At 46.0% G+C, this 144,179-nt stretch overlaps 1 protein-coding gene across 4 annotated transcripts; it reads left to right on the top strand.

Annotated features, from left to right (window-relative positions):
• Window positions 1-34,433: 34,433 nt before the first annotated feature.
• tom1 (target of myb1 membrane trafficking protein) lies at window positions 34,434-93,834 on the top strand. 4 transcript variants are annotated; one of them, XM_084329933.1, is made up of 16 exons: window positions 34,434-34,555; window positions 38,522-38,606; window positions 38,716-38,794; window positions 51,398-51,547; window positions 53,815-53,961; window positions 54,121-54,246; window positions 60,873-60,989; window positions 62,485-62,615; window positions 64,921-64,963; window positions 65,050-65,188; window positions 65,334-65,400; window positions 76,562-76,634; window positions 78,384-78,452; window positions 80,630-80,692; window positions 86,866-86,905; window positions 88,299-93,834. In XM_084329933.1, exons 1-16 carry the CDS (start codon window positions 34,501-34,503, stop codon window positions 88,391-88,393), a joined length of 1,479 nt encoding a protein of 492 aa, XP_084186059.1. In that variant the 5' UTR covers window positions 34,434-34,500; the 3' UTR covers window positions 88,394-93,834. The 4 variants fall into 4 exon arrangements, with proteins under 4 accessions (XP_084186059.1, XP_084186058.1, XP_084186061.1 ...); XM_084329932.1 differs by having other exon boundaries at window positions 62,482-62,615; XM_084329935.1 differs by lacking the exon at window positions 54,121-54,246 and having other exon boundaries at window positions 62,482-62,615.
• The last annotated feature ends 50,345 nt before the right edge of the window (window positions 93,835-144,179 follow it).

The raw sequence follows: 144,179 nt of genomic DNA, 5'->3' as shown, positions 1-144,179 counted from the left end.
CAGTCAGGGTTTTGTAACCCCTCAGTTACACAGGGTTGGTCTTATTATCAGTAAATAGGGGGTAAGGTGTACTTTAGAACACAACGCAGGGTACAAGAGAAAGAGGATTTTTAAGAACAGATCCTTATTCCCTAGATACTATAGGCGCTCCATTGTTTGTACCTGATGTAGCTACAGGTTTAATTATGATTTGGCCTGAGCCAGTGACGCACGTCACTTCACTTCCTGTTCCACCTGCCGTCCGATTTTTTTTAATCCACTTTTTCGCCTCTTTCTATTTTTCTCCCATCCCAATTTCGCTGTGCCAATTCTCCCCTCCCCTGTCTTGAACGTTGCTTGCATATGCCCCCCACTGGTCGGTTGTAGGGAGGATAGAAGCCTTGCATCACGTGTCCCCTCCGATACACGAGGAGGCAGACTGACATCTTTTTACCTGCCAGTGCGGACTCTCATTGGCGAGGTGTAACGTGTGGGAGGCTCACACTACCCCCGCCATTTCCTGTCTCTGCTGTGCAGGCATCCCCCAACCGACCTGTAGGAGTCGCTGTCCACAACGTCCAGATTACCACCCATCGACTTCCACCCGCTAACTCTGCCGATTGAGTTAGTATGACGGCCGGCCCAAGCCGGAGGCAACGCCGATAGCCGGATTCGAACCCGGTGTCTCTTGCATTGGTGACGAGCGCAATGTCCGCTGCGCCACCCAGCCGCCAGCAGTGCTAACTTACTTCTCTAGTAACGATGTGGCTAGTGTTTGTGATCACCATGTATTGATATAGTTGTGTACATTAAATGAATGCCGCATGGCCAGGCATCGTATGGTCATAGTCCTCATTGTATATGTTCATAATAAATGGGTATGTACCAAATCCCAAAAGGGCAATTCCAGCGTTATGGATGTTACATTCAGAGAGAAAATTGAAAACTTAACTTAACATTGACAAGGCTAGGTTGCCACCTTTGACCAATAGAAATAAGGGACACCTAGCATCGAGCGTTTGCACAGCGCACGCAAAAGAATAATAAAAAAAAGGGTTAGGGTTATGTTATTTAATTATTTTGGGGAGCCAGCCCCCCAAACTCCTGAAATGCATAGAAATCTATGAAATCTAAATAAAACAATCTATGACATTTATATTAAAAAGAGCTAGCCCCCCAAACCCCTAAAATACATAGACATCTATGCATTTTGGAACAGTTACTATATATAGTCAAGAAAGCATTTAGTCATACTTAAAGTTTAAAGTGCTTTATTTGCATTTAACATTGTTTAAATAAATTGGCTGAACTATAGCCTCAACTTGAGCATAATACTGTATGCATATGTAGACACCTGAATGTGTCTAACGCTAATTCCTTGCATTCCCTGTGTTCGCGAGGACGTGTAACCGGCTGACCGCTCTTGATCCCCCCTACCCTAACATTGACACTTAACTTGCTACCTCTCTTGATGGGTCCCTATCCTAACATTGACACTTCATAGTGGGACAGGATACAGGTGCCGCCAGGGGGAGCTGGTGACGACGTTGGGCAGGGAGATACAGGTGAAGAAGGATGGGCTCAGGGCGCGGCGCCGACGGGAGGCACTTCCTCTTCAGCGTTTTCCACAGAGGGGAGAGGACGCACGGAGCTGGAGCTCCGGAGATCAAACATGCAAGATAGAAACCCAGTTACGAAGTGGGTTAGTAATGAGTATGCGATAGCTTAGCTTTTAGTTAATGCAGAAGAGACATTGTGAACGTAGAAGCAGTCGAGCGACTGCCGAAGAGCGTGGTAGATATTGGCCACATTGCGTTTTAGCTGAAGTATAGGCGGCATGACGGGTTCACCACGACCCACAGCTTAGCTTTGTTTAGGCTAGCACCACAGTTTAGCCCGCGTGTCGGCCCCCTTCAGCCCAGCAGCGGACGTCACTACACTGCACGCTCCTCCAGCCCCTCCAAGCCGTTGCCCCAGCGGTCACCTGTCCAACGCCTACCCAGCCCGGCTGCCTGCTATCACGGGACCTCCGGACGGCCATCTCACCACACGGACGGTTGGTGGTGAGAGCGGGCCCGAGTGCTGAAGTTTTATCGGTAGACATTTGCCACTGGGCGGTGCAGGCTCTCTAAGGGCGAAGAGAAAACAGTGCTTTGAACTGACGCTGAATACAGTGTCTAGGGGCACCCCGACCATTTATTGTTTTGGGGAAAAGCCGGCTGTAGATAGGACTTTTATTTTGAAACGTGGGCCCACTGTCATTTGGTTTGAGTGTGATAATAATGTGCGTTCTTTTATAAAATTCCCATTCCGTAGCCCTTTATCCTTCTCCCTTCTCCTCTCTCTCCCCACCTAGGGAGAAGCGGAACAGTATATAGACCCTTAAAGGGAAGGTGTTATTACTGTGTCTAGCCCAGTGTGGGAAGAACTTGAGTCTGTAGTATAGAGCGAGAGCACTAGGTGCCCAGTGTGGAAATAACTTTCATAGAGGTGTAATAAATTGTAACTTGTATCAGACTTCAGTAAAGAGAACTGAACACTGAGCACTGTGTGTGTGTCGGTTAATGTGCATTCTGTCTAACCCTTTCCTTTCCGGGTAATGCTCATTACAGTTTAACCCTTTCCCCACCTCCTGCCTATAGTTCATTGTGAAAGGTCTCCACTCATCATTAAGGAAGGGTACTGCTTTGGGGAGCGAATATATCATCCATCTTTACTGCCATCGGGTGTGGGAGGGCTCAGGAAGTATTGGGGGAAGTGTGCGTGTGTGGGGAGCTACTGCTGATCGCCCTGGAGGGCAAGAAGGACCAGTGTACCATCCCTAGGTCAGTGAATCCTAGGCCCCATCCACTCCTGCTGCTCGACCTCCACTTCAACATTCCTGGCCTACAGTCGGGGACTCAGCTGGACCCAGCTCTGCTGCGTTCTCGCTACCAGGTGGCGTGTACATCCACTCCCATAAAGCAGGGATAATCCTGCTACATTTGGCGTCACGAACAGGATCAACATCCTAACTCACTTCCTTGATTGACCAAGAGAGAGACCAACGATGTCCGAAGAACGGACCTGCGCCGCGCCGAAAACGGCGTCCCAGGAGAAGCGACCAAGCGCCCAGCACGCCTCCCCCGAGGTAAAAGAAGAAGAAACAGAGACAATGCGAGACTTGGCCGCACAAGTGGAGGCCCTGAGGGGTCGGTTCCACAACCAGGCAGGCCTCCTGGACCGTCAGGCGGAGTACCTGGAGCAGGCCCGAATCGACCAGCGAGAAACCCTCGCTTTAGCCAAGGCCGTCCTTGTGAACCCCAAGCGACCCCCCCGACTGTGTATGTCCAACGGGAGCGAAAATGCAGCAAGTTCGGGGGGGGGGGGGGGGGGGGGGGGGGAGCTGTCAATAGAGGACTGGATCGGGGCAATGAAGTCGCACTTCCGAGCGAGCAAGGTGCCGGCCGAAGACCAGGCGGAGGTATTACAACTCCACCTGAAAGGCTAAACAAACCGTGCGGTTCATGATGGAAGAGCCCTCCCCGGACCCAGAAGCCTTGTTCAAGGTACTAGAAGCGACTTACGGGGACAAAGCCCCTGTCAGCGTCCGTCTGGGGGCGATCGCAAGCAGACAGCCGGCGAGACCGTAAGACAATTTGCGTACGTCTTGCAGGAGATGCTTCGGCGTCTACAGCGGCGGGCACCCACGCGGGTCCCAGACACCGCCACCCTGCTCCAGGAACAATTCGTTCTAGGCCTAAGAGACGACGCACTGCGACGGGAGAGAGAAAGGGACGCTGACGTTCCTCGACCTAATGCTGGCCGCGATCGACTGGTCCGAAGAGGAGGAGACACTGTCCACCGCTAAGAGCCCCGCCCGGGGCACGATACACCGCCCGGGGCACGATACACGCCGCCGCCGCGGAGGGACACGAAACCCCTGTCGACGTGTCTGCACTACAGGACTCCATCCGCCAGCTGGTCGCGGGCCAAGAGCTGCTCCTCCGAGCCCTGCAGTCCGAGCGAGACGGGGCCCCAAAGAGGCTCCCCTGGACGCCGACCCCGGGGAGACGTGCCCGCTACCCCGCGTAGACTACCCCGCCGGAGCGAGGATGGAAGACTGATCTGCTACGCCTGTCAGCAGCCGGGACACATCAGTAGAGAATGTCCACTCCAGGCCGGCAGACCGCGCCAAGCACCCTCCCCCGCACCCGAAGCTTCGGGCTCGCAGGGACGCCCATCTAGAACACGGGGGGCAATCGACGCCGTTGAGGCAGGAGCCGTCGACGCGATAACCACGGGCCCAGAGACCCAAGATGTGTACGGGGGCTGTTACACCCTAGACGTACAGATAGACGGCGTCACGACCTGCTGCCTCTTAGACACCGGATCCGAGGTTACCACCATGACCGAAGCCCATTTCAAATGGCAATTCAAGACGAAGAGACTGTCCTCCGCCACCTGGGTCACCCTCACGGCCGCCAACGGCTTAGAAATACCCGTGGTGGGGTGCCTCTTCGCTGAAGTGGAGTGTCTAGGCATGAAGTTCCCTGGAAAATGTGTGTTCGTAGTAAAAGACGACCCCCACTGCAGCTCCGCGGGAAACGCCGTCCCGGGCCTCCTGGGGATGAACATACTCAGCGGGGTGTATGACCTCTTCGCCGGAATGAAGGGGATACGCCCAACTGGTCGCCATCGCTCCAACGCCGGGAGCGCCGCCCTGCGCCGCATCGTCGCTGCCGTTGCGCACAAGGAACGGGTGCACCGCCCCGGGGAGGAGGGGGTACGTGAAAGTGGCTGGCCGAGACCCGTGGTCATTCCCCCCCGCAGCAAAGTGGTCGTCCAGGGCCGCTGCGAGACGTCAGCGAAGATACAATGCCCCGTAATGCTCGAGAGCACTCCGGGTGCCAACCTACCGCCCGGCCTATTGGTGGCCAACGTGGTGGCACACGCCCTAAATGGAAGGGTGCCCGTGCGTCTGTTAAACCCGACCGACACAGCCATCGTGCTCCGGCCTTGGTCCCGACTAGCGGAACTCCACGCCCCGTCAAATACTGCCCAAAGAAAGGGTGACCGTGGAAGAAGTTGCCGGAGGATTGAGGGTGACGGCGATTGAAGCCGGAGACAACCCGACGCCGGCGGCCACCGACGGGGGGACCCGACGACTAGCCGTGCCCGTGCAAGCGAACCGCCAAGACCTCGCCCAAGGGCAAGTAGACCGACTGAACCAGGTATTGGAGAAACACAAGACGGTGTTCTCCCTCGACGACGGAGACTATGGATACACTACCACGATCACTCACTACATCCCCACCGGGGACGCACACCGCATCAAACAACGGCACCACCGGATACCGCCTCACATCTTTCAGGAGGTGAAACGACACGTGCAAGACCCCTGTCGTGTCCTACAAAGAGTCCTTTTTCACATCTGGACTCAAGCTTGCCTCTGTCCTGCTGGTAAGCATAGCACACTGATCCGAATTTGTGCATTCTGGCTAGATTACATCTTTTCCCTGTCATTGCTGTATATGGGGTGGTGCCCGTATGTTTATTAAAACACCTGTTTCTGGTGTAGGCGGCTTCTTGTACCGCATAATGGCACAGGCTCTTCGGTATGTTACTATCGTCTAGCTTACACCTGGCCATTTCAAAAAGAGTGCGCCATTCCCTCTCGGCTACCCCGTTCTGATGTGGGTAGGGACATGATGTCTCGTGTCTGATCCTGTTTTTTCTCAACAGTGATTGGAACTCTGTTTGTAAACTCAGTGCCGTTGTCTGACCTCAAACATTTTACGTCCCCATAGGGGGCGACATCGGCAAGGAACTTCTCCGTGGCTTGGAGTGTATCACTCTTTGCTTTAAGGAAATAGACGAACACTACGCCTGTACCCACATCTGTAAAGGACTGTACATAGTTAAAACCACCTATGGACTCGTTCCTTACTGGACCGGCTAGGTTGGTGTTAACTAGCTCCAGTGGTCTCTTTACCTTCTCTGTGGGGTCCCTGTTCCTTGTTTGAGTAAACTTCCCCCTTATGCAAACTTCACATTCTTTGTCAGGTCTATGCTTTTCACCCTTAATGTGCATACCGTCTGTCACTGCTTGCAGCTTTAGTAAATCCTCGTGGTTACAATGACCCATAATTTCATGCCACGTCTGGATGTCATGACTAACAGTCACATTACATTTATCATTATTATCACACTCCGTTTGTAGGTAATACATTCTTCCATATACGTCAATGTTAAACCGTGTACCATCTTTTTCTACAAGAACATCTTTACCTTCACTGAAGAACACTTCGGCACCGTTAGCAGTAGCGGATTTTACTGAGAATAGTTCTTGTGGGAACAAGGGTATATATAGAACGTCCTTTAACGTCACTGTACACCGGCGGCCCTTAATGTCTATAAGGCATACCTGTGCGTCTCCTCTCCCCTGCGCCAACCCGTAGGTGCGTTTCCCATCCGCCAGCTCCATGCTGTGTCCCTCCGGCTCGAAGGATTTATCAAAGTTCTTGAAACTATTCCTGTCGTTGATGATGTGGGACGATGCACCCGTATCCACGATCAGTCCCCTCCTCGGGAACTGCTGGTGGTGCGTTGGCCGGGCGACGCCCGTAGTCCGCGCCCCGAAGACGAAGTCCTCTCGTCCTGCCGCTCCGGGCGTCATCTCGACTCGCCTCACGATCACCGTTGCCGCCATCTTCGTCCACAGCCGCCATCTTGACCATAGCCGCGATCTCGTCCATCGCCGCCATCTTGTTCGTGGCCGCGACCTCGTCCGTCGCCGCCATCTTGTCCATAGGCGCCGCGTCATCTCTGGCCGACATCTTGCCCATGTGCGTATCGGGCGCTCTGGTCTCGTTTCTTTCGGCACTCTTTGTCTGTGTGCCCCGAAGATCTGCAGAAGTTGCACCAGACCGCCTTGGTGCAGTTATCCCTCCGATGCCCATTCTCTCCGCATCGCCAACACGTCAGCTCCGTCGTGGGCCTGGCCTTCTCCCTCGGTGTCGCTCGGGCTTTCAGTGCTATCCCCCCCGCTTCCGCGGCGTCTGGGTGGATATCCTCTGAGGCCTCAAAGTTCCGCAGCCTGGCTTTGAACTGCCCCAATGTCATGTCCGTTGAACCGTGGGTAACCAGTAGCGTGAACGGCCTGTACAACTCCGGTAGTCCTCTCATCACCATTGCCATCATTAACCCCTCGCCGGGTGCCTCTCCTGCACTCTTGAGCACCGCCATGATCTGCTCAGCTCAGATGATGTATTCTGTCATCGTCTCTGTGTGCCCCTTCTTCAGGGCCGTTAACGTTACGTAGAGGGACACTACTCAGGGCCTTCCCCGTCCGATGTAATGCTCCCCCAACACTCCCAGGCTTTCTCGGCCTTTGTCCTTCGTGTCGTGGAATATTAGCCCCAAGCTTGTATTGTCGAGCAGCGGTGCCAACTCACAGTATGCGTCCGCATTAAGCTTGTCGTCTTGGGCTTGTTCCTCCGCCGTCAGTGGTCCCGCGGGGGCCACCAAGATCACCGCCTTGAGTCCCGCACCGTGCATGCAACATAGCATGCGCTCTTCCCAGAGCTCATATCCCTCCGCTTTCCCATTAAATGAGGGCCATTTGCTTCTTCCCTTGGTCGCCATCCTCTTTCTTGGTGGTTGGTTGGTTGGTGTAGCTTAAGCTTCGTTGGCCTAGTACGCTAGCCACACGGTACTCCCGGTGCTACTCTGGCCTACACGTCAGCTAAGCTAGCTGCCCTTATTATTTCGCCCCTGCGAGATCTGGGCCCATAACCTGTTAACAGAAATGGCTATGGGGCGACAATAATATGTACAAGAGGCATGGTTTCCATCTGTGGCCTTGCTCTGCTGGCAGCGGTTTATTCATTCACATTGACTCATACCACAACAGCTCATGTGTTCTCCTCTCCGGGAGAGGCATGTGTGGGAAGAAGAAAAAGTAGGAGGGAACCAAGACTTATATACTCCCCAACCTGGCGTAGACAGTAGAAGCTCCGCCTATAGCGCCCTCCAGTGGACACAGATATATATGCAGTTATGGGAGTAGCAGAGGACTGTTACAGTTAGTTACAACCATACATACACCCTCTAGATTCAACAAGGCTCCTGGCTGCCAGGGCAGGTAAATAGAAATACTGAAATACTAGTTAAAAACACAACCAGATAAATAAGATGTAATATCCCATACCGAATCAATCTCAGGAGATGTTTCAGTCATGAAGAACTGTGACACCTGTGCTTGGGTCCTTTGCGTTCTTATATTTCTGGCATGTTGTTCTCCTGATGCATGCTGTTTGAGATCAGTCAGTCCACCATGCACCACAGAAAACACACGCCTACATACTTTGCAGTTTGCTTTGTAAACATCTCCACTGACGCGATCAAGCCAGTGGTTTGCCTCTTCCCACTCGGGTCTGTATTTCTGGAGGCGTTTTGTCTTTTTAGGATGTGGTGGAGTCACAGTGTCTGCTGTAGACATGTTCAAAGCGTCTTCGAAAAGAAATCACGCAGCGCACAGACAGAGGATTGGCACAACGGCACAGAACTCTTCTTAGCAACGTGAAATCGCTAATTCTCATTGGTCGGTGAGCTGCTGAGCGCACGCCCATCATACCAGAGTTGCCAAGTCTGTTTATTTCTCGCAACTTTTGGACACACTTTTGCTTGTTTTTGTAGGTCGGCTGGCTCATTTCTCTCACTAAACTGGCAACCTTAAAATACGGGACAAAGGGCGTCCCGTATCAGTTCAATACGGAACGCGTCTTTTAGTTTCCAAATACGGGACGATTCCGTATTTTAAGGGACGGGTGGCAACCCAAGGCATCGATTTGAATTGGAAGTATAATTTACACATTTTAGTTACACTTATTGAGATAAGGATAAACCTGCAGTAAAAAATTATTTTACCTTTTGGATTTTGAGATAGGTGACTAAATACACAGCGTTATGGATGTTTACGGAAATGGACAAGCTTTTCGGACTCACTGAACACATGATGAAAACTCTGTGAATATCTTTTTCAAAGAATAGCATGTTTACTATCACTTTGTAGGGAAGGGTTTGAGGTACCCAAAAAGCACATTCAGGAAAACCTGGCATTTCCTCTCAAGGAATTAATCACAAAAAAGTGCCGTTATGGATGTTACATTTTTGCGTTATGGATGTTACACGTCTGAAATAGACAAAAAATAGGGCTTTACCCACATGTGTTTGACTTCGGTGGACCATTTTGAGGGTCAAACCAGTCTGGATTCATGTTGTAGTCTGAAAAAATGCCAGGAAATGCTTCTTCTTCTTCTTATTTGAATTTCCGGCAGTGTAGACGCATCGTGGCGTATTACTGCCCTCCGCAATTCTTTTTATGGGCTCTTCTTCTTCTCCTTCTTCTCCTTCTTCACCGTCTTTTTCTCCTTCTACTGGACCCCGTCATCAACTACATTGTCCATTGGAGTCTTCTTCTTCTTCTTATTTGAATTTCCGGCAGTGTAGACGCATCGTGGCGTATTACTGCCCTCCACAATTCTTGCTTCGTCCACACTTGAGAAAGTTTACACTCCTCTTCTTCTTCTTCTCATCTTCAAAACACATTTCTATCGTCTCTGTCTCCTTCTTCTCTGCTCCTCTTGTCATACAATCACAATACAAACATCATCTCCTCTCTTGGAGGGCCCCCCCAAGCGGGGGAACCCTCCATCTCCAATGAGAGAATTGTTGAATATATATAGAACACAAATGTTCTAGAATGTTTGATTATGACATCATACTGTGACATCACAAATGTTCTTGATTATGACATCATACTGTGACATCACAAATGTTCTAGAATGGTCTATTATGACATCATACTGTGATATCACAAATGTTCTAGAATGTTCTATTATGACATCATTTCTGAAAATAAATTACAAAAGGTTTTTGGAAAATAGCTCTTTATTTGATTAACATAGAAAAGTGTTTTCTATACAGAGAACAGCTATATTAATATCGGTTAAATCAGAAAATGAGTTTTGGAGCAATTCCATGAAAATGTCAACCTCACCATGAAAAAGAAAGTTATAAAAAATCAAGTCCAATTCACTCTGCCTGGACTGGTTCAGAGAAATGGTATCTCCCTCTGTTATCCATGTGAGGATTGAGGTGTTCACGAATCTGATCAAAACTGACCCAGGACTTGTCCTCTTTGGTTGGAAGTGCAAAGACCAGGCCCGATTTGTAATTTTTTCTGAGAAATTTAATTTCAGCCCCTGTGTTGTCTTGCTGGGTGACCGATCCTACAAATTGCCTGTTCGTTTTGTTTGTTGTCTCAAACTCAACGAGGAGACAATCCCCTGTCTTGATGGTAGGTGGGTGACAGTCGACCTTGTCAGAGGATACAGGTGGTGGATGTCTGGCCTCTTCAATGTGACTACTGGCTTGTGTGCACAAGACAGCTGGGGGTCTGGCTGTTGACAAGAGAGAGGTGGTCTTGTCAGAGGAGACAGGTGGTCTGGCCAATTCAGAGGAGGAGAGAAAAGTGTGATGGTATGATGTATCAGCGGTGGAGTACATCTTGTGTTTGATCTTCCCCCATGATACAACCTCGATGTGATGCACTCCCTGTGTGCCATGAAGGGTGGGGACATCTGCCCACTTGGCCTCCAGCTCCTGTTTCTCACTGAAGCTCTTGATCTCCTCAGGTGTCACCTCGTCAACAGATATGTTTGGGCACCTCTGCCCAGCGACTCTGGCGAAGTCGGCAGCAGTGTTGACAACTCCGGCCTGTCTGCTGACCACGGCTGTGCTGACTGCTCGCTTGACTGTGCCTCCTACTCCGTCAACGGCTCCCTTGCCATGGCTGGTGGCAAAAAAGTGCCACTCAACGTGGAGGTTGGGGAACATTTCCCGGAAACTTGACGATAAAAAGGCCCACAAAAATGTGTTTTTGAACTGGGAGGCAGCTCCATCGCTGAATATGTGCAGCTGTGTCATGTGGGGATGTTTTCTCCTGATGTTTTCAACAATCTTTCCCATGAAGGTTGCCACAGCCTTCTTGTCGTGGTCCAGGCTGTCACTCACCACCACATAGGAATCCGAATCAATCTCAGGAGATGTTTCAGTCATGAAGAACTGTGACACCTGTGCTTGGGTCCTTTGCGTTCTTATATTTCTGGCATGTTGTTCTCCTGATGCATGCTGTTTGAGATCAGTCAGTCCACCATGCACCACAGAAAACACACGCCTACATACTTTGCAGTTTGCTTTGTAAACATCTCCACTGACGCGATCAAGCCAGTGGTTTGCCTCTTCCCACTCGGGTCTGTATTTCTGGAGGCGTTTTGTCTTTTTAGGATGTGGTGGAGTCACAGTGTCTGCTGTAGACATGTTCAAAGCGTCTTCGAAAAGAAATCACGCAGCGCACAGACAGAGGATTGGCACAACGGCACAGAACTCTTCTTAGCAACGTGAAATCGCTAATTCTCATTGGTCGGTGAGCTGCTGAGCGCACGCCCATCATACCAGAGTTGCCAAGTCTGTTTATTTCTCGCAACTTTTGGACACACTTTTGCTTGTTTTTGTAGGTCGGCTGGCTCATTTCTCTCACTAAACTGGCAACCTTAAAATACGGGACAAAGGGCGTCCCGTATCAGTTCAATACGGAACGCGTCTTTTAGTTTCCAAATACGGGACGATTCCGTATTTTAAGGGACGGGTGGCAACCCAAGGCATCGATTTGAATTGGAAGTATAATTTACACATTTTAGTTACACTTATTGAGATAAGGATAAACCTGCAGTAAAAAATTATTTTACCTTTTGGATTTTGAGATAGGTGACTAAATACACAGCGTTATGGATGTTTACGGAAATGGACAAGCTTTTCGGACTCACTGAACACATGATGAAAACTCTGTGAATATCTTTTTCAAAGAATAGCATGTTTACTATCACTTTGTAGGGAAGGGTTTGAGGTACCCAAAAAGCACATTCAGGAAAACCTGGCATTTCCTCTCAAGGAATTAATCACAAAAAAGTGCCGTTATGGATGTTACATTTTTGCGTTATGGATGTTACACGTCTGAAATAGACAAAAAATAGGGCTTTACCCACATGTGTTTGACTTCGGTGGACCATTTTGAGGGTCAAACCAGTCTGGATTCATGTTGTAGTCTGAAAAAATGCCAGGAAATGCTTCTTCTTCTTCTTATTTGAATTTCCGGCAGTGTAGACGCATCGTGGCGTATTACTGCCCTCCGCAATTCTTTTTATGGGCTCTTCTTCTTCTCCTTCTTCTCCTTCTTCACCGTCTTTTTCTCCTTCTACTGGACCCCGTCATCAACTACATTGTCCATTGGAGTCTTCTTCTTCTTCTTATTTGAATTTCCGGCAGTGTAGACGCATCGTGGCGTATTACTGCCCTCCACAATTCTTGCTTTGTCCACACTTGAGAAAGTTTACACTCCTCTTCTTCTTCTTCTCATCTTCAAAACACATTTCTATCGTCTCTGTCTCCTTCTTCTCTGCTCCTCTTGTCATACAATCACAATACAAACATCATCTCCTCTCTTGGAGGGCCCCCCCAAGCGGGGGAACCCTCCATCTCCAATGAGAGAATTGTTGAATATATATAGAACACAAATGTTCTAGAATGTTTGATTATGACATCATACTGTGACATCACAAATGTTCTTGATTATGACATCATACTGTGACATCACAAATGTTCTAGAATGGTCTATTATGACATCATACTGTGATATCACAAATGTTCTAGAATGTTCTATTATGACATCATTTCTGAAAATAAATTACAAAAGGTTTTTGGAAAATAGCTCTTTATTTGATTAACATAGAAAAGTGTTTTCTATACAGAGAACAGCTATATTAATATCGGTTAAATCAGAAAATGAGTTTTGGAGCAATTCCATGAAAATGTCAACCTCACCATGAAAAAGAAAGTTATAAAAAATCAAGTCCAATTCACTCTGCCTGGACTGGTTCAGAGAAATGGTATCTCCCTCTGTTATCCATGTGAGGATTGAGGTGTTCACGAATCTGATCAAAACTGACCCAGGACTTGTCCTCTTTGGTTGGAAGTGCAAAGACCAGGCCCGATTTGTAATTTTTTCTGAGAAATTTAATTTCAGCCCCTGTGTTGTCTTGCTGGGTGACCGATCCTACAAATTGCCTGTTCGTTTTGTTTGTTGTCTCAAACTCAACGAGGAGACAATCCCCTGTCTTGATGGTAGGTGGGTGACAGTCGACCTTGTCAGAGGATACAGGTGGTGGATGTCTGGCCTCTTCAATGTGACTACTGGCTTGTGTGCACAAGACAGCTGGGGGTCTGGCTGTTGACAAGAGAGAGGTGGTCTTGTCAGAGGAGACAGGTGGTCTGGCCAATTCAGAGGAGGAGAGAAAAGTGTGATGGTATGATGTATCAGCGGTGGAGTACATCTTGTGTTTGATCTTCCCCCATGATACAACCTCGATGTGATGCACTCCCTGTGTGCCATGAAGGGTGGGGACATCTGCCCACTTGGCCTCCAGCTCCTGTTTCTCACTGAAGCTCTTGATCTCCTCAGGTGTCACCTCGTCAACAGATATGTTTGGGCACCTCTGCCCAGCGACTCTGGCGAAGTCGGCAGCAGTGTTGACAACTCCGGCCTGTCTGCTGACCACGGCTGTGCTGACTGCTTGCTTGACTGTGCCTCCTACTCCGTCAACGGCTCCCTTGCCATGGCTGGTGGCAAAAAAGTGCCACTCAACGTGGAGGTTGGGGAACATTTCCCGGAAACTTGACGATAAAAAGGCCCACAAAAATGTGTTTTTGAACTGGGAGGCAGCTCCATCGCTGAATATGTGCAGCTGTGTCATGTGGGGATGTTTTCTCCTGATGTTTTCAACAATCTTTCCCATGAAGGTTGCCACAGCCTTCTTGTCGTGGTCCAGGCTGTCACTCACCACCACATAGGACAAGGGGTCGGCGTCAGACCAGGCAACGGAGGTGAAGATGGAGATTTGCTTCTGATTCCAGTGGGCAGACTGGATCTCATCCTGGTACGCCGCCGTGTAGTTCTCGGCGAAGTCCACTTGCAGAACCATGGAATCTCCATCTGCATGGGCGGTCGCCTTCTTCTCCTCAAATGCAGCACTTTGTTTTCTTTTTATGAAGCAGTGCTTCAGTGCACTGCTCGTGAGAAGACGAAGTACATCTCTTAGTACCCCAGTCTTCTGGACCTTCATTTGCACTCCACCGACCGTCAGGCATACCATGTGGTCTTCAGTTTTTTTTCCTCATCTGGTATGTGGTCCACAATACTGTTCCGGAACAGTTTTGCATCTCTGCACTCCTCGCAAGTGTTCAGCATACATTGTGGCTCATCAGAGCTGCAAAACACGGAACTGACTAATTCTGTCAAACTCTTAAACACTTTGCGAGGAACATGGCACCGCACAAATTCCAGGAGAAGGGTAGTGTTTTCATGGTACCTACACAGACACACGTTCCTTGGCGTTTCTGAACAGAGACAGACATGAGGTGGCCGGAGTTCAGCAAACTTGGATTTGCCAATGACAATGTCAGGATTGTCCTCCTTAAAACAGCGGTAAACCTCCATAAGGGACATGGAGATGTGGCGTTTTTGAACCCTCTTCTTGACTCCTCCCTCTCTTATGGTCACTGCATCCTTCATTTCCGGGGGCCTGCCTTGAAATGTCGTCCCTGGAATAATACTCATTTACTTTCTGTTTGGTTTCATTTGGGGTTTCTGTGTTTTTTGGGGTGGGTTTCTTGTCACGATACTCGGCAAAACAATAACAAATATACATGTAGGCTGAGCAGGGGGAGATGGCCGACAGCAGCCGATTAGCAGTAGGCTAACGTGGAAACTGCTCTGCCTAGACCAACAATGTGTGAAAAAGTTGTGTCTGGAAATATGTTGGATTTTAATCAAAACAAGGAGTCATAAAATACTTCTGATTTAAATCAAACAAAGGGGTCATAATCGGACTTAACAACACACATTTGCAATGTAACATCCGTCACTCGCAATGTAACATCCGTCACGGTAACATCCATAACACTTGTAAAGAATACAAAAAATAAGACCAGAATGTTGCTAATATGTCATCTTTATAAAAGTTAGCTTTGCTTAGGAAGTTTGGTTGACATTGCATTCCAGATGCATGTTTTATGACAACTTTTCCTGGAAAACGTTATGGATGTTACATTCGCTGTCCCATAAAGGGGCATTATAACAGCATGCTTCACCTGCCAATGGAAAGACACAAAGTACATAATTGATTCACATATTGATACAACAGCCCTTCATGACCAAAGGTGAGGTTAGAAAAATATCTGTTGATTTTTTTTGCCATTCTGGCCATTCAGAAAGTCATACAATTGGGTTAATCGAAAAATACATTTTACATCATTGTGTCTCCTCCTGTAGTGTGAAAAAACATGCATTCTCATAAATATTACGATCAAATCTATTTTGTACTTCAAAATATAGACCTTGATGATACATTTGAAATTGGTTTGGTTATGATCATGTTATTTAAATGTTTTCATGGTGAGGTTGACATTTGCATGGAATTGCCCAAAAGCGACAACGGCTGGTAAGCTACTTGCTAAGCTATCCGCAGTTACTTTCATGCTGACAAGTTGACGTCACACAGCCAGAAACGTTACACTCTCTCTGTGTGTCTTTTCCTGTCTCCATTACATTGTGTGTTTTTGTGCACGTATCGAGGTATGTATGGTGTCAAGCTGTTTGAATGAGTGTTTGTACTAAGTAGTGTACTACTGAAATGTGCAAAAGCTAGTTGAAGGACTTGAGCTTGAAGTGGCCATCTTGACCCGATCTTCTCTGTTCCATTTGTTCCGTACCTTCCTTTGATTGACACAAGTCATTTGGCGACCCAGAGAGCTCGCAGCATTCCGATCTTTAGAAAGCAGGCAAATGCAACCAATCAGAAGGCGAGGAAGGCGAGATTGTTCCGATGATTTTACACTCGCCGCTGCTGTGCTCAGCACCAATGGGAAGCGGCTATTTGCTTTTTCACTTTTGAAAGTCGGCCATTGCTCTCTAGCTCTACACGAAAGTAATATAGCTCACAACTTTCCCGAGACACACACTGACCTGCGGCAACTTTTCAGAGACAGTAAGTTCATTTAACTTATTCTAGTCTTGTTATGGTTTGTAACCGACCCCAATCGCACAACACAAGACAGGTATGAGAGTAAGCCAAGAACTGGGCATTTATTGAAACACAAAGAAAACGGCACTGTCCCTTTAAGGGAGAACACAAAAATACTGGATAAACAAGAATGGGAAAGGTACAGTGCCTTTAAGAGGCGAGCTGGCTAAGGGGAAGGCTAAGGGAAGGCTAACGGAACAGGGCCGGGGCAAGGGACAAGGCAGGAACAGGGAGGACTAGGAGGACAGGACAGGGAGGACTAGGAGGGCTAGAGAGGGGAGACAGGGACAGAGGCCCGCGGAGGCGGGCTGGGGACAGGGAGAACTGGGAGGACTAGAGTGGGGAAAACAGGGACAGAGGCCCGCAGAGGCGGGCTGGGGAGAGGGAGGACTGGAAGGACTAGATAAAAACAGGGTAAGGCCTTGGAACAGGGCGAGGGCTGGAGCTGCATACTGAGACAGAGAAAACAGGGTAAGGCCTTGGAACAGGGCGAGGGCTGGAGCTGCATACTGGGACAGAGAAAACAGACAACGCCTGGGATACAAGCATTAATGAAATGTTGCTGCTCTGCAGCTTCTCCCGGGATGGTTAGTCTGGGGAAGCAGACGGTGACGGCAGAGCCGCTCGGCAGACTTCTCTCGGCAGAATCTCCGAGGTGGTAAACGGAACCGAGAGGGAGAGAGGGAGAGGGTTAACTCAGAGTACAGTAGGGAACAGAGCACGTGAACAGGAGAAGTGACTTGTCCCAAAAACAGAGTAATCCAGGTGACAGAATCTTCGGTGTAAATACACACTGTGAGTAAACGTCCCAAACACAAATCCACGTGATAGAATCTTCGGTGCAAATAAACACTGTGAGCGAAGTCCCAAACACAAATCCAAGTGATAATATCTTCGGTGTGTATACACACAGTGAGCGATGTTAAGGCCAAATATTATCCCAATGAACAATCCAAAAAGCTGAACGCTGGGCGAGTGACAGTCTGACAAAAAGCAGGATATCTTCAGTGTCATTAGACACACGAAAAACGAATAGGATCAAAGACAGTCATAAAAACTCACCCAGGCGCTGTGCGTAACGAGAGTAGGATAAACAGGGCGAGCGCGTCGCCACGGGGAACGGGGTGTCCAAGCGGAGGTCTGAGTGGTGCGCGACTGCTTGGAGTACGTGCCGGTAAGGAGGGCGCATCTGGCGTGGAGGTCTGAGTGGTGCGCGACTGCTTGGAGTACGCGCCGGTACGGAGGGCGCATCTGGCGCGGAGGTCTGAGTGGTGCGCGACTGCTTGGAGTTCGCGCCGGTACGGAGGACGCATCTGGAGTGCGTCTGAATGCGCGTCTGGAGTGAAGAGCGCGCCGGCTCAGAGAGACGCATCCTCCCGTAGAGTATTAGGAAGCGATGCGCGTCTGGAGTGAAGAGCGCGTCTGCTGCGCGGAGGTCTGGATGCGCGTCTGGGCGTCTGCTGCGCGGAGGTCTGGATGCGCGTCAGGACGTCTGCTGCGCGGAGGTCTGAAGTGGAACACTGGGATACCTCTCGTGGAAGTTTAGAGAGCGCAGTCCAGCGTCTCCCTCAGGCAACGGCGACAGGAGGCGAAGGCTGGAGCGCATCTCACGCCGGAGATGAAAACAGCATAAAACAGACAGAGGACCTCCCGAAGGAGTCTTGGTGATAGAGAATATGATACGGAATGAAACGGCACGACCCGACAAGGGACAGAGGGGAGAGCGAGGTACTTAAAGCCCACAGGGGAACTAATTAGAATGCACCACAGGTGCGTGAAGGTAATTGATACTTGAAACTAAAAGTGTGTGTTCGGCACCAGACCAATCAAACACATAATGACAGGTAGTCCAAGGGTGTGGTTGCTGAAGAGCAAACGAACGCGAGGGTGGGGGCTAGTGAGGTGAGGAGAATGCAATTGATTAACAGTAGGCTTAAAGGAACAGAGCGAGTAGGTGAGCAACAGGCTTAAAGGAACAGAGCGAGTAGGTGAGCAGCGGACAAAACCTCACAGTACCCCCCCCTCCACGGGAGCCACCCGGCGACCCAAAAATACAGACAGAGTGGCAGGGGAATAAAACAAGGCAACAAACAAAAAGTACTGGGCCAAGCCAGCAGGGGAAGCCACAACAAAAGTGGGGCTAGCAAAAGAACAGGGTAGCTGAGGGGTAACTAGGGTAGCTGAGGGGTAACCATGGTAGCTGAGGGGTAACCAGAGGAGCAGAGGGGTAACCATGGTAGCTGAGGGGTAACCAGAGGAGCAGAGGGGTAACTAGAGGAGCTGAGGGGTAACAGCCAAGGGCACTGATAGCTACAGGGCCTATGCTAGCTGTACCGCTACATTAACATAGAGGCTGCGCTAGCTGCCGGAGCTAGGCTAGCAGACAGGGCTGGAACAGGGGCACTGGAGAGGGGAACAGGGAAGGGGCTAGCAGAGGGAAAGGGTAGCTGCCAGGGCACTGATAGCTACAGGGCCTATGCTAGCTGTACTGCTACATTAACAAAGAGGCTGCGCTAGCTGCCGGAGCTAGGCTGGCAGACAGGGCTGGACCAGCATGAGAGAACAAGCTAGCTGGAAGACAGTCCTAGCTGTGGGGAACTGACCTCGCTAGCTGAAGGGGCAGTCCTAGCAGTGAGAGAAAACTGACCTTGCTAGCTGAAGGGGCAGTCCTAGCAGTGGGAGCAAACTGACCTTGCTAGCTGAAGGGGCAGTCCTAGCAGTGGGAGAAAACTGACCCTGCTAGCTGAAGGGGCAGTCCTAGCAGTGGGGGCAAACTGACCTTGCTAGCTGAAAGGGCAGTCCTAGCAGTGGGAGAAAACTGACCTTGCTAGCTGAAAGGGCAGTCCTAGCAGTGGGAGAAAACTGACCCTGCTAGCTGAAAGGGCAGTCCTAGCAGTGGGAAAAACTGACCTTGCTAGCTGAAAGGGCAGTCCTAGCAGTGGGAAAAAACTGACCTTGCTAGCTGAAAGGGCAGTCCTAGCAGTGGGAAAACTGACCTTGCTAGCTGAAAGGGCAGTCCTAGCAGTGGGAAAAACTGACCTTGCTAGCTGAAAGGGCAGTCCAAGCAGTGGGGAAAACTGACCTTGCTAGCTGAAAGGGCAGTCCTAGCAGTGGGAAGGCTACACAAAAAGTGGAGGCCATGCAGAGGGACCGGGTTAGCTGCCTGGGCATGGCTAGCTACAGGGCCCATGCCAGCAGCAAGGGCTGCATTAACATAGAGGCTGTGCTAGCAGCCGGGGCTAAGCTAGCAGACTGGGGCCCTGCTGAGGGACTGGGTTAGCTGCCTGGGCATGGCTAGCTACAGGGCCTATGCCAGCAGCAAGGGCTGCATTAACATAGAGGCTGTGCTAGCAGCCGGGGCTAAGCTAGCAGACAGGGGCCCTGCTGAGGGACTGGGTTAGCTGCCTGGGCATGGCTAGCTACAGGGCCTATGCCAGCAGCAAGGGCTGCATTAACATAGAGGCTGTGCTAGCAGCCGGGGCAAAGCTAGCAGACAGGGGCCATGCTGGTAGTAGAGGCCTAACAAGCTGCAGGGGAGCCAACAGGGCTAACAGGGAAGCTAGCAGGCTAACAGGGGAGCCAAACAAGCTAACAGGGGAGCTAACAGGGGAGACTAACAAGCTAACAAGGAACAAAAAAAAAGTCAAACTCAACATACACCGTCTGTGCTGGCTGGGGTCGTCGATTGGTCGGGTCGTACTGTTATGGTTTGTAACCGACCCCAATCGCACAACACAAGACAGGTATGAGAGTAAGCCAAGAACTGGGCATTTATTGAAACACAAAGAAAACGGCACTGTCCCTTTAAGGGAGAACACAAAAATACTGGATAAACAAGAATGGGAAAGGTACAGTGCCTTTAAGAGGCGAGCTGGCTAAGGGGAAGGCTAAGGGAAGGCTAACGGAACAGGGCCGGGGCAAGGGACAAGGCAGGAACAGGGAGGACTAGGAGGACAGGACAGGGAGGGCTAGAGAGGGGAGACAGGGACAGAGGCCCGCGGAGGCGGGCTGGGGACAGGGAGGACTGGGAGGACTAGAGTGGGGAAAACAGGGACAGAGGCCCGCGGAGGTGGGCTGGGGAGAGGGAGGACTGGAAGGACTAGATAAAAACAGGGTAAGGCCTTGGAACAGGGCGAGGGCTGGAGCTGCATACTGGGACAGAGAAAACAGGGTAAGGCCTTGGAACAGGGCGAGGGCTGGAGCTGCATACTTGGACAGAGAAAACAGACAACGCCTGGGATACAAGCATTAATGAAATGTTGCTGCTCTGCAGCTTCTCCCGGGATGGTTAGTCTGGGGAAGCAGACGGTGACGGCAGAGCCGCTCGGCAGACTTCTCTCGGCAGAATCTCTGAGGTGGTAAACGGAACCGAGAGGGAGAGAGGGAGAGGGTTAACTCAGAGTACAGTAGGGAACAGAGCAGGTGAACAGGAGAAGTGACTTGTCCCAAACACAAATCCACGTGATAGAATCTTCGGTGCAAATAAACACTGTGAGCGAAGTCCCAAACACAAATCCAAGTGATAATATCTTCGGTGTGTATACACACAGTGAGCGATGTTAAGGCCAAATATTATCCCAATGAACAATCCAAAAAGCTGAACGCTGGGCGAGTGACAGTCTGACAAAAAGCAGGATATCTTCAGTGTCATTAGACACACGAAAAACGAATAGGATCAAAGACAGTCATAAAAACTCACCCAGGCACTGTGCGTAACGAGAGTAGGATAAACAGGGCGAGCGCGTCGCCACGGGGAACGGGGTGTCCAAGCGGAGGTCTGAGTGGTGCTTGGAGTACGCGCCGGTAAGGAGGGCGCATCTGGCGCGGAGGTCTGAGTGGTGCGCGACTGCTTGGAGTACGCGCCGGTACGGAGGGCGCATCTGGCGCGGAGGTCTGAGTGGTGCGCGACTGCTTGGAGTTTGCACCGGTACGGAGGACGCATCTGGAGTGCGTCTGAATGCGCGTCTGGAGTGAAGAGCGCGTCTGCGCGGAAGAGGGCGCCGGCTCGGAGAGACGCATCCTCCCGTAGAGTATTAGGAAGCGATGCGCGTCTGGAGTGAAGAGCGCGTCTGCTGCGCGGAGGTCTGGATGCGCGTCTGGGCGTCTGCTGCGCGGAGGTCTGGATGCGCGTCAGGACGTCTGCTGCGCGGAGGTCTGAAGTGGAACACTGGGATACCTCTCGTGGAAGTTTAGAGAGCGCAGTCCAGCGTCTCCCTCAGGCAACGGCGACAGGAGGCAAAGGCTGGAGCGCATCTCACGCCGGAGATGAAAACAGCATAAAACAGACAGAGGACCTCCCGAAGGAGTCTTGGTGATAGAGAATATGATACGGAATGAAACGGCACGACCCGACAAGGGACAGAGGGGAGAGCGAGGTACTTAAAGCCCACAGGGGAACTAATTAGAATGCACCACAGGTGCGTGAAGGTAATTGATACTTGAAACTAAAAGTGTGTGTTCGGCACCAGACCAATCAAACACATAATGACAGGTAGTCCAAGGGTGTGGTTGCTGAAGAGCAAACGAACGCGAGGGTGGGGGCTAGTGAGGTGAGGAGAATGCAATTGATTAACAGTAGGCTTAAAGGAACAGAGCGAGTAGGTGAGCAACAGGCTTAAAGGAACAGAGCGAGTAGGTGAGCAGCGGACAAAACCTCACAAGTCTAAAGAAACATATATATTAATATTGATGAATGCCTTTTGTTGACAGAGTCACATATGCAGCAATAACTGGTCATGACGACGTGGTCATTTTTACCCTTAACCGACGTGGTTTATTTCACATTGTTCATTGCACCACTTGACCTGCTCTCTGTGAGAGCTAGAGACAGAGAGATAGAAGGGGAGGGAACAATCTATTACATGACGTCAGCCCCAATAGCTGCGTCTCATCACGCCTATAGCGCCCTCTTGCTGTGGAACAGTTATAGTGCAGTTACATGCAAACATATCAATGCTTCACTTAACACTCCCACTTATGAATGACGTGTATACTGTACAACTTTTCCAAGAAAAAAAAACAGTTTTAAAACATCAAAAGAACATGGCAGTCAATATTACATAACAGGCAATATTTTACACACCAAACATGACCCCTGCACATTTTTTCAATTTTAGTTTGGAGACAGGCTTGGTCATAGCGTCTGCAACCATGTCATGGACAGTAAACGAGTGTCATCTTTTCTTCTCTGAGGACAGATCTAATGAAGTGATATTTTATATCCACATGTTTACACCTCTGTTGGCACACAGGGTTCCTGGCAAGTGCAATTGTTCCCTGGTTGTCTTCATAAACAACAGTTTTCTTATATACATAGGTATCCATTAGGGGTGGGAATCACCAGAGGCCTCACGATACGATACTATCACGATACTTGAGTCACGATACGATAGTATTGCAATACTAAATATATTGCGATATGCTGAGTGTTGCGATATTAATATTGCGATATATTGCGATTTATTACCTTTTTTCAACTGCAAAGTAAAACTTTGTCAACATGTTTTATCTAATAAAATAAAGTTCAGTCTGATCATCTCACTTCAATAATTTTTATTGCAGAACATGGTATTTTCTCAAGCACTGTAATCTGTGTTGCATGTACCTGACAAACTGAACTGTTTGTATTACAGTCATATTCCAACTTAACTGAATGCACGTGTGTGTGTGTGTGTGTGTGTGTGTGTGTGTGTGTGTGTGTGTGTGTGTGTGTGTGTGTGTGTGTGTGTGTGTGTGGACTACTGTACTGTTACAGGTATTGAAATTAACAATGCAACTTCCTTATACAAAATAAAAATAAAAACTTTTTTTATGAATAATTAAATATCGATACTTGTATCGATACAGTATTGCCACGCAAAGTATTGCGATACTACTACGTATAAATCTTTTCCCCCACCCCCCTAGTATCCATACCTTCGAGTTGTTCCAGATAAATACATTCCTGTATTGTCAAAGCTAGAGCCATATATTCGGCTTCACAAGTTGATAGTGCCACTGTGGGCTGTTTCTTAGTTTTCCATGAAACCAGTGAGCTGTCTGTACCCATACTCACACAATATACCCTGTGGTACTTCTCCTGGCTGTGGCGTCTGCCGCCCAATCTGTGTCACTATAGGCTTGAAGCCCTAAGCCCTCGCTGCTCTTTCTGAAACAAAGCTGTTTATCTGCTGTACCTTTAAGATAACGAAAAACATGTTTTGCTGTAATCCAGTGCTCTTCTGTGGGATCAGCAAAATGCTGTGATAACTTACTTACTACAAAACATAGGTCAGGGCGAGTACATGTAGTCAAATAGATGAGGCTGCCTACAGCTTCTCTGTACATTTTTACATCTGTAAATTTTTGTGCATCCTCAGTGTAGTCTAGCTTTTGATCACATGGTGTTCCCCTAGTCCTACACTCCTGCATGTCAAAACATACACACATATATCTTCTGGGATATTTTTACACAACTGGCAGACTGTTCGAAGTCCATCCCTAGAAAATGCTTTAACCTGCCCAGGTCCTTCATCTTGAATCTGCATGTCTGTGCTCAGTACACTAAGCTGTGGTGTATCTCTTTCCTCACACCCTACTCTGGAGTCCAGCTCTGGCTCCTGTGTCTGTGTCTCGTTCTCACATGTTGTCTTTGTGACAAACTTTACTAACCTGTGCTTTTGCACTTTCCCTTTACCGGGATAATAGACTAGAAAAGCGGGGCTGTCCTTGTCATGTCCTACAAACAGTCCCTTCTCACACCTGGACTTGAGTTTACCTCTGTCCTGTTGGTAAGCATAACACACTGACCCACACTTGTGCATCCTGGCTAGATCACACCTTTTTCCTTGTCAGTGCTGTATATGGGGTGGTGCCCGTGTGCTTGTTAAAACACAGATTTCTGGTGTAAGCTGCTTCCTGGATTGCATAGGCCAGTTGTATTTGGGGGAATGAGGGTATGTAGAGGGCGTTCTTCAACGTCACTGTACACCGGCGCCACTCACTGTGAGGCAATGAGGCATACCTGTGCGTCTCCTCTCCCCTGCGCCAACCCGAAAGTGCGCTTCCCGTCTGCCAGCTCCATGCTGTGTCTCTCCGGCTCAAAGGTGCTGTCAAAGTTCTTGAATCGGTTCCTGTCGTTGATTATGTGGGACGACGCACCTGTGTCCACGATCAGTCCCTTCCTCTGGGCCTGCTGCTGCTGCGCTGACTGGCTGGCGTATGCTGTCTGTGCCCCGAAGGTGAAGTCCTCTCTTCCCGCTGCTCTCCGGGCGTCATCTCGACTCGCCTCACGTCCACCACTGCCGCCATCTTGTCCACAGCCGCCATCTCGCACGCACGCGTACCGAGCGCTCTGCTCGCGCTTCTTTCTACACGCTCTGTCTGCGTGCCTCGAACTTTTACAGAAACTACACCAAACCGTTTTTGTGCAATTATCTTTTCGGTGACCCTTTTCTCCACATCGCCAACACGCCATCTCTGTCGGGGTCCGGTCTTTTTCTTTGGCGCTGCCCGGGCCTTCAGTACCCTTTCTCCCGCCTCCTCGGTGACCGGGTCTGAGTCTTCTGAGGCCTCAAAGTTCCGCAGCTTGGCCTTGAACTCCCCCAGCGATGTCCACTGAACCGTGCGTCACCAACAGTGTGAACGGTTTATACATCTCCGGTATTCCCCTCATAACCATTGCCATCATTAGTCCATCGCTCGGTGCTTCACCTGCACTCTTGAGCGCCGTGATGATCTGTTCCACCCTGATGATGTATTCAGTCACAGTCTCTGTGTTAGCTTTCTTCAGCGCGGTCAATGTTATACAATCCGGGGCCTACCCGATGTAGTGTTCTCTCAACACGTTTAGAGTACAGTGATGGAAAGTGAAGACAACTAGCACTAGTACACAGACAGACACACAGTGTGGTTATGAAGACAGCAGACACTACAGTGATGGAAAGTGAAGACAACTAGCACTAGTACACAGACAGACACACAGTGTGGTTATGAAGACAGCAGACACTACAGTGATGGAAAGCGAGCGGCACAAGCACGCACACACACACACACATACACACACACACACACACACACACACACACACACACACACACACACACACACACACACACAGTGGTTGTTGCGTAAATAACGTTCTGATTAACAAAGGCATGCATTCATTAATAGCAATATATATGTCATATAATGTATTTTTTACCATACACTGAAAGCCACGGAAAGCACAAGTAAAAGTAATTTGCCATACACGGAAAGCAGCGCTCACGCACACACACACACACACACAGTGGTTATAACGCAACAATCTCGCCTTCTGATTGGTTGCATTTGCCTGCTTTCTAAAGATTGGAACGCTGCGCGCTCTCGGGTGGCCAAATGACTCTTGTGTCAATCAAAGGAAGGAACGGAACAAATGGAACAGAGAAGATCGAGTCAAGATGGCCGCTCACTGTGTGTGTGTTGGTTTATGAGGGATCAGTAGCGCCTCCTTGCTGTGCAAAACGCTGAACCTGGTATTCCCAGGCGGTCTTCCATCCAAGTACTAACCAGGCCCGAATCTGCTTAGCTTCCGAGATCGGGCGTGTTCCGGTTGGCATGGCCGTAAGCGAAAGAACCTGCAGACAAAAAAAAAAGTAAAATGAGGAAACTGGACCCCCCCCCCCCCCCCCCCCATCAGTCTAATCCAATGGGGTGCAGTACCACAGGGAGAGACGATAGGGGGCGGTATTTTCCCAATGGAGCTCAGAGAGAGTCTGCAGCACTAGCGTGAGGCTCGATTGATGAAATATTCATTCAAATCGCTAATAAAAAAAAATATTGACAAACAAACGCTATATAGCGTTGCTGGCATTCAACTGGCGGCATGAACTAACTACAAAAAGTGTCCGTGGCACTCAAAGTGTTAATAGACTGAGCAGTATTTCTTAAAATATAAATAAAAAAATCTATCCAAAATTGAATAGAATACTATAAAATAAACGTGTCGTCGTTTTAGGTTACTCAGAATGTTTATGATGTCATCAAATGCTTGCACACACAGGTATAATGCCCTTTTCAGCCTTTGAGCACCTGCCCCTCTAAAGTCCTGTGCACGTCCCTGCCTCCTACACACTGAAGCCACGTGTCCACATGGCACCCTCTGCATTGTAGTGGAAGAGGTAAAACAGGTCTCACTGGGGGGTGTCTGGGTAAAGTAGAAGTCTAGTTCTCCCAGTAAAACTCCTCGCTGTCAGGTGAAAAGAAGCAGCTGGTGACTAAGATTGCACTTTGCTACTAAAATAATCGTCCTTGCCAATATTACTAGCTACTATATTAATATGTCTCTACTCTACTACTATACACAAGACTGTAGCACTCAAGTTCAACACTGTTTGACGAACATTGTTATTTAGCTGAAAGAGTCCCTTCCTGCTGACCTGTTGTACAGAACTTGTAAGTCGCTTTGGGTAAAAGTGTCAGCTAAATGACTACATGCAAACCTAAGATAACAGTACTGTAAATGGTCACTTTTCAGTGCCCCAGGGAATCAGTTTTTTCCGGAGCATAGTTTATTGTAATGTATATTATTTTCATATACCATAGAATTTTCCCACAGCTCAGAGTTGAAAACATATCCCCCAAAACGACCTTTAACACTTTCAGTGCCGGCCTCCGTTTCCTATTTACCCCGTCGAATGCCGCCACCCACTTCAATGATAGAGCTCTCATATTTGCGAACGCATAAACTATATATCTTAAATTATGGCTATGTGTCTAATATGGCCGTCGCTTATCAATGACTTGTTTGCAGTCAACATTGTCAAAACGGATTGTTTTTTAATCGGTTCATTTCCGTTTTATACCATTTTGAAAAACGCTAGTTTCTTGAAACTTCCAGAAGATTTCAGAAGATTCTGTGATAATCGCCCTTTACTGGAATACACTGGAATACACAAAACACGTTGTCATTTTTCGGCCTATTTATGAATAGTTTTCAAATAAATGCTAGATTATCGATAGTATATGTGTACTTATGCACGCTATAGAAGCGGGCTGAAAAATCTATTCTCTTATTTCCTGATCGCACACACACACACACACATACACACATATGGCACACGCTGATATATAGGTTCAGTTCAGTTCAGTTCAGAGTTTTTATTTGCCACCTGGAATAATACAATCATAGTTTCTTCATTAAAATGAAATTAAGGTGAAAATAGCTCTGATTATCCCAATACTGGTAAAATAGATTCCTTACCTCAGATCAGATGTTCTCCAAAAAGATTATTCCAATTCCTGATCGCCATTCCAAATATCGATCCCGTTTATTGATCCAACGCTGGGTACTGGAAATATATATCCCACGCTGTTCTGATGGTCCACAATGAGTCCGATCGGCTCGGGTTACTTGCCTGAGAAGTCAAATGTGGATTCCGGATTTTTCTTTTCTCATTCATTTACATTGAGTCCATTCCAATGCGTGCATAACCATCCGGGAGACGATAGGGGGCGGTATTTTCCCAATTCGAGTTCAGACAGATCCCCACTGGTAACATGAGGCTAGATTGATGAAAAATTAATGAAAATCGATAATAAAAAAAATAACGATTAAAAACGGCATATCTCGTCGGCTGGCACTCAACGGTTGGCATGAACTAACGAATTATGCCGTGGCTGGCACTCAAAGTGTTATGGCAAAATAATCAACTTTGTTAATTTCAATGCCTGAGTCTGTTGACTGACACAAAGATAGACACTCGACAATTATCAGAGTCTCAGACCACACCTTGTAATCAACATTTCTTTCACTTTACCATCCAACCACTCCTGTACTTAAATTTTATCTCGTGAAACACCATCCTGAGTTGCCAATGAGCTTCACCCTAAACCTGCATGGACATATCAGGTTCATCCACACTTTCTAGGTTACTGTTGCAATTATTTGTCTTCCTTTCTCTGTCTTGGCTTTCCATGCATCCTCATTCTACTCATAATGTTTTTATTTTATTTATTTATTTATTTATTGAGAAAACAAATTATGTACGTCAGACATAATCGATTTCACAGATCAACCAGCCAGCATTTTAAGATTGTACACTAGACATGACCAAATAATTGGTTCTAATGATGTATGGTAGATACACTTTTCTATATGTTTCAGAGACTGCATTGAAATAATCAAATCTATCAACAACAAAAAATGAACAGCGGGATGACTTTTCAATGAGTTACCATGCTTTCAAATTAAACAATAATATAAGATGTTACTTAACACTTTGATTGCCAGCGTGGCGTGCACTATTTATCGTTGAATGCCACCACCCTGTGAGGGCTGGAGGAATTCTGCATGCTGCCCAATGAGGGGGCGTGCTGTTTTTCTGCCTCACGAACCTGAGATTGATCCTCAATCAGCTCGTCGGGAGGATTCATATACGCTGACTCCCTTCCACCCCTTGTCGGGTCGTTCTTGTTACTACCATCTACTGCCACGTCTCCGGTGTGAGACGTTGTGCCACCCCTGTACATCGCCACCTGTCGCCGTTTCCTGGAGTGGGACACCGTCTTCGCTCTCTATTACTCCACGGGAGGATCCCAGTGTTCCCACTCCAGATGTTGTGCTGGCTACTTCCCAAACTCCCTCTACATGGACCCATTCCTGGGGTGAGGCTCGCCATCGCTCTCTATTACTCCACGGGAGGATGCCCGTGTTCTCACCCCTTTCCCCTCAGACCCCCTGTGTGCTGCGTTGCCCGTCGGCAGCGTTCTGGTCGGGAGGAAGAAGATTCCTGTTTTCCTTTGCCCGTGAGGAAGAAGATTCCTGGGTACTGTTTGCCCTTGTTCCAGAAGATTCCTGTTTCTTTTTTCCTGCCTGTTCGCCCGTTAAAGGCACAGTGCCGCCTTTTTTTGTGTTATTGGACTTTAGTGTTTTTTCCCCCTTAAAGGCTCAGTGCCACTTTTTGTGAATAATAAATCATGCCCTTGTTTTGGCTAACTCTGATTACCTGTCTGTGTCGTGCAATTGGGGTCGCATTACAAACCATAACACACCCACTTCAATGATAGCGCTCTAAGCGCATATTTTTTTTTAAATTTTTTTTAAATTTTTTTTTTAAACATAACATAAAATTAGACACACAAGCATTAACAGTACACATCCAATGTAAATCACCATTTGAATCAATATAAATGTAGTTTACGAGATATATACCTAATACTTGCTATCTAATACAATACATACATATGCTCTTGCTCGCTCCCCCCCCCCGGACCCCCACTTGGATAATCCATCCATTTTCATTCGCTTCTAACCAGGCATTACAATTCATATGCTAGCTTTTATTCTCTCCACCACTTCTAACCAGATTGCAATGTTGGTTTCACTGACATCTAAAATTCTTGCTGTAGATATCTCTAGATAAATCACATTGAGATAGGTAAGAACCCATACCTTCCGGCACATTTTATCCGGTTGAATCCATCGTGATGCTATCAACTTTTTAGCAGCTGTGAGACCGGATAAAACTAGTCTCTTTAGCTGTATAGGGGCTGCAAACTGAAAAACATCATTCAACAGCAATACAGAGGGTTGTACAGGTATGTTCAGAAATTCTAAGCGCATAATCTATGTCTTAAATTATGGCTGTGTCTAATCTGTCCGTCGCTTATCAATGACTTGTTTGCAGTCAACATTGTCGAAATGGATTGTTTTTTAATCGGTTCATTTCCGTTTTATAGCATTTTGAAAAGCCCTCGTTTTCTTGAAAGTTTCAGGAAAATATATAGATTCCGTGATAAACGCCCTTTACTGGAATACACTGGAATACACAAAACATGTTGTCATTTTTCGGCTTATTTATGAATAGTTTTCAAATAAACGTTAGATTATCGATAGTATATGTGTACTTATGCACGCTAGAGAAGCGGGCTGAAAAATATATTCTCATTTCCTGATCAGCACACACACACACACACACACACACACACATGGAAACGCTGATATATAGGTGAAAACAGATCCGATTACCCCAAGACTGGTAAAATAAATTGCTTACCTCAGATCAGATGTTCTCCAAAAAGATTATTCCAATTCCTGATCGCCACTCCAAATATAGATCGCGTTTATTGATTCAGCGCTGGGTACTGTAAATATGTATTCCACGTTGTTTTGCGGCTCTGCAATCACTTCGGTCTCTTCAGATGGCTTGACGGAAAAGTAAAATGAGGAAACTGGACTCCCCCCCCCCCCCCCCATCAGTCTAATCCAATGGGGTGCAGTACCACAGGGAGAGATGATAGGGGGCGGTATTTTCCCAATGGAGCTCAGAGAGAGTCTGCAGCACTAGCGTGAGGCTCGATTGATGAAATATTAATTCAAATCGCTAATAAAAAAAAATATTGACAAACAAACGCTATATAGCGTTGCTGGCATTCAACTGGCGGCATGAACTAACTACAAAAAGTGTCCGTGGCACTCAAAGTGTTAATAGACTGAGCAGTATTTCTTAAAATATAAATCAAAAAATCTATCCAAAATTGAATAGAATACTATAAAATAAACGTGTCGTCGTTTTAGGTTACACATAATGTTTATGATGTCATCAAATTGAAACGTCACACGTCATTAACGGGGCTTGGGAAGTGGGCGGGGAGTCCAGATCTACGGATGCCGGGGGGTCGCCATCTATGGAGGATCATTTTACCACAATGTTCATTGTGAAATCGTAAAATAACATTTCTACGCAGGTAGAAAAAGAAGGGTTGCGGTGGCAGTTTTTCCCAAACAAAATACATATATTATTCTAGAAAAATCCACCTGTTCGACGCACGTCAAGTCAAGTCAGCTGGAGTGATACTAACTCTACAGATGGCGGCTGTGACCTTTAGTAGTCACTTCACATCACGTTCCCACGCCCTGCGTTGGTGAGTAGGGTCCAGCTGCAGCGCCGGAGAATCCTCTCAAGGGGCAAGCCTGTGGCAGCCACAGAGAGCACGCTGATTGGCGGAAAGTACAGAAGTTTCTCGAATAGAATAGAATAGAAATACTTTTATTATCCCGTGGGAAATTTGACACTGCAAATCGCTCAACATTTAAACATTTAGACAGAACAGGTCACAAATTAGAATAATAAAACGAATCAAATCAAGTTGCCTAGGATAAGAGTAGAGTCAAATAGAATAAAAATGGAATAAAATATACAGTAAATAAATACAGTAAAAATATACTGAGGTCTACAGTAGGTGTAATATTGCACAGTGCTGTTTCAAACCAAGTCCAGGAAGATGGTAACTGTCACTCTGTGCTCAGTGATGCAGTGAGGCACAATGAATGAATGAATGAATGAAAACTTTATTTAACAGATTGCAGAATGGGTACAATACAGTACGGCTCAATACATACAATTGTTAAGGGGATGCAGACCTGAGAAAGACGTTTGTCTTGTTTCCATCAGGGTCCCCCATTTTCAATTCATATAGACATTTATGACAATACACAACATACATGACATTTATGGCATAGGGACATATAGGTATTTAGTACTGATACATTTGTGACATAAGCGGTATTCAAATATACAGTACTGTTACCCCTAGATCCTGACAGAGTATATACATATGATGGGGAGGGGACTGTACATTAGGAGGGGGTGGGTGGGTGGGAGGGAAATATACATACGGCGGGGAGGGAATATATACATGCGGTGGGGAGGAGACTGTCTATTAGGAGGTGGTGGGGGTTTTGGGCATTTACGGTGGCCAGTTTCGAATTGCAGCCTCCCGTAGGTGCTCTTTAAGAGCGGTTTTGAATGTGGGCAGGGATTCACATTCCTTTACAGCTTTGGGTAGGGCGTTCCACATTGTTGTGGCATAATTGCGAAACGTGTTTAGTCCCTTGTTTGAGCCGAATCTGGGTTTAACATGATTTGTTGAGCTTCCTCTGGTGTAGTGGTTGTGGTATTCACTGACCTTTGGGAAGTATTTTGACATGTACATGGGCACCCCGGTCGTATAGTGTATCTTGTAGACCAAGTTTTCAAGTTTCTTTCAAGTTTCTTTAATATTTGTCATACAGAAGTACAGAATACTTTTATACAAAATGCTTCTTACTGTTACGCTCCAGAGACTGTGCAAGACAAGATAAGTATGAAATAAAATAACATAGTAAAATTAGAAGTAAAAAAATGAGGTCACAGTGTTCAGTTTAGACATATGTACAATGTTCGATGCAGAATAGACGTAGTTACCATACAATATACAATACTGTGCAGTGTACTAATATACAATACTATATAGTGCAAGGCAGAAATGGGACGAGGTGCAATTTAGGTACAATTCACAGTAGGTGTACGAGTTGTAGTGCAAATCCTTTATCAATAAATATAAAGTGTAAAGTGTGTTTGTGTGATCTAAAGTGTGGAGAGTGGGTGCTGCAGTGTGTTGTTTGTTTGAGTGAGTGTGTGCGTGTGGGTGTGTGTGCTGTGTGCATTTGATGGTTGTTGCATAGTGTTTATTGTTCGTTTAGCAGGCCCATTGCAAGTTGCTGTACTCTGTCGTCTACTCTAAGCCATCCTAGGTTGGCAAAGTGGGCAGGGGTGAGGTGGGTTCTGGGGTTCAGGTCAAGTAGTAGTCTGACCAGTTTGTTTTGTGATGTTTGTAATTTTGTTTTAAGCGCCTTTGAGGTGCTTTGGTACCATGAAGTGCACGCATAGTCATAGTACCCTTGAATGAGTGCTCCTGCCAGAGTCTTCAGGGTATTCTTGTTTACCAGAGAGGAGATCCGGTACAAGAATCTAGTTCGTTGGTTGACTTTTTTTATTACATTGGATGCCATTTTGTCACAGGAAAGATTTGCCTCTAGGATGGAACCCAGGTAGGTAATTTCGTCTTTCCTTGTGACAATATTGTCACCCACTGTAACTGAGAATCCGTCGGTCTTGCTGAGTTTGTTATTTGAACCGAAGAGAATGGACTCTGTTTTGCCCATGTGTAATGATAGTTTGTTATCAGCGAGCCATATGCAGATTTTGCCTAGTTCCGTGCTGAGGGTTTTTTCAACCTGCAATTTGTTCTTGTCAGAGACCAGCAGGGCTGAGTCGTCCGCAAACAGGAACAAGTTGCAGTCACAGGCTGACGACATGTCATTTGCATAAATTAGGAAGAGTAGCGGTCCTAGTATGCTTCCTTGTGGAACACCACAGCTCACTGTGAGGGGGGGGGATAGAGTACCGTTTACCTCTACCATCTGTTCTCTCCCCTCCAGGTAGGATTGCATCCAGCTCACTGATAAGCTATCAAAACCAATTGCTTTTAGCTTGTCCATTAGAATGGAGTGATTGACAGTGTCGAAGGCCTTTTGTAGGTCCAGCATGACCATGCCGCAGTATTTGCCCGCGTCCACCTCTTGTTTGATGTGGTCGTTCAAATAGAGGAGGCATGTGTCAGTGGAGTGGGACGTTCTGAAGCCAGATTGGAATTCGTAGATTAGATTTTTTTCCGCCAGGTTTTTTTCGACCTGTGACGCATTATATAGTCTGATGGCTGTTGGAATGAAGTGTGAGCCTATAACATGCTCCTCCTGTCAGCCAAGTCTGTGTATAGTGGGTGGGAGGGGTTTTCCCTGATGGCCTGGAGCTTAGCAAGGCTCCTCCTCTCCGCCACCCTCGCTAGAGTCCAGCTCCACCCCAACCACGCTACTGGCCTTCCTGACCAGCTTGTCCAGCCTGTTTGTGTCCCCTGCTCTCAGTCCGCTGCCCCAGCAGGCAGCAGGTCACTCGGAGGTGCATGCCATCTAAGAATGAAGTGAGCGTGTGTTATTGGAATGATTGATTGATTGATTGAACATTTTATTAATGTCTGCCTTGTTTCGAACTGGTTATGCTTAGGCCCTCTTTCGAAGTCGGTTATGCTTAGAGTTTATCTTTAGAGCAGGGCGACAGACCACTAGCCCTGATTCCAAACTCTAAGCATAACTGACTTCGAAAGAGGGCGACTTCGAAAGAGGGCTTAAGCATAACCAGTTCGAAACAAGGCGGACAGACATTAATAAAATGTTCAATCAATCAATCAATCAATCAATCAATCAATCAATCCAATAACACACGCTCACTTAAAACAGCGCACCTCCAAGCTGCTTCTATAGAAAGTAGGTTCGTACTAGGTTCGTGAGAGGATTCTCCGGCGCTGCAGCTGGACCCTATTGGCTTTGATGGGATTTGAAAGGACTAACCGCCTGATCTGCGCGCGGTGTACTTTCCCTTTAACGGGTGATGACGTCATGTGTTTCAACTAGTGCTAGTTTGTTTGTCGTGTTGCTGTCTGTCTGTCTGTCTGTCTGGGAGAAGAAGTGGAGGAGCGGCGTGACAACAGTCAGTCAGGACAGATGATGGAATTTTTGACCGGGAATCCGTTCAGCACGCCGGTTGGCCAGCGAATAGGTAAAGCCGGTTGCATTTGATCTCAGATTGTTATTGTATCTCTACACGCAATCTTTAATTCATTGCGAGTGACCATCGCATTGCAGTCGATCTGCATTCGTGGGCCTTTTCATTGCAACAACGCATTAGTCGAGCTTTAGGTTTTTATTATTATTTGTTGTGTGTTACAAACGAAAGAGACGGTGACATTTATATTTATCGACGTTGACTGTGTAATATAGATTATTGCTTGATTGACGCTGCTGCTGCCGCCGCTAAACAATGATGGGGCGGGACCTACGTTTCTCTAATCTTGAAATGGATTGGATGGGATTCGATTCGGTGTCATGGCGCGGACCAATGGGTCGTTGATGTGGGCGGGATGAAAAGTTGTCTACTTCCTGGTGACCCAGATTTTCTATACCAGACTATAGACTAAACCCCTCTGTGTGAAATGAAATGACTGATATAATACTGTAATACCAGTAGATCGGATTAAACACAGAGAAGTCAACAAGCATTAGCTATAAGATCTTACAGTTCTTGTGGAATAACAACCAACAGCTGTGATGCATTTAAAAGCAAAGCTCTGCTTCAAGGAAAGGTGGACCTACTACATTTTATTTGTGAGAATGCCTACAGACAGCAATAAATTATGATTTGTATGACAAACACATAGGAGGCACACCTTCATCACGCTCACAGACACACACTATTGTGGCACATTTCACTGTTAATAGCCAGTAGCAGTAGGTGTAGCAGTACTGTCTATCTGTATGTCATGTATGTCATGTTATGATGAATTGAAAATGGGGGACCCTGATATAAACAAGACTAAAGTCTTTCTCTGGTCTGCATCCCCTTAACAATTGTGTGTATTGAGCTGTACTGTACTGTACCCATTCTGCAATCTGTTAATAAACTTTTCAATCAATCAATCACGTGCACGGTGCGTCACGGCTCAGGTCCATTCATTATATATATTTTTTTTAGATTATCTTTCTTCCCCTCCTTTTTCCCGATTTTTCTCCCATCCCACCCTTCCTGGTTGTTGCGTACTTTCCCCTACTGTTGGTCCGGGAGACCGGAGACTGTCACATGCTTTCCTCCGACGCATGTGCAGCCTGGGGCAGGCCAACCTGGCCGCGCAGGTTCTCACCGGGGAGAGTGTAGCGTGTGGGAGGCCACACTATCTCTCCTCAGATCCAACCCTCGCTGAGCAGGCGCCCCGACCGAACTGTATCCGACCGAACAATCAATCAATTCAAACTGTACTCTAAGGTATTAGCCATCAGACTACAAAAGCATATGACGTCTCTAGTTCATCCAGACCAAACTGGCTTCATAAGAGGTCGCTTGATCACTGATATAAGAACATAAGACGATTACTACACGTACTAGATGCTAACAACGACGACACCACACCTAAGGCGATGCTGTCCCTGGATGCAATGAAAGCTTTTGACAGGTTGGAATGGTCGTATCTATGGGCAGTATTAGAAAGGATGGGGTTAGGAAAAGGATTCATTGATATGATTAAAGTATTATACAAAGACCCATCGGCCATGATTACAACAGGTATAATCACCTCCGAAATCTTTCCGGTATCACGCTCTTCTAGACAGGGTTGCCCTCTTAGTCCCGGACTATTCGATTTATCATTAGAGCCTTTAGCACAATATATAAGACAATCCCAATCCATAGAACCAATCGTAATCAAGGGCACACAACATAAAATCAGTTTATATGCGGACAACGTAATACTGTTCATGCAAAACCCCAACACCGCATTGCCTCATCTTCTCAAGTTGATTGAGGACTTTGGAGATTTATCGGGATTTAAGATAAATTGGCCGAAGTCGGCTTTCCTTCCACTTAACGCCCCTGCAAAAAAAAAATAACCCTCCCAGAAGAGATACCGATGGTAAAACACTTTAGATGTTTGGGAGTTGAAGTATTCCCTACCATAAGCCAAAACGGTGAAGCACAATTACATAAAAATCCAAAATAAAATCAAATACGACCTTGACAGGTGGTCAAAACTTAAAAACTCAGTACAGGCACGGGTATCAATAGTTAAGATGGACGTCCTTCCTAGAATCAACTTCTTCAGCTCAATGCTACCGTTACCCCCTCCAGAGGGTTATTGGAAAAAATTACACTCCTCTACATACAAATATTATTTGGAATAACAAACCACCACGTATAAAAAGATCCACCGCACAGAGAAACAAAGCAGACGGTGGTATGGTATTTCCAGATTTTTTCCACTATTTTAAGGCGTACACTTTAAGACCACTGACAACATGGTTTGATCCCCAAGCATTAGTATCCTGGAGAAAATTAGAAGAAAACATAGTAGCCCCACATAGACTGAAGGACATAGTATACACCAAATTATCAATTAAGCAATGCGAATGGAAATTTGGCCCCATAATTACTCATGCGATCCGGATATGGCGTGAAACACAAAAAAAATTCTAACCCACATAAATGGCATAATCATACTCCCTTATTCAATAGCAATGCACTCTTGATTGGAAAACGACCTATAAGATTCCCTAGATTGGAAAAGCAAGGCATACACACATTAGGAGATGTTTTCAACAAACAGGGTTTTTGTAGTTATGATGAAATAAACAAAAAATGTAATCTCACCGATTCCACATATTATTTTTACGCACAGTTATTGTTATGTTTGAAGGCTCACGGTGTTCCATTAAGGATACCAATTGAACACCACAGATACCACAAATTCTTCTATGAAAGAGAGACATCGAGAGGTTTTGTTTCAGATTTTTATCATCAATTACTAACATCCTCGTATGAAACCCTCCACCTAGACTCAGTCTGGAGGAGTGATATACCAGACCTGGAAAAATATTTTGATTGGCAAGAAGCCTGGGCAAATGTTCGACTTGCATCAAGGAACCCGGACCATCAACAAATCAATCTTAACTATATTCACAGGACATACTTGACTCCAATAAGACTGAACAGAATGGGTCTTAAACAAGACTCCAAATGCTCCTTATGTACAAATGGCGACGAGGGGACATTTATGCACGTGTACTGGGACTGCCCACCAGTTAAGATATTCTGGAAAGAAGTGACCCAGCAATTATCAAATCTCTTAACTCTGAATATACCTGTACACCCCTCTGTATTACTGCTGAATGATGTTTTTTAGTATGCAGTACCCCCACAGCTAAAGAGATTGGTTTTATCTGGTATCACAGTGGCTAAAAAGCTGATAGCATCACGATGGTTCCAACCGGAAATAATGTGCCGGAAGGTCTGGATTCTTACATATCTCGATGTGATTTATCAAGAAATATCTACAGCAAGAATTTTGGGTCTCAATGAATCCAAAATGACAATGTGGTTAGAAGTGGTGGAGAGAATAAAAGCTAGCATATAATGGTAGTGTCTGGTTAGGAGCGAGTGATAATGGATGGATTATCCAATGGGGGGTCCGGGAGGGGGGGTACGAGCTAGAGCATATGTGTGTAGGGTATTAGGGTATAGCAGGTATTAGGTGTATATCCTGTATAAGACATTTAACTAAATGGTGACTTCATTGGATGTGCACTGTTAATTAATGCTTGTATATCTTATCTTGTGTCGTCATGTTTGTTTATGTGTTTGTTTAAAAAAAAAAAAAAATACAAAAAGAAATCAATCAATTCAATCAATCTGATTGTTGGGCAACAAATCTTTCTAAATCAAGGATCTAATAACTGAAAAAAAACTTGCAATGCATGTTCCTAGTCGAGACCTGGCTAAACAACATTACTGGTGCAACAACGCTGATAGAAGCCTGTCCTTGTCAATAAATACATTTTGAAATGGCAATAACATGTATTATTAATAATAATAATAATAATAATGTATAAATAATAATATAATAATAATTATTATATATAATATATCATATTTAATATATATATCATATTTCGTGCTCTTGTTTTATCTTGTTTTTCACAGAGCGTGCAACCGGCTCCAGTCTCCAGACAGAAGACTGGGGTTTGAACATGGAGATCTGTGATATCGTCAACGCCACAGACGAGGGGTGTGTGTGCTTGTTGACATAGGGCTGAGTCCATTTGAAAGGTTGACTCGTTGTGAGCGCTGGTGGTTTTGTTGTATTGTTTTTTTTAAAAGCCCTTCTCTGGTTACAGGCCGAAAGACGCAGTCAGAGCGGTGAAGAAGAGGATTGTGGGAAACAAAAACTTCAGAGAGGTTATGCTGGCGCTGACTGTAAGTGTTAACAACAATAATACACATTATTGTATAGCACCTTTCATTAGGGTTGGGTACCTTTCACATTTGAACCGATACCGGTACCCAATGGTAAATTTTTTTGGTACTTTAGTCTCTAAAATGTAATCTACCTGCCTCAGTTGTAAAAAAAAATATTCAAAACTTCAAATAATTTATTATCATTATTTACTTAGAACAATTTGTAAATATATACTGTATATAATATATAATATTGCAGCAAGCGTTGTCTGCATCTAGCTTTGTAAAGTGTAACAACACTTGCGACCGTTTTCGGCTTGCCATCGCCCCGACTTCTTTGTTGTTGAATCAAGTCAAATCCTAGGTAAGCGTGTGTTGTGCGCGTGAACGGTGACGTGAATATGCGGCACACTTCATAGGTTTCGTTTCGCGCTAAACTAAACGTTGACGTCATCGGACTTTCTACAGTACCGAAATGTGGCACCAGCGGATCTCATGTGAATCTGTACCCTGTAGTACCGATGTGATTCGGTTGGTACCCTTAATTCGGTTCGGTACCCATCCCTACCTTTCATACAAGAATAGACCTGTCGCTAAACCACGCCCCCTTTGAAAACTCGGGACAAGCAAAGCCGACCGTGAATGACTCGTTGACGATGGCCGCAGGCAGCCCCTTTCCTGACTGTGATGCAAGTCTTGCTTCACAGTCACGAAAGGGGCTAGGCAGCGGGAGATTTACCACAGCAGGTAATAGACCTGTTTTTTAAAGATAACACAAATATTTCATCTAGAAGCAGACAGAGAGGGTTACAATATGCAGTTGAAAAGTACGTTCATGAGATACACATTTTTACCTTAGACCTCCATGGTGATGCAAGCATTAGCTATAGATACCGTCTCAAGCATTACTTACAGTTGACTTGATTGAAGATTACAAGAACTATGACGATAATCCATGATTACTACTATTGCTGATACATTTAGTTTAAGGCTAGTGGGCCAATGCAGTATACGAGCTAGACCCGACAGTTGTGTCACTAGTCACTAGAATGAGGAAAAAAGTGAGAGCTGTCACTTGCCAACAATCCTCCTCCATAAAGGGGTGAGACGTCAGAGAATGGTATGCTGCACATTCTAGTGTACATCAGGTCAAATGATTGATTACAAAATGTATAGTGATAGAGACCAAAGTAAAAATACCTAATAATAAAATAGACCTAATAGGGGGCGACAGTGGCTTGGGAGTAGAGCAGTTGTCTGGTAATCCGGAGGTTCCCGGTTTGATTCTCGCTCCTCCCGGGCAGCGTGTCGTGAGTGTCCTTGAGCAAGACACTGATGAGCAGGTTGGCACCTTGCATGGTTGCCTCCACCGTCGGTGTGTGAATGTGTGAGTGAATGGGTAAGATGTGAGAAACAAATTGTAAAGCGCTTTGGATATAAGCGCTATATAAATACAGCCATTTACCAAAATACCTGTAAATCACAGTATATGGGTACAGGACATTTTCTTTTTCTTATAACTTTTCTTATAACACTAAGTATAAGTTATATTTAATATAAATATAAATAAATGCATATACAACACATTCTCAAGATAGATCACTCTGATTAGAAAAGAAAACCCACAACTAAAGTGTACATAAATAGCCACTATTTTTAATATATACAATAAATATACATGGATTTACAGTTACACAAATGGGTGTACGATATAAACTGGAATAGCGAACAATATTCTGTGTTGTTGTGATACATCTATGGTAATTTACCATTATATTCTTGTAGCCAAATGAATGCTGTGACGAGGCTTAAAATTGATTTTGTCCCAACCCCAGACCCATAGTTCACAAATCGAATTAAAATGTTATCGCTGGATGCACATTGTCAATCTCCTGACCCGTTAGTCATAGTCACAACATTTGCTGTGCTTATTGATGACCCTTGGAAGGAGAAACATGTTGATTTTGGTTACCCTTTCTTCTAGTACCTCCATTATGGATTAATAGCCTGGTCTGTTGACATTTGCAATATCAGCAACTGTTGATGAAGATTAAGTAGTAGATGCCTATAGAATATGTACTGTAATTTTACTTTTGAAACTTAATACAGTACTGTAGTGATTGTAATGGTACATAATTCACCCACGGACCTATTGTTAGGAACATTCTAGAAAATTAGTGCCGCCCGAACATTCTGGAATGTGTGTGATGTCATGGCAGTACATTCTAGAACCTTAGTGCTGCCCGATCATTCTGGAACGTTGGTGATGATGTCATAGTAGAACCTTCTAGAACCTCTAACATTCCTATTTAAGCATTCTTTAGCTTTCTAGTAATGTCCACCTTCCGCGGAGCCTGATCCACAGGCCGGCACTCCTCATCTGGAGTAAGAGGGGAGGAGAGAGGGGTGATGGATAAGGAGAGAGGGGTGATGGATAAGGGGAGAGGGATGGGGGGGAGAGGTGAATGAGGAGAGAGGGATGAGGGGGAGAAGTGAATGAGGAGAGGGATATTATTCAGTTCATCAATGACATGATTGTAAAGCTGCACACATTCCATGATGCTCACTTTAGTCCAAAAACATAAATCAGACCTCTTTCATTGTCACTCATTTCCTGTCTTGGGTTGACCTGTGTCGTGTCTGTGAGGGCAGTAACATCTCCAGCACACCTCATTCTGTGAAAAAAACACAAAAAGCTGAGTATTAGCTAAGCATAGACAGATAATAATAATAGTTCATTTATGGAGCATCTTTCATACATAAAATGCAGCTCAAAGTGGATTTTATTGATTCCTACAAACCGGTTGATACACTCACACTCATCTGTGGCCTTTTGGAATAAACCTAGTGGCTACAGTCAGCTTTAGAGTATGGTCAGGGTTAGCTTATGGTTATGGTTGGGGCTAGGTTATGGTTCTGTATATAACTTTTATTTACCAGGGTAGGTTCTGTGTATAACCTTTATTTACCAGGGTAGGTTCTGTGTATAACCTTTATTTACCAGGGTAGGTTCTGTTTATAACCTTTATTTACCAGGGTAGGTTCTGTGTATAACCTTTATTTACCAGGGTAGGTTCTGTTTATAACCTTTATTTACCAGGGTAGGTTCTGTTCATAACCTTTATTTACCAGGGTAGGTTGTGTATAACCTTTATTTACCAGGGTAGGTTCTGTATATAACCTTTATTTACCAGGGTAGGTTCTGTTTATAACCTTTATTTACCAGGGTAGGTTCTGTTTATAACCTTTATTTACCAGGGTAGGTTCTGTTCATAACCTTTATTTACCAGGGTAGGTTGTGTATAACCTTTATTTACCAGGGTAGGTTCTGTATATAACCTTTATTTACCAGGGTAGGTTCTGTGTATAACCTTTATTTACCAGGGTAGGTTCTGTGTATAACCTTTATTTACCAGGGTAGGTTCTGTGTATAACCTTTATTTACCACTAGCTGGCTCTACTAGTACTAGCCCTGCTATCAATCCAGTCCAGAGTATAAGCTAACGTTATGATGCAGAAAGCTAACCTTATGATACAGAAGGCTCACGTTATGATGCAGAAAGCTAACCTTATGATACAGAAGGCTAACGTTATGATGCAGAAAGCTAACCTTATGATGCAGAAAGCTAACCTTATGATACAGAAGGCTCACGTTATGATGCAGAAAGCTAACCTTATGATGCAGAAATATCTGCGGTATCGTTACATGTTGGCAGCTAACGTTAGCTAGCTACTAACGTTAGCTAACTGGGCTGGATATACGATAGCTAGTTCGCAGTCAAAGTCAAACGTTAGCAAACTAATAGTTTGGTCTACGTTTCTAATACATGCCGTCAAATATTATGTCTTTATGAATTGACCTTACCTTTGAGCAAACATAAGTGTCCTTGGTAATGGTCTTCACATTCAGTTGTGTATGTGGTCGACGACACAACATAATCCACCGCTTGCACTTCTCTAGTTTTCGTTTGGGCTTCGGAAAAGGTATGAAATATACTCCTCCATCCAGTCTTTCAGGGTACCTGGTGTCCGAATTACAGGTACCCCACGCACAGCGTTTCACCATCGGATATTATGTAGATAATAACATAAAAGTGAACTCTTGACAGTGGTTTCGATCAAAGCCGTCTGGTTTGATACAGCCTACAAACCTAGTTGACCGAGGTTTCTGCAGCGAGGAATTTTGCTGTGATATGATTGGACAAATTCTATTTTGGGGCGTGGTTTAGCGACAGGTCTATTGCTGCCCAAAGTGCTTCACAGCAGTTAAAATAGAGTAGACATACAATTAGCATAAAATAGACAGAATAGAAAACGTCAATAAAAAAGCTCTAATTTACAGCACAATAATCACAGTGTGGATGTAATGAGTCTTAAGTGGCAGAGTGCATTAACAATTTCAGTGCCGGCCATTTAACATTGAAAACCCTGTTGAGTGCCAGCATCCACTTCAATGATAGCGTTAAAAACGCATAATCTATGTTTTAAATTATGGCTGTGTCTAATCTGCCTGTCGTTTATCAATGACTTGTTTGCAGTCAACATTGTCGAAACGGATTGTTTTCTTATCGGTTCATTTTTGTTTTATAGCATTTTGAAAAGCCCTCGTTTTCAAGGAAAATATAAAGATTCCGTGATAAAAGGCATTTACTGGAATATTCTAGAATACACAAAAACGTTGTAATTCTTTGGCCTATTTATGAATCGTTTTCAAATAAACGCTAGATTATCGATAGTATATGTGTACTTATGCACGCTATAGAGGCAGGCTGAAAAATCGATTCTCATTTCCTCATCAGCGATCACAGCCACAGAGCCACATACACACATAGGGCAAACGCTTATATCTCCGTGAAAACAGGTCTGATTATCCTAAGACTGGTAATATAGATTCCTTACCTGAGATCAGATGTTATCCAAAAAGATTATTCCAATTCCTGATCGCCATTCCAAATATCGATCACGCGTATTGATTACAGTGTTGATACTGTAAATACATAATCCACTGGTTTTCCGGGCCGACGAGCACAATCGATCCTTCAGATGCCTTGAGGGAAAAATAAAATGAGGAAACTGACCACTCCCCCTGCATCAGTCAGAACTGATGGGGTGCAGTTACACAGGGAGAGACGATAGGGGGCGGTATCTTCCCAATTGAGCTCAGAGAGACTCTGCAGCACTAACCCGAGGCTCGATTCACCAATAAGAAAAAATACGGCAAACAAACGACATTTCACGTCGTCGGCACTCAATGGGGGGTCTGATGAGACGACAATTGTCGTGGCTGGCACTCAAAGTGTTAAAAGGCAAAGGTGAAGATGTAAGTTTTTAGCTTACTTTTGAAAATATTTCGTGATCTAGCCTCCCTAATGTCCATAGGCAGGGTGTTCCATAGCTTTGGTGCATAATTAGCAACAGCTTCATCCCTGATTTTCTATTTGCTGTTGCTGGGAACCTTCAATAGACCAGTAGTAGATGATTGTAATATTCTAGGGGCCACATAGTTCACAAGATAATTGTCAATGTAGCTTGGTCCTGTTCCATTTAGTGCTTTGTATATAAGGAGGAGGAACTTGAAATCAATTGTAATTGTTACCAGAAGCCAGTGCAGAGTAGCTAACACTGGACTAATGTGGTTTTTCTTTTTGGTTCTAGTTAATAGCCTAGCTGCAGAGTAGCTAACACTGGACTGATGTGCTCTCTCCTCTTGGTTCTAGTTAGTAGCCTAGCTGCAGAGTAGCTAACACTGGACTTATGTGGTCTCTCCTCTTGGTTCTAGTTAGTAGCCTAGCTGCAGAGTAGCTAACACTGGACTGATGTGGTCTCTCCTCGTGGTTCTAGTTAGTAGCCTAGCTGCAGAGTAGCTAACACTGGACTGATGTGGTCTCTCCTCTTGGTTCTAGTTAGTAGCCTAGCTGCAGAGTAGCTAACACTGGACTGATGTGGTCTCTCCTCGTGGTTCTAGTCAGTAGCCTAGCTGCAGAGTAGCTAACACTGGACTGATGTGGTCTCTCCTCTTGGTTCTAGTTAGTAGCCTAGCTGCAGAGTAGCTAACACTGGACTGATGTGGTCTCTCCTCTTGGTTCTAGTTAGTAGCCTAGCTGCAGAGTAGCTAACACTGGACTGATGTGGTCTCTCCTCTTGGTTCTAGTTAGTAGCCTAGCTGCAGAGTAGCTAACACTGGACTGATGTGGTCTCTCCTCTTGGTTCTAGTTAGTAGCCTAGCTGCAGAGTAGCTAACACTGGACTTATGTGGTCTCTCCTCTTGGTTCTAGTTAGTAGCCTAGCTGCAGAGTAGCTAACACTGGACTGATGTGGTCTCTCCTTGTGGTTCTAGTTAGTAGCCTAGCTGCAGAGTAGCTAACACTGGACTGATGTGGTCTCTCCTCTTGGTTCTAGTTAGTAGCCTAGCTGCAGAGTAGCTAACACTGGACTAATGTGGTCTTTCTTTTCGGTTCTAGTTAATAGCCTAGCTGCAGAGTAGCTAACACTGGACTGATGTGGTCTCTCCTCTTGGTTCTAGTCAGTAGCCTAGCTGCAGAGTAGCTAACACTGGACTGATGTGGTCTCTCCTCTTGGTTCTAGTCAGTAGCCTAGCTGCAGAGTAGCTAACACTGGACTGATGTGGTCTCTCCTCTTGGTTCTAGTTAGTAGCCTAGCTGCAGAGTAGCTAACACTGGACTGATGTGGTCTCTCCTCTTGGTTCTAGTTAATAGCCTAGCTGCAGAGTAGCTAACACTGGACTGATGTGGTCTCTCCTCTTGGTTCTAGTTAGTAGCCTAGCTGCAGAGTAGCTAACACTGGACTGATGTGGTCTCTCCTCGTGGTTCTAGTTAGTAGCCTAGCTGCAGAGTAGCTAACACTGGACTGATGTGGTCTCTCCTCGTGGTTCTAGTTAGTAGCCTAGCTGCAGAGTAGCTAACACTGGACTGATGTGGTCTCTCCTCTTGGTTCTAGTTAGTAGCCTAGCTGCAGAGTAGCTAACACTGGACTAATGTGGTCTTTCTTTTCGGTTCTAGTTAATAGCCTAGCTGCAGAGTAGCTAACACTGGACTGATGTGGTCTCTCCTCTTGGTTCTAGTCAGTAGCCTAGCTGCAGAGTAGCTAACACTGGACTGATGTGGTCTCTCCTCTTGGTTCTAGTTAGTAGCCTAGCTGCAGAGTAGCTAACACTGGACTGATGTGGTCTCTCCTCGTGGTTCTAGTTAGTAGCCTAGCTGCAGAGTAGCTAACACTGGACTGATGTGGTCTCTCCTCGTGGTTCTAGTTAGTAGCCTAGCTGCAGAGTAGCTAACACTGGACTGATGTGGTCTCTCCTCTTGGTTCTAGTCAGTAGCCTAGCTGCAGAGTAGCTAACACTGGACTGATGTGGTCTCTCCTCTTGGTTCTAGTTAGTAGCCTAGCTGCAGAGTAGCTAACACTGTACTGATGTGGTCTCTCCTCTTGGTTCTAGTTAGTAGCCTAGCTGCAGAGTAGCTAACACTGGACTGATGTGGTCTCTCCTCGTGGTTCTAGTTAGTAGCCTAGCTGCAGAGTAGCTAACACTGGACTGATGTGGTCTCTCCTCTTGGTTCTAGTTAGTAGCCTAGCTGCAGAGTAGCTAACACTGGACTGATGTGGTCTCTCCTCTTGGTTCTAGTTAGTAGCCTAGCTGCAGAGTAGCTAACACTGGACTGATGTGGTCTCTCCTCTTGGTTCTAGTTAGTAGCCTAGCTGCAGAGTAGCTAACACTGGACTGATGTGGTCTCTCCTCTTGGTTCTAGTTAGTAGCCTAGCTGCAGAGTAGCTAACACTGGACTTATGTGGTCTCTCCTCTTGGTTCTAGTTAGTAGCCTAGCTGCAGAGTAGCTAACACTGGACTGATGTGGTCTCTCCTCGTGGTTCTAGTTAGTAGCCTAGCTGCAGAGTAGCTAACACTGGACTGATGTGGTCTCTCCTCTTGGTTCTAGTTAGTAGCCTAGCTGCAGAGTAGCTAACACTGGACTAATGTGGTCTTTCTTTTCGGTTCTAGTTAATAGCCTAGCTGCAGAGTAGCTAACACTGGACTGATGTGGTCTCTCCTCTTGGTTCTAGTCAGTAGCCTAGCTGCAGAGTAGCTAACACTGGACTGATGTGGTCTCTCCTCTTGGTTCTAGTCAGTAGCCTAGCTGCAGAGTAGCTAACACTGGACTGATGTGGTCTCTCCTCTTGGTTCTAGTTAGTAGCCTAGCTGCAGAGTAGCTAACACTGGACTGATGTGGTCTCTCCTCTTGGTTCTAGTTAATAGCCTAGCTGCAGAGTAGCTAACACTGGACTGATGTGGTCTCTCCTCTTGGTTCTAGTTAGTAGCCTAGCTGCAGAGTAGCTAACACTGGACTGATGTGGTCTCTCCTCGTGGTTCTAGTTAGTAGCCTAGCTGCAGAGTAGCTAACACTGGACTGATGTGGTCTCTCCTCGTGGTTCTAGTTAGTAGCCTAGCTGCAGAGTAGCTAACACTGGACTGATGTGGTCTCTCCTCTTGGTTCTAGTTAGTAGCCTAGCTGCAGAGTAGCTAACACTGGACTAATGTGGTCTTTCTTTTCGGTTCTAGTTAATAGCCTAGCTGCAGAGTAGCTAACACTGGACTGATGTGGTCTCTCCTCTTGGTTCTAGTCAGTAGCCTAGCTGCAGAGTAGCTAACACTGGACTGATGTGGTCTCTCCTCTTGGTTCTAGTTAGTAGCCTAGCTGCAGAGTAGCTAACACTGGACTGATGTGGTCTCTCCTCGTGGTTCCAGTTAGTAGCCTAGCTGCAGAGTAGCTAACACTGGACTGATGTGGTCTCTCCTCGTGGTTCTAGTTAGTAGCCTAGCTGCAGAGTAGCTAACACTGGACTGATGTGGTCTCTCCTCTTGGTTCTAGTCAGTAGCCTAGCTGCAGAGTAGCTAACACTGGACTGATGTGGTCTCTCCTCTTGGTTCTAGTTAGTAGCCTAGCTGCAGAGTAGCTAACACTGTACTGATGTGGTCTCTCCTCTTGGTTCTAGTTAGTAGCCTAGCTGCAGAGTAGCTAACACTGGACTGATGTGGTCTCTCCTCGTGGTTCTAGTTAGTAGCCTAGCTGCAGAGTAGCTAACACTGGACTGATGTGGTCTCTCCTCTTGGTTCTAGTCGGTAGCCTAGCTGCAGAGTAGCTAACACTGGACTGATGTGGTCTCTCCTCATGGTTCTAGTTAGTAGCCTAGCTGCAGAGTAGCTAACACTGGACTGATGTGGTCTCTCCTCGTGGTTCTAGTTAGTAGCCTAGCTGCAGAGTAGCTAACACTGGACTAATGTGGTCTCTCCTCTTGGTTCTAGTCAGTAGCCTAGCTGCAGAGTAGCTAACACTGGACTGATGTGGTCTCTCCTCGTGGTTCTAGTTAGTCGCCTAGCTGCAGAGTAGCTAACACTGGACTGATGTGGTCTCTCCTCTTGGTTCTAGTTAGTAGCCTAGCTGCAGAGTAGCTAACACTGGACTGATGTGGTCTCTCCTCGTGGTTCTAGTTAGTAGCCTAGCTGCAGAGTAGCTAACACTGGACTGATGTGGTCTCTCCTCGTGGTTCTAGTTAGTAGCCTAGCTGCAGAGTAGCTAACACTGGACTGATGTGGTCTCTCCTCGTGGTTCTAGTCAGTAGCCTAGCTGCAGAGTAGCTAACACTGGACTGATGTGGTCTCTCCTCTTGGTTCTAGTTAGTAGCCTAGCTGCAGAGTAGCTAACACTGGACTGATGTGGTCTCTCCTCTTGGTTCTAGTCGGTAGCCTAGCTGCAGAGTAGCTAACACTGGACTGATGTGGTCTCTCCTCGTGGTTCTAGTTAGTAGCCTAGCTGCAGAGTAGCTAACACTGGACTGATGTGGTCTCTCCTCGTGGTTCTAGTTAGTAGCCTAGCTGCAGAGTAGCTAACACTGGACTGATGTGGTCTCTCCTCGTGGTTCTAGTTAGTAGCCTAGCTGCAGAGTAGCTAACACTGGACTGATGTGGTCTTTCCTCTTGTTTCTAGTTAGTAGCCTAGCTGCAGAGTAGCTAACACTGGACTGATGTGGTCTCTCCTCTTGGTTCTAGTCAGTAGCCTAGCTGCAGAGTAGCTAACACTGGACTGATGTGGTCTCTCCTCTTGGTTCTAGTTAGTAGCCTAGCTGCAGAGTAGCTAACACTGGACTGATGTGGTCTCTCCTCTTGGTTCTAGTCAGTAGCCTAGCTGCAGAGTAGCTAACACTGGACTGATGTGGTCTCCTCGTGGTTCTAGTTAGTAGCCTAGCTGCAGAGTAGCTAACACTGGACTGATGTGCTCTCTCCTCTCGGTTCTAGTTAGTAGCCTAGCTGCAGAGTAGCTAACACTGGACTGATGTGCTCTCTCCTCTCGGTTCTAGTTAGTAGCCTAGCTGCAGAGTAGCTAACACTGGACTGATGTGCTCTCTCCTCTCGGTTCTAGTTAGTAGCCTAGCAGCAGAGTAGCTAACACTGGACTGATGTGCTCTCTCCTCTTGGTTCTAGTCAGTAGCCTAGCTGCAGAGTAGCTAACACTGGACTGATGTGGTCTCTCCTCGTGGTTCTAGTTAGTAGCCTAGCTGCAGAGTAGCTAACACTGGACTGATGTGGTCTCTCCTCGTGGTTCTAGTTAGTAGCCTAGCTGCAGAGTAGCTAACACTGGACTGATGTGGTCTCTCCTCTTGGTTCTAGTTAATAGCCTAGCTGCAGAGTAGCTAACACTGGACTGATGTGGTCTCTCCTCGTGGTTCTATTCAGTAGCCTAGCTGCAGAGTAGCTAACACTGGACTGATGTGGTCTCTCCTCTTGGTTCTAGTCGGTAGCCTATCTGCAGAGTAGCTAACACTGGACTGATGTGGTCTCTCCTCGTGGTTCTAGTTAGTAGCCTAGCTGCAGAGTAGCTAACACTGGACTGATGTGGTCTCTCCTCTTGGTTCTAGTTAGTAGCCTAGCTGCAGAGTAGCTAACACTGGACTGATGTGGTCTCTCCTCGTGGTTCTAGTTAGTAGCCTAGCTGCAGAGTAGCTAACACTGGACTGATGTGGTCTCTCCTCTTGGTTCTAGTTAGTAGCCTAGCTGCAGAGTAGCTAACACTGGATTGATGTGGTCTCTCCTCTTGGTTCTAGTTAGTAGCCTAGCTGCAGAGTAGCTAACACTGGACTGATGTGGTCTCTCCTCGTGGTTCTAGTTAGTAGCCTAGCTGCAGAGTAGCTAACACTGGACTGATGTGCTCTCTCCTCTTGGTTCTAGTTAGTAGCCTAGCTGCAGAGTAGCTAACACTGGACTGATGTGGTCTCTCCTCTTGGTTCTAGTTAGTAGCCTAGCTGCAGAGTAGCTAACACTGGACTGATGTGGTCTCTCCTCTTGGTTCTAGTTAGTAGCCTAGCTGCAGAGTAGCTAACACTGGACTGATGTGGTCTCTCCTCTTGGTTCTAGTTAGTAGCCTAGCTGCAGAGTAGCTAACACTGGACTGATGTGGTCTCTCCTCGTGGTTCTAGTTAGTAGCCTAGCTGCAGAGTAGCTAACACTGGACTGATGTGGTCTCTCCTCGTGGTTCTAGTTAGTAGCCTAGCTGCAGAGTAGCTAACACTGGACTGATGTGGTCTCTCCTCGTGGTTCTAGTTAGTAGCCTAGCTGCAGAGTAGCTAACACTGGACTGATGTGGTCTCTCCTCTTGGTTCTAGTTAGTAGCCTAGCTGCAGAGTAGCTAACACTGGACTGATGTGGTCTCTCCTCTTGGTTCTAGTTAGTAGCCTAGCTGCAGAGTAGCTAACACTGGACTGATGTTCTCTCTCCTCGTGGTTCTAGTTAGTAGCCTAGCTGCAGAGTAGCTAACACTGGACTGATGTGGTCTCTCCTCGTGGTTCTAGTTAGTAGCCTAGCTGCAGAGTAGCTAACACTGGACTGATGTGGTCTCTCCTCGTGGTTCTAGTTAGTAGCCTAGCTGCAGAGTAGCTAACACTGGACTGATGTGGTCTCTCCTCTTGGTTCTAGTTAGTAGCCTAGCTGCAGAGTAGCTAACACTGGACTGATGTGGTCTCTCCTCTTGGTTCTAGTTAGTAGCCTAGCTGCAGAGTAGCTAACACTGGACTGATGTGGTCTCTCCTCTTGGTTCTAGTTAGTAGCCTAGCTGCAGAGTAGCTAACACTGGACTGATGTGGTCTCTCCTCTTGGTTCTAGTTAGTAGCCTAGCTGCAGAGTAGCTAACACTGGACTGATGTGGTCTCTCCTCTTGGTTCTAGTTAGTAGCCTAGCTGCAGAGTAGCTAACACTGGACTGATGTGGTCTCTCCTCGTGGTTCTAGTTAGTAGCCTAGCTGCAGGTGACAGTTACACAGGAGGAGGTTACAGTTACATAGGAGGAGGTTACAGTTACATAGGAGGAGGTTACAGTTACATAGGAGGAGGCGGGCTCTGAGGATCTCTATTGCTTCTATTCAAACACCGTTTTTATCTACATATTTCACTACCCAGAGCTCTCTCTCTGATGAAATCAACCGTTGTGCCCACAGTCGATGTAGCGGGCCGGGGTCTCGAACACACGAGGGGGGCCAGGCTTCTTGTCTCAGGGCCGAGGCTCCCTGGGGCCGTCCCGGCGTTTTGTCCTCCTCACCACGTTCCACCTCGTCTCCTTCACAGGTTCTGGAAGCGTGTGTGAAGAACTGTGGCCACAGGTTCCACACTCTGGTTTCGACCCGGGAGTTCGTGGAGGGGGTTCTGGTGCGGACGATCATACCCAAGAATAACCCTCCTCTGGTCCTGCACGACCGAGTGCTCAGCATCATACAGGTGGGTCCTGCACCACAGGGTGCTCAGCATCATACAGGTGGGTCCTGCACCACAGGGTGCTCAGCATCATACAGGTGGGTCCTGCTGCACCACAGGGTGCTCAGCATCATACAGGTGGGTCCTGCTGCACCACAGGGTGCTCAGCATCATACAGGTGGGTCCTGCTGCACCACAGGGTGCTCAGCATCATACAGGTGGGTCCTGCTGCACCACAGGGTGCTCAGCATCATACAGGTGGGTCCTGCTGCACCACAGGGTGCTCAGCATCATACAGGTGGGTCCTGCTGCACCACAGGGTGCTCAGCATCATACAGGTGGGTCCTGCTGCACCACAGGGTGCTCAGCATCATACAGGTGGGTCCTGCTGCACCACAGGGTGCTCAGCATCATACAGGTGGGTCCTGCTGCACATACAGGTTATCTCGTTATACTCAAATGTATAGACTCATATTATTCAAATATACAGTATTATATATGTGTGTGATGATGATGTCTGCTTCACTGACCTGCTCTAACCTGTTAACATGGTATATGAGTAGCCCTCAAACTGGGCCTGCCATCTGACACACACACACCCCCCCCCCCTAACCATAACCCTAACCCCTAAGAGTAGCCTTCAAACTGGGCATGCCATCTGACACACACACCCCCACCTAACCCTAACCATAACCCATAAGAGTAGCCCTCAAACTGGGCCTGCCATCTGACACACACACCCCCACCTAACCCTAACCATAACCCATAAGAGTAGCCCTCAAACTGGGCCTGCCATCTGACACACATGCCCCCCCCTAACCATAACCCTAACCCCTAAGAGTGGCCTTCAAACTGGGCATGCCATCTGACACACACACCCCCACCTAACCATAACCCTAACCCCTAAGAGTAGCCCTCAAACTGGGCCTGCCATCTGACACACATACCCCCCCCTAACCATAACCCTAACCCCTAAGAGTGGCCTTCAAACTGGGCATGCCATCTGACACACACACCCCCACCTAACCATAACCCTAACCCCTAAGAGTAGCCCTCAAACTGGGCCTGCCATCTGACACACACACCCCCACCTAACCCTAACCATAACCCATAAGAGTAGCCCTCAAACTGGGCCTGCCATCTGACACACATGCCCCCCCCTAACCATAACCCTAACCCCTGCTATGTAGCTGCTCTAACCTGTTAACATGGTCACTGTGTAGCTGTTCTAACCTGTTAACATGGTCACTGTGTAGCTGCTCTAACCTGTTAACATGGTCACTGTGTAGCTGCTCTAACCTGTTAACATGGTCACTGTGTAGCTGCTCTAACCTGTTAACATGGTCACTGCTCTAACCTGTTAACATGGTCACTGTGTAGCTGCTCTAACCTGTTAACATGGTCACTGTGTAGCTGCTCTAACCTGTTAACATGGTCACTGTGTAGCTGCTCTAACCTGTTAACATGGTCACTGTGTAGCTGCTCTAACCTGTTAACATGGTCACTGTGTAGCTGCTCTAACCTGTTAACATGGTCACTGTGTAGCTGCTCTAACCTGTTAACATGGTCACTGTGTAGCTGCTCTAACCTGTTAACATGGTCACTGTAGCTGCTCTAACCTGTAACGAGTATCGGTATTGGTATCTGCATCCCTCTTCATTTATATCACGTGATAACCATCTTATTGTCACAACAATATGTACAGGGAACCTTTTCAACTCCAATAACACAGGGTGCTACAGTGACCTACCTGGAAGGAAGTAGCTACCTGTCTGATCTGATTGGTTCTCTGTGGCCAACTCCCCTGACCTGATTGGTTCTCTGTCTTTTCTGTGGCCAACTCCCCTGACCTGATTGGTTCTCTGTCTTTTCTGTGGCCAACTCCCCTGACCTGATTGGTTCTCTGTGTTTTCTGTGGCCAACTCCCCTGACCTGATTGGTTCTCTGTGTTTTCTGTGGCCAACTCCCCTGACCTGATTGGTTCTCTGTCTTTTCTGTGGCCAACTCCCCTGACCTGATTGGTTCTCTGTCTTTTCTGTGGCCAACTCCCCTGACCTGATTGGTTCTCTGTGTTTTCTGTGGCCAACTCCCCTGACCTGATTGGTTCTCTGTGTTTTCTGTGGCCAACTCCCCTGACCTGATTGGTTCTCTGTCTTTTCTGTGGCCAACTCCCCTGACCTGATTGGTTCTCTGTGTTTTCTGTGGCCAACTCCCCTGACCTGGTTCTCTGTGTTTTCTGTGGCCAACTCCCCTGACCTGATTGGTTCTCTTGTGTTTTTTCCGCGGCCCAGGCGTGGGCAGACGCCTTCCGCAGCTCCCCTGACCTGACTGGCGTGGTCTCGGTGTACGAGGACCTGCGGAGAAAGGGCCTGGAGTTCCCCATGACGGAGCTGCATGGCTACTCCCCCGTCCCCACCCCGCAGAGCGCCGGTAACCAGGTAATGAGCCGCGACGAGGGTGCATTTGCTTTGTCGTAGCCGGGCCTCTCTGTCTTCCCTACTTCCTACAAGCTTTCCTCTCACTGGTGCTGATGGGTCTATCTGTTCTCCGTCCATTTCACACCTGCTGCTGTGTTTCTCTTCCTGCGCCTTGCTCAGGGGTTGCCTGGGAACGGGCCCGCTGTCACTGCTGAGCTCCCATCCCCCACATCTCTCTCTGTCTCCCTCCGCCCCAACGGGCCGCTGCACAACGGAGACGGACCCGCCGTCTTCACCCCCTACCAGGTGACGGGACCGGGCCCACCGTAGAGAGGGGGTAGAAGATACCTGTATGCTCTCTGTCACATGCAGTCCTCTCCTCTCCTCTCCTCTCCTCTCCTCTCCTCTCCTCTCCTCTCCTCTCCTCTCCTCTCCTCTCCTCTCCTCTCCTCTCCTCTCCTCTCCTCTCCTCTCCTCTCCTCTCTCTCATCTCCTTTCTCTCCTCTCCTCTCCTCTCCTCTCCTCTCCTCTCCTCTCCTCTCCTCTCCTCTCCTCTCCTCTCTCTCATCTCCTTTCTCTCCTCTGCTCTCCTCTCCTCTCCTCTCTCTCATCTCCTTTCTCTCCTCTCCTCTCCTCTCCTCTCTCTCATCTCCTCTCCTCTCCTCTCCTCTCCTCCTCTCCTCTCTCTCATCTCTTTCCTCTCTCTCATCTCCTCTTCTCTCCTCTCATCTCTTTCCTTTCTCTCCTCTACTCTCCTCTCTCATCTCTTTCCTCTCTCTCATCTCCTTTCTCTCCTCTCCTCTCTTCTCCTTCCTCTCCTCATCTCTTTCCTTTCTCTCCTCTCCTCTCCTCCTCTCCTCTCCTCTCCTCTCCTCTCCTCTCCTCTCCTCTCCTCTCCTCTCCTCTCCTCTCCTCTCCTCTCCTCTCCCTCCTCTCCTCTCTCTCATCTCTTTCCTCTCTCTCATCTCCTCTTCTCTCCTCTCATCTCTTTCCTTTCTCTCCTCTCCTCTCCTCTCCTCTCCTCTCCTCTCCTCTCCTCTCCTCCCTCTCCTCTCCTCTCCTCTCCTCTCCTCCTCTCCTCTCTCATCTCTTTCCTCTCTCTCATCTCCTCTTCTCTCCTCTCATCTCTTTCCTTTCTCTCCTCTACTCTCCTCTCATCTCTTTCCTCTCTCTCATCTCCTTTCTCTCCTCTCCTCTCTTCTCCTTCCTCTCCTCATCTCTTTCCTTTCTCTCCTCTCCTCTCCTCTCCTCTCCTCTCTCTCATCTCCTCTCCTCTCCTCTCCTCCTCTCCTCTCTCTCATCTCTTTCCTCTCTCTCATCTCCTCTTCTCTCCTCTCATCTCTTTCCTTTCTCTCCTCTACTCTCCTCTCTCATCTCTTTCCTCTCTCTCATCTCCTTCCTCTCCTCTCCTCCCTTCTTCTCCTCTCCTCTCCTCTCTTCTACTCTCCTCTCCTCTCCTCTCTCCTACTCTCCTCTCTTCTACTCTCCGCTCTCCTCATCTCAAGTTCAAGTTTCAAGTTTCTTTATTAGTTGTCATACAGAAGTACAGAATACTTTTATACAAAATGCTTCTTTCTGTTTCGCTCCAGAGACTGTGCTAGGCAAAGATGGATAATAAAATAAGTATAGCAAGTATAAAATAGAAGTCAAGTACGTAGACAAAAATGTTCAGTATATACATATATACATACAATGCTCTATGTAGAGTAGAAGTAACTGAGGCTACGTTTAGACGAGCGTTTTGTGAACAGAAACCGCAAAAGTCATCTTGCGGTTTCACTTTTAATTTTACGTTTAGACGAGCGTTTTGGGGTGGAATTCTCCGTGCAGACGACGCTGTAACGACGGAGCCCCGCTGTCACACGATTGGCGCATATGTCACATGACGTTCTGTGAAGACCCGCCCTACTCTGCCTCTGATTCGCAGACTGTGGATGGGGAATGTGATTGGACCAAAGCAGGGTCACTCACAGACAGTGGGTCCACTCACGCCGCGGGACAGATTCTTGTGTATTTAACCCTTTCACTGCCACACGACAGCCGGTTGTGTGATAGTAAAGGGTTAACCTTCTGTCGTGTGGCAGTGAAAGGGTTAAAAGTACTGCCAATGTAGCCTTCAGGTGATCTCCGTTGATAGTCAGACATACTTGCTTTGTTTACGTCTCGGCTACTGGCGCATACCTGCTACCTGTGACGTAAGCAGTACGCGCGACCAGAGCTGTGACAACCCTTTCGTCATCGTTTTAACAGATTTATACGGTTTTGACAGTTTAGACGAGAGCGCAAAGCTTTTGCGTTTCTAGGAATTCCACCCTGGAAGGTAGTCTCACTTTTTTGCGGTTTCACCCCGTAAAAACGCCGTTTCCGTATAAACGAAAGGCACATCCGAAAAAATATTTTTGCGGATTCACCTGCTAGCGTTTCCGTCTAAACGGGGCCTCAGTTACCATGCAATATACTATACAGTGCAAAGCAGAAGTGGGATGAGGTACAATTTAGGTACAATATCATTTACAGTAAGGTGTAATGAGGTATGGGTTGTAGTGCAAATTCTTTACAGATAAATATAAAGTGTGCTTAGGTGTACTAAAGTGGTTAAAGTGGGTGCTGCAGTGAGTTGTATGTTTAAAGTGAGTGTGTGCGTGTGGATGTTTGTGCTGTGAGTGCATTTGATGGTTGTTGCATAGTGTTATTGTTCGTTGAGCATCCTGATGGCCTGGGGATAGAAGCTTCTTCTGAGTCTCTCTGTGCTTGCCATGAGACTCCGGTATCACTTGCCTGACCGCAGCAGTTCAAAGAGGCAGTTGTTTGGGTGGCTGGAGTCTTTGATAATTCTCTTAGCCTTGCCCATGCACCGCTTGTTGTGAATGCCCTGGAGAGTGGGAAGCACCCCTGGAGAGTGGGAAGCCCCCCTCCAATTGTGCGTTCGGCTGAGCGGGCCACTCTCTGTAGTCCTCCTCTCCTCTTCTACTCTCCTCTCTCTCATCTCTTTCCTCTCTCTCATCTCCTTTCTCTCCTCTACTCTCATCTCTTTCCTCTCTCTCATCGCCTTTCTCTCCTCTACTCATCTCTTTCCTCTCTCTCATCTCCTTTCTCTCCTCTACTCAACTCTTTCCTCTCTCTCATCGCCTTTCTCTCCTCTCCTCATCTCTTTCCTCTCTCTCATCTCCTTTCTCTCCTCTACTCATCTCTTTCCTCTCTCTCATCTCCTTTCTCCTCTCCTCTCTCTCTCATCTCCTCATCTCTCTCTCTCATCTCATCTCTCCTCATCTCCTCTCTCTCCTCTCATTTTCTCTCATCATCTCCTAAATATTTCTGATGATCATCTCCTCTTAAACCAGTCACTGCAGTCTTGTTTTCACTTGTTTTGAGAGAATGAGGTCTCAGGATTAGGGCCCCGATCAATACATTCAGTATAAATATGAGATTGGGGGAATTCTGATGATGCTTTCTAGTCGGCGATCGCAAAACCGATCGATGGCTATAATTCTGTTATACCGGCTGTAATGTAAACTGACTATAATACTGTTATACCATCTGTAATGTAAACTGACTATAACACTGTTATACCATCTGTAATGTAAACTGACTATAATACTGTTATACCATCTGTAATGTAAACTGACTATAATACTGTTATACCATCTGTAATGTAAACTGACTATAATACTGTTATACCATCTGTAATGTAAACTGACTATAATACTGTTATACCATCTGTAATGTAAACTGACTATAATACTGCTATACCATCTGTAATGTAAACTGACTATTATACTGTTATACCATCTGTAATGTAAACTGACTATAATACTGTTATACCATCTGTAATGTAAACGGACTATAATACTGTTATTCTATCTGTAATGTAAACTGACTATAATACTGTTATACCATCTGTAATGTAAACTGACTATAATACTGTTATTCTATCTGTAATGTAAACTGACTATAATACTGTTATTCTATCTGTAATGTAAACTGACTATAATACTGTTATACCATCTGTAATGTAAACTGACTATAATACTGTTATTCTATCTGTAATGTAAACTGACTATAATACTGCTATACCATCTGTAATGTAAACTGACTATAATAATGTTATACCATCTGTAATGTAAACTGACTATAATACTGTGTAACTGAGGGGTTACAAAACCCTGACTGTATTAAAGATTGTGATAGATTAAACCACTACTACATGTACTTATTATTACTTGCCAGACAGTACAGCTAATTATGGCAGACACTCAGAATAATACGGCACGGTGACAAAGAAATATCATTTAGAATATTTATTATTATGCAGCAATTGTACAGAATGGGAATTAAGGTTGCGCTTGTATGGCGAAGAATATGAGTAAAGTCAGTCAGTAGCAAACGTCAGTTGGAATGAATAATTCCTACAATGGGGTACTAGACTAAACGCCGCCTGGCGTAGGATGGCAATATAGGGGGAAACGATGGTACCGCTGGAGACAGGGGGTGTCCTCCCAGAGATGTAAGCTCTGGAGGAAAGAAGAATGTTCGGATACTCAGTCTGTTCAATTGAAGAAGAAGGGGTTCTCGTATAGATCCAGTCCTTGTAATCCAAAGGCTCAGCAACAAAGCAATAGCTGTAATCCAATTGCCCGATAGCAATGACGATAGCCAGCCAGCTTCGGTCCTCGAAGCTAGCCCGAGGTAAATCTTCAAGGTGGTTAAATCCAAACGACAGTGGGTATTAACGAGGCTCTTCTCCAAGGGTAGTACGTTCCACAATCACTATAATCCAACCAATACTGGTTCTGCAATCGCCGCCGTAGGTTCCAATATGCACATGTCCAGTAGGTCCACGACTAGGCCCTCCTAGTGTACTGGCACTAATGTATTTAGTCCACGCACACTGGCTAAGGTTTCACTAGTTACTAAACGAACGAACTACTTGGTAATGCCGCACACGAACGAACTGCTGTTACACGTTTCACACTAAATGACGACTCTTTGCTTCACATTAAGCTAAGTCGAACTTGACGTTACTGCATTAACTCTGACATTTTTACTATTCACTTCGCACATGGTTCACAACACTCTGTTTAGACGAACTGCTTCACACTTCACTGTTTTACCGAACTGCTGCTGTTCGCACCTGCCACGATATATATACTTAAGTGGCTTTCTAGTGCCAAACCTCAGCTCTCGTCTCAAATCAATGCGCCGGCTCCAGGCATGTTCCAACATGCCCAGGCTCGCCTTTGAACCTGACCTTAGGGGCGCGCCGTCTGGCGCCGAGAACGTCAAGGACATTATCCAATGAGGAAAGTGAATATTACTAGGATTCAAACGCAGGCTTAAAGGGATATAACTTGCATATATAAATAATATACAAGGTATATAAAACAATAAACGTAGATTCTCAGCTTTAATCTGGCCTTTCACAACAACTGTTATACCATCTGTAATGTAAACTGACTATAATACTGTTATACCAGCTGCCATAATGAAAATCGGTATCAGCAGAGATCGCTCATAGTTAGACGATCACTGATCAGTAGCTGCACCAAGGCGTCATCATCCCCGGTCAGGATTACGGCTCTTTGGAAGGTCAGGTGATATGACTGATGTTGATGAGATGAAAAACCTCTGTTACCCATCATGCCGTGTGTCAGCAGGACCTTTCTGTTGACGTTCTGAGGCGCTCTGTATGAATATAAATATAAATAAATGTATCATATCATCACCACTCTCTTGTGTTTTAGTTAGTTCAAGTAACTCAAAAGAAAGATGCACATTTCAACCAACATTGACATTTCAGTGTCGAGGCATTTCTACTTAGATTAGATTGAAATGTAGTGTCATCATGCAGCACAAGTACAGCACAACGAAAAGAGGTCTGGCATCCAACCAGAGTGCAAATGTAACAGTAAAGTACAGTAGTAATATATAATATGTGATTTAAACAGGATATAAAATATATAAAGAGTACTACTGAGTAATAGTGCTAATCAGTATGTATGTCCAGTGTTATAGTATTATTATGTGCAGTGATACAGGTATAATACAGGTGTATTCATTGTGAACTGGTTCTAGTTCAGAGATATTATGGGATGCCTGGGGCCTTCTGGCTGCACCACTCACTTTCTGTTCCAGTCACACACTAACAGTTATCACCAGCGCGCTTTGTGGGTACAATTAATTCTGAAAGGTGTTACTGTTGCTTCAAAATCTGTTTTTCTTTCCTCCTCTTCTTGGTTTTTACTGCTTCGATCGTCGATTTGTTTCTCCGGCACGTTTTGAAATAGCCGTCTTCATTTGCAGAAGGTACTGTTGGTAATAATAATAATAATAATAAATCGTGTTTGTAGTGCACTTTTCGTTCACTATAGAATCCCAAAGTGCTACAGGGTTAAAACATAGTTAAACAATTTAATAATTATTAATAATAATAAAATAAAATCCAGAATAAAAATAAAACGTAGTTAAAAGCAGAAAATGTAAAACAACAGTGCAAGAAAAGAAAAAAAAAATCACAAGAAATAGCTACAGCAAGCAAAGGCCTTTTGAAATAGGAATGTTTTCAGGGCTGCTTTAGCCCTTTCACTACCACACGACAGAAGGTTAACCCTTTACTATCGCACAACGGCGGATGCGGAGCTAATGATGCTAATGATGGAGCATCGCCGTCGGTTGTGTGATAGTAAAGGGCTTAACCTTCTGTATTGTCACAGTGAAAGGGTTAACCGGCTGTCGTGTGGCAGTGAAAGGGGTTAAAAGAGTCCAGGCTCTGCGGTGCCCTCAGCTGTATGGGGAGGCCGCTGTTCCACAGGCGTGGTGCAGCCGAGCAGAAGGCCCCCTCCCCCCCCCCCCCCCCCCCATGGTGCAGAGCCGGGTGTGTTTCTTGTCGTTCAGTTTGTGTGAATATGAATATTATTTCTGACGTGACGTTGCAGCTGAAGAAGCTGAAGGAGGACCTGGGCGTGGTGCAGAGCAACCTGAACATCATGACGGAGATGATGACTCAGCTGGATCCAGTCACAGCCAAACACACCGACATGGAGCTGCTTCAGGTCAGCAGGGGTGTAAAGGACTTGTACGTTGTTACAATACTTAACTACTGTTTTTGGGGGATTTGTATTTTACTCAAGTGTTATTAGGTTTCTAATATACTTGTACTTTTACTCAATTACGTTTCAGAGGAAAAAAAACATACTTTTTACTTTAAAATGCAGACCTACAAAGTACAAAGTACAAATCTCACGGGTCCAACCATTTTAATTAGTATGGTTGTTTCTCTGGCCGAACTAACGTTAATCATATTAATCCTGCGGCCGCGCTTTATTTAAAAACAGCCAATCAAATCCCCATCAATGGAAAATGAACCCGCCCATACCCATGCTGATTGGTCCTTGGTGCAAGACTAGAAAGCAGGGATCTTTGATTAAACACCTGCTATCAGAAGAATAGACAAGTCAGGAAAAAAGGTTTTTACTTTTTAGTACTTAAGTACATTTAAAAGTAGAAACTTTTTGACTTTTACTCAAGTGTGTTTTTAGCCAGATACTCTGACTTTTACTTGAGTAAGATTTTGAGACCGTACCCATACTTTCACTTAAGTATAATTTCTGGGTACTTTTTACACCCAGCAACGTCCCGGGTTCGAATCCGACCGGAGACCTTTGTCCCTTCTCTCTATCCCTGACTTCCTGTCACCAACGGTCCTATCCAATAAAGCAGAAAAAAATATATAAAACCTAGTTGGACAATACATTCTATTCTTTTCTATTCTATTCTATTCTGACCTAACCTCTCTCTCCACGTCACTCTCTAGCAGCTGGTAATAATTATAACGCTTGAGTTCCTCAGTTTACTCCATGCTGCTGGCCGGTAAGGCTGTTTCCCCGAAGCCTGTTTTTGGGATTCGAACTTCGTCAGGGTTTTCCGAACGGACGTTCGAACCTTCATTTGTAATAATTCAATTTTTTATTTAATTTTTTTTGTGTATTTTTATAAATATCCTCAAACTAAATCCTCAATTTGAATAAAGTGATTAATCTGATTAAATTAGTATTTTTTATTTTTTTATTAAATCAACTTTACAGCCCCAGACCCAGCCCAGGTAGAAGCCCCAGCCAACTAAATCAATTAAATCAACTTTTAATTTAGTTTTTTTTAATACTATTATATTAGTGTAGCCTAATCTTTATCTGCAACTGTGAAGAAAAACCCCATTGTTTTTAAACTTTAAACAGAATGAATAGAAAAAAAGAAACAAAAGGATTTATTTTTTTTAAATAAAAAAATTCAAATGTTGATTTAGAATCTGAATGTCAACGTAATGAACGAAGGTTCGAACGTTTGGGCTCAGCCCTACTGGCCGGGTACTGCCGGGTACTGCTGGGTACTGCCGGGTACTGCTGCGTGCGTGTGGAAGCCATCGCTCTCCATTAGATCTGTTTATCTATCCGTCTGCGTTGTAGCTTTGCAAGGCGACACGCTGGGGTCCTTGCTGACGGGTGTCTTGTTCATCATCACCCGCCTCCACGCCTCTTCTCCCCTCAGCAGCTGTACACAGCCTGTAAGGACATGCAGGAGAGGATAGTGGAGCTGGTGCCTAGGGTCAGTGAGGAGAAGCTGATCCAGGAGCTGCTGGCTGCCAACGACCAGATGAACACCACCTTCACTCGCTACCAGAGGTATCGTCTCGCGTCGCCAAGAACAGACCAGAGCACAGTACTGTCAACGGGGTCTTCTTTTATTTACGTTTATTTAACCTTTATCTAACCTTCTTACTGTCTTCAGGGTTCGCACAAGGTCCTTGAAGTGCTTAAAGTGCTTGATTTTTTACCAAAAACAGTCGAGGCCTGGAATTCCTTGAAAACAGCTAAACATTTTTAACAAGGTGCTTAAAAAGTCCTTGAAATTCAAATCAACCATTCGCATTGAAAGTTTTGTTCATCCATGATCAAATTGTTCTGAATCAAGAAATTATATTTTTTTTATTTAAAGTGTAACTAATTGTCGGAAATTGGTTTTAAGCCATACATATTGGATCAGATTTTTTTCTATAAAAAAAACTGCATTTAAAAGTGAAGTGTATCCTTTTAAAATGAAATGGTGCTTAGGAAAGTACTTGAAAGTTCTTGAATTTCATTTTGCAATGTCTGTGGGAACCCTGTGTCTTCTACTATCATACATATACATACATACATACACTATATACATACATATTATACACATACACACACACATACACATATTCAGTATATACACAATACAACAACCTAACTTATTACAATCATCCAAAAAAAGACACCATGCAAAAGAAAGAGAAAAAAAACAATATTGCACATGAAAGATGAAGAGCAGGGGAGCTCCAGTAGCTCACTGCATATCTCGGCGCTATTTCTGCGTCGGGGAAAACCGTGCTGCGTCACGGATCTGGTGGACTCCGAGTTCGATTCCCGGACCCGCCGTCATTTGCCAGAATGTCTTCCCCTGCTCTATATCCCGTTTCACCCTGTATCTGTCGGTCATGCTTGACCAGAAAAGCGATAAACACTAAAAAAAAAAAAAAAAGGGAAAGAAAAAAAAAAAAGATGAAGAGCTAATGCTTGCCTGTAAAGGGCAGCATTACCATCTTCAGCTTGTCACAGTTAACACTTTGACTGCCATGAAACGTCTTTTGACGTCATTGCGGGCCATGCTCAAGTTGCCGGAGGACGCTGTACAGCGTCCTTATATCAATATTTCAAAATCTGCGATCTGATTCATATGTCCCCTCCGCTGGCCTGAGATCCACCAGCAGGACCCACTGAGCTCTCTGGCGGTTCAGGAGCGCCATCTGGTGGCCGATCGGCGCAATCGCCAAACAGGATGTGCCATAGAGGTTGTGCTAGACGTCCGTAGTACTTCCGGGCGCTCGCTATAGGTCATGGGACTCTGGCTCATCACGCTACACAGTGATCGATTGGCAATAACTCGATAAACAACATGATTTGGACGTATATACCATTATACAAGCTGGAGATGGACCGGGTAAAAATATATCCCATAATGATAAGATTTCTACTCTACGATGATCGCCCAACGGCGCGCGGAGACTGGGGTGAGTTTCAGCGTGTAACGTTACCGTCTTCGATACTAACTGCTATTATCAACATTTGACCCACATTAGATGATTGGTATAACGCTGCCCACGGAATTATAAACGCCCCCTCGCCCATCCGGTCAACATCAGATGACGTGTAGTAACTTCTAGAAGTACGTCTAGTTGGAATTTTTTATATCGCGCCGATTGCCATCAAACTGTATTTCATCATCAATATAATGCATTTGGGGCTATATATCACGTTCTGGAGAAAGCTGCAGAAAGAGATGAAAACATACTTATACATTAGACCATACTTTACTATGAATATGTGAATGAAAAAGTTTAACGTTGCTACACAATGAACAATACATATAGGACTTTGAATGGGCCCTAATAATGGCAATGTAGCAATAGAATTTAAAAAGTTATAGCCATGCAAAGAAGGGGTACTTCTCCATAGACAAATAGAGCTGGCAATCTATGGTATATCATGAATTTAACCTTAGGCAGCCAAAGTGTTAAGAAAATAATAAGAACAAATAATTAAAAACTAAAAGAAATAACCACTGGACTACTGCTCACTAGCTAAGTAATACATTCGTAATTTATGTTTAAATGAGGATTTGCTATTTAATTGACTCGATTTGTAAGGCATTCGATTTTGGGCGAGGTAACATGATTTTACCTTCTCCTGCCATTCAAGTTAAATGATTGTGTAAGAAGTGACTGCATCAGACCAAGGACAGTCACACTCCTGCTTGCATGTAAATGACATCGCCATAGTCAAACAATGGGAGTCCAGGGTGTGTTGAGCAGGGCTCCAGATCTCTCCAGAACAGGGAGCGTTGAGCAGAGCTTCACGCTGTCTCTCCAGTCTGTGAAATGATATATTGTTTCCCTTTTTACAGGTTCGAAAGGCAAGTATCAAATGCTGAAGACTCATCGCAGCAGGTGAGGAACCTGTTCGTAATGAATGGTCGCCGTCTTCACTCATCCAGTTCTATCCAATAATAATAATCAACTTTTTCTTTTGGTAGAACCACACGTACGTCAACCTTATTGATTTAAACCTTCCGACAAAGGCTGTCGACCAATCGGGAGTTGCAGCAGCTCCCCCCGACGGCTATGTCAACCAATCAACAGTCGACGGTATGACCAGTGAGATGGCAAACCTCAGTAAGTACCCATAATGTTTCTCTTGTCTGATGCAACTGATCAATTCACTTCATCAATTAATTCGCGCGTGCATGTGCCTTAAAACGGTTGACCAAACCATGCATTGTACCCTTCACTTCCTGTTGCTTTCTCTCTGTTCTGATAGGTACCAGTGAAGCTAATTACTTTGACTCATTTGCACAGAAAAGGGACACATCACAGACTCAACAAAGGTACAGAATGACCACAGCAACACTGCAAAACACGAGTGTGGAAGAGTTTAACAGAGTTTATGAATGAATGAATGATCTTTATTGTCATTGTCACAAGAATGGTACAACAACATTTTTAATGCAGACCTAGGTGCTAGCAGTCACACAGTCCTAGATAATACCAACACAGTCCAAAAATACAGTCTTAAAATAATAAAGACAAGAGTGAGACATAATAGACATAAACAGCGGAGGTATAAAAAGAAAATTGCAGTATTCCCTTGGTGTTGTGTGTGTGTGTGCGTGGGGGGGGGGGGGGGGGGGGTGCAGGGGAGATTGTTTGCTTAACATTTTAGCTGAGTTTAGTGCACTTATGACCCTGGGATAAAGACTGAACTTGAGTCTGTTAGTCCGGGTGGGCATGACGCTGAAACGCCTGCCCGAGCGCAGCCGTATGAGGTGTTTGTTGCCAGGGTGGTGTGGGTCCTTAAGTATTTTGACTGCCTTCTTAACACTTTCAGTGCCATGGACGTCATAACTCGTTTTATCAGCCCAATGCCTGAATGCCCACGACGTTTATTAGCGTTTTATTTTTTTATTAGCGATCTGATTTCATATTTCATCAACCGAGTCTCCCGTTGGTACAGCAGCTCCTCCAGCAGCTCAGAATGGAAAAAAGCACCCTCTATCGTCATCTATCCCTGTGTAACTGCAGGTCAGTCGCTTAGACTGACCTGGGATCAGTCGATATGTAGAGGCGGAGCCAGCTGGCTCCTTGAGCTGGCAAGCTGTCTGCTCAACATGGAAGTCATCGCGGGACGGGAATCAGCCTGGAATATATATTCACAGTAGCCAATACTCAATCAATAAGCGTGATCGATTTTTGGAATGGCGATCAGGAATTGGAATGATCTTTTTGGAGAACATCTGATCTGAGGTAAGGAATCTATTTTACCAGTCTTGGGATAATCAGACTTGTATTCGCTGAGATCTCAGCGTTTGCGCTATGTATGTGTGTGTGTGTGTGTGTATGTATGTGTGTGTGTGTGTGTGTGTATGTGTGTGTGTGTGCGCGCGATCGCTGATGAGGAAATCAGAATCGATTTTTCAGCTCGCGTCTCTAGCGTGCATACGTACACATATACTATCGATAATCTAGCGTTTATTTGAAAACGATTCATAAATAGGCCGAAAAATTACGACGTTTTTGTGTATTCTAGAATATTCCAGTAAACGTCTTTTATCATGGAATCTTTATATTTTCCTTGAAAACAAGGGCTTTTCAAAATGCTATAAAACGAAAATGAACCGATAAAAAAACAATCCGCTTCGACAATGTTGACTGGAAAACGAGTCATTGATAAGCGACGGGCACATTAGACACAGCCATAATTTAAAACAAAGATTAGGCGTTTTTAACGCTAACATTGAAGTGGATGGTGGGCATTCAACCGGTAAATCAAGGTTAATCAAGGGCTCTGAAAGTGTTAAGACAGCAGGAGTTGTATAGTTCTTCCAGTGAGGGGCATCCGATGATTTTCTGGGCCGAGTTGACGACCCTCTGGAGCGCCTTAACACAGTCTAACAGAAGTCTAACAGAGTTTGACAGTCGGGAGAGAGTCTAACAGAGTATAACAAAGAGCACATGAAGAGATGGAGGCAGAGGTCTTTAATACAGTGTGACAAAGCCAGCCAACGTGATTAGTCATGAATTGGCAGACATTCCACACATTTTCACAGTACAGTCACACAACTCTCAGCTGGCTCTGCATTCCAAGTCGATATGAGATGTTGATCCTGGAGAGAGAAGCTGAGAGAAGCTGAGAGAGAGAAGCTGAGAGAGAAGCAGAGAGAGAAGCAGAGAGAGAAGCAGAGAGAGAAGCAGAGAGAGAAGCAGAGAGAGAAGCTGAGAGAGAAGCTGAGAGAAGCTGAGAGAGAAGCTGAGAGAGAGAAGATGAGAGAGAAGATGAGAGAGAAGCTGAGAGAGAAGCTGAGAGAGAGAAGCTGAGGGAGAAGCTGAGGGAGAGAAGCTGAGAGAAGCTGAGAGAGAGAAGATGAGAGAGAGAAGATGCGAGAGAGAAGATGAGAGAGAGAAGCTGAGAGAGAAGCTGAGAGAGAAGCTGAGAGAGAAGCTGAGAGAGAAGATGAGAGAGAAGCTGAGAGAGAAGCTGAGAGAGAAGATGAGAGAGAAGCTGAGAGAGAGAAGCTGAGAGAGAAGCTGAGAGAGAAGCTGAGAGAGAAGATGAGAGAGAAGCTGAGAGAGAAGCTGAGAGAGAGAAGCTGAGAGAGAGGCTGAGAGAAGCTGATAGAGAAGCTGAGAGAGAAGCTGAGAGAGAAGCTGAGAGAAGCTGAGAGAGAGAAGCTGAGAGAGAAGATGAGAGAAGCTGAGAGAGAAGCTGAGAGAGAAGATGAGAGAGAAGCTGAGAGAGAAGCTGAGAGAGAGAAGCTGAGAGAGAGGCTGAGAGAAGCTGAGAGAGAAGCTGAGAGAGAAGCTGAGAGAGAGAAGCTGAGAGAGAAGCTGAGAGAGAAGATGAGAGAGAAGCTGGAGAGAGAAGCTGAGAGAGAAGCTGAGAGAGAGAAGCTGGAGAGAGAAGCTGAGAGAGAAGCTGAGAGAGAAGCTGAGAGAGAAGCTGAGAGAGAAGCTGAGAGAGAGAAGCTGAGAGAGAGAAGCTGAGGGAAGCTGAGAGAGAAGCTGAGAGAGAAGCTGAGAGAGAAGATGAGAGGAGCTGAGAGAGAGAAGCTGAGAGAGAACCTGAGAGAGAAGCTGAGAGAGAAGCTGAGAGAGAGGCTGAGAGAGAAGCTGAGAGAGAGGCTGAGAGAGAAGCTGAGAGAGAAGCTGAGAGAGAAGCTGAGAGAGAGGCTGAGAGAAGCTGAGAGAGAAGCTGAGAGAGAGAAGATGAGAGAGAGAAGATGAGAGAGAGAAGATGAGAGAGAGAAGATGAGAGAGAGAAGCTGAGAGAGAAGCTGAGAGAGAAGCTGAGAGAGAGAAGATGAGAGAGAAGCTGAGAGAGAAGCTGAGAGAGAGAAGCTGAGAGAGAAGCTGAGAGAGAAGCTGAGAGAGAGAAGATGAGAGAGAGAAGATGAGAGAGAAGCTGAGAGAGAAGCTGAGAGAGAAGCTGAGAGAGAGAAGATGAGAGAGAAGCTGAGAGAGAAGCTGAGAGATAAGCTGAGAGAAGCTGAGAGAGAAGCTGAGAGAGAGAAGCTGAGAGAAGCGTGTTTGTAATATGCAGTATTCCAGTCTTTGATATGTAGCTCATTAATATAAACTGAACAAGCATGGCAGTTAACAATATAACAGACCTATTCTCAGCGCAGTGATATACATAATAATAATAATGCCTTGGCATTCAAATAAAGGTTAAGCTTTTAATATTCTTAATGTTTTTCAAACCTTATCGGGACCCTTTTCATGAAGAAATAGTTTTCTTTAGTGAGTTAGTTTCACGTTGGGCTAAACTAGAGAATAGCTTCTCAACAGCATGAAACACAGTGAAATCCCCCACGCAAGCTCTTCTGTTCGGGCACGACCGGTGCTGTGAAATACCCTGAAGGACTTGTGCTTTTTCGGGGGGGAAATGCCGGGTTGGCCCGGGCGTTGCAGGGTTTGATGTTATGGAGGTGTTTCGTGGTTATGTCACTGCGTGCTATCCTTCACTGTTGCTTGGTCCATATTGTGTTGTACCTTGCGCTGTGCTAAGGAGCCTTGCGCTGTGCTTTTTTGCCCCTCTCTTCCCCTGCTTGGCGGGGCTGGGAGGGGGCTGTCGAGGTGGTTCTTTTGTACCCCTCTGGCATCCCTGTGTACGTCCCAGTCCGCCGGGCCCAGGTCCGGACTCGTTCTCGTCGACCTGTTGGCCTGGGTTAACCCCTTCTTGAGAACTGAAACACTTGTACTGCTGTATAGCCGGTATATACCTGCAGTTGTGTTTCGGAGTTTTTTCTTGGGGGGGTTAAGGGAACAACCGCCTCCTGTTAAACTAAACATAGGGAGGTGGTTGGTTCCCCGGTGTGTTGATAGCGGAGTCGACTCTCGGGTTAGGCTGGGCTTGACCCCGTCTGCCTGCGAGTGTGCCCCCGCACCTTTCATGACGTCTGCCAATCATGTCAGCCTTCTCTGCCTCGGCATCTCTAGGGGGTCGGTTTTTTTTGTGGAGGCTGCGACATGGTGCACAGCATACCGAACGCCCCTTCCGCCAGGGTGCTGTTCTCAGCAGACCCCTTAGGCGCCTGTCTAGTCTGCAGTGCTCCGGGCACAGGTCGAGTTATGCTTTTGACCTGTTGCCTGGATTGAGGGATCAACCTCTTTGGGGGTTGTCTCCCCGGTGTGCTGCCTGGTCCCACTGTGTTGTGGGGGTGTAGCCTCTTTGGAGTGCTTCAGGGCTGTAGGGGGGAAGGGCCTGCTCTTGGATGGGCCCTGTCCGATACGCTGGCGATGTGGGGGGTGGTGTCACTAGTGACCGTCTGGTGGGGTCTCGATGCTGCGGCATCGTTGGCCTCACCAGGCCCCCTTTCCGGGGGGTCCTGACCCTCAGGCTGTTCCTGGGGCTGGGTCCTCCTTCGCGCTCCGCTGCTACGGCCTTGCCACGGGGTTGGGTTCTTGGCCTTGACCCCGTGTTGTTAGGGATTGTAACAGGTTTTTTTTCCCCTTCCCGTTCGTTCCCTAGTGGCATGTGGGATGCGCGCCTGTGTAATCGCGGGTTTTTCTGTGTGAAGGTAAGTCCCACGATCTGCTCACCCTGTGCGTTTGAGTTGCTAAACCCTCTTCGCAGTCGGATCCGATTCCCTCCCGTCCCCCTTTAGGGGGGTCCGGGGGCTCGGGTCCTCCCTGGTTCTGATGGTTGTGGGGGGCCTCAGCGGGTACATTTGTCGAGCTTCCGCTCTGCTCAGCTCTGTTTTCCACTACGAGCAGAGCGTAAGCTATACGATAATATAACGTACGTTTATCCTATAACCATAGTTATGAGTATAGCAAGCACTCTGCTCGGACTTACTGAGGACCCCGTGGTCTTCGCCTTCGGTGGTGAAAGACTTGGGAAGGAGCTGTTAGTATGGCCACGTCCCCACTTATGTAGAGGAGCGGATGTGGGTGTGGCCAGGCGGATGGGTGTGACATTTTATTCAGAATTAGATTGAAAGGGATAAGGTTCCACTACGAGCAGAGTGCTCGCTATACTCATATAACTATGGTTATAGAACCAACGAAAATAAGCCTGACTGTAAATAATATTTTAAGCCCTAGCCCGCGTGATAACCCGATTTTTTTTTTTTTATTATTATTAAAATATATATTTTTTTTTTATTTGTTTTAAATATTCGAAACACGGTTTTATATGAACTTAATAAATAAAAACAAAAACGAAAATGTCCAATAGGTCTAACTAAATAACACATATGCTGAAAACTAACAACATTCTATAGCACGGCAGCCTCGTAAAACGTATTGAAGGCTATAGAATCTTCTTTGACACACACACACACACACACACACACACACACACACACACACACACACACACACACACACACACACACACACACACACACACGACACAATAGCCTACTCAGTCACTATACAAACAAACAGAAAACAGATTTCGAGCAGAGCAACATAATGAAAAAGCACAACAAAACAGGGCAGCAGCGACCCAGCAAATAATAAACATCACTCACCACTTCGCTGTTGACGTCAGCAACGCGTTGAACAACGTTAACAAAACTTCGCCAACCGGCTACATACATCCAAGAACAAATTAAAACGTTCGCCAACTGGCTATATTCCAACACAACCAATCGAGTTGTCCCCTGAGTTCTCCCTGCGCGCTGCGGTAATTACATCTAAATGTTTCTTTGATGACAGCTTGCGCGAAAGAGAAAACGAAACTTAAGGAAAACGAAGGTTATCCTATAACCCTAGTTATATGAAAAAAAAAAAAAACACAATAAAAAAAAAAAAAAAAAAAACGGCGGTGCCCGGGCCCGGCCGAGCCCGAATTATTTATATAAAAAAAAAGCCCTACCCAGCCCGAACCCGCCGGGCCCCGTCGGGCCTGGGCAAGGTTGCAGTGCACTAGTGCACACCACAGTGGAGGTTGCTGCATGCCTACTGGTGAGGCAGTGCTTCACTAGTAGTAGTCTTTTGTCTGCAGCCACCACTGGTGCTCCGTGCTTGTGAAGCAGGTGGCATCAGTCCTTTGCCTCTGACATGGTGGAATGGTGTCCCGCCCGGCCGACGCCATGAGGCGAGTTGGCCCGGCAGGTGGCTGGTGGGCTGTTAAAGCCTATACCACCGCGGTATAGAATTAGCAGCGACTAGCAACATTGTTCGAATTGCTGTTTTTTCTGTCAAAAATGGTGTCTGGTGGTGGGGCCTTAGGGCCAGCCAATGTCGAAAAATCGCACATGGTTTTGAGGTTATTAGCTTTTGACCTAGCCGCAAGCTGTAACCGCAGGGAGGGCTAGGATGCTGTCAACGCTTGTTTACAGACATCTTTGGTTGGATCAGTCTCCCCTTGAGGAGGAGAGAAGGTTTTTCCCTCCTCAGGGCTCCCCTCTCCGCAGAGGGACTTTGGTCTTTCCGCAGGAGCGCGGGCGGTATTTGACCTAGGCCCCACACCGCCTCACACAGCACAACCAGAGGTGAGGGCGCGGCCTCGCCAGCGGCTGTGGCGAGGCCCCCAACCAGCGGCCATGTTTCCCCCGCCTGAGGTACCCTGGACACAAAGACAACAGGTGATCACAAGGCCGACAGCCTTGGCGGCCGAGGGATCGGCCACATTAGATGAGCACGCCCTAAAAAAACGTTGCCGTCTAGCTCGCTCTCCTGTCACTCCCCCTCCCCCCCCCCCCCCAACACCAGCGGGATACGGGCTCTGATTTGTTCCCTTTCGCTGCGTGCCTTCAGTGAAGCATGAGCGGCCCCACGTTTCGCTTCTCATGACACCCAGTTGCTGGCTAGGCCTGGGTCTGTCCGTGAGAATGCTGTGCTGTCAAGCGGCTCCCACGCCACATGTTCTGCGTCTGTGTTTGGTGAGCCTGGTGTTGTGTCTGTCAACGACGAAGGTTGTCAGCAGGGGAACTCGAGGCCCAGGGGGTCGCAGCGCGAGTTCCCCCAGCTCCGCCCTCGCCAGGCCGGGTATCACGTTAGTGCCTTCCACGGCCGTAAGACCGGCGGTGGTCAGTCAGGCGCGCGTGATTTGGGTGGTAGTAATATCACTGCAGGGCTACGGTGTGTAGGAACCCACCCTATCGGGCAGTGTGGGGACCTCACGCCTTGCATTTCCAGCTGTAGAACAGATCCTCAGCAATCCATGCCGGGGAGGTGTTCAGCGGGTGAGTTTTTGTCACCCAGTGTGATGTCAGCTTCCCCTGTATCAAACCGGCCCTTTCTGTTGGGATCCCCCCTTGGGTGCGATTGCCTCGTTGGTAGTGTCAGGGTGCGATATCCCAGCTCCACGAGACGCCCTGCTTGCGCGGTTGGCGAGTCCAGGGTTGGCAACGCACAGCGGGTGGGACCGGGCCGCCTATCTACGGTTCCTGGCGGACCAGCACCAAGTGGCGGCGGGTGCGCTTGGGATTATCATCACATATGGCTACAGCAGTGCCATATGTCGAGGTGGATGGAGAGAACGCTGAGGCGGGGACTTGTGTTGCAGTTTGCACAACCCCACCCTCCGTTTTCAGGTTTGGTACAGACCCTATTGTCAGGGTCAACAGCAGTGACAGCTCTGGCCGACGAGATCCAATCTTTGTTGGCGAAGCAAGCCATCGTCGTGATCCCAAAGGAGCACGCGATGTGTGGCGTTTTCTCCCGGTATTCTCTGGTGCCCGAGAAATCGGGGGGGGGGGGGGGGTGTCAGACCCATACTGGACCTGTCCCATGGAAGGTTCAGAATGTTGACCGTCTCCCACGCTGTCAGGTGGGGGACTGGTTCACCTCCATAGACCTGTAGGATGCGTATTCGCATCCCGATCTTCCATCCTAGGGCTTACCTACGCTTCCTTTGCAGGGCTTAGCGTACGGCTACCAGAGGCTGCCATTTCGCTACTCTCTGGCTCCCCGCATCTTCACCAAGTGCGTGGAGACTGCGCTGAGGCCTCTGCGTCGTCGGGGTTATGAATTGTATTCTGCCCTGGATGACGTTCTGGTCCTTGGCCGGTCAGGGTAGATCGCCAGGTCTCATACCAGGCAGGTGGTGTCTCACCAGCCTGGGTTTTGCTGTAGACTGGAAGTAGGGTTCTCCTCTTCCCAGTCAACGGGTGGAGTACTTGGGCTTTTTCTAAGCTCAAGGTCTATATGGGCATCCCTCTCGGAGCGGCGGCGAGTGGTTGGTTCTCGGCGCGCTCGGGAGGTTCCGTCCTAGGACGGTTGCGGCGCTGTCCGTGATGCGCCTGCTGCTGGCATCCCTCTTGGCCTCCTTTTCATGAGGAGGATACAGAGGTGGTTTTTTTCCAGTATGGAAATGGGCCCGGTGTGAGACATGTGGAAGCGGCTGAAGGTTCCCATGTCAGTACTGGGGGACCTCGTCTTCTGGGGAGGGTCTGGTGCCCTCACCTGCGGGGTCCCCGTGGGCAGCAGGCTGTTGCACGTCACGGTCATCACCGACGCCTCCCTCATGGGATGGGGGGGGGGGGCGTGTCAGGCCAACGCAGTAGGGGGCAGCTGGCAAGACCATGCTGCCCGGTCTGCGCTACATTCAATGTGTTGGAATTGAAGGCAGTCCTTCTGGTCCTCAAACGGCTCGACCACCTTGTGGTGGGCAAGCATGTTTTGGTCAGGACGGACAACACGACGTCAGCATTGTATATTGTCAGACAGGGAGGAGTGCACTGTGGGTGAGCTGCGGTAGAGGACAGAGCGCGCGTGTACCGGATAGCATTAACCACAGAATAGTCGAGACGCATCCCCACCAGATTCACACTGTCAGCAGCCAAGCCTAGAGGCTGCCCCAGAACCGGAGGCAGAACAGAGTTCTGCGTGCCTGAGAGAGGGCCCGCGGTGACCACGGAACAGGCCACGGCGGGGTCACCAAGAGCTGAATCGGGGCCAGGGACCACACAGCTGAGTCCTGGCCCGGCGCGACCAGGACCAAGTCCCGCGCTCCCAACGTACCCGCCCCAACAGCTGAGCTATCAGGTGTAAGGGGGGGAATGCGTACAGAATCCCGGACAGCCACGGAATCGGTCCCAGACCTGCCCGACTATGTCCGGACGTAGTCCCCACTCGTCAGGGTGAGGACCGCCCCCGCGACATCACACCTGCACCCACATTCTCCCTGCCGGGGATGTGGAGAGCCCTCAGGCAGAGCAGATGGAGAACGCCCATAGCCAGAGCCCGACCGCCGCCCGGTGTGTGGGAGTGGCGTATGGTCGAGTGTGGGGGCGGAACATTGTTCACCCACCCTCTCGTGGAACATTCCTGCTTGGCACTCGGCGTCTCAAGCCTGTGGAACATTCTCTGTCTCCGAATGGGACCTCCAACTGGTCCTGGGCCGGTTGTCGGAGGCCCCGTTTGAGCCTCTTGAGCAGGCGCCATTGGATCTGCTGTCTTGGGAGACCGCGTTCTTTTTGGCCATCACCTCCGCTAAACGCGTGGGTGAGCTGTGTGCTCTCTCGGTGCGGCCTGAGTGCCTGTCTATTCGGCCGATAGCGGTGCGACTCTGAGGCCTAATCCAGTCTTCGTGCCAAAGAATATCCGGAGCTCTTTCGCTCCAGGGATATTGTGGTTCAGGCGTTTGTCCGCCTCCTCACGCTAGTGAGCTGGAGGCGGGCCTTCACCTGTCGTGTCCTGTCCGTGCACTGGGGGTTTACCTCAGGACTCGGGCTCTCAGGGCTTCCGTTCAACTGTTTGTTTGTTACGGTGGCCCTTGCGCGGGTAAGGCGCTGTTCAAGCAGCACCTGTCACATTGGTTGTGCGGGGGCGTTGCCTTCTGCTGCACGTTGGCTGGACAGGTCCCCCCCTCGGGCTGCTGCCCTGTTAGGGGGGGGCCTCGGTGGAGGACATCTGTGCTGCGGCCTCCTGGTCCTCCCCGGGTCCCTTCGTTAAGTTTGACCTCGTGGACATGACTGGGAGTTCTGTCTCCCAGGCGGTTCTGAGGTCTGGGACCTCTCCTGCGTCCCGCCATTTGGTGGGCTAGCAGGGGTGTGTAGGTGTGTGCCACGGGGTGATGTGTCACACGTGGTCCTGCCTGTGCTGTGCGTTTTTCAGGTGTCTCTGGTTCCCCCTTTTTCGCACTTTGGTGGAGTTGACTGCCTCCCCCCCTTCGTTAGGACGGGCGGGGTGACGGGACTCCCCTCCTCCCTGGATTGGCGCCCTGAGGTCCCTTGGTTGGGTTTTCAGTGTTGGAAACTTTTTCCGAGGAAGGTAGAGTGTGACCATGTCCGGCGTCTTATAGCAGGACGCGGGGCGTGGCCTGGTCACGTACATGTGAGTGCAATTGTTTGTTTGTGAGCACAGTAGGTGCTAGGAGATAAGAGATATCTCATAATGGCAAAGAGCGAGACGCTCAGCCAGTATTCATATAACTAGGTTATAGGATAACCTTTTGTTCTGGTCAGGCACTTCAAGGTGCCTGACCAGACTTTTACCAAAAAAAGTCAAGGCCTGGAATTCCTTGAAAACAGACAATATTTTTTTACAAGGTGCTTAAAAAGTTCTTGAAATTCAAATCAACCATTCGCATTGAAAGTTTTGTTCATCCATGATAAAATTGTTCTCAATCAAGAATTTTCTTTTTTTATTTAAAGTGTAACTAATTGTCGGAAATTGGGTTTAAGCCATAAATATTGGCTCAGATTTTTTTTTTTTTATAAAAACGGTTTAAAAGTGAATTGTATCCTTTTAAATGCCCTAAATGAAAAATAGTGCTTAGGAAAGTACTTAAGTCCTTGAATTTCATTTTGCAATGTCTGTGGGAACCCTGTGTGAAATCCATAAACAGCTACAGTCTCATTTCTAGAGCATAAAATGTGCATGGCACAAATGAAAACTGCCCAAAGGAGTCTTGTTTGAAGACATTTTGGAGAAATGTATTATATTATTATTATTCGTTTTTCTCGCCATGTTTTAACAATGTGCAGTTACCTCGTAACGGCCACAAGGTGCCAGTCTTCCATAGTACAGTTTTTTAATATCTCATATCAATTTGGGTAATAAGCTGTGAATCTAAGCAGATGCACTGTGTTTCAGTGAGCGGAGTGACAGTGCTGTGGACGGCCTGGGTGAAGCACAGAACACCAGGCTGGGTAACAACGCTGGGCTGGTCAGTAATCATCATCATCTACCAAATCTGCTGGGAAGAATTCACAAAGATTGTTTACAAACTCTGTATTTAGAGTAAATCACCCTCATTTATCATGACATCACTGAAACCACATCTCACCTCACATCACCTCACATCTCACCTCACATCTCATCTCACCTCACATCTCATCTCACACCTCACCTCACATCTCATCTCACCTCACATCTCACCTCACATCTCACCTCACATCTCACCTCACCTCACATCTCATCTCACCTCACCTCACATCTCACCTCACATCTCATCTCACCTCACATCTCACCTCACATCTCATCTCACCTCACATCTCATCTCACACCTCATCTCACATCTCATCTCACATCTCACCTCACATCTCATCTCACCTCACACCTCACCTCACATCTCACCTCACATCTCATCTCACATCACATCTCACCTCACATCTCACCTCACCTCACACCTCACATCTCACCTCACATCTCACCTCACCTCACATCTCATCTCACATCTCACCTCACATCTCATCTCACCTCACATCTCATCTCACATCTCACCTCACATCTCATCTCACCTCACATCACATCTCACACCTCACCTCACATCTCATCTCACCTCACACCTCACCTCACATCTCATCTCACATCTCACCTCACACCTCACATCTCACCTCACATCTCACCTCACATCTCATCTCACATCTCATCTCACATCTCATCTCACATCACACCTCACCTCACATCTCACCTCACATCTAAATGGTAAATGGCTGCATTTATATAACAGCTTTTATCCAAAGCGCTTTACAATTTGTTCCTCACATTTTTACTAGGGGTGGGAATAACCAGTTTCATCACGATACAATACGATATCGATTATTCGGACAATGATACGATATTTGCCGATATCACAAAGTCTGCCACAATACGATACGATTCGAATCGGGTGCCTGTGATCGATATGAGACGAGTATATTATATGCCCATGTAACACAATCAGTAACATTTAGATCAACTCAAAAAAGGCAACGGAAATATCATTTGACATTTTTATTTTTGAGCTCTTCCAGACATTTAAAGAAATATCAAACAATCTATTGTTTTTAATACAAATATACCTCCTGTTCACTGTAAAGTGCCACGTTTTGATATATTGAGCTTTGAACTTTAAGTAAATGTTTTTGGAACTTGCAACACGCAACCTAAAAACCCCTTCCTCTCCCAAACCGTTTTTACAATTGTTTTATGTTGCATGATGATCATGAATACATTTATTATGTATTGTATTTTTAATGTTTAAATATCAACATTATCTGTCCATCCTCAGTACATTTACTATCAATATAATATACTCGTCTGACTTTTTGGGTCTGAACACACACGCACACACACAAAAATGGAGAATGCCTGCCCCTCCCCCCCCCCCCCCCCAGTCCCTACTCTGCTGTTCTCTCTGTCTATGGCTCTGATTAGCTTGTTAGCTTATGCTAACGTAACGTAAATTTTCTGTCTTTAACGCGACGTGGGCATAAAGGAACGGCGAGGATTGCAAAGCATGTTAGATGCATTTGACCCGTTGCGGAATAAAACAGCAGGGACTTGGTTTGGGTCGCAAATTAGGCACACTGGCCTTGCTCTGTTGCAATGTCCGCGGGCCGCCACAGTCTAGGTCATTAATGGGAAACCCTGGGTTAACCTTCTGTAGTGTGGTCGTGAAAGGGTTAACTGTCCACTGTCTGTGTGTGTGAAGGACGGCACCCCCGGCTCCTCCCCCCGCAGCGCCTCCCCGCAGTTAGACTGGATGATAGGCCGAGGAATGGTGGGTCTGTCCGTCGCTGCATCACAACTGTGCCGCCCGCCGCTGTTCTCATCGCTGTGTTGATTTTTTTTTTTACGTTGGTGCTTTCTTTTACTTTTTCTTTTATCATGCAAGTGTTATGGACCCTTTGCCTGTGGCCTGGATATCTGTTTGTGTCTTGGGTTTTTTGGGTTTGGTGCTTGACGGTGTGATGTTCTTTTGGGTTTGGTTGGTTGACGGTGTGATGTTCTTTTGGGTTTGGTTGGTTGACGGTGTGATGTTCTTTTGGGTTTGGTTGGTTGATGGTGTGATGTTCTTTTGGGTTTGGTTGGTTGATGGTGTGATGTTCTTTTGGGTTTGGTTGGTTGATGGTGTGATGTTCTTTTGGGTTTGGTTGGTTGACGGTGTGATGTTCTTTTGGGTTTGGTTGGTTGACGGTGTGATGTTCTTTTGGGTTTGGTGCTTGACGGTGTGATGTTCTTTTGGGTTTGGTGCTTGACGGTGTGATGTTCTTTTTGGGTTTGGTTGGTTGACGGTGTGATGTTCTTTTTGGGTTTGGTTGGTTGACGGTGTGATGTTCTTTTTGGTTTGGTTGGTTGATGGTGTGATGTTCTTTTGGGTTTGGTTGGTTGACGGTGTGATGTTCTTTTGGGTTTGGTTGGTTGATGGTGTGATGTTCTTTTGGGTTTGGTTGGTTGACGGTGTGATGTTCTTTTGGGTTTGGTGGCTCAAGAACGCAAAACACTTTAACTGCTGGTCTTATGGTGGTTGTTTTCATGCATGCTCTCTCTGTCCAGGCGGTGTCTGTTCGTGCTTCCGCGTTCGCGTTTTCCGCTCTGATTGGCCACTGACCTACGCTAGTTTTGCCGACGCCGGTATGAGCGTAGAAATAATGCGTGGAGAGCGGAGAGCGAGCCTCGCACACACGCACTTTGAAATGGGTATCACAGTAGTACGCCCTACAGTAGAACATGACATATTAGCATGACATCTGATTTATTAATGCCAATACTAGGGACAAACGCAATTGGCACAAGTGTAAATCATGCATTAGTCACTCAGTTTTAACATCCGTCGACTTAGCTCACCTTGTTCGTCTGCTGGCTGTGGAGCCTGTGGTCTCAAGTTCAAATCATCTTGGTTCAAGTATTTTTTTTACGTTTAATTAATTGATCCACTCTGGTTGGATGGTGTGTGTATGTATATGTATGTATTTTGTATGTATACATTTGAATCGAATCTCATTTTGAAATCGCTACGCTGCCTATGGACACGACAGTGGCGCGTCAGACAGCTTCGAATGTATTGTCATTATACAGCACAATACATACATATACATACACACCATCCAACCAGAGTGGATAAATTAATTAACGTAAAAAAAAGAAAAAAAACTTGAACCAAGAGTGATTTGAACGTGTGACCATAGGCTCCACAGCCAGCAGACGAATGAGGTGAGCTAAGTTGGCGGATGTTAAAACTGAGTGACTAATCCATGATTTACACTTGTGCCAATTGCGTTTGTCCCTAGTATTGGCATTAATAAATCAGATGTCATGCTAATATGTCATGTTCTACTGTAGGGCGTACTACTGTGATACCCATTTCAAAGTGCGTGTGTGCGAGGCTCGCTCTCCGCTCTCCACGCATTATTTCTACGCTCATACCGGGGGGGGGGGGGGGGGGCAAAACTAGCGTAGGTCAGTGGCCAATCGGAGCGGAAAACGCAAACGCGGAAGCACGAACCGTTTGGGTTTCGATCGGTTTCGTAGATTCGATCTCAATCTACGCCCTCTTTTCCTCGATCCTCCAATCACAGACTGTTAAATAAGAGGGACAACACACCATAGGATCTAACAGTAGTTTGTCTAGGGCTATGTGCAATGGTAATCCTTGTGCATTAATCGGTATGGTGCAATATATTTCTGTGTTTTTATACTATATGTTAGGGGACTGCATATTGTATATCTGTATCTGTTCCTGTGACTGTTTGTCTGTTTACTGTACTTTTGTACTTTGATGACTCAGATGTCCCTACTTGGGATGATAACGTTTAAAGCAAGTACCTTACCTTACAAGTTGTGATTGGAGGATGGAGAAAAGAGGGCAGGGTTTGAGATTTTGAGGTCAATTCACTAACGGGATACGTTACAGTTTCTGTATATTGATATTTAAACCACCTCTCTGTTTCTTTTAAGATTCCCGTCAGTCAATCGTCTGTGATGGATGATATAGAAAAATGGCTGAATATGGACGATGAGGTGAGTGGCTGCAATTTTCTTCTCACACCTCACCTCACATCTTACCACACGTTACCTCACACTAGGGCTGCAACTAACGATTATTTTGGTAGTCGACTAATCTGTTGATAATATTTTAGATTAGTCGACTAAGTCGATTTCTGTCACACCCTCCATCTCTGCTTCCTGTGGGGGCGTGGCTCATTTTCCGTGCTCCATAGCATGTTTTACCTCACATGCTCAAGTCTGCACACCTATGAATGTCACCCTGTTGTCCAGTCCCTCTGACTTAACACTTTGAGTGCCAACAACGAGAGAACTCGTTTTTTTATTCACGATTTTCATTCATATTTCATCAATCTAGCCTCACGTTACCACTGCAAACTCTCTAAGCTCCATTGGGAAAATACCGCCCCCTATCGTCTCTCCCTGTGGTACTGCACCCCTTTGGATTGGACTGAATGAAACGCATGGGGGGGGAAAAAATCCTGCTTCCACATTTTACTTCTCAGGCATGTAACTCGAGCCGATCGGATTCATTGGTGACCATCAGAACAGCGTGGAATCGGTGTTTCGACCACCCAGCGTTGGAGCAATAAACGCGATCGATATTTGGAATGGCAATCAGGAATTGGAATAATCTTTTTGGAGAACATCTGATCTGAGGTAAGGCATCTATTTTACCAGTCTTAGGATAATCGGAGCTTTTTTCACAGAGATATCAACGTGGGCCCTATGTGTGTGTGTGCTGATCAGGAAATGGATACTCGATTTTCCACCCCGCTTCTATAGCGTGCATAAGTACACATACTATCGATAATCTAGCGTTTATTTGAAAACTATTCATAAATAGGCCCAAACATTTTACGTTTTCCTGAAACTTTAAAAAAAAAAAACGAGTTTTTCAAAATGGTATCAAACGGAAATGAACCGATTAAAAAAAACAATCCGTTTCGACAATGTTGACTGCAAACAAGTCATTGATAAGCGACGGCCATATAATATTATTATTATATTATTTCAGCGACTTCGGGTTATTGAGAAGCGCTATATATATAAATTAAATTAATTATTATTATTATTATTATTATACACATAGCCATAATTTAAGATATAGTTTATGCGTTCGCAAATATGAGAGCTCTATCATTGAAGTGGGCGTTGGCACGCAACGGGGTTCCGGGCACCGGACCCGTGGCACAGAAAGTGTTAACATGATCCCATAGCAAATTAAAACAATGGGTACCAAGTAGGTTTCGTCGATAATCCAATGTACAGTTACCCCCACCCGCCTACCCACCCCCCCCCCCCCCCCCCACCCATCCAACCGCCTCCAATGTACAGTTTGTACATCAAATGTATATACTCTCTTCTTTTTTTTTTTACTCTTTTTGTATCACAAACAGTACTGCATTTGTAGATCTGGTATGTCATAAATGTATAGATGTATACAGTACTGTCTATCTGTATGTCATGTATGTCATATATGTTATGATGAATTGAAAATGGGGGACCCTGATGTAAACAAGACGAAAGTCTTTCTCTGGTCTGCATCCCCTTAACAATTATTGTGTATTGAGCTGTACTGTATTGTACCCATTTTGCAATCTGTTAATACAATTTTCAATCAATCAATCAATCAAGCCCCGCGTCGCGGGCACTGCATTCCGTTCTCAGAATGGATTTGAGAGAGCACTTGCGCGAGAACGCGCATCCAGTTTAGAATGAGTGGGATTCACCATTCAAAAAAACCTGGGTAAGAACAGATTTGGACTTTAAGAACGGCTTGATGAATGTGGCGGTGTATTGAGAGTATTGTTGAATGAGGCCCAATGACTCATGAAACATTTGAATTTGGATCTTAAGCTACTTGCTTAATAAAATGTATTTGAATGACATAAATACAATAATCAATCATAATGAAAACAAAATTAATTAATTAAATAATACAAATTAAAGTGCAAGTTTAAATGTAAAGATAATGTGCAAATAATGTTTAAAAAGTAACTCAAATTAGCAGCCTCTGCCCCAGCACTGCGGTTCTGATGGGGCTGTTACCTGGTCCAGGAGTGTTCGGATCTTTCAAAAATGTTCAATTTGAATCCCTCTGAAAGGGGCTGACAGGCACCACACACAAGGAGGGTGACGTGGATCCACTCACTAGGCTCCACCATCTCCAACAGCTGTAGGGGAGAGGAGAGGAGGACGAGTCAGATCAGACAGACTTCTAGGTCTTTTGTTTGCTGTGTGTGAGTGAGAGCAGCTGTGTGTGTGTCTTAAGGCGCTCCCATAGTCCAGCAGACTGTACACAGAGCAGACTCCGCGGATGTCCGCGCGGCTCTTTGAGCTTTCATAGTCGAGCAGATCTCAGCGGACGTCCGCGGTCTATTTCCTACATTTCTCGCACCAGTTTTACTACATTTCCCACAATTCTGTCTGTTCTACTGCAGATCAGAGGGAACATTATCAGCGGGAGAGCGCGAGAGAGAGAGGGAGAGGGAGGGAGAGAGAGAGAGAGAGAGAGCGCGCTTCACGGGCTCATCTCTCTCCTCGCGCCACCAATCGCTCGCGCGGCGTCACATTAAATGCAGTTCGATGTCAACCAGTTTTGTGTGACACCAAGTCAGCGGCGCGGATGTCCGCGCCTCAGAAAATAGGAGCGTCGCACCTGTGGGTCTGCTGTCCGCTGAGATCAAAGCTCAAGAGTCCGTGCGGACATCCGCGGAGTCTGCTCTGTGTACAGTCTGCTGGACTATGGGAGCGCCTTTACTCTGATCTCCTGCAGGGGAACACACAATTTACAAATGACGCCGTCCATAAAGGAACCCCGTGATTGCATTGCTATAGCACAAACTTATAAATCATCAGATATAAGATAGCTCTAACGTTCCCTGTCTCTGGAACAGGATGGAAGGATGGCTTAGAGTAGACGACAGAGTACAGCAACTTGCAATGGGCCTGGTCTACAAGATACACTACACGACCAAGGTACCCATGTACATTTACATTTACATTTAGTCATTTAGCTGACGCTTTTATCCAAAGCGACTTACAAGTTCTGTGCGACAAGACAGCAAGAAGGGTATAACTCTATCAGCTGAGTAACAATGTTCATCAAAGTGTTGCGTGTTACAGTGTAGGTTCGTTTATTAGGACAAGTGCATGACATTAAGGTTAGTCGGGGTTAGATTTTTATTTTTTTTTTTTATCATTTCAGATAATGGTTGAAGAAGTGAGTCTTTAGTCGACGGCGAAAGATTGGACGGGATTCGGCTGTCCTAACTGGGATGGGTAGTTCATTCCACCATTGTGGGGCAAGGACTGAGAATAGGCGTCTTCTCTTTGATGACCCTCCGGGAGCTTGGATAGGAGTAGATCTGAGGCGGCCAGAAGATGCAGAGCGTAGGGGTCTTGAGGGTGTGTAGTTAGAGACCATTGACCGGAGGTAGGCGGGAGCGGTTCCCTTTGCCGCACGGTATGCTAGGTCGAGGGCCTTGAAGCGGATACGTGCAGCAATGGGGAGCCAGTGCAGGTCCCTAAGAAGTGGGGTGACATGGGCCGACTTCGGTAGGTTTGAGATCAGGCGGGCCGCTGCGTTTTGAATGAGTTGAAGAGGCTTGGTGGCAGTGGCCGGGAGGCCAGCTAGCAGTGCGTTGCAGTAGTCGAGGCGGGAGATGACTGTTGATTGGACGAGGAGTTGGGTGGCTTCTTTTGTCAGGAAGGGGCGTATCCTTCTGACGTTGCTCAGGAGGAATCTGCAGGTTCTGGTTGTCGCTGCGATGTGAGCAGAGAAGTTCAGCTGGTCGTCGAGGACAACACCAAGGTTCTTGGCGGTCGGCGACGCGGTCACAGCTGCATTCTCGACTGTGATGGAGAGGTCGGTCAGGGGGGAGGATTTGGCCGGCAGGTGGAGCAATTCTGTTTAGCTTAGGTTCAGTTTGAGGTGGTTGGTCGTCATCCAGGCGGAGATGTCGGACAGACAGGCCGAGATCCGCTCAGAGACGTGGATATCTGAGGGAGGGAAGGAGAGGAAGAGTTGAGTATCATCGGCATAACAATGATATGAGAAGCCATGAGACGTGATAATGTTACCCAGTGATTTAGTGTAGAGGGAGAAGAGAAGGGGTCCTAGGACCGAGCCCTGGGGGACACCCGTCCGGAGGGGGCGGGTGGCCGACAGAGTCCCTCTCCATGACACTTGGTAGGAGCGGTCATTGAGGTATGATGTCAGCCATGTCAGCGCAGATCCAGCCACTCCCATTCCTGCGAGGGCCGCGAGGAGGATCTGATGGTTGACTGTGTCGAAGGCTGCAGATAGATCTAGGAGAATCAGGACAGAGGAGAGGCCTTTCGCTTTTGCTAAGTGAAGTGCCTCTGTGACCGCAATGAGGGCCGTTTCTGTGGAGTGGCCAGTCCGGAAGCCAGACTGATTGGGGTCTAGGAGGTCATTCTGTAAGAGATAAGCAGTAAGTTGGTTGGATACAGCACGTTCAAGTGTTTTAGAAAGGAAGGAGAGAAGAGAGACAGGACGATAGTTGGCTATGACGGTGGGGTTCAGGGTTGGTTTTTTTATGAGGGGCGTGACTCTGGCTTGTTTTAGGGAGGTGGGGACCACCCCCGAGTTGAGTGAGGAGTTGATGGTTGCAGTTAGGAATGGGAGGATGTCCGGTGCTATGGTCTGGAGGAGTGGGGAGGGTAGCTGGTCCAGCTGGCATGTAGTCGGACGGTTCGACGTTACCAGTGTCAGGGTCTCGGCTTCTGTAATGGGAGAGAAAGATGACAGAGTGAAGGATGAGGTTCTCGATTCAGCGTTTGGAATGGGTGGGGGTTGGGAGAAGGAGCTGCGGATGTTCTCCACTTTTTCCTCAAAGAAGATCGCAAAGTCTTCGGCAGAAAAAGATGAGGGAGGAGGAGGTGGGGGGGGAGTGAGGAGGGAGGACATGGCAAATGTACATGTCAAAATACTTCCCAAAGGTCAGTGAATACCACGATCACAACACCAGAGGGAGCGCCACAAATCATGTTAAACCCAGATTCGGCTCAAATAAGGGACTAAACACGTTTCGCAATTATGCCACATCAATGTGGAACGCCCTACCCAAAGCTGTAAAGGAATGTGGATCACTACCCACTTTCAAAACCACTCTCAAGGGACACCTACGGGAGACTGCAATTCAAAACTGGCCCCTGTAAATGTCCTAACCCAACCCCCTCCAATGTACAGTCACTTACCTAGTATGGTTTTGTCAACAGTCCAATGTACAATTTTGCTTGTTTGTACAGTGTCTCCCCCCCCCTCGATGTACAGTTTTGCTTGTTTATACAGTGTTTCTCCCCCCCCAACCACCTCCAATGTAAATTACCCAGTATGGTTGACAATATCCCAATGTACCCAACCCCCCCCACACAACCCCACCCAACCTCCTCCAATGTACAGTTTCTACGTCAAATGTATATATTCCCTTTTCTTAACTCCTTCTGAATCACAAACAGTACTGTATTTGCAAATCTGGTATGTCATAAATGTATAGATGTAGCAGTACTGAATATCTGTATGTCATGTATGTCATATATGTCCTGATGAATTGAAAATGGGGGACCCTGATGTAAACAAGACGAAAGTCTTTCTCTGGTCTGCATCCCCTTAACAATTGTGTGTATTGAGCTGTACTGTATTGTACCCATTCTGCAATCTGTTAATAAAGTTTTCATTCATTCATTCATTCACTCTGCAGTCTTGCCTGTGCTTTAGCCCAAAAAGTTTAACTTTTTTCAACCGGGGGGGGGGGGGGGGGGGGGGAGCAGCCTAGAGACCAATGGCGCTATACAGACAGTGAACGTCACCTCACAATTTGGTTTTATAGCGTCTAAATGTCTAATCTGAACTTTACCCCTTGTATAGGTTTCTTCTGAGACACTAGGCTACTCTCCTAAACAACCTAGTGGCTTTAACCCTTTCACTGCCGCACTACCAAACGGTTAACCCTTTCACCGCGACAACACACAGAATGTTAACCCTTTCACTGCCACACAACAGCAGGTTAACCCTTTCACTGCCACATGACATAAGGTTAACCCTTTTACTATCACACTACCGACGGCGTTAACCTTCTGTCGTGTGGCAGTGAAAGGGTTAAAGCATGTTTCCATTGATTGCTCTTTGACAACATGACTTTTGTCTGTTTGCAATACAGGAAGACGATCTTGGCGAATCCGACGGTGTGACAAGTGAAGGTGGGTTGTTTCTTTTTTCTTCTAGAATTAGTTGTTTTAAAGGTGCTATAGATATATTTTTATATAGAGTAATCATTTCAAATTATATACATAATAATATCCACAGAGATTTTAGAAAGGTGCAAAATAAAAGGGTCCAAAATGAATGTTGTTTGCATGTTGCAGGCACCTGATTGGATAAATGACATGCTCAGGTTTTAGTGAGTTTTTCCTTACCTTCGCGTGGGGTATGTCTGGGAGTGTTGCATTTATTTGTTTTATTTATTTAAAAATGTTTGCATTTCATGGTGTTTTTGCTTTGTTCTTGCTTTGATTTGATTTGAATGCTGGTGCTCTAGTGCGGCATCTAGTGGCTGAATGGTATCTACAGCACCTTGCATCCTCTCATTTGGTATTATACCACAGGTGCAGAATGTAAAGGGTTGTTTTATTGTTTACGATGTAACAATAAGCTTTAATAATAATAACATGGATTTATACAGCGCCTTTCAAGAAATCCAAGGCCGCTTTACAAGGCAACAAAAAAAGACACATAAGGAATAGCATGGGGGGGCCATGCTGAAAGGTTCTGTCCCCAAAGGAGAAGAGATCTGTGTCTGAGGATCACAGCTTCCGGGAGGAGGTGTAGGGGTGGAGGAGGTCAGATAGGTACTGGGGGTATGGAGGAGGTGTAGGGGTGGAGGAGGTCAGATAGGTACTGGGGGTATGGAGGAGGTGTAGGGGGGGAGGAGGTCAGATAGGTACTGGGGGGTATGGAGGAGGTGTAGGGAGGGAGGAGGTCAGATAGGTACTGGGGGTATGGAGGAGGTGTAGGGGTGGAGGAGGTCAGATAGGTACTGGGGGCATGGAGGAGGTGTAGGGGTGGAGGAGGTCAGATAGGTACTGGGGGCGTGGAGGAGGTGTAGGGAGGGAGGAGGTCAGATAGGTACTGGGGGGTATGGAGGAGGTGTAGGGAGGGAGGAGGTCAGATAGGTACTGGGGGTATGGAGGAGGTGTAGGGGTGGAGGAGGTCAGATAGGTACTGGGGGGCATGGAGGAGGTGTAGGGAGGGAGGAGGTCAGATAGGTACTGGGGGGTATGGAGGAGGTGTAGGGAGGGAGGAGGTCAGATAGGTACTGGGGGCATGGAGGAGGTGTAGGGGTGGAGGAGGTCAGATAGGTACTGGGGGCGTGGAGGAGGTGTAGGGAGGGAGGAGGTCAGAGAGGTACTGGGGGCGTGGAGGAGGTGTAGGGGGGGAGGAGGTCAGATAGGTACTGGGGGCGTGGAGGAGGTGTAGGGGTGGAGGAGGTCAGATAGGTACTGGGGGCATGGAGGAGGTGTAGGGGTGGAGGAGGTCAGATAGGTATTTGCCCTAACTTTACCCTAATCCTCCTGCCCCCCTGTCTCTCTGCAGAGTTTGACCGGTTTCTCGCGGAGAGAGCGAAGGCAGCGGACCGACTCCCGTCGCTGAGAGCCTCTTCACAAGATGCCAAGCAGTCCCAGTCCTAGACCTCGCCGTCGCCACCGGCTGCTCTCGCAGCACTAATGGAGGTCGTGACCCCCGACCTCACTATCACCACCTGCTGCACTCGCAGCACTAATGGAGGTCGTGACCCCCGACCTCACTATCACCACCTGCTGCACTCGCAGCACTAATGGAGGTCGTGACCTCCGACCTCACTGTCACCACCGGCATGGAGGTCCTGGCCTGTAAGGCTGAAAGATATTTGTGTGGCTGCGAGGCTGAGTGGCCGTGGCTGGGCGACGCGGGGTTTGAATCCAGGAGGGTTACGCTGGCGCATGCGGTGAACATATGATGTGGGAAATGGGACTGGCGTCACACATTTCCATAGTACAGAGAGGTGTGGGGGTGACGCCCCCTGGTGGCGGTGCACTGCTGTTTCTTCAGATCGCTTCAACGCTCATGTAATGGGTCATCGTCTTTCATCTCCTCTGTCTTTATCGGTTTATATGAAGGGTAAATTATTTCAGACCAAGGGTTTTTATTAACTCGTGAAATGTTGTGTGATTTTAAGTACAAATGTTTTCCCTGGATAATACCATAAATGTACCACAATACACAAACGTGGTATTATCCAGGGTATTGTCCATGTGTGGAATGCAAATATTTGCACTCTTTTATAATGGGTGTCATTCCTGCTACTGAAAGAGAGAATATTGTTACAGAAAGCAATATCTTATCGGTGATATGCTGATAGATAGATGTCAAATATTAATATTAAAGGTGCTATAGATAACATTTGTATGTAGAGTAATCATTATTAATCATTTAATAAAAGATCCACAGAGCTTTTAGAAAAAATATGTTGATTAACTAATTTATCATTTAACCTCTTAAGCCCTAGCCCTATTTTCTGAAAATCCGCCTAAAATATATACCTAAGTAAATGGAGGATTGCTCCACTTCTACAAGGTCCATTTGCATGTTCTTGGTATCTAGGGACATCTATGGATCTCAGGGAATGTATTCCCAGTGTCACAAATATTGTGTCAGTTACTAGGCTTGCGTAAATTGTAATGAACCAAAGGAAAATATCAATTCTATTTTATTTTCATTTTTCATCTTTGACGGTGAATAACATCATGCAAAAATGTACCATACAAGAGAAATAGCAGGTGAGCTCATTCAGTACCTTCTTTTGATCACGTGTACAAAGAATCTAAGCAAATGAATAAAGGGAAGATGATTAAACGGAAGGTTTTGTAGATACAGTACTGAATTCTGCCAGCCGGACACTTGAAATATGATTATATAATAATAGAATATCAGGCCTATAAATGACAAGTCGCACATTTATGGATCGGGCCACATCTCTCCTTTCCAATGGCAGAGTTAAATCTGGATTTAGTATCACTAGGCGTGATTCACAAACCGTGAATAAAATCTAGTACAGTTACTTTTTTATAATGTAAATTTCTCTGCCGTTTTTTTGCTAGACATTCACAGAAAGGTAGAGAAACGAACTGCGTTCTGTTTTATGGCAATAACGTTCAGGTTTGTGGGAGATAATCCTGAAAAATAAGAAATAAAAAAGTAAATCCAGATCCACACAGACACAGGGGCTGGCGTGAGCTGGGTAGTGTAGTTTTTTTTGAAATTCGAAAGCCCATCGAAAGCCCTGGGTCTCTTCCTTCAAAAGACTACACTCATTTTTGGCTGCGCCACTTCCTCCCGTCAATATGCGCCGGTTTCCAACTCGATGCCCTGAGATTTCTATAATCTTATATTTCACTAATAACATTTAAAATCATTGGTAAACAAACGTAATGCTGAAAATATACACTTTGGCTGCTGTTTTGACAGGCTTAGGGTCTTTACTCTACATTAATTCATACAGTCTGTAGAGATGGATTTATGGCGTGATGTCAGCGTCTCTACAATTTGTAGCCGCATTTCTGCAGACCCCTCTCTGATTGGTTGAGCTCCATTTCTGCAGACCCCTCTCTGATTGGTTGAGCGAAGCCCCTCTCTGATTGGAAATGTACTACCAGATTCGCGTATAATGTTATTTCGCGTGACTTCGCGGTTTATTCATAACGTTATGCACATTTCACAACACAGCCAGCTGTCAGAAACTGTACATTGTAACGTTGTTATTTCGCGGCCTGCCCATTTGATGTTCCCAAATCATATTCAGAAAGTATCACAGAGACTTCTATTGACCAAGGAATTAGTTATTATTAGTAAGACACAACATTTCCGTAGCAATTGACCACCAGACTCTTTCTCTTAAGGCATTAACTGGGTTAATTAATATAAATGTTATATTGTAACTGTCTAGTTACACATTGGTTCCGAAACATGTATGTTCCAGGCTGCAATTAAAACTTTGAATCTGAGAGAGCTCTGGTCAGCGAAGCCGGCGAGCGATTATTATTGGTTTTTAATGACAAACCAATTACATAATCCTATCCAACATGTGTAAAGGCACACACAACATATTCCAGTTAACGGTATATTTTTTTAATGATTTGTTATGGCGTAATCAATACTTCCATGCGTATAAATTGCGTTCGCGACCTCCATGTTTTGGGGCTATTCATCAGAAAACTCGGATCCGGGATTCGGCTCCCATCCGTCGGGCAACAATTGTGGGTTTTCAGCCTCTCTCTCTGGAGCTTAACGGAGTTTCGACTCCTGGCTAGAGGAGCTTGTCGCGGCTCATGCGCATGTGCGCGCTCGGCCAATCGGAGAGGGGTCTGCAGAAATGGCCTCAACCAATCAGAGAGGGGTCTGCAGAAATGCGGCTACGAATTGTAGAGACGCGTGATGTCATGTGCACTCCAGTACCAGACTGCTCAGGCTTAAGAGGTTAAAAAAAAAGTTTTGTTGGTCCAAAATGAATGTTGGTTGTTTACATGTTGTGTGTATGTATCCCCTCCCCATTTCCCCATGTGGAATGCACCTGATTGGATAAATGACATGCTGGTGCTCTAGTGCGACATCTAGTGGCTGAATGTTATCTATAGCACCTTTTAAGGGATAACTCTACTGTATTTGATATGTGGGTCTTGCCTTGGTGACATGAGTTCATTATCAGACCATCGTTCAACATGTTTTACTATTGTAGAGGTATTCTGTAGCCATTTTGTGCCTATTAGTTGCCTCCATAGCTTTCCAGTGTATCTGAAGATGTCCTCACCTTTTCAGACGCTCAAACCTCACTACGCATGCTGAAAATGGCGGGTGAATCGGTGCGTCTACATTGTTGACTTTATGGCTGCTACAAGAACTAGCACAGGAAGAAATGGCTTGTCTTTGAGATCATGTTTTATGGAACAACGAGACACGTTTAAAAGTCGGATATGATGAATTGTGAGGTGTTTTATTTTCAGACACACTGGGAGCTATAGAAATTATGAATCTGCACAAAATGGCCACCGAATATCTTTGAGGGAAAACTATGAACTCGCATCAAGGTACAAATGTTACATGGAACCCACATGTAAAAGGAGCTGTAAGTGTTAATTCTTGTTAAAATAATAGCCCTACATCACTGATATAGAGTGTCTGGTCAGTAACGTGGGTCTCTCAGTCCCTCCGCTCTGCAGTAAACACAGAATACATCATACACTCTCACTGCAAATATGGTCTTGACAAAAATAAGATATAAAAACTAGTTTTAAGCAAATATGTGCTTGAAACAAGTAAAATAATCTCCTGGTGCAGTAAATATAGAAAATATAGCTTGGTAAGATTCCTTGAAATAAATATCTAGGGTTCTCTCTCCTGATTAGATAAAGTAGGAACAGGATACCAGGAAATGTATTTATTGTTTACTACAGAGTGGAGGGACTGGGAGACCCATGTTACTGACCAGACACACTATATCAGTGATGACTGTTTACTGCAGAGTGGAGGGACTGAGAGACCCATGTTACTGACGCAGACAGCCTATTCTTTAATCCCAGCCGAAGAGTGCTGCCGAGTGCTTCCGCGTTTTCCCTGATTGGCCGCGACACGGCCCGCGGCAGCGGCAGAGCTTGCGGCATTATGTAGCCGTAATCCCTGCTGTTTTTCCATCGACGCTTAGCTCAACTGGTACGCCGCCGTGCTGTGGAGCCTGCGGTGCGGTTGGTCACAAGTTTGAATCACTTTTTTTTTTTTTTTTTTTATACGTTTATCATCTCTCGCTATAAACGTGCATTCTTTCGCTGGTTAAGTTTAGGCATTCTTTCGGAGTTGGTTAAGGTTAGGGTTAAGTTAAGGTTAGGGTGAAGGTTAGGCATTATTTCGGAGTTGGTTAAGGTTAGGGTTAAGTTAAGGTTAGGGTTAAGGTGAGGCATTCTTTCGGAGTTGGTTAAGGTTAGGGTTAAGTTAAGGTTAGGCATTCTTTCGGAGTTGGTTAAGGTTAGGGTTAAGGTTAGGCATTATTTCGGAGTTGGTTAAGGTTAGGGTTTGTCGCAGAGAATGCCTGTCTGTCTTTCTTGACGTGGAGGATGCAGCCTATTTCCGCACTGCCGCTCTCTCGCGCTGCCGCGGTCACATGGGCGTCATGGCCAATCAGAGAAACGCGACGCACTCTTCGGCTGGGATTAATATAGACGCGACCAGACACTCTATATCAGTGATGGCGGTTTACTGCAGAGTGGAGGGACTGGCAGACCCATGTTACTGACCAGACACGTATCAGTGATTGCTGTTTACTGCAGAGTGGAGGGACTGAGAGACCCATGTTACTGACCAGACACTCTGTATCAGTGATGACTGTTTACTACAGAGTGGAGGGACTGGGTGACCCATGTTACTGACCAGACACTATATCAGCGATGACTCTCGGAATGTAGAGCTATTTAACACTTATTTTAACAAGAAAAAACACAGCACCTTTAAAGACAGTGAGGCTGTCGCTGTCCAGTGTCCATTGACAGGTCATAGGAAATATAATGGGTATCTTAATAGTAAACTGTAAAGAAGAGAGAAACTCAACTGTGATTTGATGAATAATGCAATGTGATATATATTATATAACCATGTCTGTGATGATGCACAACGATACAGACGGCAATTGACAGCGAAAAGCGAGAGTTTTTACATCTCAACACTAATGTTACAGATGATGTAATTACTGCTGTATTAAAGTCTCACCTTTTCTGCGTACCATAGTCGCACCACGGCCACTTTGCTCTTAACAGGGTGGAAAGGAATCTCAACCTGAGCGTGACGTGCGAGCAAATCGGCTTGCCGTGTGACTATGGACAGTTGTACCCAAGGGCTGGAAATAGGTGTTGGCTCTGCAGTGCGTCAGAATCTACTGTACGAGCTGTTACAGGTCGTGATGGGATGCTGTTATATTAAAGTGGTAAAGATGGTGATGGGATGCTGTTATATTAAAGTGGTCAAGTTGTTTGTTTTGTTTTTCTGGTGATAATAAGCTGTCCTGGCTGTTGCACTGCACTTACTTTCCATCCTGAAAATACACAACTACTCATAACTACTGCGTCTGTCTTCCATTCATTCACATTTAGCTGAACACTTTTATCCAAAGTGACTTACAAATTCTGTACGACGGAACAGCAAGAAGAGAACAACTATCAGCTGAGTAACAATGTTCATCAAACAGTGCTGAAGCTGAACTTGAGCGTTGGAGAGGGAACAGTAGAGTGGTAGAAAGGGAACAGTAGAGAGGGAACGTTGGAGAGAGAACAGTAGAGTGGTAGAAAGGGAACAGTAGAGAGGGAACGTTGGAGAGAGAACAGTAGAGTGGTAGAAAGGGAACAGTAGAGAGGGAACGTTGGAGAGAGAACAGTAGAGTGGTAGAAAGGGAACAGTAGAGAGGGAGCGTTGGAGAGAGAACAGTAGAGTGGTAGAAAGGGAACAGTAGAGAGGGAACGGTAGAATTCATACGCTTAAAAAAAATCCATGAGCATAGTAGGTAGAAATATACAGTAGGCATATTAGCATAGTAGGTAGTAGTATAGACATATTAGCATAGTACATACATAGTAGATAGTAAGGGTGTAACAATGCATCGATCCTAAGGTCGCATCGAATCGTGGTCAAATGAAGAGATTTCATGATGCATTGAATCGTTGCCTGAAGAATCGTAATCGAATCGTTGTGGGGTCAAATATATGTAACGGTTGTGACAACGTCACCTCAAACTTCGATGCTCAGAGGGAGATTCGAACCCCGGTCTCCCACACCGCGGGCAGCAACACAAACCGCTATACCAAGAGGCGAATACACTTCTTTGTACCGTGTCTATGCATCTTTTCAAATTAATTAACTGATCAAAAATGTATCTAATCGCATCGAATCGTGGTCAAATGAAAGATTTCATGATGCATTGAATCGTTGCCTGAAGAATCGTAATGTAATCGAATCGTTGTGTGGTCAAATATTTACAGTTACACCCCTAGTAGATAGTAGTATAGACATAGTATAGTAGGTAGTAGTATAGACATATTAGTATAGTAGGTCATAATATAGACATATTAGTATATAGTAGGTAGTAATATAGACATATTAGTATAGTAGGTAGTAATATAGACATATTAGTATAGTAGGTAGTAATATAGACATATTAGCATAGTAGGTATAGTAATATAGACATATTCAATCCAATCCAACTTTATTTATAAAGCGCTTTAACAGCCACAGGGGCACAAAGTGCTGTGCAGAGGGAGCATATTAAAAACTATAAGCAGCACTAAAAATAGATTGCAAATAAAAAATAAAAACAAGAGTACCAAAAAAAGAAGGTAAACTAGGCAGCAATACAAATTTAAATAGATCAGAGTACTTAAAAAATATTTAAAAGCAAGGGACACAGTAACAAAACGATACAACAACACAGTAAGACAATAAGATCATAAAATCAACAAGCTACATGGTGTCGAAAGCCAGAGAGAAAAGGTGGGTCTTAAGGAGGCCTTTGAAACGGGGCAGTGATGAGGCCTGCCTAATCTGCAGCGGCAGCTCGTTCCACATTTTGGGGGTGACAACGGAGAAGGCATGGTCCCCCCTGAGCTTACGCCTAGTTGTAGGCACTACTAGGAGCAGCTGGTCAGCTGACCTGAGAGAGCGAGAAGGTGTATAGACCTGTGTTGTAAAATCCAAAACATATATATCATGATTAACTAATGTGTAGAAATATTTGGGCCTCAAAACAATAAGTCATAGATTGTCTGTGTGTGGTTACATAGACTGATTGTGCAAATGCCCTCCTGGGGTGACAATGGCATAGTGGCAGCTGGGGTAAGACTACTTCCTTTTAGGGGGTAGATCAAACAAAGACAAAAGGTCACGTAGACATGTTATCTCGCTGGAGTATCCTGTCACACACACAGACACTCACATACTCACACACACACATACACTCACACACACATTTTCACATACACATCCACACACACACACACAGTGATGAGTTCAAAAGGAAACAACTGTTACATCAAAGCGCCCATGAAGTGTTATCAGCTGCTTACGGCCTGGGGACACAGACAGACACACACACATACTCACACACACACATTTTCGAATACACATCCACACACACACACTCACACACACAGAGACACACACATAGTCACACACACACACCCACACATTCACACACACACACACACACACTCACACAGAAGATCTCCAAACTAACTATTTCCTGGTATATTGTTAAAATAGTAATTTGAATAAGTAAGTTAAAATATAATTAGTGTTTGGTCATACTAAAATGTCTACAATTAGTTAATGTGTCTGTGCTATTTTCATTTAGATTCAATATGATTAATTGGTTGTTCTATATGGTATTGAAATGTATTCTATTAAGCTAACAGAATGATTAGATTTGTTAGATATATGTTCTGAAAGTCAAACAGACTTAGTAATAAAGCTGTGTTTAGGTAATCAATATATTTTGAGGTTCATCAAAGTATTAACAAGTCAAGTAATGTGTTTAAGTAAAATTATAGGTTAGATATTATAGGTTAGATATTCTCTGGGTAACTGTGAAGAGGGTTTGGCCTATAAGCCAAACCCCTATTTTCAAATACCAGCTTAGCCGGTTTGTGATTGGGGCAGGAATGTGATGATGTCATCAACTCAGAGACACTCGGCCTGGGCTATAAGAATGGGGTGTAATGGTGGGAGAAGGAAAAAAAAAGGAAACAACAGAAGAACACTCTGAACCAACCAAACCCACAAGGACAGGATCTCACCCACCATCAACACCAAGGAAGCAGGCAACGAGAAGACAAAGGACTTTTTGGAGGGAAAACAGACTGCTTTGTTTTGTCAGCCAAGACAACACAAAGACCAGCAACAACTTATCAATTATCATTCTTTATACTGTAATATTAGGCTGGTTGTATCATCTTACGGCATAGTGTTTGTGATCAACAACCATAGCATCTTCTTATTGTAATTTGTATACATTCTTAAACTTTGATTAAACAACTGTTAAACTATCTTTCCTCCTTAATTCCTTCTGCCTTTCGGCCTGCTCAGTCAGTTTGAAGAGAAGTGATTCCCAGCTTTAAAGTATTGAGACACAACGCCGAGTACTAGCCAACAGGTTCTGAAGCAGAGCAGAACCGAAACAGCCTGGGAATTCACTTCATTTTGGTGCCGGACTTCAGTGAATCTAGTGCTCGTTTTATCACACAACAAAGAAATTTTTTTCTACACGCCGGTCGACGAGGAGAACAACTGGTCGATCGTCTTCGAAGTGACTAGGAACAGTTACTAAGAGGTGAGTGTGATAATGTATGGACGCTCTTTTCGAACCGCGGAGGGGGTTGCTAAGAATTTAACCTCATGTAATCATGATGTAAGGGTAAATTAAATTGAATATTCTGGCTGGGGAGGGCGGCTCTGTAATCACTGTGCGTAGTATATTTTATTGTAATAATGTTAGCACTATGAACGGAGCGCCGTTGCCGGTCGGAACAAGTAAGGGGGTAGGAACATGTCTTAGATTCGTGCTCAGAGTTAAGCCGAGATAGACACCGTGCGTAGTATGTCTTAAAGTAGTGACTGAAGCACGCCGATGCGTAGTATTTTCTACAGTAGAGAGTTAGCACGAGTAGGTCTGGTTTTGGCCTTGGGCACGGGCGGGCGTGCTGTAACAAAATAGTGCTTTATGAAATGTTTGCCGGAAATGTTTGCCGGTCGCGCCGCGTGCGGCGTTCGAGAGGCGGAAATGTGCGTGAATGCTGATTTTGTATTTTTTAATTGTGTACTTTTTAATTGTGTTAGGAAGCGTGTATGAATGTATGTTTGGCGAATGTTTATGGTTAGGAGTGATTGGTGGGACGTGTGGAAGTATAGTTATGTTATTGTGTAATTTAGGGCACCGATTGGCCGTAGGGAATTTTAAGAAGAACGCCGGTTTTCCGAGGCCCGTCGAACGCAGCAGCCGTTAGCTGTGGTATTAGCCTCTGGACACCGGAGCATGCGGAGCGAAAAGTAGACGTAATTCAAATGTGTAAGGTCGATCGATAGTGTCTTGAGATTACGGGGATATGTAATGCACTTAAAAGTTTTCATATTCGTGGCGGATAAAATAGTTATGTAATGTTTAAGGTGATCGGGATTTTCTAAACCCGACCCGGAAGTCGTTCTAAGCTCGCCGGAAATGACGACGGAGGGGTCGAACTAGTGTTTTACTATTAAGTTTTTGTGTTTCTAATTAGATCACTACACTGGCGTTTTGAGGGAAGTAGGATTCTGTTGTGGGGTATGTGGTATTATATTAACGTTGCGAGGGGACGGCCCGCGCGGCGGAACGGGTCGTTGGGAACGTTTTTATGGGATCATGGGAGAAGCTAAGCTAATGCTACCTGGCCGCGCTGAACGGCTAAAGCGGTCGCCGGATGTGACGTCGTAAGGGTGCGCGGTCTGACGGCCCGCGACGTAGCTAACGAAGCTAATATGCTAAGCTAACATGCTAAGCTAACTGTGCTGACGTCATGGCATGACGGGGCTCTCGGAATGTCTCGCGAGGGGGCGTCCATTTTAAGTAGGGGCTCCGAGCGTCCATCTTGGGAGGGTACCGAGCGTCCATCTTGGTAGGGGTGGCGAGCGTCCATTGTTAAGGGGAAGGTGGAGTTTATTGGGAATACAGTAGGGGGCAGAAGTGTACAGGATGGATATGTTTGGATTCTGCTCACGGAACGTTTTCATTGTACACTCTCTCTCCCCCTCTCTTATCTTGCTCCCTTTCTCTTTCTCCCCCTCTCTTTCTCTCTCTCTCTTACTCTCTCTCCCCCTCTCTTCTCTTTCTCCCCCTCTCTCTCCCCCTCTCTCTCTCTCTCTCTCTTTCTCTCTCTCTCTTATTCTCTCTCTCTCTCTTTCTCTCTCTCTCTCTCTCTTTTTCTCTTTCTCTCTCTCTCTCTCTCTCTTTCTCTTTCTCTCTCTCTCTCTCTCTCTCTCTTCCTCTTTCTCTCTCTCTCTCTTCCTCTTTCTTTCTCTCTCTCTCTATTTCTCTCTCTCTCTCTCTTCCTCTCTTTCTCCCCCTCTCTTTCTCCCCCTCTCTCTCTCCCTCTCTCTCTTTCTCTTTCTCTTTCTCTCTCTCTCTCTCTCTCTCTCTCTCTCCCCCTCTCTCTCCCCCTCTCTCTCTCCCTCTCTCTCTCTCTCTCTCTTATTCTCTCTCTTTCTCTTTCTCTCTCTCTCTCTCCCTTTCTCTTTCTCTCTCTCTCTTTCTCTTTCTCTTTCTCTTTCTCTTTCTCTCTCTCCCTCTCGCCTCCCCTCCCTCTCACCTCCCCTCTCTCTTTCTCTTTCACACCCCCCCTCTCTTTCTTTCCTTCTCTCCCCCCCCCCTCTCACCCTCCTCCCTCCCTCTCCCTTTTACCTCTCTCCCTCTCACCTCCCCCCCTCTTTCCCTCTCCCTCCCTCTCTCTCTCTCTCTTACCCCCCCCTCTCGCTCGCTCCCCTCATTTCAACACCGCCTCTCTTCCATGTACTTCCCCCCCCTCGGCCCCCCCGAAACGCTTTCACTTTCTCTCCTAGTTTGGGGCCTGTATATAGAGTTTTTTATGGGTTTCAAACGCGGTGTAGTGCTAGGTATATTGTTTATTGCTGTTTACTGTAAGGTTTTAAAGGCGGTAGGCAGAGTTTGGGACTTGTTATGCGTATGTTGTTGTTCCATATTCAGTTTTATTGTTATTTTTAGGGAATTTCTAGTGCTGGCAGTGGTATTGCCTGCGTTGGCGCTACGCTTTGTTCGACAAGGCGTTCGTACTTCTTTCCTTACATTTGGACGGGCCCCGGCTGGGGCTCAGTACCAGTTCATGTTGGTGGGCCGTAAGTTGGAGCATAATTACTCTACTCGCCTGCGGTGGGGGTGTGGGTAGACGGTTCGTCGTGGCTCACTGTCTGCCTCCACGCTTTGTGCGCTGTGTGCAACTCGTCGGTGCTCGTTGTCACACTGCGCACATTTTTCATTTTACCAGGGGTACGGGGACTGCTAAACGTCGTGGCGGGGGTGGGCTCGCTGTCTGCCACCGCGCATTAACAGGGGTGCGCTATGCGTGCACTCGTCAAAGGCTCGCTGCCACACTACGCGCGTCGGATTATATTGTGTGTGGATATTTGTGTGATTGGTTACGGTGGGGTCAGAGGTGCTGTATGTGAGTGTATGGGTTGTGAGTGGAATAATTTTTGAATATCCTTGTGTAGGGGGCCCGGGGTGTCATGTTCCAGGTTCGAAACTGGGGGTGATGCCGTGGGCCACAGGACGAGTTGGCCAGTGGAATGTCGTTGGTCGGCAGGATTTTCAAGGTGGGGATGGTGTCGCCACCTGTGGTTATGAACGGGTTGTGTGACACTATTCTGGGTGCACGGGGACTTCAGTGACATAAGGCACTGAAAATTGATTTCTGTTCCCGTGAGGAGAGCGTTATTTTAACACCTAAAGGGTTAGGTGTTACGGGGGATATATAATAACTGTGTGAGAGATTGTGAATGGAAAATATGTGTGTTACTGATATGTGTAATGTAATATGAGCGAAATACATACTAGGCTTTCACGGACAGAAATAAATATAGTTACACATACACATAGTCATTTGCAAAGAACGATTAGGGTAAAAGTGAGATTATTCACCTAAATTACAATGTCCGATACAGATGTTTAGGAATGATAGGCTGTAAATAACAACTTTCTGATTGACCACCATCTCAGGAAACAGCTGATGGAAAATAAGTTCCCCGGAGTGGTATTAAGGAGGATCTTGACAACAGGATTGCGAGTCTGGGTTTCCAATGGAGACAACTGGAAAAAAGATTAAGGCGGTGTCATTGATAAATCAAAAACGAAAATTGCACAAATGCTCTCATATGATCATAGTCTAGGAGATGCCCGACATTCCATGCTTAAAGACAAATGATGGATTGTGAATGGCAAATGTCACTGATAATTAAGTGTATTTTTTGCTTCTCTCTTTTCACAGCTGCTCCAGGACGGATGGCCGGCGCTGACAATTCCGAACCCCAACAGGGAAATCGAAGAGACTGTTGACAGTCAGGGGGTATAGTATCACAAGACCGAGATTATCAATTCCTGTTTACACCAATATAGAAGTGTGAGTGAAATTAACTCAAGTTTGGTAAAAATAGTTTGAATACAGAGAAACTTGCTTTCCAAACGGTGACGTTACGAGTGATTGAAGAAAGGTGAGAATGGAAAATACACAGATGGGAGCAACCGGAGGGTTAGATGCACTGACCATAGAAAGGGTAGACAATCTGTCTATTTCAACGACTGGAGATGTCACAATAAAAGTGACGAAAAGATGGCCAAAGATATTCAGGCCATTACAGAACCTTGTAGTTAAAGGAGGCCGGTGTAGAATGCGTACCCAAATCAAGATAATGCCGATAACCTCTGCAGACATTACATTGACCGAATTGGACGTTGACTTGATTGACTGGAATTTGATCGACTCCCCTCTAGTGTCCAGTGAGACGGAGGGACTGGAAATAATGTCTTTTACTCCGCCACAGGGAGTCGTTGCAGCAAGCGACCCAGAGACAGCTGTATTACCCGAGGCAATCCAAGCTGAAGTGTCCGTTGCAGATGACTGCCAGTTACAGACGTGCCTCCCTCTCGAAGAACAGCTAGCCGAGGCTAGACGGGTAGTGGACTATCTCCAAGGCCTACTCCAGCCCACACAGCCCGGAGGGGAGACAGGTTCCAATCGCCTCTCTCCCTCTCCCTCTGGAGAACCAGATGGCCAGAGACAGACCCAGTTGGGGCCACAACCCGTGCCGGAACAACAACAAACCCCGATAAGACCACCCACGAGGTGGCAACCACGAGGAAAAGGTGTAGGCAAAGGCAGGAATCCGATTGGCTACCGTGTGCGGCAGGTGCACTGTTGGACGTGTGGGACCCTCGGACACATTGCTCGGAACTGTGCAGAGCAGGACCATATATCCCCAACAGGGCGTGTTTGTGCAGGAACAGGTGGCGGGCCCCTCCCAACCACGGGCCCCTCTCAAGGAACTGTGACTGGACCAAATAGGTACGTGGCTTTCTCCTCCGAACAGGCTCCAGGGAACCATGGCGATGATGGCACACCACCAGGACGTGTTCTGGGCCCGATGACCCCAGGGTCATCCGGTCACAGGCAACTGACCCACCGGGTCTCACAACCCGGGGGAGACCGCCAGTGTTGTTGGGGCTGTGGTATGAAAGGTCATATTCAAAGGTCATGTCTGCAGAGGCCACCGGCAGAATAAAAATATATGCAACTGACTAGGGTAGAGGTGGGAAATATTGAATGATAAAATATGCTCCTAATTAGATTAGAATGAAAAGTAAATAGAGGTGTTAGGTGATTAGATTATGAATGAAAGTTACTAAAAACGAATGTATGGGTGACTGACAAATGCATGAACTAATCAGACTAACAAGAGGTCAAATTATGTTAAACAGTTAATCGATATTAGACAGTGTGATGATGTGACACTGCGGCAGCTAGTGATCAGTAAATTATCCATGCTCGGTCAACATTCAGATTGATCAAGAGGTGGACTGCATGATTAAGAAATTGAAAAGACTCATAGTTGTTTCTAGTATTTTATAGTATTGATAGAAGCATATTAACAGTTATGAGCAATAGGATAGGTGTTTGTTTACTTTTATTTTTACTTCTCTTTTCTAGTGTGATATGAGCAATTCCTGACTTAGGCCGGGAGTGTACATTTCGTTTATTCATTTGATTTCCCTTTTTATTTCTTAGTTAAAAATGAGCTAGAAAGCTCACAAGTTTGGTTTATTTTTTCATTTATTGATTTGGCAGCGTTTTCTTTGTGTTTTGTTTTCTGTTTTCTTTCTTTCTGTGTGTTTTTTCTTAGGATACCTGGCAAGCTGGGAGTGATCTCGACACATCAGGACGGGGTAGTATATGTCTGTAAAATGGACTGGGAACAAAGTGAAGGAACATGAGCTAGTTATGGATTTTTGTTCTCCGCCCATTGAATACCCAGTTTTAGCGGCTGGGGGTGTGTCGTGGTTGGTGATAGTGTTGGGAAGCATGATTCTCTGTACATTAATGAAGCTCAATAGGTTTGGTCGCTATTGGCCAAATTAGTCTTGTGTAGGGTGTGAACATGTGCAATTGATGATCGGCTTGTGATGTGGAAGATGTGTGTTTAAGGCGGACTGTGATTGTTGCCATACACACAGGTTACTGGGAGAATGGATGTCAGTGCTGTCCGGTCCGGGATGCAGCTGTCCGAAACCAGAGGAAGACGGTAACGATGTTTTCATGTGTATTTCACATCGAGAGGTGGAGAGTATACTGTTTTGACAGCATAATATAATGAGAGCCATGTGAATTTTTCAGAATTTTGAAATTTAATGATCTAGAAGCCATGAAATATATAGATAAATGATTTGGAAAAGAAAGTTGTCAAAAGCTCAGACCAGTAAAGAGAGTCTGAGGGATGGAAATTATGGATTCTCAATCAATTGTTGTGGTAGAAGTGATCCCCACTGTGCCCCGGAGCGATATATATTCACTACAGGATACGGATGGGAGAGGACACTGGCTAGTGTCTACCCAGCGGTTCCATGGGGAACCACAACACTGCGGAGAACCAGGAGACGCCTGTCTTGGCCAACGCAGTGACCGAGTCTTGAGGCTTCAGAGGGAAACGACAGACAACTAACGAGCAGACAGGCGGCTAGGCCTCAGCAACAACTCCGGCTGTCAACAGAAGCAAGGCCTCAACTATTGACCAGGGGGTCAACAAGCGAAGGGGGGGGAGCTGCTATCGCCCCTATCGACGACCAGGCGGAGGGGAGGAGACACAAACCTCTTCCACTGATCCGAGGGTCAACCAGCGAAGGGGTCGAGCAGCCAGCAACGACCTCCCCATCGCTGTGAAGAATAGAAGATACTACAGCAGGGGGCTCTACCCCCTAAGAGAGGATCTCCACGAGTCAAGATGTGCTTGACAGAAGATGGGGTGTAATAAGAAAGGCAATTTGCTTTCTGAGTTGCACCCAGCAGTCGTGATATTGCACCAGCTCTGAGCAATAAAGAGGAGGCAGGGTCAAATCTAGAAAACATGGACCCCCCTCCTCAAATGCTCCATTTGATCTTGGTACGAGAACAAGTTATTAAAGACTGCACATGATCACAAAAACTGAACTGGCTAATTTGAATTTTAGGATCTGAGTGTGGCAAACCATATATATGTTATCCTAATATGATTTAAAATGTCTTAAGTGTTATCTAGATAGTAGTGTGTAGAGATTGATATCTATGTTTGACATATTAAGGATAGGTAAACTATCCGAGTGGGGACTGTTGTAAAATCCAAAACATATATATCATGATTAACTAATGTGTAGAAATATTTGGGCCTCAAAACAATAAGTCATAGATTGTCTGTGTGTGGTTACATAGACTGATTGTGCAAATGCCCTCCTGGGGTGACAATGGCATAGTGGCAGCTGGGGTAAGACTACTTCCTTTTAGGGGGTAGATCAAACAAAGACAAAAGGTCACGTAGACATGTTATCTCGCTGGAGTATCCTGTCACACACACAGACACTCACATACTCACACACACACATACACTCACACACACATTTTCACATACACATCCACACACACACACACAGTGATGAGTTCAAAAGGAAACAACTGTTACATCAAAGCGCCCATGAAGTGTTATCAGCTGCTTACGGCCTGGGGACACAGACAGACACACACACATACTCACACACACACATTTTCGAATACACATCCACACACACACACTCACACACACAGAGACACACACATAGTCACACACACACACCCACACATTCACACACACACACACACACACTCACACAGAAGATCTCCAAACTAACTATTTCCTGGTATATTGTTAAAATAGTAATTTGAATAAGTAAGTTAAAATATAATTAGTGTTTGGTCATACTAAAATGTCTACAATTAGTTAATGTGTCTGTGCTATTTTCATTTAGATTCAATATGATTAATTGGTTGTTCTATATGGTATTGAAATGTATTCTATTAAGCTAACAGAATGATTAGATTTGTTAGATATATGTTCTGAAAGTCAAACAGACTTAGTAATAAAGCTGTGTTTAGGTAATCAATATATTTTGAGGTTCATCAAAGTATTAACAAGTCAAGTAATGTGTTTAAGTAAAATTATAGGTTAGATATTATAGGTTAGATATTCTCTGGGTAACTGTGAAGAGGGTTTGGCCTATAAGCCAAACCCCTATTTTCAAATACCAGCTTAGCCGGTTTGTGATTGGGGCAGGAATGTGATGATGTCATCAACTCAGAGACACTCGGCCTGGGCTATAAGAATGGGGTGTAATGGTGGGAGAAGGAAAAAAAAAGGAAACAACAGAAGAACACTCTGAACCAACCAAACCCACAAGGACAGGATCTCACCCACCATCAACACCAAGGAAGCAGGCAACGAGAAGACAAAGGACTTTTTGGAGGGAAAACAGACTGCTTTGTTTTGTCAGCCAAGACAACACAAAGACCAGCAACAACTTATCAATTATCATTCTTTATACTGTAATATTAGGCTGGTTGTATCATCTTACGGCATAGTGTTTGTGATCAACAACCATAGCATCTTCTTATTGTAATTTGTATACATTCTTAAACTTTGATTAAACAACTGTTAAACTATCTTTCCTCCTAAATTCCTTCTGCCTTTCGGCCTGCTCAGTCAGTTTGAAGAGAAGTGATTCCCAGCTTTAAAGTATTGAGACACAACGCCGAGTACTAGCCAACAGGTTCTGAAGCAGAGCAGAACCGAAACAGCCTGGGAATTCACTTCACCTGCAACAGCTCAGAGAGGTAGGGTGGGGCAAGGTCATGAAGAGCTTTAAAAGCAAATAAAATGCCATATACAGACAACAATCGGAAATACAAATACGTAGCACAAGACAACAGCAGTATTCCCAAGGTTCTAAACCTAGTCACCTATTAGCCATGCGATTAAGAATTAATGCAAAATTTGCAGATATAACTACCATTAGCAACTTGTTCCTGTTTGCGGACGACTCAGCCCTGCTGGTCTCTGACAAGAACAAGTTACAGGTTGAAAAAACCCTCAGCTCAGAACTAGGCAAAATCTGCATATGGCTCGCTGATAACAAACTATCATTACACATGGGCAAAACAGAGTCCATTCTCTTCGGTTCAAATAACAAACTCAGCAAGACCGACGGCTTCTCAGTTACAGTGGGTGACAATATTGTCACAAGGAAAGAAGATATTACCTACCTGGGTTCCATCCTAGAGGCAAATCTTTCCTGTGACAAAATGGCATCCAATGTAATAAAAAAAGTCAACCAACGAACTCGATTCTTGTACCGGATCTCCTCACTGGTAAACAAGAATACCCTGAAGACTCTAGCAGGAGCACTCATTCAAGGGTACTACAACTATGCTTGCACCTCATGGTACCAAAGCACCTCAAAGGCGCTAAAAACAAAATTACAAACATCTCAAAACAAACTGGTCAGACTACTGCTTGACCTTACTTCTAGAACCCACCTCACCCCTGCCCACTTTGACAACCTAGGATGGCTTAGAGTAGACGACAGAGTACAGCAACTTGCAATGGGCCTAGTCTACAAGATACACTACACGACCAAGGTACCCATGTACAGTACATGTCAAAATACTTCCCAAAGGTCAGTGAATACCACGATCACAACACCAGAGGGAGCTCCACAAATCATGTTAAACCCAGATTCGGCTCAAACAAGGGACTAAACACGTTTCGCAATTATGCCACATCAATGTGGAACGCCCTACCCAAAGCTGTAAAGGAATGTGAATCACTACCCACTTTCAAAAACACTCTCAAAAAACACCTAAGGGAGACTGCAACTCGAAACTGGCCCCTGTAAATGTCCGAAAACAACCCCCTCCAATGTACAGTAAATTACCAAGTATGGTCTTGTCAATAATCCAATGTACAGTTTTGTTTGTACAGTTGTACAGTGTCCCCCACCCACCCCTCCTACCCAACCCCCCCCCCCCACACTCCTACCCAACCCCCCCCCCCCCCACCCACCCAACCAGCTCCAATGTACAGTCCCCCCCCACCCCCACCTACCCAATCCAATGTACAGTTTCTACGTCAAATGTATATATACTCTTTTTTTCTGGACTCTTTTTGTATCACAAACAGTACTGTAATTGCAAATCTGGTATGTCATAAATGTATAGATGTAGCAGTACTGTCTATCTGTATGTCATGTATGTCATATATGTTACGATGAATTGAAAATGGGGGACCCTGATGTAAACAAGACGAAAGTCTTTCTCTGGTCTGCATCCCCTTAACAATTGTATGTATTGAGCTGTACTGTACTGTACCCATTCTGCAATCTGTTAATAAAGTTTTCAATCAATCAATCAATCAGAGCACAACAAGTACTTGAAACAGACCCTGAAAAAATAAACGGTACATTCAAAGAATTCTACTCCGACTTATATAAATCAGAAACGACCTTCGATCAAAACAAAATGGACACATATCTTAATCAAATTATTCTCCCTAAACTTTCAGAGGATGACGCTAAACAGTTAGAAACACCGATCACACTAGATGAACTTAGGGTGGCCATATCTGAAATGCAAAGTGGTAAGGCTCCTGGAAGGGACGGTATCCCACCAGAAATGTACCTCTCTTGTTGGGACATAATTGGACCCTTATTACTAAATATGATTTTATACTCAGTTAAGGAGGGGAACTTCCATAAGAATGACAATATTGCACTCATAACAGTCCTCCTTAAAAAAGACAAAGACCCCACCGAGTGCGGTAGCTATAGACCTTTAAGCCTCCTCGGAACCGATATCAAACTGTACTCTAAGGTATTAGCCATCAGACTACAAAAACATATGACATCTTTAATCCACCCGGACCAAACTGGCTTCATAAGAGGTCGCTTGATCACCGATAACATAAGACGATTACTACACGTACTAGATGCCAATAAGGAAGACAACACACCTAAGGCAATACTGTCCCTGGATGCAATGAAAGCTTTTGACAGGTTGGAATGGTCGTATCTATGGGCAGTATTAGAAAGGATGGGGTTAGGTAAAGGATTCATCGATATGATTAAAGTAGTATACAAAGACCCATCGGCCATGATTACAACAGGTACAATCATCTCCAAAATCTTTCCGGTATCACGCTCAGCCAGACAGGGTTGCCCTCTTAGTCCCGGACTATTCGATCTATCATTAGAGCCTTTAGCACAATATATAAGACAATCCCAATCCATAGAACCAATCATAATCAAGGGCACACAACACAAAATTTGTTTATATGCGGACGACGTAATACTGTTCATGCAAAACCCCAACACAGCATTGCCTCATCTTCTCAAGCTGATTGAGGACTTTGGAGATCTATCGGGATTTAGGATAAATGGGCCGAAGTCGGCCTTCCTCCCACTTAACGCCCCTGCAAAAAGAAATATAACCCTCCCAAAAGATATACAGATGGTAAAACAATTTAGATGTTTGGGAGTTGAGATATTCCCCAACATAAGCCAAACGGTGAAGTACAATTACATAAAAATCCAAAACAAAATCAAATACGACCTTGTCAGGTGGTCGAAACTTAAAAAGTCATTACAGGCACGTATATCAATAATCAAGATGGACGTCCTACCTAGAATCAACTTTTTCAGCTCAATGCTACCGTTACCCCCTCCAAAGGGTTACTGGAAAGAATTACACTCTTCCACATACAAATTTATTTGGAATAACAAACCACCACGTATAAAAAGATCCACCGCACAGAGAAACAAAGCAGACGGAGGTATGGCATTTCCAGATTTCTACCACTACTTTAAGGCGTACACTTTAAGACCACTAACAACATGGTTTGATCCCCAAGCATTAGTATCCTGGAGAAATTTAGAAGAAAATATAGTAGCTCCACATAAGCTGAAGGGCATAGTATACACCAAATTACCAATTAAGCAATGCGAACGGAAATTTGGCCCCATAATCACTCATGCGATCCGGATATGGCGCGAAACACAAAAAAAAATATCCTAACCCACATAAATGGCACAATCATACTCCCTTATTCAATAACAATGCACTCTTGATTGAAAAACGACCTATAAGATTCCCTATATGGGAAGAGCAAGGCATACACTCATTAGGGGATGTTTTTAACAAACAGGGTTTGTGTAGCTATGGAGAAATATGCAAAAAATGTAATCTCACCAAGTCCACATGGCTTTTTTACATACAGTTACGGCTATGTTTGAAGTCTCACGGTGTTCCATTAGACATACCAATTGAACACCACAGATACCACAAATTCTTCTATGAAAGAGAGACATCGAGTGGTTTTGTTTCAGATTTTTATCATCAATTACTAACGTCCTCGTATGAAACCCTCCAACTAGACTCTGTCTGGAGGAGGGATATACCAGACCTGGAAAGCGACTTTGATTGGCAAGCAGCCTGGGCAAATATTCGATTCACATCAAGGAACCCGGACCATCAACAAATCAATCTTAACTATATTCACAGGACATACTTGACTCCTATAAGACTGAAAAAAATGGGTCTTATACAAGACTCCAAATGCTCCTTATGTACAAATGGGGACGAGGGGACATTTATGCACATGTACTGGGACTGCCCACCAGTTAAGATATTCTGGAAAGAGGTGACCCAGCAACTATCAAACCTCTTAACTTGGAATATACCTGTACACCCCTCTGTACTACTGCTGAATGATGTTTTTGAGTGGGCAGTACATCCACAGCTAAAGAGATTGGTTTTATCGGGTATCACAGTGGCTAAAAAGCTGATAGCATCACGATGGTTCCAACCGGAGAAAATGTGCCGAAAGGTCTGGATTATTACATATCTCGATGTGATCTATACAGCAAGAATTTTGGATCTCAATTAATCCAAAATGACACTGTGGTTAGAAGTGGTGGAGAAAATAAAAGCTAGCATATAATGGTAATGTCTGGTTAGGAGCGAGGGAAAATGGATGGATTATCCAATGGGGGGTCCGGAAGGGGGGGGTACGAGCTGGAGCATATGTGTGTAGGTTTTTAGATAACAGGTATTAAGGGTATATCCTATATAAGACAATTAAATAAAATGTGATTTCATTTCATTGGATGTGCACTGACAAATAATGCTTGTATATCTTATCGTGTGTTGTCATGTTTGTTTATGTGTTTGTTTAAAAAAAAAAAATAATAATAATAATTAACCCTAAAGTACACAGGGAGCCAGTGGAGTGAGGATAAAATCGGTGAGATGTGGTCATATTTACGAGTGCCAGTTAAAAGACGTGCAGCGGCGTTCTGCACCATTTGAAGGCGAGCCACTGAGGATCCACTCACCCCTATATAAAGTGCATTGCAGTAATCCAGCCTAGTCGTCACAAATGCATGGATTACTGCTTCAAAATGCTGTGCCTGTAGGATGGGCTTAATTTTGGCCAGCTGCCTCAACTGGAAAAAGCTCGATTTGACCACGGCCTTGATCTGGTTGTCAAATTTAAGGTCTGGGTCGATTTTTACACCTAAGTTCTTTACTATTGGTTTGACATGTTGTGCCAGCGAACCCAGATCTAGCAGTGAGGTCACAGAGGGGCCATCAAAAACCATGACCTCCGTCTTTTTGTCATAAAAAAAAGAAGAAAAATCAATGCCATCCAGGATTTAATGTCATCGAGACATTTGGTGAGCAGCTCTATGGAAAAGGAGCCAGACTTTTTTAGTGGCATATAGATCTGGCTGTAATCAGCGTAGCAGTGAGAAGGAATGCCGTGCTTTCTGAGGATGGAACCAAGGGGCAATAAATAAATAGAGAACAGGACGGCGGCAAGTATCGAGCCCTGGGGTACACCATACAATAGGGGGGCAGTAGAGGACACAGAGTCCTCGAGCCTGACACAAAAAGATCGATCTGCCAGGTAGGACTTGAACCATTCAAGGGCTATGCCTCTGATGCCCACCCACTGTTCAAGGCGGGCAATTAAAATGTCATGGTCCACCGTGTCAAATGCGGCCGACAGGTCTAAAAGGACCAGGACAACACAGTCACTGGAATCAGTAGCTAAAAAGATGTCATTAAAAACTCTTAAAAGTGCAGACTCAGTGCTGTGCAGGGATTTAAAACCAGATTGGAAAACTATATTAGTATAGTAGGTAGTAATTAGGGGTGTAACGGTACACAAAAACCACGGTTCGGTATGTACCTCGGTTTTCAAGTCACTTTTCGGTACAGTAAACTTTGGCTTTCCATGTTCCACTCAGGGGTGATGTAGTGTGCAGTAACTACTTGTACTTGTAGGGCTGTCAACGAATATTCTATATTGAAATTAATAATCGACTTGTAAAGAAAAAAAAATATATAATATATTCGATTGTGAAAAAAACGTTAGTGGTTAACATACCATTGTATTCGTTCGGTACACAGCCGTTCGGTACGGTATGGTACACACTGAAACGGTTCGGTACGGATATGCGTACCAGTTTACACCCCTAGTGTTTAGTCTTTATTCTTTTTAACTTGTTTACTGTATGAAGCACAATCTCAGGGGGCTCATAAAGAACCAAGCATTTCAATATACCTTATATGTGACAAATAAAACAAAACTTGAACTGGGAATCAGAGCCCCTGTATTGTGATATGTATCATCTGGCCAGATTATTGCCAATGCACAGCCCTACTGATCACAGGTTATAGGCCTTTAGCTTCATCCTCCCGGGCTTTAGGTCTCAAATGTGTTCTGCTCTGCAGGCTTCACGCCACAAGTGAACCCCCCACACCGTGATCCGTGCTACTCTGCAGGCTTCACGCCCAGGGGTGTAAAAAGTACCCAGAAATTATACTTAAGTGAAAGTATGGGTACCATCTCAAAATCGTACTCAAGTAAAAGTCTGAGTATCTGGCTAAAAACACACTCGAGTAAAAGTTAAAAAGTTTTTACTTTAAATTTTTTTTTTATTCCGGGGCAATGACATCCGTTTCGTCCTCTTCATCACTCGTACTATCGTTTGTGGCCATCTTCTGTAGCTTGTCACTCTGACTGTCTATTTGTCTGATAGCAGGTGTTTAATCAAAGATCCCCGCTTTCTAGTCTTGCACAAGGACCAATCAGCATGGGTATGGGCGGGTTCATTTTCCATTGATGGGGATTTAATTGGCTGTTTTTAAATAAAGCGCGGCCGCAGGATTAATAACGTTAGTTCGGCCAGAGAAACAAATATACTTTTTACTCCTTACATGTAAAATGCAGACCTACAAAGTACAAATCTCGCAGGTCCAACTATTTTAATTAGTATATTTGTTTCTCTGGCCGAACTAACGTTAACGTTATTAATCCTGCGGCCGCAATTTATTTTAAAACAGCAGTTTTTTTTTCTCTGAAATGTAATTGAGTAAAAGTACAAGTATACAAACCTAATAATACTTGAATAAAGTACAAATCCCCAAAAATAGTACTTAAGTATTGTAACGAAGTACAATTACTCAAGTACTTTACACCCCTGCCCCCAGCACTGTGATCTGCGTTCCTCTGCAGGCTTCACGCCACAAGTGAACCCAAGGCGCCGTAATCCAAGGCACGTGACTCAGCTCAGCTCGGGAGGGAAGTCGATGGGTGGTAATCTGGACGTTGTGGACAGCGACTCCTACAGGTCGGTTGGGGGACGCCTGCACAGCAGAGACAGGAAAATGGCGGGGGTAGTGTGAGCCTCCCACACGTTACCCCTCGCCAAATGAGAGTCCGCGCTGGCAGGTGAAAAGATGTGACAGGCTGCCTCCACATGTATCGGAGGAGACATGTGATGCAAGGCTTCTATCCTCCCTACAACCGGCCAGTGGGGGGCATATGCGAGCAACGTTCAATACAGGGGAGGGAAGAATTGGCACGGCTAAATTGGGAAAAAGAAAAATAGAAAAAGAGGAGAAAAAAAAGTGGAGGAAAAAAAACATATCTAACACACCCTCCTCCTCCCCCCCTCTCTGCTGCGTTATCAGGGCGATGACCCCGGGCATCATTTATAAGAACGAGGGCCACGTTCCCCCCGGTGGTGAGTCATCAGAAATAAATCTTCACGATTTCACTGTCCCTCCCACTTCCCCCTTCCCTCTGGTAGAAGACTCCAAAGTCTCAGGTGTAGGACATCTCGTTTTAAAGATAGTACATATCCCGAGGTTGTCCGTCACTCAAGCCCTAATGCACAGGCACTTTGTACCATAAGGGCTAGCACCAGCCGACAGGCACTTTAAGGCAATATGCACTTTAAATTGGAACACTGAGCTCTTTTAGGTACTGTAGAATTTTTTTAATTGTTTGTGAAATACTTCTATTGTGGGGATTGCATCGCATGTATTCTTGTGCGTTTTTATATTGTATGTTTCTATACTGTATGTACTGTATGTTTGGTACTAAGACAAATGTTACAGGCATATGTTTATAGCCTGTGTTAGAGGGACACCTAGTGGTGCTTGACCGGATGTGATGTGTTGACATGCGCACTGCTGTAACCTCAGTTTAATAAAAGATATACTGAAACATGGTGTCAGAAGCGGGAGCTCCGAAAGAAATAAACGTATAAGGAATAAAACCACGCCATGGCGAGCAACAGCATCCCAGCGCCCGAGGGCATGCGCATGTCTGGGGATTTGGCGAAGAACTGGGATGTTTTCAGGGCAGAGTTTGATGATTTTTTGCTAGCTACCGGTCTGAATGAAAAGCCGAAGCCAGTCCAAGCAGCCACGCTGAGACGGCTAATGGGAAGTGAGTGCCGTCATGTTTATACACACAGCCTCGAGTTGACGGATGATCAACGTAAGGACCCAGCTAATATTTTGCGCGCATTGAGGGATCATTTCAAGCCGGCGAAGAATGTGATCTATGAAAGATACATGTTTGGATGTTGCAAACAGGAGACTGATGAGCCAATAGACTGTTTCCTGACGAGGCTAAAGGAGAGAGCGTCAGCATGTGAATACCGCGCACTGAAGGACGAGCTGATTCGGGACAGGCTTGAGCTGGGTGTCGCAAATGAAGGCACCAGGAGGCGCTTACTGCGGGAACGTGAGTTAACGTTACTAGCGGCGACTGAAATCTGTCGGCTCGCTGAACTGACCGAGAGACATATAAGGGTGATGGCCCCGCCAGCGCAGACAGACAGTGTGAATGCCGCTGACAGACAGAGCGAGAGGCGCGCATTTCAAAGGAGGGCGGCGCCAGCGGAGAGGGAGCCCCAGTGGAGCTGTAAATATTGTGGGGGGAGCCACAAACGGGGCAGAGAGCAGTGCCCAGCCTATAGTAAAACCTGCCGGATATGTGGCATAGCAAATCACTTTGCCAAGGTATGCCAGGCTGGTAGCAGGTCTGACAGAGTAAAAAAGATAAATGTGCTTGAAGATGATGACAAGAAGGGGGAATACTCAGATACAGATGATAGACTGTTTCAAGTCACTGAATGTGTAAATACTGCAAAGGCCCAGCAGGGGCGCAAGTGGTTTGTGAATCTAAGCCTAAATAAAAAAAAAAGCAGCAGTGCCAGCTGGACACAGGCTCTACCTGCAATGTCATGGGCCGCAGGATTAAAGAGAAGCTGTCACCCAGAGCGGCGCTACACCAGAGCACGGCCAGGTTGAAACTATACTCTGGGGAGATCATGCCATCATTGGGAAAATTTCACACTGAATGTGTCATCCGCGGAGAAAAGCACAATCTCACATTTGAGGTAGTCGACACCGAGCAGAAGCCTCTTCTCGGGGGGAGCACGTGCGAACGTCTGGGCCTCGTGAGCTTCACGGTTCCGGATGAACTTAATAAAGTTGATACAAGTCCACCTATGCCCCTCACAAAAGTTCAGCTGCTGAGAGACTATCATGACGTTTTTAATGACCCAATCGAGTCAGTCCCGGGAGTGATACACTTTGAGCTGGATCCTGAAGTGGTGCCGGTGCAGTGCGCACCAAGGAATGTCCCAGTGGCTCTGAAGGAGAGAGTCAAGGAGGAACTTGACAGACATGTCAGGGTCGGCAACATCACGCCTGTGACTGAGCCCACACCATGGATAAGTAACATGGTGACGGTGGCAAAGCCAGATAAAATAAGGATTTGTATTGACCCGAAGCCTCTCAACCAAGCGCTGCGGAGGTCTCACTACCATATGCCTACACTGGAAGATGTGTTGTACAAGTTGCCAAAGGCCCGCCTCTTCACACTGGCGGATGCTCGCGATGCCTTTTTACAGTGCAAACTTGACGACGAGAGCAGCCGTCTGACGACCTTTTGGACGCCGTGGGGTCGGATGAGATGGCTCAAGCTCCCTTTCGGAGTCTCTGTTGCGCCTGAGATATATCAGCGCAAACAACATGAGCTGCTAACGGGCTTGGCCGGTATCGAACCGATCGCTGATGACATCCTGGTGGTCGGATGTGGCGATACGGATGCCGAAGCCGAACTGGACCACGACAAAAACTTGAGTGCTCTCATGGAACGATGCAGAGCAGTGGGACTCAGGCTGAGTGAGCGCAAGCTGCAATTCAAACTCAAGGCCGTACACTTCCACGGCCACATACTGTCTGCGGAGGGACTGAAAATTGACCCAGAGAAAACACGTGCCGTGCTGGAAATGCCGACGCCCACAGACGTGAAAGCGGTGCAGCGCTTTATTGGATTTGTGACGTATCTAGCAAGGTTTCTGCCAAAACTCTCTGAGGTCTGTGAGCCGCTCCGCAGGCTCTTGGATAAAGACGTCATGTGGCATTGGTTGCCAAAACACGAAGATGCGGTGCGTGAAGTGAAGCGAATGGTCACCAGCACACCTGTACTCAAATATTATGACATCACAAAGCCTGTTACGATCCAGAGCGACGCCAGCATGACCGGGCTGGGGGGCTGTTTGTTGCAAGGGGGACAGCCCGTGGCTTTCGCCTCGAGGGCACTGACGCAGACAGAGCAAAACTACGCTCAGATCGAGAAAGAGTGTCTGAGCATAGTCTTCGCCTGCCAGAGATTCCACCAGTACCTATATGGCAGGAACACTATCACCGCAGAGACTGACCATAAGCCGCTGATCACAATATTCAAGAAGCCCCTCCTGAGTGCACCGAAACATCTCCAGGGTATGTTGCTGCAGCTGCAGAACTATAATCTTGATGTGGTCTACAAGCCTGGCCCCGAGATGTATGTCAGCGACACCCTGAGCAGGGCCACCCTGCCGTGCCATGGGTCTGACACCCCGTACGTGCAGCATGCTGTGTGCGCTGTGGACAGCACCCAGGCAGAGTATTCACAACTGGACCAGGCGCAGCACCTGAATGTTACGGCTTTTAGATTTGGCCAGATTGTGCAGCACACAGAGACAGATAATGTGCTCCAGGAGCTGGCGTCTGTGATTCTCAGTGGCTGGCCAGACTTTAAAGAGGACACCCCACTGGCAGTGCGGGAATACTGGCCCTTCAGAGACGAGCTGAGTGTTCAAGATGGGGTGTTATACAGGGGACAGTGTGTCATTATACCAAAAGCCATGAGGTCTGAACTGCTCAAACGCATACACACTAGCCACATTGGTGGGGAGGCATGTTACAGGCGGGCCAGGGATACCCTTTTCTGGCCAAACATGAGAGCGGAAATAAAGGACTTTGTGGCAAACTGCTCCGCATGCAACGAGTATGCACGAGTCCAGCAGAAGGAATCTATGATGTCGCATGACATACCAGCACGCCCGTGGCAAGCAGTAAGCATGGACGTTTTCTCATATGCGGGAAAGGACTATCTTATCATTGTAGATCAATACTCAGACTTCTGGGAAATCGATCATCTGCCGGATCTGTCTGCTGACACACTCATCACACGATGCAAAGCTCAGTTTGCACGTTATGGACAGCCAGACAGGGTGATCTCAGATAATGGCCCACAGTTTGCGTGCGAGCGGTTCAGGAGGTTTGCAGCGAGCTGGGGTTTTTCCCATGTCACGTCTTCACCCCGACATCCTCAATCCAACGGCAAGGCGGAGTCGGCCGTTAAGATTGTCAAATCACTCTGTAAGCGGGCAAAATTGGATGGCACGGATACATGGTTGGCCATCCTTCACTGGCGTAACACACCCACCGAGGGGATGGACAGCAGCCCGGCCCAGCGCTTAATGGCACGCAGGCTCAAGACTTCACTGCCGGTCACAGACAGCCTGCTTCTACCACGGGTGGTGGACGGAGTAGCAGAGAAGCTGCGGTGGAAAAGGCGGATCGCAAAATCAGTCTACGACACGGCTGCCAGGGACCTTCCAGAGCTTAATGTTGGAGATCACATAAGGATGAAGCCTCTGCCCGGTGATCGCACAGGGAGGTGGCGCCTGGGCCAATGCCTCCAGAGGGTCGCTCCTCGCTCATTTGTGGTGGATGTGGACGGCACACACTACAGACGCAACCGAGTGGATCTGCGTGTTGCGGAGCGCTCAGCCCAAGCACAACAGTCGGACATACTACGGCCGGAGCAAAGCAGTCCTGACCAAGCTCATGTCACTGGAGTGACAGCCTCTGCCGGGACGCAGATTGTACCCCCCCCCCCCCCCCCCCCCTCTGCCCCCAAGTGACACTGGCTCAATGACATTGACTGCACTGCACTAGTCCGTACTGGATCTCTGCACACTTCACTTTATATATATATATATGTATTTTATTTATTGATTAATCCCCCACTGCACTGTTTTCGTTTCTTGTCTGTGTTGGTGTTTGTTTACTGTGAAAAAAGAAAGAATGCATACACTGTATTGCTGCAACAATTACCAATGTGTTTTACACAAATGGCTCAATAAAGGAATCTGAATCTGAATCTGAATCTGAAGTCAAGGGGAGGTAGGTGGCGAGGAACATCCCTGCACGCCACACGCACCGAGGACACCGGTGACGGGCGTGACGACAAGGGGTACTGACACGGCAGGCCATGGTGTCTACTCACGGAGTGGCCGCCTGTCACGGCCACCACAATGACTGGACTTGTAATTTTTTTTTAAGAGTAAAGTTGGGCAATGTTATGTTAGAATGTCATCGAAGTAATGTTATTATGATGACTGGACTTTGAAAAAAAAAAAAAAAGAGAAAAAAAAGAAACAGTTGGGCAATGTTATGTTAGAATGTCATTTGAAGTTGTGATTGATAAACAAGATGCAAGCATATCATTATTTGCAAACAGCTAAAGGAAAGGAGATGTTACAGGCATATGTTTATAGCCTGTGTTAGAGGGACACCTAGTGGTGCTTGACCGGATGTGATGTGTTGACATGCGCACTGCTGTAACCTCAGTTTAATAAAAGATATACTGAAACAACAAATCCCAATCAACCATGTGTTGAAATGGCAATAAAGTTTTCTATATATCTATATACTGTTGTATCGTCGTCACGGCCCTGCTGGAAGAATGTAAATCTCTCACACTGGTCCCACACGGCACATCAGCCTTTTCCTCGTTCCCATCAGATCGCCACGCAGGCACTCGTGAATAGCCATCGCCAATATTTACACACATTTGGGAGATTAGCAGGGAGGCTGTTTTCGTGGGAGGATAAACATTAGGGTTTCACCAGACAGCCTGCTAGCCTGCACCCTTTGCAGTCTGTTCACCGGGGCGGCTTGGTCCACCGAGGCCTTTGTTAGTTGATTACTAGTAGTATTTCTTCTGGTCTGTGAGTTATTTCTTGAACAGTAGTAATATAGACATATTAGTATAGTAGGTAGTAATATATACATATTAGTATAGTAGGTAGTAATATAGGCAAGGAGGATTATTTAGTGGCAAAGTGCATAATAGTAGAAAACAGTACAAAGGTTTTTTTTTCATTCATTCCAAACAAACCGCTGTCGCTTCTGATAGTATAAAACTGAGTTCTTTGGATTGATATGATGAGCCAGCTGGACAGATATTCAGGAGACGAAGGTGAAGTCAATTGATGGTCTTTATTGACAGGAACACAGAGAGCGAGGAACAGTCCTGGAGATCACAGCCCTCCATGGGGGCTGCAAGGCTCCAGAATGATGACACAACCATGCTTTAATTTATACTATGTGGGTTCCAAATTTAGCGAGCCACTGGTTAATAAATAGATGATCAGGCTTGGTCGTATATGGTCATATGTGGGGTTATATGTGAGCTGTTGCTGAATCTGATTATGTCCATCTTTGCTCCTCCTCAGTGGCCGGAGGCCGATATAGCCAAGCATTAGGTCACACAGGTCACACAGGTCAATGTATTTCTATTCCTAAGTGCCCGCCTGGGTGACTCCTGGCACATTCCAGAGATCTACAGTATGCACTCATGGTGACCAGAGGAGCTGGATGTAAAATATTAGACATTAAATGAACTGAATATCACTTCCGGCATTTAGACGTGTTAGAAAAGCAAATGTTAAAGCATTGGTGAACTGGGTCCAGGTGTAATCACTATTGTGTTCTATCAAATGGCCACGGAGAGTAGCAAGACGGAGACTTTTATTTATGTGAAAATATTTGAGGTTATCACTTTAAAAGCACGAACATCTTAATTGAGAATGTACCTGTTTTCAGTCCTCCAGACGTTAAAGGGTTGTTGGTGTGTAGATCTGATAGTCGATTCTTTTCAGGTATTGAAACCAGCTAGAAAAGCCTTGGAGCCACACAAACAGCTGGAAAGCCTAGTGTCAGGATCTGCCCTTTGGACTCATGAACTCTCTGAACATAGGCAATCCTCTGTCGCCCCCTGGCGGAATTCTGGGGTTAATGACGTTGCTGGCTCCGGCCATGCACTTGTACCTGGTATTGGTTACTATCACTAATGCACTGCCTATGTTCTTGTTCCCTGTGTGAATATGTTCCCTGTGTGTATTCATATTCATGTTCCTGTCTAGTCCTAGTCTTCCCTGTGTTGTTTTGTTACAATGTTTATTCCTGCCTGTTAGTTCAGTGTCTAGTCTCCTTCCCTTGTATTCATGTGTCCTGCCTGTCAGCCCCCAGCTGTTCCTTGTCAATTATAATTAGTCCTGTATATATTCATGCCGCCCCTGTCTTCCAGTGTCGCGTCATTGTTTGTTGTTAGGTTATCCCGTCAGTACCCTTCCGTGCTGTATGTATCTCCTGTTGTCAGTACCTCCCTGTGCTGTTCTGCCTACCTTTGTTTTCCCCTGTAAACGTGTGCCTTGTTGGCTTTGCTCAGTAAACGTATTATTATCGGAACGTCGACTCGTTGCCTCGTCTCTCTCACTCCACCTTGTCCTGCGATTGAATCCTACACCCCTCCTGAACTCCGAATCCTCACACCTAGTGAATCTCAGACTATTGCATTATTTTACTCTGTCTATTCTATTTGATTACTAATCGTTTTATTGCACTGCACTATTGCACTATTTTGCTGCTCTTCTATTATTTTAAAATAGCCCATATTATGTGTGACGATGGAGCTGTAAACAGAGAGGCCTATTGGGATGTTAGATCCTAATGTGAAGAACTGTGATTTAGTGTTCTTGGTCTTACCTTGACTTTGTCTATTTTTGTCTCTTTTGTGCCTGTCTTTTTAATTTAATTTTACTGCTGTGAAGCACTTTGAGCTGCAAATATTGTATGAAAGGTGCTATAGAAATAAAGTGTATTATTATTATTTGTCATCCATCTCTTTGTACCCACTAGTCATTGTGTCACATACTGTCACAAATGTATAGTATTTGTGTGTTGCAGTGCCGTGTTTGGTCACTAAGTGGAGCTCCATTGTTTGTACCTGATGTAGCTACAGGTTTAATTATGAATGGACCTGAGCCAGTGACGCACGTCACTTCACGTCCTGTTCCACCTGCCGTACATATATTCTCTGTTATGCTTAGGCATTCTTTCGAAGTGGTTATGCTTAGGCATTCTTTCGAAATGGTTATGCTTAGGCATTCTTTCGAAGTGGTTATGGTTAGGCCCTCTTTCGACGTGGTTATGCTTAGAGTTAGGGTTAGGGTTAGGGTTAAATAAAATTTAAATTTAAATTTAAATCTCAAACATAAACATAAAGACGGACAACACGCTCATCACAGACAAGCTGGATGTAGCCAATTACTTAAACATTTTCTTCACAAACATAGCCACAACACTGGTAAACAAACTACCCTCTCACTCAGGGCATTATGGGGTAGAACACATAGTAGCATACTACAAGAACCTAGGGGTCCACAAAGACGATTTCAAACTGGAAATGGTAACAACAGATGAGGTACTCAAAAAACTGAGCGCCCTCCAACCTAACAAGGCCACTGGCCATGACAATATCCCCTCCAAATTCCTCAGAGACTCAGCAGCCGCCATCACCCCAGTCATCACACACATAATAAACCTCTCCATAAAACAGGGACACGTCCCCAAGGACTTCAAAATTGCGAGAGTAACACCCCTGCACAAAAAGGGCAGCAAATTAGACCCAGGCAACTACCGCCCTGTTTCTATCCTTACCTCCATCTCGAAAGTCATGGAAAAAATAGTATACGAACAGGTCGAAAAGTACCTCGCGGGAAAAAATCGAATCTACAAATTCCAATCTGGCTTCAGAACATCCCACTCCACTGACACATGCCTTCTCTTTTTTTTTTTTTTTTTTTTTTTTATCTTTTCCCCCCTCCTTTTTCCTCCGTTTTTCTCCCATCCCAATGTTAGTCGTTATGCCAATTCCCAATCCCCTTCCTGGTCACTGCGCACCTACCCCCTACGGTCGGTCTGGGAGAGTGGAGGCTATCACATGCTTCCTCCGACGCCAATCAACCGCTTCTTTTCACCTGGCAGCGCGGACTCTCACTGAGAGGGTGTAACGTGTGGAAGGATCACACTACCCCCCTTAGATCCTTTCCTTGCTGAGCAGGCGCCCCGACTGAACTGTAGGAATCGCTGTTTACAACGACCAGGACCCACCCACCAGCTTTCCCACCCCTAACACTGCCAATTGTGTTAGTATGAACGACCAGCCAAGCTGGTAGCAATGCCGAGAGCTGGGCTCGAACCCAGCATCTCCTCCACTAGTGGCGAGCGCCTTGCCCACTGCGCCACTTAGCCACCATGCCTTCTCTATTTAAACGACCACATCAAACAAGAGGTGGGCGCGGGCAAATACTGCGGCATGGTCATGCTGGACCTACAAAAGGCCTTCGACACTGTCAATCACACCATTCTGATTGACAAGCTAAAAGCAATTGGTTTTGATAGTCTATCAGTGAGCTGGATGCAATCCTACCTGGAGGGGAGAGAACAGATGGTAAACGGTACCCTATGCCCCCCCCCTCCCAGTGAGCTGTGGTGTTCCACAAGCAGGGCCACCTGGGAGAAATGCGAGGCCCTGTGCAAGATTTAAACGTGAGCCCCCCCCCCCCCCCCTAAATGGTAATTTTTTTTATTTTTTATTAATTATTATTATTATTTTTTTTTATCATACAGTCAACATATTCTTAAATAATAGCGCTGCCCGAGGCTGGGCATGATACAGTCAACATATAGCAAGAGAGAGAGCGAGAGAGCGAGAGAGAGCTCCCGTTCTACAGTCAATATACAGTGTTATCGCTGCACAGACCCGGCAATGCCCCTGACCCTCCACCAGAGCAAGGCCAGAGAGAGAGAGAGAGAGAGAGAGAGAGAGAGACACATTGGAAAGAAACAACCCAAAACCAGAGCAAATTGAAATGCTATTTGGCCCTAAACAGAGAGTACACAGTGGCAGAATACCTGAGCACTGTGACTGACCCAATACTAAGAAGATCCTTGACTAGGTACAGACTCAGCGAGCACAGCCTAGACATCGAGAAAGGCCGCCATAGGCAGACCTGGCTCCCAAGCGAAGACAGACCCACTGCACAAAAGATGAGGTGGAAACCGAGCTCCACTTCTTAACAACCTGCCCACTATACCAAGACATACACTTCCCACAAATTGCAAACACCCAAAGAGACTTTGAAAACATGGACAATAACTCAAAACTCCCATACCTACTGGGAGAAATACAAGAATGTGAAATAAAGCCCATTTGAATTGAAGAGAGAGAGATAGATAGAGCATGTCTGTGTGTGTTAGAAAGAGAGAGATAGAGAGAGAGAGCATGTCTGTTTGTGTGTGTGTGTTAGAGAGAGAGCATGTATATGTGTGTGTGTGTTAGAAAGAGAGAGAGAGCATGTCATTTTGTGTGTTAGAGAGAGATATAGAGCATGTCTGTGTGTGTTAGAAAGAGAGAGAGAGAGAGAGAGAGAGCATGTGTGTTTGTGTGTTAGAGAGAGAGAGCATGTCTGTGTGTGTGTGTGTTAGAGAGAGAGCATGTATGTGTGTGTGTTAGAGCAGTGGTTCCCAAACCTCTCCTCGAGACACCCCAGCCGTTCCATGTATTTGTTAAATTCCACCACCAGCACACCTGATTCAACTAATAAAGGGCTTGTTCATTTGAATCAGGTGTGCTGGTGGTGGAATTTAACAAATACATGGAACGGCTGGGGTGCTTCGAGGAGAGGATTGGGAAGCACTGTGTTTTAGAGAGAGAGAGAGAGAGAGAGAGAGAGAGAGAGAGAGAGAGAGAGAGAGCTCAATGGCGGGAATAGAATAGGTTGCATGAAAAACTCACCCTAACGCAGAATCAATGGCAAAGTTGGAAGGAGACGACATCGACGCATTTTCCGTGGAGATGAAAAGTACCAGTCCCTTGGGAGTCCTAGTTTATCTGCCACACGTTAGCACTCGATAACTTAGCAATTAGCTAAAGGCAGGGACGGTAACTAGCGTTAGCTAACGCTAGCTAGCTAGACGCTAGTTACGCGTCCCTGCCTTTAGCTAATTGCTACTAGCCGACATAGCTATAGCCTGACTGAAGGTTCTAACATGCAACAACTTTCATCTTCAGTCCATCCACCAGAACATCCTCTTCGTCTTGGCAAAGTTGGCATAACCATCATACTTGGTATTGATAACAAGCTTATGGCACACTGTGTTATTTCTTCTGCTCCACGCTGCTTTTCAAAAGACATCCACTCGCTCCTCTGGATAGCGCTGAATAGATCCTGTACCTGGCTGACTGTAGCCCCTTCCCTCGTGGATCCGGGAAGAGCCCGGAACACTATTCTACAAACGTGTCTATCTGCAGAGCAGCAGAACCGCAGAAACCAGAACACTATTCTACAAACGTCTAATGTGAAATATATAAGCATGTAAGCAAAACTAGATTTTATGTCTGTGATGAAAAAGGGCCTCGCAGGAAGGGGGGCCTCGCAAAAAAAATTAAAAATAATAATAATAATAATATATATATATATTTTTTTGCGAGGCCCCCCTTCCCGCGAGGCCCTGTGCGACCGCACTGCTCGCACACCCCCTGAGTGTGCGAGCAGTGCCCTCAGGACTCAGAACTCAGCAGTTCCACTCAGTTCCCTGTCCACAAGGAAGCATACTAGGACCGCTACTGTTCCTAATTTATGCAAATGAATGAATGAATGAATGAAAACTTTATTTAACAGATTGCAGAATGGGTACAATACAGTACGGCTCAATACATACAATTGTTAAGGGGATGCAGACCTGAGAAAGACGTTTGTCTAGTTTCCATCAGGGTCCCCCATTTTCAATTCATATAGACATTTATGACATACACAACATACATGACATTTATGGCATAGGGACATATAGGTATTTAGTACTGATACATTTGTGACATAAGCGGTATTCAAATATACAGTACTGTTACCCCTAGATCCTGACAGAGTATATACATATGATGGGGAGGGGGGACTGTACATTAGGAGGGGGTGGGTGGGTGGGAGGGAAATATACATACGGCGGGGAGGGAATATATACATGCGGTGGGGAGGAGACTGTCTATTAGGAGGTTGTGGGGGTTTTGGGCATTTACGGTGGCCAGTTTCGAATTGCAGCCTCCCGTAGGTGCTCTTTAAGAGCGGTTTTGAATGTGGGCAGGGATTCACATTCCTTTACAGCTTTGGGTAGGGCGTTCCACATTGTTGTGGCATAATTGCGAAACGTGTTTAGTCCCTTGTTTGAGCCGAATCTGGGTTTAACATGATTTGTTGAGCTTCCTCTGGTGTAGTGGTTGTGGTATTCACTGACCTTTGGGAAGTATTTTGACATGTACATGGGCACCCCGGTCGTATAGTGTATCTTGTAGACCAGGCCCATTGCAAGTTGCTGTACTCTGTCGTCTACTCTAAGCCATCCTAGGTTGTCAAAGTGGGCAGGGGTGAGGTGGGTTCTGGGGTTCAGGTCAAGTAGTAGTCTGACCAGTTTGTTTTGTGATGTTTGTAATTTTGTTTTAAGCGCCTTTGAGATGAACGCAATGCGACACCCACCAACAGTGCAGGTGCTGAACTGCTGATCCGAATGTATAGGTAAAAACCATATTATGCGTTTTCATCAATAAATAAATGTCCAAAAAAAAATTCTCTCGCGCGCTCGCATTCACTGGGGGCCTACAAATACATTTTTTCATGGGGCCCAGAATCTACAGCTACGCCCCTGCTAATATGTCTATATTACTACCTACTATACTAATATGTCTATATTACTACCTACTCTGATTAGCTCCAGTCCTCTTGAGTAGCTCCAGAGCTACTAGATAGAATTATGTGTCATTGAAAAAGGAACTCTTTGCAATTGTGTCCAATGATAAACAAATTATTCCCAGATAGACTGTCTCCTCCACAAGTCCAAACTAATAGCAATTGTTTCTGGCCATCTATACGTTGGCTTTTGTCGGCAGGTTATTTCGCTTACGGCCATACCAACCTGAACACGCCCGATCGCGTGAATACTTTCGGCAGCCAACATGCCCTTCCGCGTTGCTCTGATTGGCCAGCGATCTTCTACGCTCGTTTTGCCCCTACACCAGTAACGCGCGCATGCGCATTTTCTTTTTGACGCCACACAGCCACAAGCTCACACACAAGCAGGTTTTAATAGGTTTTGCCGCAGCGGCGGTAGACGCCACACAGCCACAAGCTCACACACAAGCAGGTTTTAATAGGTTTTGCCGCAGCGGCGGTAGACGCCACACAGCCACAAGCTCACACACAAGCAGGTTTTAATAGGTTTTGCCGGTAATATTAATAGGTTTTGCCGCCGCGGCATTATGCATTCGTCACTACTCTCTATATTGACGTGATACTTAGAATAATAATACTTAGACAAACACACGCAATTGGCACAAGTGTAAATTATGCATTCGTCACTACTCTCTATATTGACCTGATTCCATCAACACATAGGTAATATTTAGATCACAGGCTGGTCATGCATAATCTCGCCCACCAGGCTGTAAAAATCATCAACTTATTGCCATCATGGACCAATAACAGAACAGATTGACAGGTGGTGACAAAGCACAAGACTGGGCATTTATTTAAAAAACATACATACCCTAACCACATAACAGATATTTAAAAGGTAATTAACAGGCATGTTCTGCAACATATATCCACTCTTGAACAATCAATCAATGTGCATGAGATGAGGTTCTATATGTAGAACATGGTACAGTAAGTGGGGAGTGTAAACAGTGATTCAAACCCCCTCAATGTACAGTTTCTGCACATTGATGCTTTATACTAGTTCAAGACAGTAGAGCTTGAGTACTTTCGATAGGGCTTTGATTCAAACCCCCTCAATGTACAGTTTCTGACAACTGGGCTGTGTTGTCACGCGAAATAACGTTATGAATAAAACGCGAAATAACATTATAGCGTTATGTTATATAACGTTACAATGTACAGTTTCTGACAGCTGTATTATCATGTATGTTCTGCGATACCCGCTTATTATTATTAACCAGCATTGCTAATATGTAGGGTGACCAGATGCAAAAAGTCAAAAAGCAGGACAACAGTAAGATTTTGGTGGGACAAAGTGGGACAAAGTGGGACTGATAGATAATGTAAATTTTTTTATTAGAATAACTGGTCTTCACCGAATAGATAAAGGTTAAATCTAAATAAATACAAATTAAATACAGAATTATATCTCTCCACATTCATCTTGGCACTGGCAGCCGGCTTGTTACCACCTAACATCTGTTTTAAATATTCAAACTTTATCACTTGACAGGAATGTCTTGTGTTCTATATTCCCTCTTAACACAGAACTAGGGAACACTAGGGAACACAAATAATAATACAAATAAATTGTGTTTCTCTATTAGAATAACTATGGATAACTATGGATGTAGCTTTTGTACGACCACACGATATTTTTTTTGCAATATCCGAGTCTGGCCAAATGACAGGAGCTAGCTTGCTACCACAGTCGGCTGACCTGTATGAATGGGAGTGTTGTACAGTGTGATAGATGCTTGTTATCTCCGCTGCAGTGACCTTGTCCGTCTGGCTATCATTTTTTGGTTTAAGAAGAAACATATCCATAGACTACAGCCCCCTCAGCATCGACGGGGCACCGGTTGAGAGAGTCAACAGCTTTAAGTACCTCGGAGCCTACATATCCGAGGACTTGACATGGACCACACACATTGACAGTGTTGTGAAGAAGGCACGACAACGCCTCTACTTCCTCAGGCGCCTAAGGAAGTTCCAAGTCAGTCAGAAGATCCTTAAGAACTTCTACTCATGTACAATAGAGAGCATCCTGACTGGCAACATCATCTCCTGGTTTGGGAATAGCACTGCACAAGACCGAAGCAGACTACAAAGAGTGACACGTTCAGCCGAACGCACAATTGGAGGGGGGCTCCCCACCCTCCAGAACATTTACAACAAGCGGTGCAGGGGCAAGGCTAAGAGAATCATTAAAGACTCCAGTCACCCGAACAACTGCCTCTTTGAACTGCTGCGGTCAGGCAAGCGATACCGGAGTCTCAAGGCGAGCACAGAAAGACTCAGAAGAAGCTTCTATCCCCAGGCCATCAGGCTGCTAAACGAACAATGAACACTACACAACAACAACCATCAAACGCACATAGCACACACATCCACACGCACACACTCACTTTAAACAAACACACTGTAGCACCCACTCCACACACTTTATAGCACACACTCACTTTAAACAAACACACTGTAGCACCCACTCCCCACACTTTATATTTATTGATGAAGGATTGCACTACAACTCGTACACCTTACTGTAAATTGTACCTAAATTGTACCTCATCCCATTTCTGCTTTGCACTATATAGTATTGTACATTAGTACACTGCATAGTATTGTATATTATATGGTAACTCAGTTACGTCTATTCTGCATCGAACATTGTACATATGTCTATACTGAACACTGTGACCTCATTTTCTACTTCTAAATTACATGCTATACTATGTTATTTGATACTATCTTGTCTAGCACAGTCTCTGGAGCGTAACAGTAAGAAGCATTTTGTATGAAAGTATTCTGTACTTCTGTATGACAACTATTAAAGAAACTTGAAACTTGGATGTTTCTTTTTGGTGAGCCACTTTCATGTGAGACTCACATCCACTGTGGCGCTTCAAGTCGTATTCTCCTCCATGAGCAATTGAAAACGAACTATGACACAAAACACAGAAAGCTCCCTGAGGATTGCCTGACATCGGCCTCACCCAGCATGTGTCGTTTGCCAGTCTTGGTTGTAACTGCAGGTCTGTTTCTTTTGACTGCTTTCCATCTTGATTCATAGTTCGCTTGTAATGTTGTTGTGTTTCCTTTTTTGACAGCTCGCTAAACGTTGACAGTGCGCTACATTTTGACAGCGCGCTAAATTACTATAACCAATCAAATCTGCGATATGAGGTAGCGTCACGACTCTCACGAGCTGAGCGCTAAATTACTACCTAACCAATCAGATCTGCGATATGAGGTAGCGTCACAAGCAGAGCAATGTGTGTGGACAAGAGGCGGGTTGCTACGTTTACTGGCTTTTAGACCAATGTTTTTTTTTTTGCTTTGAAAAGAGGGACATCCTCTCAATATGTGGGACGCGGGACATTCGGTCAAATGGTGGGACAGTACAACCAAAAGTGGGACACCTGGTCACCCTACTAATATGGCGTGTTCTGGGATACCCATTTATTATTATTAACCAGGGGGATTATCGCGTCGCGTCTCGCATTATTATTAACCTGGGGGAGCCTCATGCGCATGCGCGGCGTAGGGGGTAAACGAGCGTAGATCGCTGGCCAACGCTGGCCAATCAGAGCAACGCGGAAAGGCTTGTTGGCTGCCGAAAGTATTCACGCCGCCCGATCTCGTCCGATCTCGGAAGCTAAGCAGGTTCGGGCCTGGTTAGTACATGGATGGGAGACCGCCTGGGACTACCAGGTGCAGTAAGCGTTTTGCACAGCAAGGAGGCGCCACTGATCCCTCATAAAACACCACACACACACCACTTCAAGCTCAAGTCCTTCAACTAGCTTTTGCACATTTCAGTAGTACACTGTTTAGTACAAACACTCATTCAAACAGCTTGACGCCATACATCCAATACTCCATCCAGATTGTTTTTAGTAATACTGTGCGCATGAGCATTACACTAGAGGTTCCAGTAGTGGGCTTGATTTGCCAGGTCCTAAAACCAACGCTTTAAGGAGATCATTTTTTTTATAGCATTAACTCTTTGGAATAACCTGCCTCAAAATCTCTGCTGCATTTACAGTAGATTCACTTAAAAAAATTATCAATTTTTTTTAACACTGTAAAGTATATATTTTTTTCTGTTTCTGTGCTTGCATGTAATTTTAGCCATCTTAATTGTTAGTTTCATTATGCATTGTGTGTTGAGTACTGACTTTTAATAATTTTGTTTTTGCAATAATAATTGTTTTTGTATGTTTTTTTTGTGTGGACCCCAGGAAGACTAGCTGGTTGCTATGGCACCAGCTAATGGGGATCCTTAATAAAATAAAATCATATCATACGTGCACAAAAACACACATGGAGAGACAGGAAAAGACAGAGAGAGAGAGAGAGTGTATTGTAACGTGTCTGGCTGTGTGACATCAACTTGTCAGCATGAACGTAACCACACCGGGATAGCTTAGCAAGTAGCTTATCAGCCGCTGTCGTTTTTGGGATTTAGTGCAAGCACGTGCACACATAGAGCCCAAGGGGTGCTCGAGCACCTGCCCTTTTGTGCGTCATAAAAAAGTGCCCCACAGTTGCGCATATAGACTGCCCTTCCAACTGAAAAATGTCAGGATAGAATAAAAATATTAGGTAAAGAGAGAGAGATGCCCCGTATTCCATTGCAGTTTGCACGGCCTCCTCAGCGCGCCGTGGACCTATATATTTTATGCATACCGTGGGTGGTGATGATGATGATGATAGAAACCGCTGTGGCGGTTTGAATGGACCAGTTGAATGCTGGTATTACACTCACTGAGGGACACGAAGAAGTCAAGTCCAATGGGATTTGGGAATCTCAAATAGAAATCGGGATTGGAATAAAAAATGCATTTATATTAAACAATACAGAATATACAGCACTTCTTGGGGTCTGTAGGGTAAGCACTTATTCCCTCCCCCCTGGACATTATGGAGATGTATGGGCCTTTTAAGTCAGTGATAAAAGTGTCTTTCAATGATAAGTGAGCTCCTGCACTGATTATTATAGTTCAATATTCAATATGAATATTTGATCACCAAAACCCCCCAAAAAGCATAAAAGGGGGCCCCCTCGCCCAAAAAGCGCTTGCTTCGCCCGTGCACAGGCCTAGTGCCCTTCTCAGCCTTTGAGCACCTGCCCCTCTAAAGTCCTGTGCATGTCCCTGGTACATACATCTGATTAGCACTATTACTCAGTAGTACTAATTAATATATTTTATACCTAGTTCAATCACCTGTATATTGTATATTACTATTGCACTTTACTGTTACATTTGCACTCTGGTTGGATAACAAACCTCTTTTAACTGTACTGTACTTGCTCTGTATAATGACAATATATTTGAATCTAATCTAATCTAATCGAATATATTTCCTTTAATTCCTTTTGGAGATATGAGGTTTTCACCCAACGGCAGCGGTTTCCTTGGTTTCTTTTGGTTATAATTTTGACCTCTGTGTTGGAGTGGTTTATGGGACAGTGAGTAAGATGAGCCACTAGAGGGGGCTGTGGGACAGCCTGCCACTCTTATCAACGGCCTGGTATTCTGAAATCATGGGAGAGAGAGGGGGGGAGAAAATGAATGAACGTGGATGAGAGCCTTGACATTAAGTGGTTGTAGCTACTGCTGTGGGGGTGCTGGAGACACAATCCAATATACCTTTATACGCCTGAGTCTCCTGAACACGGAGAGACCAATCCCAAGTCGATCTGCACTTTCTCGGCCGAGCTATAGTCACTTCTCCACACATACTCCCGAACTCCGCATGCGCAGATTGCCCACGGAGTCTCTCTGGATTGTCCAGAGATCTATCAGCCTGGAGTATTGCTGTACTTATTTATCAGCCTGGAGTTTTGCTGTACTTATTTATCAGCCTGGAGTATTGCTGTACTTATTTATCAGCCTGGAGTATTGCTGTACTTATTTATCAGCCTGGAGTATTGCTGTACTTATTTATCAGCGTGGAGTATTGCTGTACTTATTTATCAGCCTGGAGTATTGCTGTACTTATCTATCAGCCTGGAGTATTGCTGTACTTATCTATCAGCCTGGAGTATTGCTGTACTTATTTATCAGCGTGGAGTATTGCTGTACTTATCTATCAGCCTGGAGTATTGCTGTACTTATTTATCAGCGTGGAGTATTGCTGTACTTATTTATCAGCGTGGAGTATTGCTGTACTTATTTATCAGCCTGGAGTATTGCTGTACTTATTTATCAGCCTGGAGTATTGCTGTATTTATTTATCAGCGTGGAGTATTGCTGTACTTATTTATCAGCGTGGAGTATTGCTGTACTTATTTATCAGCCTGGAGTATTCCTGTACTTATTTATCAGCCTGGAGTATTGCTGTACTTATTTATCAGCGTGGAGTATTGCTGTACTTATTTATCAGCCTGGAGTATTGCTGTACTTATTTATCAGCCTGGAGTATTGCTGTACTTATTTATCAGCCTGGAGTATTGCTGTACTTATTTATCAGCGTGGAGTATTGCTGTACTTATTTATCAGCCTGGAGTATTGCTGTATTTATTTATCAGCCTGGAGTATTGCTGTACTTATTTATCAGCCTGGAGTATTGCTGTACTTATTTATCAGCCTGGAGTATTGCTGTACTTATTTATCAGCCTGGAGTATTGCTGTACTTATTTATCAGCCTGGAGTATTGCTGTACTTATTTATCAGCGTGGAGTATTGCTGTACTTATTATTATGTACACTGTGCCTTTAAAGGGCGAACAGGCAGGAATCCTCTAGAACACAGGCAAAAAAGTACACAGGTAATCTTCTAGAACACGGGCAAAAAGTACACAGGAATCTTCTAGAACACGGGCATCCTCCCGACCAGAATGCTGCCGACGGGGCAACGCAGCAACCAGGGGGTCCAAGGGGAATGGGGTGAGAACACGGGCATCCTACCGTGGAACAATAGAGAGCAATGAAGCGGTCTCACCCCAGGAACGAGGTCCATGAAGAGGGAGTAGGGAAGTAGCTGGCACGACATCTGGAGTGGGGACATTGGGATCCTCCAGTGGAATAGAGAGCGAAGAAGGTGTCCTACTCCAGGAAACGGCGATAGGTGGTGATGTACAGATAGGGTGACCAGATGCAAAAAGTCCAAAAGCAGGACAACAGTAAGATTTTTGTGGGACAAAGTGGGACAGATAGATAATTAAAAAAAATGTATTAGAATAACTCGTCTTCACCAAATAGATAAAGGTTAAATCAAAATAAATACAAATTAAATACAGAATTATATCTCTCCACATTCATCTTGGCACTGGCAGCCGGCTTGTTACCACCTAACATCTGTTTTAAATATTCAAACTTTATCACTTGACAGGAATGTCTTGTGTTCGATTATAATTTTTTTGCTTCGAAAAGAGGGACATCCTCTCAATATGTGGGACACGGTCTCAAATGGTGGGACAGTACAACCAAAAGGGGGACACCTGGTCACCCTATGTACAGAGGTGGCACAACGTCTCACGCCGGAGACGCGGCAGTAGATGGTGGTAACAAGACGACCCCGACCAGGAGTGGAAGGGAGTCTGCAATACTTGTACTCTCATCCGAGCTGATTGCAAACTCCTCTCAGGTGCGTGAAGCAGAAAAACTGCACGCCCCCTCGTTGGGCAGCATGCAGTCCTTTCCAGCCCTCACACTTTCTCTCTCTCTCCATCCACCCTCTCAATCTCTCTCTCCACCCACCCCTCAGAGTTAAGACGCATCCCCTCCAGATTCACCCTTTCAGCAGCCAAGCCATTAGATGCTGCCCCAGAACAGGAGGCAGAAACAGTGTTCTGTGTGCCTGAGATAGGGCCCGCGGTGACCACGGAACAGGCCACAGCAGGGCCACCAAGAGCTGAAACAGGGCCGGGAACCACACAGCTGTGCCCCGGTCCGGCGCGACCAGGATCAAAGTCCTGCGCTCCTGACCTACCCGCTCCAACAGCTGAGCTATCAGGTGTATGGGGGGAAACGCGTACAGAATCCCGGGCGGCCACGGATACATCGAGAAGGCATCCACTCCCAGAGAGGGGTTGTCCTTCCAACTGACCGAGAACCACAGAGGGCACTGGTAGGACTGACTGCTTGCAAACAGGTCCACCACGGCCTCCCCGAATCGGTCCCAGACCTGTCTGACTATGTCTGGACGTAGTCCCCACTCGTCCAGGTGGGGACCACCCCGCAATATCACGTCTGCACCCACATTGTCCCTGCCAGGGATGTGGAGAGCCCTCAGGCTGCGCAGATTATAATGCAGGACCTGCTCAGAGGTTTTTAATTGGCATGCAATTATCCTCAACACACACACACACACCGGAACACACACGCATGCATTGTCTCTGTAGGATCGGCGATGCGATTCGTCTCTGCGATTAACGCATCCCGTCGCCCTTCCCCCCCAAGGGCAGCCAGGAGCAGACAGGCGTCAACGTGAGCCGTGCCAGGGGACCAATCCAAGTGCTCCTGTCCATCTTCGTCAAGGACGCCACAGCGTTAGCGATCTGTTGTTGTGCATGTTTTTCCATTGGGTTTATCTTATCGGGGGGGAAACCCTTGCGAGCACAAGGAGAACATGCAAACTCCACACAGAAAGGCCTGGGAGATACCCCACCTGGGTACCTGGCATCATGGAAACCTGGTCCCCAAGCGGGAATCGAACCCTGGACCTTCTTGCTGTGAGGCGACAGTGTTAACCACTACACCACCGTGAGAGCTAGAGTTCGACCGCTGCCCGGTGTAGACGGGGAGAGCGAACTCTTCCCTGTCTGTTGATATACGACGCCGACGTCGTGTTGTCCGTCCTGATCAGAACATGCTCGCCCATCATGATGGCCGAGCTGTTTGAGGACTAGAAGCACTGCCTTCAATTCCAACACATTGAAATGTAGTGCAGACCGGGCAGCATGGTCCTTTCCAGCTGCCCCCTACTGCGTCGGTCCGACACCTCCCCCCCCATCCCGTGAGGGAGGCGTCGGTGAAGACCGTGACGTGTGATAGCCTGCTGCCCACGGGGCTCCCGCTGGTGAGGGCCCCAGGCGAAACTCAGTCTTCTCCAGGAGTGCCTGCTCGGCATTGAGAGCTGGATGGGGAGTAACTTCCTCCAGTTAAATGCAAAAAAAACGGAGGTGCTGATCGTAGCAGCTGAAAAGACTGCAGCTAGAGTGGCCACTCACTTGGGGTCCCTTAAAGACAACATACGTCCCCACCTGAGAAACCTGGGTGTTGTCTTCGACCAGGCCATGAACCTAGACAAACATGTCAAAACACTCACACGCACCTGCTTCTTTCACCTCAGAAACATTGCAAAACTACGCACCATCATATCTCACTCTGAACTAGAACTGTCCGTGCATGCTTTTATTTCCTCTAGGCTTGACTACTGCAACTCACTTTTCACCTGTCTCACCAAATCATCCACAGACAAACTACAAATGGTCCAAAATGCTGCAGCCAGGCTACTCACAAGGTCAAAAAAATCATGTCACATCACTCCCACTCTGGTATCCCTGCACTGGCTCCCGGTACACTATAGAATTCACTTCAAAGTCCTCACTTTCACTTTCAGAGCACTTCACGGTCAGGCCCCTATCTACATCACTGAACTCATCCATCCCTACACCAACACCCGCTCACTCAGATCTGCCGATCAGCACCTCCTGGTGGTCCCCAGGTCCAGGCTGAAAACAAGGGGTGATCGAGCTTTCGAGGTGACAGCACCAAGGCTCTGGAACGCTCTCCCCCTGGACCTGCGAACTGCCCCCTCTGAAAACTCTTTTAAAAAACAACTAAAAACACATTTGTTCAGACAGGCCTTTGGGCATACATAGGCACTTCTTCTTGTCCTCACTGTTCTATAGTTTTGTTTTAATTAGTGACTCATGATTTTATCCAAATTCTTTTATTCTACTTTTTCTATCTGGTTTCACTGTTTTTAACTGCTGTTTGTTGTTGTTGTCATTTATTTCTGATTTTGTTTTATTGTGTTTTTATATTAAGCTGTAGTGTAAAGCACCCTGTGCATTCGTGCTGTGAAGGGTCATTCATTCATTCAGTGGGCGAGGTCCCCCAGTACTGACACAGGAACCTTCAGCTGCTTCCACTTGACTCTCACAGGGTCTATTTTCATACTGAAAAACCCACCTCTGTATCCTCCTCATGAAGAGGAGGCCAAGAGGGACCACAGCTTGAGCAGATGCCATCATACCGAGCAGGTGCATCACGGACAGCGCCGTAACCGTCCTGCCAGGACGGAACCTCCCGAGCATGCAGAGAATATCCTCTCACCACCGCTCTGAGAGGGATGCCCACATAGACCTTGAGCTTAGAATTAAGCTTAAGTACTCCACCTGTTGACTGGGAAGAGGAGTACTCTTCTTCCAGTTCACAGCAAAACCCAGGCTGGTGAGGAATTCCACCACCTGCCTGGTATGAGACCTGGTGATCTCCTCTGACCGACTGAGGACCAGAAAGTCGTCTAGGGTAGAATACAATTCGTATCCCCTGACGACGCAGAGGCCCCAGCACGGTCTCCACGCACTTGGTGAAGGTGCGAGGAGCCAGAGAGTAGCCGAACGGCAGCCTCTGGTACTCGTACACTATGCCCTGAAACAGGAAGCGTAGGTATTTCCTGTGAGGAAGGAAGATCGGGATGTGAAAATACGCATCCTTCAGGTCTATGGAGGTGAACCAGTCTCCCACTCTGACAGCGCTTAACAGGTGTTTGACGGTCAACATTCTGAACCTTCCATGGGACAGGTCCAGTATGGGTCTGACCCCCCCCCCCCCCCCCGATTTCTCTGGCACCAGAGAATATCGTGAGCAAACGCCACTCATCGCGTCCTCCCATGGGACCACGACGATAGCCTGCTTCACCACCAGAGAAACGAATCTCTTCGGCCAGAGCTGTCACTGCCGTGGACTTTGACAATAGAGTCTGTACCAAACCCAAAAACGGAGGGTGGGGGTGTGCAAACTGTAACACAAGCCCCGCCCTCAGCGTTCTCTCCATCCACACCGACATATGGCACTTCTGTAACCATACGTGGTAAAATCCCAAAGCGCCCCCGCCGCCAACTGCCGCCGGTCCTCTAAGAATCGTAGACAGGTGGCCCTGTCCCTCCCGCTGTGCATTGCAAACCCTGATTTCGCTCTGGGCCCAGGGTTCCCCCTCTGCCAACATTTTTTAAATACAAGAACCCTGCTCCGTCGTCAGATACAACACCAGGCTCACCAAACACACGCGCAGGACGTGTGGTGCGGGAGCCTCCTGACAGTACAGCATTCTCATAGACAGACCCAGGCCTAGCTAGCAGCTGGGTGTCAGCCCCTGTCTTCATGAGAAGCGATATGTGGGGCCGCTTGCGCTTCACTGGAAGAACGCGGCCCGCAGCCAGAGGGGACACAACAGAGCCCTGAATCCCGTAGTGTAGCAGGGGGGAGTGAGCGGAGAGCGTGCTAGACACAGCTAGATGGCAACGTTTTTTTAGGGCGTGCCCATCTAATACAGCCGATCCCTCGGCCGCTGAGGCTGTCGGCACCGTGATAACCTGTTCTCTTTGTGTCCAGGTTATCCCAGGCGGGGGACACATGGCTGCCGGTCGGGGGTCTCGCCGCAGCCACTGGCGAGACCGTGCTCTCACCTCTGGCTGCGCGGTGTGGGGCGGCGTGGGGCCCCGGTCAAATACCGCCCGTGCCTCCGTGGACAGACCAAAAAGTCCATCCACGGAGAGGGGAGCCCTGAGGAGGAGAACTCTCCTCTCCTCCTCCAGGGGAGATTGCTCCAACCAAAGATGTCAGAGAACAAGAGTCGACAGCATCCTAGCCCTCCCTGCAGTTATTGCCTGCGGCTGGGTCAAAAACTGAATAACCTCAAAACCTTGCGCGATGGTTTTGACGTCGGCTGGTCCTAAGACCCCATTACCTGACACCATTTTCGACAGAAAAACAGCCAATTGAATTGCTGCTAAATTCTGTACTGCGGCGGTATAAGCTTCATCAGCCCACTCAGCCACCTACTGGGCCGACACGCCCCTTGGCGTCGGCTACCCGGGCGGGATACCGCTCTACCATGTCAGGGCAAAGGACCGATGCCACCCGCTTCTCTAAGCATGGCACACCAGTGGCGGCTGCTGACCAAATTCTATTACTAGAGAAGCACTGCTTCACTAGTAGTCATGCAATAACCTCCACTGCGGCACACCTGTCCTGAGCCCCGTCCCATCCACCTGTGTAAAGGGATGAATGAATGAATGAAAACTTTAATAACAGATTGCAGAATGGGCACACTTACCATGGCCCAATACACACAACTGTTAAGGGGATGCAGCCAGAGAAAGACGTTTGTCTTGTTTACATCAGGGTCCCCCATTTTCAATTCATAGATTCATAAATGCATAGGGTAGTACAAGCCTCAGCAAAACCTGCAACATTAGATACCGTTTGACCTACAGTAATGTAATGGTTACACGGTGGGAAACTAAACACAGCCCCGGTGGAACACGTGGGAGCAGCGTCCTGAAAAGCAACAGAATTAGTAGTAGCTGCGTGCGCCATGATAAATGGAAAACATTTAACAACGTGTCACATTCATCCAAATACACATCACACCGCCCGGTCGTCTCACGGGACAACGAGCAGTAGTGAAAACGCTAGTACCAAAACCTGCCGGTGTTACCGGCCCTACCTGTGCGCGATGCGGCTCGACCGCCAGACCGGACAAACCAGAGTAGGGCCGTCGTTCCGTCTGGACGCACCGAGGAGGGTCCGGGGGCTGGTAATCCTCCGGCGAAAGTCCAACATAGTTTAATTTCTCCCTTCGCTTCATAATAACTTCCACTGGTTGAAATGCATATGAGCTATCTCACGCTGGAAAAAGACGAAGAAGAGTGTAAGCGTGACCACTTCCTGTGTTTTGTAGGACACACACAGGCAGTGGCGGACTGGGACACAAATTCAGCCCGGGACATTCAGACGCACCAGCCCACACACCGGCCCACGCACCGGCCCACGCACCGGCCCCGAAACCGGCCCACACAACGGGCGTTATGAAACACTTGTCCAGTATTAAACAACCCAAGGCTGTGGCTAAGGAGTCAACATCAGGGAGACCAAATCTACACACCGCCCCTAGATGTGCACTCATGCACAGTGCACACACACACACACAGACACACACATACATATACCGTTACTTCCCGTCATTGGCATATGTTTTTTTTACTAACATCTTAGTGCCTCATTAGCCTAGGGATTAAGGATACATGAAGTATTAACTACACCATAATAATATTGAGGTTTTGATCCATAGAAAGTAGGGATGTCCGATATTATCGGCCTACCGATATTATCGGCCGATATCGGCATTAAAATGTGATATCGAAAAATATCGGTATCGGTTTTAAAGAAATAATATTTTATTTACATTTCTATAACCTTTATTTACCCAGGCAAGCAAGTAAGAACCAATTCTGATTTTATTTATTGTCAAAAGTATGCATAATGTTGTGTTAATTCCACAACAAGAGATATGTAATGTTAATTACCTGAAATTATTCCATTTCTTGGGGCGGGAAACCCTGCATATATCGGTATCGGTTGATATCGGTTGATATTGGTATCGGAAATTAAGAGTTGGACAATATCGGTATATCGGTATCAGTAAAAAAGCCAATATCGAGCATCCCTAATAGAAAGGTCTGTGCTACACAATTTCAGTTATTGGATTTATTGTCCTTTAATTTGGCACTCATGACATTAGTTGCTTGCCGTTTAATCAACATTGAAAGACCCCCCACTTCCTCCCAGACACCCATTCCAAGAGCCTGTTCTCTCTCTCTCTCTCTCTCTCTCTCTCTCTCTCTCTCTCTCTCTCTCTCTCTCTCTCTCTCTCTCTCTCTCTCTGTCTGTCTGTCTGTCTGGACTGGGCTCTCTCTCTCCCCTCAGGGTCAGCTGTGCTGGATTGGGCGCTCTCTCTTTCCTCAGAGTCAACTGCATAAGAAGAACATCAGCAATCAATAATAATGGCTTGAATTCATACAGCGTTTTTCAGCCTTTTGAAAACACCCAAAGTAGTAGTAGTAGTAGTAGTAGTAGTTTATTCAGTCATCATCTCACACAATACAATATACCCCATCATTTAACAATATTTGATTTTACAGTGACTGAAAAGGTACAGACTGAAGCATAATGCTTATATATGCCTGTCCTATATTCTTAACAAAAATTTAAAAAATTGGCGGCTACATGGCGTAGTGGGCAAGGCGCTCGTCACAAATACTGGAGACGCTGGGCTCACCTGTTCGAGCCCAGCGCTCCACATTGCTTTCAGTTTAGCTGGTCGTTCATACTAATACACATTGGCCGTATTAGTGAGCCTCCCACGCGTTACTCCTCGCCACTGAGAGATCGAGCTGCGCAGGTGAAAAGATGCGACTGCTGTTACCTCAAGTACCGGAGGGGACTTGTGCTATGTATGACTTAGTCCACATTGCAGCCGGCTTGTGGGAGGCAAGAAACAGCGTTCGTGACAGGGGAGGGTTGAATTGGATGATACGAAATTGGGATGGGAGAAAATGTAGAAAATGGGAGAAAAAGTGGATAAAAAAAAACAAAAATTAAAAAAATTAAGACTCCAAAACAGTATTCTAAAAGAAAATAGCAAAAGAAAACAGTATTATTCACCCCTGTAGTTTTCAAAAATAGCTTTACAAATTTTTCTTAAAAACCAAAAGCGAATTACTCATTCTTAACTGTATATCAGCATTGTTCCTTCCACAAAGCGCTTCACAGAAACCATCAAGCATTCACACTCACACAGTCATACACTACTGGTGGTTGTGAGCAGCATCAGCAAACACAGCTGCCCTGTGGCAGACTGACGGAATCATGTCTGCTAATCAGCGCCAACCACCATCAACAACCTTCATAAATACATTCAACATTAATGGAATAGGCTAACTACCAACTTAGCTGTAGCAGTTAGCTGTTATATGCAATCACATATGTTTAACTACGGGGTAGTAGTTGACCTAGTTGTTAGCTTAAGCTAGTTAGCTGTGGTTATTTACAAACATGTAAATGAGACTAATCATATACAGATCCAGAACATGGCTAACAGTTGGGAATTCTAAGGTACATCTTATTTAAGCATGTAAAATGGCAACTAATCAATTCAATCAATTAGATTACCAATATTATATCAACATGAAAATTTGGAAGGGAACATAATAGTATTTTATTTTAGTATTTACTATTATAATATTAGTAGCCGATTAATTTGCAGCCCGTCCTAGGTTCTGATTGGCTCTCTAGGTTAGCACTTTAGCTTCTGATGCTGTGGTGGGCACTAGTCCTAACATTGCTAACTAAACTTTTAGTCGGAGAAAAAACGTCACAAGTCACAACTATTTACGTCCACGTGCTGTAAGGAATCAGGAATACGGAAAGCATATTGTCTTGTAATAGAATGACTGAAATCACTGCAAGAGTTAGTATAGGCTAGCTAGCCCTCATGAACCGGCAGACACCAACAGTAGAATATGCACTAGGCTACTGCATGCACCTGTCATGTTACTGTTGGTTCCTTCCACTTGAACTTCATCATCATTAGCAGCAGCAGCGGGTAAACATGTCTGTAATTTTAGAACATTGTTCTGCGTCTTTTACTAGCAATTTTAGTTTTTTAATTCTAGCTTTTTCAGCTCCACCCTTTCTTTTTTTGCATTCTCCATTTCTGCGCTTCTAGGCCTACTCGCGGTTGGGAGGAAACGTGAATCTCATTTACTGATGTCTCATGTCTCATTCAAGACTGGCTAACAAAAGCATGTCTTTCACTTAACACCAAGAAAACAGTGTGTATGATGTTCACAAAGTCACCAGTAGAGGTCACTCACTCTAATGTGTTTCTGGGAGAGGCGGAGCTGGACATTGTACATTAATTCAAGTATCTTGGGGTCACATTGGACTCTACATTGACCTTCAAAAGGTCATGTGAAGAAAGTGACAAACAGTCAAGTTTAACATCGAAAACTTCAGGCAGATCAGGCCCTGCCTGCCAGTTAATGCTGCAAGGATGTTTCTGCATTCAATGATTTTATCACACATCGAGTAGGCCTACTGTTTTATCAACTGGTCTCTTTTATATGTCACTACTCTTACACCAATATAATTACTCTACAAAAAAGCCATAAAAGTATTTGATAGGAAACCAATTTCATTTCATCACTGTAATGTTTTAGAAAAACATAACATGCTAAGTTTCGAGAATTTCCAAGTTTTCAAATATACTTGCTTCATGTACAAGGTTCTGCATGGACTTGCCCCTCCCCCATTGAATGAGTTCATCCAACAGAAAGCAGACACTGGCATTACCACCAGGGCCATCAGTAGAGGGGACTGTAAGGTGCCTTTTCGGTATACTACCATTGCAAAAACTGTGTTCTCTGTTAAAAGTGGTAACTACTGGAATAGCCTGCCAGTTGTGATTAGAGAGTGCCCTACATACTCCATGTTCAAGACCCAGCTTAAACTGCATCTTAAGGCAAACCAGAACTGTGATCATTTTTAATCTGATTTAGTTTATGCAACTTGTTTATTGTTTTATTGCCGGCCCACACACTGGCCCACACACCGGCCCACATAATGGCCCACACACCGGCCCACATATGGCCCACACACTGGTCCACACACTACACCGGCCCACACACTACACCGGCCCACACACCGGCCCACATTAGTGGCCCACACACTGGCCCACACACTGGCCCACACACCGGCCCACACACTGGCCCACATACTGGCCCACACACCGGCCCACACACCGGCCCACATTAGTGGCCCACACACCGACTCACACACCGGCCCACACACCGGCCCACAGACTGGCCCACATACTGGCCCACACACCGGCCCACACACCGGCCCACATACTGGCCCACACACCGGCCCACACACTGGCCCACACACTGGCCCACATTAGTGGCCCACACACCGACTCACACACTGGCCAACACACCGGCCCACACACTGGCCCACATTAGTGGCCCACACACCGACTCACACACTGGCCCACACACTGGCCCACACATCGGCCCACATTAGTGGCCCACACACTGGCCCACACACCGGCCCACAGACTGGCCCACATACTGGCCCACACACCGGCCCACACACCGGCCCACATACTGGCCCACACACCGGCCCACACACTGGCCCACACACTGGCCCACATTAGTGGCCCACACACCGACTCACACACTGGCCCACACACCGGCCCACACACTGGCCCACACACCGACTCACACACTGGCCCACACACTGGCCCACACATCGGCCCACATTAGTGGCCCACACACTGGCCCACACACTGACCCAAAAAAAAAAAAGTAAAAAGGTAAAAAAAGTAAAAAAAAAAAAAAAAAAAAAAAATATATTTTTTTTTTTTTTTTTTTTTTTTGGACCAGCCCACTTTGGTCCCGGCCCATCGGGATTCGTCCCGAACGTCCCGATGGCCAGTCCGCCACTGCACACAGGAGTAGGCGTGGTCACGTGCAAGTGACGTGCATGTGCAACTTTTTCACGTGCACACTAGGTGCATGAGATTAGGGCTGGGCGATATGGCCTAAATATGATATCACGATATTTTCTGACCTTTCGGCGATACACGATACGCATCACAATGTTTTTCTTTTTTTCCCCAAACAATTCATTATGAGGCTTACCAAGACAGTATTTGAGTTTGCAAGCTAACATTAAAGACAAAATAAAATACCCATGCATTTAGCATTTTTATATTATATATTAGATTTAGATTATTGGATTATTAGATTATATATTGCATATATTTAGCAATGAGATATTATATGATTTAGATATGAAATATGATGAATTGAAAATGGGGGACCCTGATGTAAACAAGACGAAAGTCTTTCTCTGGTCTGCATCCTCCAGTCCACTGTTGACTGTTGTTGTATTGAGCTGTACTGTATTGTACCCATGCTGCAATCTGTTAATAACGTTTTCATTCATTCAGTCGGCAAACAGAATCATTTTGATTGACAGTCGCGTCTGCCAATTACGTCACATCGCTTGCACCCGCCCTGCTGTTCTTAGCACCAATCGGCAAGCGCGTATTCATTTTTTACTTCCGCCATTGGAGAGCTCAATGACAACAACAATGGCAGCGGTAGCTCGCCGCGGCCGACGTTTAGCTTTTAGCTACGCAGGATGACAAAACGACTGGAGGCATAATGATTTTACTGCAACGGATGTTATAATAAAAGCCTTTCCATACATCTGTCTGATTGAAAACGTTATTAACAGACCGCAGAATGGGCACAACTGAGTCAGCACGGGCTGAGATATGAACGACTAATGCTTGCTATATCTAGGTCGACCTCGGTCGTTGCTATGTAAATACGCTGATGTTATTGAAAGTGTAACTATATAACGTTAATGCCACAAAACAAATGCCTTTGTTATCATAAGTAGTAACTTTTGATGCAGTAGTGTGTGTGTGGGGCGGCGCTGTTCAAAAGTGTCAACGTGTGGACCAGATTGACGCGACACAAGCCTCTTGGGCAAAACATCACGATATCCACGATACGTTTAAAAAGTGTATCGTTAATGAACTGTACCCGATATTTATATAATATCGTCATATCGCCCAGCCCTACATGAGATGATATCTCATAATGGCAGAGTGAGACGCGATTGGCCAGTATGATAA

Source organism: Notolepis coatsorum (genome assembly GCF_963971535.1).
Source record: "Notolepis coatsorum genome assembly, chromosome: 14".
In the NCBI taxonomy this organism is placed as follows: Eukaryota; Metazoa; Chordata; class Actinopteri; order Aulopiformes; family Paralepididae; genus Notolepis; species Notolepis coatsorum.
The sequence above is the reverse complement of the archived record's forward strand: the minus strand, read 5'-3'. Positions and strand labels throughout refer to the sequence as shown.

Bases quoted from the DNA above. Each gene is read 5' to 3' on its own strand.
- tom1 (XM_084329932.1), top strand. From the start codon at position 34,501: ATGATGGAATTTTTGACCGGGAATCCGTTCAGCACGCCGGTTGGCCAG. The intron at 38,795-51,397 runs GTAAGTGTTAAC...TCTCCTTCACAG, and splicing joins AGGTTATGCTGGCGCTGACT to GTTCTGGAAGCGTGTGTGAA. The intron at 53,962-54,120 runs GTAATGAGCCGC...CGCCTTGCTCAG, and splicing joins CGCAGAGCGCCGGTAACCAG to GGGTTGCCTGGGAACGGGCC.